This window comes from Molothrus ater, chromosome 1, assembly GCF_012460135.2.
Source record: "Molothrus ater isolate BHLD 08-10-18 breed brown headed cowbird chromosome 1, BPBGC_Mater_1.1, whole genome shotgun sequence".
NCBI classification, from domain to species: domain Eukaryota; kingdom Metazoa; phylum Chordata; class Aves; order Passeriformes; family Icteridae; genus Molothrus; species Molothrus ater.
Window position 1 is genome coordinate 40,133,869 of NC_050478.2, and position 144,179 is coordinate 40,278,047.

General features: G+C 38.5%; 1 protein-coding gene and 1 pseudogene across 1 annotated transcript; one reads left to right on the plus strand and one right to left on the minus strand.

The window, feature by feature from the left end:
• Positions 1-3,651: 3,651 nt before the first annotated feature.
• Positions 3,652-97,357, minus strand: SLC4A7 (solute carrier family 4 member 7). Its single transcript, XM_054514448.1, has 27 exons — positions 97,184-97,357; positions 61,516-61,597; positions 50,240-50,383; positions 47,894-48,029; positions 46,730-46,890; positions 44,356-44,544; positions 41,215-41,577; positions 35,775-35,890; positions 34,954-35,013; positions 34,203-34,360; positions 32,159-32,246; positions 30,459-30,605; positions 28,975-29,078; positions 27,294-27,468; positions 24,756-24,889; positions 23,951-24,196; positions 21,522-21,627; positions 19,545-19,706; positions 18,492-18,605; positions 17,883-18,044; positions 17,388-17,639; positions 15,130-15,198; positions 14,514-14,687; positions 14,024-14,155; positions 13,140-13,231; positions 11,276-11,383; positions 3,652-8,106 (listed from the first exon to the last, which is right to left on the minus strand). The coding sequence occupies exons 1-27, from the start codon at positions 97,229-97,231 to the stop codon at positions 8,025-8,027; spliced, it is 3,804 nt and encodes a 1,267-aa protein (XP_054370423.1). The 5' UTR covers positions 97,232-97,357; the 3' UTR covers positions 3,652-8,024.
• Positions 76,814-77,250, plus strand: LOC118701640 (60S ribosomal protein L27a-like; annotated as a pseudogene).
• Positions 97,358-144,179: the final 46,822 nt, after the last annotated feature.

Below are 144,179 nucleotides of genomic sequence, written 5' to 3' on the forward strand. Positions count from 1 at the left end.
TCTCTTCCATGTATCTGCTCAAGAAGGTTATTAAAAAACATCCCAGAATACTTTTGTGGCACCAGTTATTACCAGGGAATGAATATAGAGGATTTGTTCCACCATTCAGCAGACAAAACCACTGAGTTCAGACTAAACTGATTGCAGTTTGCTCAAAGCATTTATTTCCTTTGCTTCAAGAGCATTAAAAGTTGAGAGAAGCCATGCACATTGCTAAGCACATTAAGAATCCTAAGGAGTAAGAATTTCCATGTATTATTTCAGTGACATTCTTATATCATCTCCCCAGTACCCTGTCCATTTGGAATATTACTGAGGCATGACACAATGCAATAAGCACCTCACATTTGCACAGTGGGAAATACTGTGAAACTCACAAATTGTCTACTTGACCATGAGTATCTGTGCACAAACAACAGATTTCAACCAAATAAAGAACAACCAAACCACACACAAATAACTTGTTCATAAGCAAACAGAGTTAAACCTTAAAATTTTTAGCATCCTGTGAAATCCTTGGGTTAACTCTCCAAACCACAAAGAGCAGGATTCCCACTATGGCTAAAATTTAATCCAGAACAGTTAGGTCTTAGTGATTATTTAGAACATTTTACAACTGTCAACCAAACTTACTTTAGGGCTGCCATTCCAATTCTAATGCTACCTTGGTAAAGATGAAACAGAATAACAGATGACAAATATTTTAAAGGTTTGTTGCCATTACAGATCTAAAAGTGCCTGTGCAAAATTGAACCTGATAAACATCAAGCCACATTCCCTTCACTGCTGCTGAGAAAGAATGAAGGGACACTGGTCACTCAAGGATACAACACTCATCCAGCTCTGAGGACTCACCCTAAGGTTACTCCTCTGTTTCCTAGAGGCCAACAAGTCAGCACAGGTCAGGAAGCCCTGCAGGAAAGAGGCCAGCTCTGGCCACAAACTGACCCTGCAGTGACCTCTTTAGTCTGTCAGCCCAGCATTATCTCAGATGCACTGGACTGGGAAACCTGATTCAGGTTAGAAATAATCTCTCCTACTTTAGCCCTGATTGCCTTGTCTCCAAAGCACTTCTACTGTACAGGGGCAGGGACAACATGCAGAAAGGAGGATTTATCCATGCAGCTTAGAATGTTATGCCCTTCACCTTACTACAGAGATTAGACTAATTAATTAACAGCCAGCTGCCAGTGAAAATGGCTTTCCCCATTCCTTCCCTTCCACCAGCAATTCTTCTCTACTTCTTCAGCTGATCTGACCCAAACCTGAGCCAGTTTAGAGAGCTAAACACATAGAAAACAATACACTTCCATTTATATTGTTACTTTCCTACCAATTTAGCTCACTGGTACAGATGAGTGCCCCTGCTGACAGGGCAGGAATGCACAGGTGTAAATCAAGGGAGAAGAGCAAAAAGCCCCTTCCATCAGTAGCCAGTCATTAAATCAGGTAGGTATATTAGCACCGTGAGTGAGGGGCAGACAAACAGAAACAACTCTATTTTCCTTCTATCAGCCAGAAACCTGAGAGAAAAGAGACATTAATATTTCCTTACCTATTCTCACAGTTATTTGACTTTCTTGAAGTCACCAAATAAGTTCTCACCCCGTGTTTCTTCTTTACTTGTGCCAGCAGAAATTTCCGTGGATTCCATGGAGCCAGGCTATTCACTGTCCTCATAACTATCCCCCTGCTATGACACCAGCCATGAGGAATGTGTAAGAAACAGACCAAACAGCACTCACTAGTTGTGCCAAATAAAAACTGAGATCAGACAACTCTTTTGAAGAAGAGAGACACATTAAGAGAAAAATGCATTTACAGCACAGTCTCATTTAATTCCATTTAAGACAGTGGAATTAGAGCAATAGTAATGCATTCATTTTAACTGGGGATAATTACATTCAATTACACAGGAAGAGAGATGCATTCTGATAGCACTAGAATGCAGGACAGGACAAGAAATGCTCCAAGAACCCCGTCAGAAATGAAAGAATCCACATGATGAGAAACAGGAGACAAAGGAATTACCCCAGACTTGATCTGTGGCCCAGTCTAGTATCTGTCCCAGATGACATAAGCACATAAGATTAAGAAGGTAAAAACAAGACCACAAAGAAGTGTTGGAGGATGAATCTACCCCCACTGACTACAGTGTAATGGTCTCTTCAACAAGAAGATGTCTCACATTCCTTATAATCTTTATTAGCAATAACTAGCGCATATGGATAGTTTGTAAGCCAACTAGTTTCTAGATTTTCCCTTGAACACTTTTCTTAATCACTGCAGTGGCTGAATTCCACTGTCTAATCATACACAGGATAATAGGCTTAGGGTGGATAAAGAAGCAGTAGATATGGTGGCTTTAATAAGACTTTTGATGCTGTTGCTGGATAGGAATGTATCTAATACCCCATCTAATACCGTAATCTGGGTCAGATGAAGGTCAGGTGAAAATTCACTTCCTAAAAGAGAAATTAGAAATATATTACTGTTGAAACAGAAATTTATTTCAAACATGGCCAAAATAATCCAAAGGAAGCATCAAAGGTGATGAAAAATTCCCAAAAGGTACTTTTCCTTATCCAGTCTGCTGGGGAAAAAAGGGACTTCTGGCTGGCTTCCCCTCTTGTTCTCAAAGAGCATGGCAGTCATAACAGATCCCCACCGGTGATAGCCTATGTCTAGGAAATTGAACCCACACAGCCAATGTTTGAAGAATATTTCTTTCATTTCATTAACTGAATCAATATGGAAATCCATGTGTTTCTTACACACAAAAACTTCCACACACATATATATGTCTCAATCTTTCTTTAATTACTTCTTTGGAGATTCTCTAAAGGTTAACAAGAGTAAGGTCCTTCTTGTTTTCCTGACAAATGAAAACATTTAAGCTACTGCTGTTTTGGGATTCTTTGTCTTTCGCTTTTTCTGTTTTGTTTTCCCTCTGTACCACCTCACTCATTCCATAAATGGCCAGGCCTATTCTCAGATTGCTGGGTCCACCAAATGTCAGTTTCTTGGTTAATTTCCAGAGCGAAAGTTTGCCTAAATCCATCTTCTTAAACAGCAGTTCACATATGGAAGGAAAAAAAAAGAGGGGATTTCTGAGGTCTAGTGAGCAGCTCAGGTCAGTATCAACTCGAGAGTAACACGTATCTCTTTGAAGTTCACCCCCTCCGTTCTCACTACCAAGCAGACCTTTATAGGGAATTGTACCGCCATTCCTCAGAGCCTCTGGAAACCACGAGATTGTTCAATGCCTACTGAGAGCCCAGAGCTGGTGAAGGAGCAGGGCTGTGGAGGACGTCATTAAGCGGAACGGGAGGAGGATGGGGACATTGCACCGCCTTCCCTGCCCTTGACTGGACTCTCCCGTCCCAGCGCTGCGTTTTCCGGTGTTCCCGTCCCGCTCCCCGCGGTCCCTCAGCCGCTCCCCCCGCCCCGCCTCCACTCCGCCACCCGGCTACGACGACGCTCGCTCCGCCGGGACAGAACCCCTCGGCCAATCGCCTCACCTCTTCTTGGCCCGCCAGCCAATCGCAAGCCGCCGTGCTGCGAGGCCCGGCGCCGTTGCCATGGGCACGGGAAGCCCGGGCCGGGCCCGCCCCCAGCGCCCCTGGGCAATGAAAACAGAAGCGGCCCCAATGGAGTCCAGGAGATTGTTTATTGCTTTTACCAACTTTCTGAAACGTTACAAAAGATAATTTTATTCTAGCAGTAATTAAAACAACACAAAGGCTGAATCACATTAAAAACAAGTCTGAGAATTGTGTTTTCCGTATAAACTGAATATTGATTCTACAGTTGGAATAATGTTTTCATTTGCTTTGGATTTGTTTATAAAGTAAGAAAACGTCACTGTAATTAGAAAAGCAGTCATAAAAAATTCGAACCATACAGTATGTAATCACATTTCAAATAAAGAATATTAAAATCAAAACAGCAGTTCAGCTGCAAAAGCTGAACCTGGAAGACACCTTTGCACAGGAGCATCAGCAACAACAGAAAGGAAAATACAAGAAGTGATGTGTCTTTCCAATAAAATCATTTAGAAAAGTATTGATTTTCAAACTCATTCATTATTCCAAATAAATGTCAACAGATACTAAATTCAATATGAAAGTGTCTTTAGGCAAAGTTCAATGCCAACTACAAAGTCCTAGAAGTTTTTACTAAAAACATTATAAAATAAAATTGACAAACTTACTGAGCAATTTGCTTTATTTATAGCACTACACTTATGCTGACTCAAAGCCGTTTGCATCTATAGTCTTGAAATTTGCCATCAAATAAATTACTGTTGGTATAAACAAAGTATTTCCCACGTTTTACTGTACTTGATAATTTTGTCCTAGATGAGTAATTAAAACATTACTAATCATAAGAAAGCAAAAAGACAACTAAGCTCGCTGTGGTGCTTGCCTGACAGATTTCATTTGTGAACTGAGAGTCCTGAACCATTCACTTTCTGATTTCCAGAACCTATGTACAAGACAAACCCTTTAGAGCAGCGCAGGCTCTGCCACGTGACACCCATTTGGTACAGAAATATTTCACAGCCTGTTGAACCTGCCTTTGCAAAGGGCACGAATTAGGAAGTGACCGGATAAAGACAGAGATGCAGGTGAAGCAAATGATAACTTACAGGAGAACTTGCATTAAATGAAGAAAAAATGGCCAAGATACTTGGTTGAAAAAGATCCCAAAGCCATTAGGGCACCAAGTTCTACCCTGACAGGTTTTATGATGACAAACTTGGCAATTTGGAACATTTCACAGAACAATTATATAAAATATTACGTTATAGCTGCAAAGTTCATCTAGGAGGAAATTGTTGTTAACTTGGGCATATGTAAACAGAATGAAAAACGTGTCACTGTAATACATACGAAAATGAGTTTTCTAGAATATAATTTAAACACAAAACTGCATTTTAAATGATACATTTTAGATGATAATTTAAATGGAGTGGTCAAAATTAAGACCTAGATTTCATGTAAACATTAATATTTATAAATAAATTAGAAAAAAAAAAAAGAAATAAGGAAAAAGAAGAAAAAAAAAAGAAAAAAAAAAGGGACTTCCTGAGGTGGCTCTGCAGCCAGGTACACAGTAGCACTAAGCTCCATTCCAGGAAACCAAGGCATCTATAAAAAGTGCAGGGTTGGTTACTTTCCTCTAGCTATTGGAATGGAAATCCATTGGCGTCGTTTTTACAGGGCTTAAGCCCTATGGAAAAAAAATAAAAATCAGTGCACAGCAATTGTCACTGCTCTTTTGCATCCTTTAAGGCAAAACATACGTCTACATACAATAAACTACATCCTTAGCTGTCTTATTTTAATACTATGTGTGACTTTAAAGCAGAGAAGGTGTAAAATGACCACTGAATCACTTAACCATACATTAGCAACAAGGATTTATGTACTTCATACCAGATCTTCTCCTGTTCATATGGGAAGAAAGTGCAAGTATAACTATTGCCCAAGAACACTGGAACTAAAGGTCACTGTAAACTGGCTTGCCAAGTCATGGTATTTCTGGTACTGATTAAAATATCTACACAATTAAATAAATACTGTGATTAGACTTGTGGGGCTTTGGTTTTGTTTCCTTTCGACGTTACTCAAAATATATCCACCTCCTGTAATAATGACCAAAACTTCTGAAGTAGAAGCCAGATACAAGGTGTGCAGCACCATGGAACCCTGATTTCCAGCATTAAAGAGTTAGAAATCCAAGAGGCTTCTAGTAATTTTTTGGGTCTTTGGAAACTGTTGTAGGACTGTGAACAGGAAACGAAAAATACTACTGAGGACAGAAGTACTGTATTGTGGATGATGCTACATAAAATCCTCAAAATATCTCTTCCCTCCTTGATTCAGGGCAAGAGGTACTTATTTGTCAACTACTGACATGCAGATGGGTGTTGTTTGGGTTTTTTTAAAATAATGTACAAAGTTTTGAGAAACCATCTGCTGTAGTTTCATTGTTATCTCAGTTTGATCAGAGGGAAACCATGGGTAACTTTCTGAAAGAGCATGAAGTCAAACTAAGGCATGAGCTACACTACTATCTAAGAATGCAGGTCATTACACAGTATTGGTCAAACTGGTAATACAGACCTCTCTTGCTTTGCCACTGACCTGAGCCTGTTATGACAGTTTGGATACCATTATTCATATTGCTGTACACTACGATTTCCTTTCTTTAAACTGACTTCTCAAAATTCAGTTAAATGAAAAAAGGAAAGAAAAAAAAATGTTAAATAATTGCATTACATTTAAAGGGAAGAGTAACAGTCCATGTAATGTAAATTCTATTTTTAAATGTTTCTATTTATTCCCACTGATTGCCTTATTTTTGTAATATACAGTTACCTTCTCTACAGGTGACACTTGGCTGAAGAGCACTAAAATTCCACCTCAAGTGGTATTTTCAGATAAAGTCTGCCCTCCTCCAGAATCAGCTCCTTTTGCAATCATTGAGAATTTTATCACTTGGTCCATGGTAAAACTCCCAACTCTGCCAAAAGCAGCATTAAACAAACAGCATCTTCTAGTATTAAATGAGCACAGATTCTAATTAAAGCCATTGTAATGCATCCAGAAAGGGCTAGTGGCAATTCAGAATGTAAAGAGATAATGTTGGAAATTAAAGCCAAAAAAACTAAGGCATAAGGCAAAAAAAATATTAAGAATGGAAACTGCGCAGGTAAGTCATCAAGATTTTCATTTATATATAAAATTCTCATTATTTCAAATATTATAATGCTAAACACTAGAATTTGAAAATGTAAGTACAATAAATGCACTGACTGCATCTTTATCAGTGGAGTCCCCAAAAAATCCCATTTACTTTAATAAATGAATATTTATTTTTTCAATTCATCTTACATGATAGAAATTTATACTAATTAAAATAAATAATGTGTTTAAAAATAAGTTGGTGTGCTACCATATATGCCCTTTACAATCGAGAGGATCAGAACTATACATACAAATACCACAAGCAATTAGTAATCCATAAAATAATACTGATCATAAAACTATTCCAGAATTGAGCTACATCTAATTTAATCAAGTACACAGTAAATTAAAAAATTTATTAACCAAGAAATATATTTGATGAAGATATGAAATACTCCAAAATCTTAAAGCTGAGCAAATCAGACACTGAAAATCTATGGGAAAAAATGTAAGCAAAAACAGGAAGAAAAGAATTCAAGACTACTGACGTGGTAAGTACTTATAATTTCCTATAGACCAATTGCTGCCTGTAAATCAAATTTATATTGTGTAAACATGGAGTGTCCAGAATGGCAAATACTGATTTGGGACTGTAACTGCCATTACTGCACTCATACTGCTACTGGACAATCAGGAAAACTCAAGAGAATTCAGAAAACCAAAGAAAGCAGCACACCAGGGTATTTAGATACATTTTAAGGCTTAACTAACCACCTCACTTAGGGCTCTAGGCCACTCCTGTAGAGTAGGAGAGACAGAATCCAGAAAACACTAGCATGGAGTGGAGACATAAAACACAGTAGTTCTTGTCAACAGCACATTAACATTTGTTCTATGAAACCACAAAAAAAGTATACCCTGCAAAAACAAGCACTAATTGCCTGCATGGAAAACAAAACTTCTGTGGCGCACATTATAAACAGAGGTATTGCAAAATTTTAAGCAATGTGGACCAGTAATCATCAGCAAAAGCTGATGTAACTTTTATGCACATATTGATTATGGAAAACAATAAGCATTCATTACAGTCCTCCTATTTAAAAATGAAAATAAAATTTCCAATAAAATAAATAGCTGAAGTGTGATTACCACTCATCTTATTTGCTGGGAAAATCTTTGCATTATGCAAGCATATCTACAGTGCCCCAAAAAAATGGCAAAAATTAAATATATGTTGCTCCTTAAACTGGAAATCACACTTCCATGGTAAAATATCCTACAGTGATATATATACACACACAAATACAAGCAATTCCCATTGGTTCCATTCTATAAAGATGTTTCGGCATCCACGTATCTCACAACAGGTGACTTTTCCACTTCTATTTTCACACTTTCTGGTTTTTCAGGGCTGTTTGAAAACAAAGAAGAAAATGTAAAGTCTGGCCCACTTTAGGAAAGGTTAAATTTCAAATGTTTTGTACTTCAAAATGAACCGTGAAAGTATTTACATAAGGATGCTTTTATGATAAGGCACTTCTATTACATTTTAGTAATTGTTAAATAATATTCACAGGAACAGTACAAACTTAAAAGACAGAAAGCACCAATATCTCCTTCATAAATACATATCCAATTCCACTGCTTTTATTGATTTGAAACTGTTCGTGCAAAGCATCTTTAAAAACAAACAAACAAATCCCCAACACAGCCTGCAAAACTGTCTAAGTAAAAATAGTCAAAAATACATAACAAGCAATATTACTAATACATCTTTACTCCTGGGCAGGGAAACCATCTGTTCACAAGAATGAGAGGACATTTCAGTCTGTTCAAAAGGGGAAACCACACTTCCAACAACAGCAGAGGACAGTAAGAAACCTGTGTAACCTGAACCTTCCATTCAAGTGAAGCAGGAAGACCCAAAAGACAAGTGGCACCTGAACAACTGACACACATAGGGACATAGACACTGAACAGTGCCTGACTGAAGGACAAAAAGGAATGTCACAAGGTAGTTGGAAGTCAGTAGAAGATGAAATGGAACAGTCTAAGAGGGAGGATGAATTTCAAAAGAGATGACACATCTGTAGGGTTGCTCTTTAAGGAAAAAAATATATTAGAAATTCATGCAAAGAGAAAAATTCTGGGTCTCCTTAGAATATACAACTGTGCTGGGACCCCACAGTCTGTAAACTACAATAGATGGCTGAGGAAAAAAGAAAAAGCAATCTGAATCAATTCAGAAAAACAAAAGAAAAAAATAAAAAATTGATCTTCTTAAAAATACATGGTTTTTAATAAATCATGCCAAGCCACACAACATGTCATCTGGAATTATAAAAGACATGCCTCCTTCGAACTGCATTAGTATTTGAATATAAATCTGAAAATAGCAGTGCCTACAGAACCATTTTTACCACAGCACTAAATGTCTGTCTGTACCACCAGATGAAGACAGTTAAGCAGAAAAACCTTAGCAGAACTGAAATCAGTACTTTACTGGAAATTACTTTTGAATGACCAGTAGTGACATCTCTGAATCTCAACAGGATGCAAAGAAAGTATAGCAAATACCTCAAAACAGCAACCAATTGAGTTAAGGCTCAAGGTCTTCCTTTCAACATTTTCAAAATTAATGCACTATCAGATTGCTTGTTAAAAACCTGGTTTCTGGCACCAGTGGTTCTTATTTTCCATTTGTAGTTTTAGCAAGTTCCCTACCAAGATGGATTTTTTACTGTACTAAGCTCAAGGAGGGTATGTTATAGAATCAAAGGAAAGTGTCTTATAGCAAAACATAATGAATAGATGGAATAATGAATAAAAGGCAAAGCACAACAAAAAACACTGCAAGCTGATCAGAAACCTGATTCACTAGCATTGCATATAATTCCATACTAACTTAACCTACTCAGGAAACAGCAAAGTGAGAGATGAAATTGTACTAAATTAGAACTGCCTGAAAACCAATCTAAACATTTTCATTCTTCTGGAAAAAGAAATGCAGGCCTGTATCTCTTCAAGCCTTATATGCCCAATGACTATCAGATAATGCACTAGAATCATCCACAAATTCTGTAATGGGCTGCTTCTAAGAATTTAGCAAGGAAGGAAACACCTATTAAATAAGGAGGGTATACTGACACACATACCCTCTTATCTCTTCAATTTGTCTTCTTGATGGTCTTGCTCATGTGGTACTCAAGATTTTGAAATATTTTACTGAAATATGTGTTTAACATTTTAAAAATGTTTAAGCAATTCAGCCTAGACGTTCATGGAAATGGTGCCTGCACTAATGAGTCTCTTAAGCTTTTCCTCTTACAATACACCTCAAAGCTCTTTCTCTGTCTCCTTTACCCTTGGCTGACCTGCTGTCTGGCCAAAACTGTACTTGCATGCCTCGTTTGGAGCAGTGTGTGTGGTGAACAGACAGATGGTATACAAGTGCTAGGTCACTACTGGTGCTTCCAGCAGGACCTGAGATGGCTTGGACAGAGCCATGAACAGAGTAGGAATGCTCCAGCCTTGCACAGAGCATGAACACTCTCCCTCCTCACCATGAATACTTCTACTGAGATGTAATTTTCTACAAAACCTGACAATTTTGTATCTCTCAAATATGTCTTCCTCTGACAGAATTGGCTGAAAAGGATCAACCAATAGAAGATGCATACAATAGACAACAGGACTGCTTAGGTTTAGTTTTCTGAGGCAAACATGCCCATTCTCCCCTTTCCTACATAAAAAGTGCTAAGCAATAGGTGCATGGATGATGAGCAGTCCACAGATACAAGTTCCTATAAATCACAAGCCTTTCAGGAATTTGGGAATATTCTGCACAGATACTCATGTCTTGGCTTGTTTCCCTAGATAGATTCAGCTAGACAGGGAATAAGTTAGGATGAAATAGCAGAATGATACATCACACTCAAGACTTTGTTCTTTGATGAGGAGCTCACAGAGAAGAAAGGCTGGCCAGCATAGAAGGTAAGTGTCAGCTTACAGAGAAAGTTCAGAGCACTGAGGGCTCATGATCTGTCCATGCACTTCACTGAAGTATATTTCAGTGAAGATAGCATCTGAGACAGGTTCAAGTTTTAGATATTTAAAATGAGTTGTGGAAAAGCAATCCAAGCAACACACTCCCCCATAAAAACAGATCCTAGGGCAGTACAAAGCAACAATCAAAGTGTGCTGGACTTACCTTGTATTCTCAGTGGAATTTGTATTATTGAGCATCAAACCACTCTCATGCTCATGTACACACTAGTACTTAGAAACCCTAAGCTCATCAGAGTAATAAACACTTGTATTAAGTAAATAAATAGTAATTTTAAAATTACTACTTAAAATAATACATTAATAAAATAGTAATAAAATAATTCCTTATAGAAACTGATAAACTTCAGAGTAAAGAGGAAAAATTAAGCTCAAATTCAAATTCTTCCAAAGTAAGAAGTCAGTAACTCAGATTCATAAACCATGGGTTTTTTTAAGATATAGTTCAATAAATACAAGTATGGCTGTTAAACACAAGACAAATAGTTAGAAAAGGTGTGAGTAATTATAGCTACCTCAGGTTAGCTCTGGTTACTTTGGCATTCTCAGTACTCATGGCAAGAGCCTTCCACTGTGCAGTTTTGGCCATTTCGTCTGATATGTTTACAACTGAGGGATCAGTGCTAAAGAACAAACATACTTTCAGGTTAGTATTCAATTCCTTGCAACACTATTATACTTACTGTCACTCATCATTTACATCAGTTGTGCCTTCTTTCAATATTTACACAGCCACAAGTTGAGTTCACCTCTTAAAAGTATACTTCAACAAAAAACTGAAAATAGTCATCTGATAGTCACTAGCACTACCATAACTACATAGCATCTCAAAACAGTTTTTCACATAGATATCAGTAAGATATTGAGAATACTTGACAGGTAACCCATACCTAAGTCCAGAAAATTATTTTACATGCCCAGAAATAATAAATTGAATCACACTGTTGTGCTAAAGCTTTCATGGATCAGTTACTTTAAGCAGCTTCTAGGAAATAATCAAGGGCAAAAGAGCAAAGGTTAATGATATTTCAAAAATTCAAGTGAGATTTGAAACTATTAAAAATCTAGAAATTCCAATTATTTTGACAGATAAGTTTTGCTTTTTTTTCTCAAAAGCCTGATTAGATATTTTGCAAGGTTATTTTGTCAGACCACCTCCCTCCCAAGTGTTGCAGAAGATAAGTTTACCCTCACAGATGTAAAGATTTTAAAGCTATTTCCACTTTTGTCCTCCACAGTTATATGCGAAGCAGACTCAGGTGCTGCCTGTAGGTCTGCTTTCTGTTCTGTTCCACACTTAAGCTTCAGAATCTACCCCAGGTCATCTCTAAGTTTTTCAAATGGCAGAAAAAACTTTCAAAGCCATTCTTCGTCAGGGATCCCACAAGACATATAAGGCAGCAGAATACATACAAAACACACGTACACAGTTTATGAAGTCACAGCACTACTGTGAGAGCAATTAGCAACTCAAATGTTTTTTTAAAAAGCTTTAGCATTTTCATTTAAGTCTGATTAAGCCTGCTCTCAGAACAGACAACAGCACTCAGCAGAAATATCTGTCTAATCCAAATTTCTGTCTGTTCCCAACTCTCATCAGGACATACCTGGTACTACCCTAGATCCATAGGAAGGCAAATTTTTAACCTAGGAACCCTTAGTATTAAGAGACAAAAAGAAAACCTGTAACCTATTCATCTGTCACATCTTAAACTTGTGTTGGAACAGTTGAGAACACCTGACCACTCAGCTAAATACAATCCCAGTAAGGGAAACACCAACTGAGAGAAAATGCCTAACACCAAAGCTGAAAGAATTTCCATGACTGAAATTCCAGTACTTCCTTTTCTGGAAGAGAATCTATTTGTACATTTCTGTTCAGAAAATAACATTTTGAAGTAGAAATAGTTGCCTGTAAAGCAGGTTTTTTGCATCACAGAAATTACGACTTTAGCCTTCACTTAGGTAAACCAAATAATTACACACTTAGATTTCCTCTGAAAAACCCAAGTGGCTGGCAAACACATGGCTCAACTGATGCTATTAGTTGCTTAATGCTCAGCATTTCATGCACAGTAGCACACAAATATTCCATCAAAACTGACCAAGGATGCTTCTTCACCTTTAGTACAGCTGGTCGAAATTGAGTCATCTGATCTGTTCAAGATGGTCATGTAAATTTATAATTAAGATGCAGTTTTAAAGAACAATGCAGTATAAAAATACTAATGTAGCACCATGAGATGTAGCTTCATATTTCCTAATCATGGCTAAGTTACCAGCTTGGGGAAAAAATATTTCAACTCATACACAACCAACTTAATATAAAGCAAATTTTAGGCTCTGATAAAAGAATTTTTAAACAGACACATTTTATACCTGTATTTCAGAGTTTTTACAGGAAAATCTATATTTGCTTCTCCATATGCAAGGTGTACACTGTCATGGTCTGAAAACATTCTCTCTGCTTCCTGTAAATTCCAAGTAAGAAGTTTGTAAGATTACTCAAATAGCAGAAACCACAGTAGTATCTCAATTTATTCAGTTATCATCTCAACTTATTCAAGTTACATGACAGGTATTCCATAGGGGTAAAAGGCACTTCTGTGTAGGTACCACAGTTGAATGCAGGAAACAGAGCTTATGACCTTTCCTCTTTGAAGTGTCTTATTAAGACAAGGGACATGGGAGACTGGGGAAGGAGGGTGTTACAAGCTTTGCAAGGAATTCATCTAGGTGGTGCACAGAAAGGCAGGACTTTTATGGAGAAGTTCCAGAAGCTATATTACTGTATTTTTGGTAACTAGTAGTTGCACTAAATGGCAGCTCCACAAACACACATGAGCAAAATGTCCCTGATATTACCAACATTTTTCTGACTAATTTAAGCAGAACAAAGAAATCCTACTCCACCACTTCCCTCTCCCTCTCCTTTCTCTCCATTTTCTTTCCTTCTAATCTGATGAAAGACCAAAAACCTCAACATTTTTGTGCTAACAACTGCTTCTTTCCACTTTGCTTGAAAATTTTTATCACAAATAAAAATCATAGTTCATAATAGCATAATTGAAACAGAGATTTAATTCCTTAACCAGCAGCAACTGTTCTAGTAAAGAATTTAATTTCTGAAGTAAGTGAAGAATTTCAAAATATGTATCTGGTATATGAGGTCATATGCTCAGGTCACATAATATTCTTTTAAATTGCATTAAGTATTTCCTAGAAATTTACAACATGCTCAGTTTATTTGTTTTCACACTTACTTCTTTCTCTTTTATCTTTTCATCATCTTCTGTCTTCTTTTTACTTTCTGGCATAAGATCATCAAGCCAGCTAAGCTCTTTTTTGGTGAAACACAAATCCATGAGCTTGCGAACAAACACTAATGCTAGAACCTAAAGGGAACCACAGAAAAAATACTTTATATATTAAACTATTCAAATAAACAAAAATGCACACACACTTTCAGAACACTCAGAATCTGTAACTGAAGCTCTTTTTTCTAGTACTAGATTTCATCTTACCCCAAAGGTAAATCATTTCCACTTTCAGTAGCTATTCACAACTGAATTGCTTGTTTTCAGGAAATGAGAAGTCTTTGTGTTTCAAAGGTGATCAGCTTGTACTACTGGGGCTTTTTGTTTCTTTCCCATTCCCTTCTTTCTTAAAGGCAGCAAACATCTTCTGAAGAGACCCTGAATAATACATGGAGTCTTGTACAAAAATTATTAACTGGCAAACCAGAAAACTTACCATCATAGGGAAAACAACAGCAGCTGCAGAGGCTTTGATCACCCACAACAGAACTAGACAAGTGAGCTGAACAACTGTAAAGATATGGACCTTCCAGAGTGGCACATAACGTAGATAAATCAGGTCAGGTTGATGTTTGGCAGGCATTCCAAACAGTTTTATACGGTCAAAAAACTGCATGGAAAAATAAAAGCATTCTTCAGTTAATTATTTTTTGCCTCTTCAGAAGAAAATGAATGCTTTTAGGAGACTACAGAAATGTAAAATAATCCCAAATTAAATACTAATGAAAGATAGTGAACATTCAAGGGGGTGGAACTGGGCTGTTTTGCAGGGGTTGTCCCCCCCATCCTCACTAATAATAAAAAATTCCAGAATATTTCAGAAAATTTGTTTCTTAGTTACACTATTGAAAGAATAAATAAAAAAGAACTGACAAGTGAAGACATAATATTGTAAGAACAAATACTTGAACATGACACTCAGGAAATTATCCTATATGCTATTCAGAAAATATGGAACAACTTTATTGTGCCTCACATAATGCAGAGTGTTACAGCTTCCTTTTCATTCAGTATTAAACAAAAGTGAACTGCTTGTTAAAATCAGACTTTACCTGAATCCCTTTTAATGAAGATACTCCCATGTAAAGAAAGACACCATACAAAACTGGCATTGGAATAAACTAGGGGGGAAAAAACACCCACAGTTAAAAGTGGAATCAACATGACATAAGAGAGCAGTCCATATGAGTGAAAGGCACAGATCAAGTTATTTTTTACTTTATATTTACTTAAGTGAAATCTGAGGACCTTTATTTAAAAGAATACATATGTATCATTGAGCAGCAAAAAAAAATCTAAAACTAACAAGGTTATCACCAGGATAAAAAAGTGGTTCTGCCTTGACTGCTCACTCACTCAATTTTCTAGGTTGCAAGAAAAATTTCTATTTATGCTAAATATACTGCTTTATGCTGCTGTTTGATAGGAACTGTATCAAGACTACTGTATTCTGTACAACTTCATTAAATTGCCACATTAAGTTTTACTTCTGAACACCTGGAGCAGACAATACAAATACCTCACCATACCTACTGAGCTATGAAAATCTGCTAATTATTCAGAACTAAGTTTTGCTTCAGTAAGAAGACCAATTTAAATCTTATTAAAGATAATATTTCTAAAAATTTAAATTTTAATGTATAATAGACCGCTTATATAATTTTATACAGTGTGATTTTCTATTTTTATATAACTTAAAGCTTACTAAGATAACAAAGTTGTCCCCTGATTTCAGTGGCACTTGCCTCAACCCGCTGCAGTGAAGCCTTCTTTGCTCCTGAATTCATTAAGCTTCCGAGTAAAGGACAGCCAAGATACAACATGAAATCTTAATAAAAACTGCTGCTACCAAGACTGAACAAAGCCCTTTATTTAAACAGTGTGAAATAAAACTATGCCTTAGGGATTCATGATGTATGTGTGTGTGTGGCTAGTGTCTTCCCTCTAAGTTCTGTAATTTGATATAGTGTCTTCTACTGCAATAAATCAGTATAAATCCACACATGGAAAAAAAGCACAACAACTGTCAGATGCAAGGCTTTGTTCTCCTTACTTCTTTTGAACAATAACAGTCATTCACACTGAAAAAGAAAGACATTTCTTAAAAGCAAAGAGTAATAATTCCATTCCTATTACCCTGGGCCCATAAACAAGAACTATTCATTTCTAAGAATAAAAAGTTAGAATATAGGATTTAAAACACTTTACTTCAGCAACTACCACTTATAGTTATTGCTTTTGAGCAACAATAAATCTATTTCAGTGTTTCTGCTTTTGATTCTGATTATTCACATTATACAGCTGAGCTCTTGGTAACTTTAATGAGAGATTGTCAAATCTGAATATTTTTTTTAGTAACTGCAATGGTCTTATTCTTTACAGACCTTTACAGTCTTTAATAGATATGCAAATGGTCAACTATTATAATACATAACTATTTATTAAACTATAGCTGCATGTTTACAGGATTATTCTTTCCCATTATCTAAATTTGAGAAGCTGCATTTCTTACAAAATTACTTGAGATCTGTCTTTGTTTATACAGACTGTTACAAAGTTCTTTAGAAATACCAGCAGTTATGCAGTTATCCACATTTCTGACAACAAAAAAGATAATTCTTTCATTTCTCCTTTTAACTACTGGATTTGAAACAACAAAGTAGAAGTTGAACATATTTTAGTAAATCTGAGCAAAATCCAACTGAATTAATTTTCTTCCAACCGAGTCATTGAAAGGTCACTAGGAATATAAATTAGGAGATAAAGTGTAATCTGATGCTACAACACAACCTGCAAAATCACCTTTATAGTGTGATCATGTATAAAATAATCTTGACACTCTAAGAATCAAATTAAGTTTAGTAAGCTCAAGAACAAGAAGTGAAAAATGCAATTTGTCCCTTTTAAAGCAATGTTTCTGCTCCTTCTGCTACACTATATTACTTCTGCTCAAGTAGCTTTACTTCTTTATCACACTCCTTTTCTCTCTCCATTTAGGCACTTACATAAAAACTGCAATTTTTAGGTAACGTGAACTGAAAAAACTAAAAAAAAGCTGGCAAGAAAAATCAAGTAACACAGGAAAAGGTTGCTTTCTTCACTACTCACTACATTCCTAGCTTTCTCAGATTTCATTTTCTTGCATCCTTCCATATTGTTTCTATTCAACTAACATCTGTTGCTAAAAAAGCAATTTGAGAATGAGTCCAGGCATATCTTACTTAACATAAAAGAACTTTCTCACATTATGAAATGCTAAATCACAACATCAATAGCACAAAGAAAATATTTTGGAAAAACTCTCTTTTACCTTTAACACAGAAGTCATGGACACTGACGTCCCCATCAGCACAAAAATCATCAATCCTGTCACTCGCTGCTCCCGGATTCCCAAAAACTTTGGTTGTTCTCCTGGTGCTGAGCATTCAGATTCAACTTTCAGGCTGTTAACATGACTTATAGACAGGACAGTTGCAGCAACAAACCACGGTAAGCCCATGATAGAACATATTCCCAACATAATACCAACCATGAGCAGATCAAGATGATAACCACAGCCTTTCTGTAAAATTAAGCAAACAAATAACTTGAAAAACTTTCTATTTATATGATCATACTTCTTACTCAGCAGGTGAATAACCTACAACTACAAAAGTCAGATACTTTGAGAGTATCCACAAAATTATATTTGTTCTTGATTAGTCAATTTATATTTAGCAGCTGATGGTAATTTCACAAATTTGCAGAATGAATCTGATTTTAAGTAACTTACACAACATTAGTCTTCCATCAAAAGGACTTTTACCTTCAGTTTATGCTCTTTCCTGTTTATAATAACAGCTGTTATTTGTTGATCCATGAAAATGAGAATGGTACAGAGTAAAGCAGGAACAGCAGCAACCAAGAGTGTCCACCAAGGATTGCGTCCAAGAGGATCTATGAACCATCCTCGATCTTTTCGGGTGGGCTGAAAAAAGGACACCAACCCGTCAACAATGAGAATTAAATTACTAAAATAGAATGCAGATTTTATCATTACAAACAGTTTCAATGAACAACAGATCAGTCCCTTAAGTATATGTTTAGGTTGTTTCCCAATGGCTTTGACCAAAAGACTGATTTAGTTGTTACAGGTGAACATGGCATTTATATGGGAAAAATTAAAACAAATCCATTTGATTCCTTCATTTTGTACATTTACACAAAAGAATGCTTCTCTTTCAGTAATAATATAAAACATAAATTTTTCTGTCAGATGAGACATACATCCAAAACAGAAAAGAGAAACTACTTGATCAACCACATTGTAATCAAAAAAGAGAAATTTCTGTTTCTGTACGATTTGATTGTTCTACTGTTCATAAAACTTCAATCATTTTAAAAATTATATTTTTCAAAAGGTTTTGTTTCTTACTTCAAACTTCTCTGGAACATGAAGCTTAGGAGAAGGTACTCCTATAAGATAGTCAATCAAAACCATGATTACTATGGTCAGAAATACTGCAAAGTCACTGATGGTGGAACGCACCTATAAAGAAAAGACTTGTGTTAAGTCTTGCTTTTTCACCATTATAATTTGTATGTGTAGAAAGATGATTTTCTCCCCTGCAAAAAGCGAGGTTTATTTATATTATTCTACCACTGAACATTATCTATTTTTTCTTGTTATTTTCAAATTTAAGCTGCCTGCCAGCACAGTATGAAGATGCAGAAGACAAGTATTCCATACAGCTGTTCACTCATTTAAAAGTGGTCTACTGCAAGAGGCAAATTACTTTAAACAACTTCATCATCTTCCTTCTCCCCTCAATCCCATTAGGAGGCTCAGCCATCACAGGTAATTCCTGGTACCTTAGGTCAGTAATATTTATACTTTCATGTTTTAATCAATAGGAGGCAGATAATTTGCAATACATTCATATTATCAAAGATAACTTTATTAAACATTAGGAAGACATTACAGGGATGAGCTGAGGTTTATAGCAGATCTAACCACTTCATTTTGCCTAGCAGAAGTTACATAAATCAATCTCAAAAGAATCATCACATTAACATCTATTAGAAATAGCAATCCCCCGAGGAACCACTCAAAACCCAATAGACATCAGTAGTTTGGAGAAAGTAATTAATTGTTTTGTATGGCTAGGTGAGGAAAAGAGCAGCAATATTGTCTCTACTAATGAAACCTGGCAATACTGATTAATGTGAGGAGATGGACTGCTTAGATCTTTCAAAGTTTAGAATATCTTGTTGTAATTCTACAAAAATACAGAATAAACACCGAATTTTTTGCAGCTTATTTCTTTCCTCAAATGTCCTAAACTTTGTAATTATTAGCTGAATTTTGGGTTTTAATTTCCTTTCCTGTCTTAAAAGAAATTTCTCAAGACAGAATTCAACTCCATTAAATTATATCAAGGTGTATATATTACAAGGTAACAACAGTCTAGTCTCTAATCAGAATTACCTTAGTTGGGAAATAGCGTTTGGTCTTGAATTTCTTAAGGAAAGAGGAGAGGAAAAATGTTGCAAAAAATAGTATGACAGACCAGAAAAGAACATCTGGAATATATGGTCCGTGATGGCCACAAGCTGATCCACGAAACACACCATGATATTCTAAACATTCCTGCAAAGAGAAAAACTCTTTGTAAGTCTGTTTTATTAATTCAGTACGTTTAACTAAGCTTCCAACTTTTCTATATAAAACACATTTGAGAAAGTTCATAATTCCAACAAGGGGTTCTTTCCTTCATGACTACCTCACCCTGAAAAAGCCAGACGTGTGCTGTCTGTTCCAGAAAAGCCACAGTAGCCACCCCTGATTATTTCAGGATGACAAAATGCTGGGAGACGCCCAAGAAGAAACAATTTATTTACACTCACATTACTTCTATTCTGTTTTTCAATGAAGGAAAAGCAGAATATCCAACATCAACTTTAAGCTAACAAACATAAAAAACGATCTCCTCAGTTTCTCCTATCTCTTTGACTTTGTTTTGCTCAGTTAAGGGAAAAAACAGAGTCTTATAAAATAAGATTACCCAAACCATAAGAAAACATTTCTAGTGAAGTAGGAAAGCATCGTAAATAATGGATTTAAATAAAAAAGAAAACAAAGTCAGATGACAGCTATCCATATATGACAGAAATGCAGAGCAGAAAGTTCAAGTAGACACATGGAATACAGGGAAAACACAAGCCAATAATTCAGGTAGCTGGAAGCAGCACTGCACTAGCCTAATTTATCAGTTAATTCATTGAAAATTTATCTTATGGCACAAGTTCTCCCTTTTCATAATCTACCTTGCTTATAAGATAACACCAAATCCCGGGTCAGTTCTGTCTCTTGGGTAAGACTAAAGATGCTTTAGAGGTAAAGACATATAGATGAAAAGGTATATAAAATAAGTAATAAATATAAAGGAAATATAAAAACTAAGTCCAAAAGAAACTGTCATCCTAAGTGATTATGGTAAACTAGGAGCCATAGGTAGCACACAGAAAAAAGTCCTGCTACAAGTCAAGAAAAGCACTGAGGTTTTATGTGGTATTTCTGCTGTGCAAAAGAGGTGCTTTAGTGTGAATGTCTATGCTCAGACACAAGGGGAGCCCATACACAGATATCCACTGCTGTTCTAGACAGCCTCAGATGGCCAACCTAACAAGCATAACAAAACCAGCAGCAAATCCAAATAATTCAAGAGCAGGTGGGAATCAGATGCCAGTGTAAGCAAAGTGGCTGCACACAGCTGCATTTATTCCACTGCACACTGCCCAACAAACTACTTATCAGCAGAAGTGTTTCTTTCTAAAAGCTTTCCAGAGCATTTGCACATGATAACTTACGTCCTCTTCACCTACACACAAAATTAGATATTGGTATAAAATATCCAATTCATAAGTTAATACCTTGGAGCCTATTCTAAATAATTGTTTTTAATTTCAAATAATTATTTTCTTCCAATCAATATTTAGGTAGTTCCTTAGATTCTGTTGGGAGTTTTGTACCAATGTCTAATAACTAATGAAATGTGTTTACTGCCACACTTCAAATACCAATTCCATCATCACATTATATTAAAAATATTTCTTTCAGGAACTGGAAGAACGCAAACTCCTGCTTATTCACCTCATCATGTTCCCCTACAGGAAGATTACTGTGGTGCCTAAAAGCATTAAGGCGGCTACCTCAAGCAGACTTATATTAGCATTTACTTCTCTGGACTCACTCATCTAGTCCTCTACAATAACTGTGCAAAGCCTTATGGAAGAAATTAAGAGAGTTGAAAAATACAGTTTTAAGGAAAACAGTCCAGGTTCAGTTAAAAAAAGAAATCAGATGAAAAAATGTAATAAACACTGGTACTGTGCAGGTGTTTATTTTTTATTCATATGCACATATACACACACAGATACATACATATAGCTTCCAGATACTCACAGAAACTGTAAGATTATTCCATGCTATATCTTCACGAGACTTATTCATAGTCCTCCACATACGCAATGTTTCATTGCTTGGTTTCTCAGGCTCAGAACACACACATCTGAAGGGAAGAAGGAAAGTTTACATGCTTTTAAGCTGTATGTGCCAAAATGCAGCAATTTGAAGTAAATTCAAAAATCCTGAAGAGTTTAAACCAGAGTTTATCCCAAACTTTTATGGAAGAAGCAGAGTACAAGGCTTTTCCTTACCTGATCTAGGACTATTGAGAGGGTGGGTGAAATGAAGGATCAGGTCACCCTCAAGAAAGACACCATATTTGAGTATGTAGTGAGCTAACTGAAGATAGAAATGCTTACAGTGTTCAGCTTTAAAGCAACTGTATACATAATTTTTAGCAATATTTTTGTAGAAGTAAAAATCCCCCTCCCTACTGCAGCATTTTGCAAACTCGCACTGCAGAATCCTTTCTGTCAGACAGGCTGACAGAAGTACACATCAGATTAAAAAAAAACCAAAACACAATGGACTGAATATTGATTTAATGGGATGTTTTCATATAAAGCTATTCAAGTACACCAACTGGTAAGCTTAACACATAAACATTTATGTAGAAGAGGAGAAAGAGGTAGTAAGCAAGAAATAAGTCTCCTTTTTCTATGAGATTCACTAAAGACACTGAAAAAAACCCCAATGAACCATGGAAAGGAAAATCTGCATCCTGGTGGTGTGAAGGTAAAGAAAGAAGAAACATTAAATGTGCATGGGCAAAAAGAACATAGATTTGCATAGCACAATGTTTGGGGAATTTAGAAAATACTAAGTAAACAAATTATCTTTTGTTAACTGAATTCTAAACTAACAGCAATAGGAAATGGGAAAGGAGTGGAAAGCAGTAGCTCCTACAAAGCAGTTGCCAACACAGAATCATCAATAGAGAAAGGAATTGCAACAATAAGCATGATGAGACAAATCATAATTAGTTGTTGGTCAAAGCAGCAACATAAAAAACCACGCTGAAGGAAGACTTGACAAATTTCTCAACAAAGACAATGAAGATAAAGTATGCCACCAAGTAGATAAGTAGAAATGCAGGAAAAGAAATGAAAAAACCCACACCCAGAAAAATGTAAGAGTATTTGAGATTATCTTGTGGCTCAATTAACTGAACATGCTTGTTCTGCACCCTTTTCCCCACTGGGTGTTACAGAGTGGGGAGAAAAGGAAAGGGAAAGGAAGAAGAAAGCAATTGTGAACAGCTGGATCTCCTACAGCTTTGTAAGGGAAAAAATGCAGGGCAAACCCATGCTGAACACTGTGGCATGTCCCAAAAACCACAGAGCTAAACCAAATTAAAATCCTACCTTCCCATCTCCACCCTCATGGCCTGCCTGTGGCAAAACACAGTCAGGTGGCAAGTACCCAAAGCCCTACAGGACAGTTTCTGCCAGCTCAGTGGATTGAACATGCCCACACAGAAGTCCAGTGAGCACCTAGAGCCACTGAAACAGAAGGATGAGCAGCCAGTAGGAAGGGAAAAATAAGTGAGTGTGTGTCCTCCCACAGCCCACTCCTGGCAATGTGGCCTGGTCTTAACAGTGGCAGGAAAGACAGGAAAGTGAGTGTAAATGTCAAGTGTGAACGGAACACAAGCAGCAGCCTGACAGGGTGTTTGCCCTTTCCCCCCTAGAAGAAAGTCCTGAAGAAGCACTGAATGATTGCAAAAGTGAGCAGAAATCTTGGAGGGGAAACACAGTAATCCAAACCAGTTTTGACACTGCTAGAAGTCACCCTGTGTGCAAGGAGATCACTGTCCGGGCAAGGCAGAGCAGCAGCCCAGCAGGACACTAAGTATTCTGCTCTCCAACTAGGGAATGATTGCCCCAGTGCAACAAGCAAGGACCCTCACCCCAGGTGCATGGACATGACTTTGTTAGGGGTCCCTCACCCACACTGTGACCACACAGGTACAACTGAAGTTGGAAGATGCACATCTCCAACAGGAGGGGAGCAGCAACATTTAAATGATTTCGTTTAAACTATGAGAAATGAGTAGTTTTCTCTGAGCAACAGTAAGCAGTATCTTCATCTGGCAGGTGTGAACTGGTAACCCAACTCATCCTATTTCATGAAACTATACTCCCTAGAAGTAGCAAGCAGAAGTCCTGTTCTGACCTTTAGTAAAGCTGTATTAAAGCAGGCTTTGTCACAACCCCTTATCCCTTCCAACCACCCATAGCTAACACAGAAAATTCAATTTCACAGCATCCTGAATAGAATTGTTTTGATGTTTCTCATGCCCATACCACCCCTAGCATTCTTCCTACCCTTCCTGGAAGTGGCACCCACTGCCATTTAGTAAACAATATGTCTCTCTATATGTCCCTATTTATTTCACTAACAGATAGTAGTAACTTGGTACTTACGAATATGAAGTCAGTTTATTCAAATCATTGTGCATATTGAAGGGATACACTTCTCCCAAATGGACAAGCTTTTCCAAAGCCTCATAAATAAATATGATACATATGAGTGCTGCAAAAGCTTCCTCAGTAAATCGAGTGATGTAGCACACGAGGCTGCTGGCATCTGTGGCTACAAGCACGATGCACAGAAATGCAGTCCACAGACCAATGCTAGCTCGCAGGGAGAGGTAGGAAAGACCATAATCCCTGTGTGAAGAAAGAAATAAAAAGCATTAACTGAGTCAAAACCCACCACTATTACATTCTACTTGAAAAGACACTGAGGCCAAGCTTTATAGGTTTTCAGCACTTTTCTCATGCTTGATATTAGCTCTGAAGGAAGCAGAAATTTTTTTGTCTCATCTCCCACCAAAGCAAAGCAACACTGCAAGATGTTTCTAGGACTGACAGTGCAACTACCTAGCTTGGGAAGCATCATGAGGATGGGTCTCTCCAGAGCTACCCAGATGGTTTCTCATAGAGGGTAGATCCATCTCTGCTTACCCCTGCAGAAGCAAAGCCAACAACTTCACACAGTCAGAATGTAACTTTTATTTGAGTCCTTGCCACTTCTTATCACTGATTTTCTCATTCAGGTTTGCCAGTGCCTCACAGCTTTACCAAATCATATCAATTTCTCAGTCTCTTGCCACTGTACTTACCTTCATGGACATACACATTTACTGCACATCTGCTTTCAATCACAGCTATTTTAACAGGCTAGAATGTTAAAAAAGTGCATCAAGTCAATAGAAACATCACTTACCTGCAAAATTTAAATAATATTTTTTCAAATACTAGAACTGGTCCTGTGCTTCCCAAGATAGTAAGAGGTTGCCCAGCAAAGAGAGAATAGGCAATCCCAGTTAATGAGGCTCCAAAGAGAGACTCTATTGCACTCTGTTTGGGGGAAAAAAAATGCTGTAACTTTGCCGTCTTTCAGGTTAGCATTTAGCATCATATCTTCATAAATACAGCTTTAAGATGCACTAACTTAGAAACAAGACAAGATGCAAACACATTGCAATCAATATCCATGTTTGAGACAAGAATAACTTAACACTGTTTTGCAGTAACAATACCATGGACAAGATTTTGAAAACTTCACCCTTGAGAAACATAAAGCCATCCAAAACCATGAGAACAAGTTACTAGTCCTGCCAGCTCTGAAGGAAAAGCATACCAACAATTATACAAATTTACAAAACAAAACCCGAAAAACTAACCTAAAACAAAAAAAACCCCAAACGAACAAAAAAAAGAAAATAGTTACTCAACATGTTGTTTACAGAAAGAATTAATGGTCTCTGTAAAGAAAATAGATATCTGTATTGCACCATATCTACAGTGTGCTGAATCAAACCTGCATCAACCAAGCATTACAAAAGAAAAAAAAAAATAAAAACAAGCTGACAGGCAAAGGTGCGGGGGAAATTACTGAAGAATATTGCTTTATGTATACATGACACCAAAAATAGATGAGCAGTAAACCAATGTCCCACCTGGTAATGCATTTCTTTTCAAGGAATTAAGGTATCTACTTCAGTTCTTGAATTAAGTGTTTCCCTGTAATATTTTCTGCCAAAAATACCCAGTTACAATGTACCTCTAAAGAGAGAGGCCAGAATTTTAAATACTAATACTATATTAAATTTACTTGAAAACAGTTAATTACACCACCTACCACTATGAGAGGTCATGGATTACAGATTCCTGTAATGAAATTACAGTGTTCCTAGTGGAACTTTAAAGCATTTGCTATTTTGAAATTAGGTAAACCTAAGAAAACAGAATTCTTCAAACTTGAGCTCCAATTCAGGAAATCATCCGAAAATGGTCAAAATGATTTGCTGAACTGGGCTATTAAAAATGAAAATGAGTCCTTTGTTAATAACATTAAGAAAAAAATATAATTCCAGTCTCTCGTTCTATTACCTTCAAATTAGTGTTTTTGGTTAGTCAATGCATTAACCTTGGGGCTCTCAGTCAGGGTGGCAGGGACAGGAGCACTGTGGAGGTGATGGCCTCTGAGAATGCGAGGGAAGGTTTCAAAGACAAACTGTGTACCTTACAATATCAGCTACTGTGCTTGAACATGTGTGTGCAGTAACTAAATGTTTTATTCAATGATGCACACCAAGTATCTGAAGGCAGGAACAAACCCGCAAACAATTCCAGATAGCTAAAAGAAAGAAGGTGTTTGAGAATCAAGCTTGGAAAGGAGGGTAGTTTCATTATTATACATGTTGTACATTCAAAAGTTACACTGTCATTTTAGTAATCATTCCTACATTTACAGTGGGAAAACCAGCACATAGAAAAGATATAATTGATTTCTGTATTTTCTATCAGCCTGAAATGCTACATCAATAAACAAATATCTGAGTCAACAGCAATAATTGAAAGAAATAAAACAGTTAACTAAATTTTAATACAGTATAAGCTTAAAATTTTCATTAAGTATCAAGAAGAATTTTGTAACATAAGTTTCAACAGCATCTTAGCATTTGTAAAAGACATGTCTGAATATATCTGTCCCTCCCATAAAAGGACAGAGCCTTGTTTTTTTGTGATAGATTTAAAAACAGAAAATACACTTCAAACTAGATTCCTCATAAGCCAATTGACACTAAGTTACTAACACTGCTGATATTAAGTAATTCTTCCCTGCTTCAAAAACTGGTGAAAAGGTGCTGGTATTGTCTACTGCCCAACATAACACTACCAAAATTTTGTATGCATATGGTTTACATTTGAATAATTTACAATGAAGAGTATTTTCTGCTGATAAACCTCAAACACTTTATTCTATTGTGAGCAACATATGTATTAGTGCAAGCATAAACACATCCTGTCAGTTTCATAAACGGACTGCTGGCCACACACTGCAGGCATTATCATCCTCATAGGTCTACTCAAGGCCAGTACATATTCTTGGCTATCCACCTTGAGCCTCTGACTTTGCCTAAAGCAGGCCCAGTGGGATGGTGCACCTTTACTGCTATTTATTGCTCTTAAGCAGCCAAAAAGAAGGCAATGCAAGCCTTTTCTCAATTCATGAAGCCATTCATCCAATAAGGCAGGATAAACATTTTTTACCTCCCCTGTGCATCTTCTCCTGTTCACATAGGTTCCCCACATTTTCCATAGCAATTACCTTTTGGGGAAGATCTGCTTTGGGGCAGGCTAATCAAGTGCTGTGGGTAAATTCTTCAAATACAAGTATAAATAAATGAGACAAATGCACACAGTGACTTGCCTCTGAAGGTCTAAAAGCCTGGCCGCTACCATTCTTTGTACTCACTATTCTGCCTTCTGTAGCTTCTCCCAGGAGCCCTCCAAAAGTGATTACAGGAGACATACAGGCACAGTATAGGAAAAGAATCGAGGCCAGGCACTGCAGGCTTAATGCATCCTTGAAGTCACTCAAGAAAAAAGGTGCTTTCCTTTTGATGTCAAGTATCAAACCACCAAAAAGCCTAAATAGGTGAGATGAAACTCGTCAAACTGTACACTAAAGGATTCTAGCTAGTTTAAAACTATGGGCTACACATGACTGCCAGTGCCTATTGCTGGCACAAATTAGCTATTTCATAATGCAGATTAAAGCATAACAATTAAAAACGTCAATGAGAATCTTATCTACTCCAATTTGGGAGTATTCCAAACATAATCAAGCAGGTTTCCCACATTTTTAAAAGCTGACTACGTTTTTTTTTTTTAATATATGGGCTAGATACTGAAAAAATAACTTAGCGAACAATTTCACCTAAATGATGCTTAAAGTCAAATCTGTCTTATGATATTCAAAACAATGGAACAGAGAAATATGCTAAACCTCAACCAAGATCACTGCATTATCACATTTCAATATTACCACTCCAACATACAGTTGTAGCTTTTTATTTAAATTCACTACATACATATGATGACGTCAATAAATAAATTTAGGTCTATCATTTTTAACAGTGTTCCTATCTGGAGAACACAGATATTCCACTTAGTTCAGCTGGGTAAGTTATTACCAAGAATTTAAAAATCAATTTTAAAAAATCTTAAAGACTCCAAAATAATAGACATTAATTTCCATTTAGAAAAATTTATTTTATTTTTAATTATTAAAAAAACCCCAAACACTCCTAAGAAAAAGAAAAGTCTTATCTACAGATAATTTTGTGAGCAGAAATGAACTTTTTAGCTCCACATACTGTCTACAAAAATAGTAAAAGGTAATTATAACAAAGCCACAATGGTAAAAATCAACACAAATGTTGTAAAGTCTTTCTTGCAAATGTATGAAAAAGATGCATTTGATTTAGAGGTTTATTATTCTGGGGATAACAACACTGTACATATACTCCAAAATTTTTCAGTTGATTTAATCTCTACTCTCATTTCAGATTAAAGTTTAATCATAACCAGGTATTTCCAATGTTGGAGACTTCTTTAGCAAATATTTTAGAATTAACAGAAAACAACAGTAACTGAAAGAAACTCCTTCCGTTTTATTTTATCTCTATAAGAAACCTGACCGAAACCCAAAGCTAACCAATACCAAACTACTTTGTGCCACTTTTCATTTCTTATTGTTCCATTTCATACACGCTTAATAAAACAGATTTGCATTAATGGGATTTTTTAGTACCTAGCCAAACACTGAAAATTGCATATTCCTGCTCTAATTATGATAATTGCAAGCCCCTGAAGATTAAAACTTAAACCCCAACTTTTAAAAGTCAGTTAGTTAAATTAGGCAGCATCTTATGTGAAATCCTTCACAAATGTGTTGAGAAACATTGCCAGAGGCTTGAAAATACTTTAAGCAGATTGGCACTTACAGGCAAGAATCCAACACTTGAAAAGGACAAAGGATGCGCTCTGACACTTGTAGCGTAATTTTTTAATGTTTAAATGTCAATCATTACGATGAAGATTTATCACTTTTATTTCTTTATGGAAGCTAGCATTTAGGGAAGTGAACACACCTTCCAGTTCTCTGAAGTTCAGGTCCGGCATGATGGCCTTCTTCTTTAAGATCCCTTCCTGTAGGAGTAGATCCATTTGGAAATTTAGGTGCCTTCCTTTTCGCCTACAGAAGAGACGTGGGGGAAAAAAAGGAAAAAGGAAAAAAATACTTTGAGACTGCTTTTACACTAAAAAGTATAATTAAAAGAGAGTGTGCACAAATCCTATGCCTTCCACACCCGTTTTCACATTCCCAGCTCATCAGCAGTCCTCCATTTTCCAAATCAATCTTTTGTTGAGAACAGATGACTAGAACTGTACAACACCACCCAGAAGACTTATTAGTACCTTGCACAACAGTATTCATCTTCCCTCTACCTATAAGAAATAGATTACTGAAACACAATGAAACAAAGCCTAGATTTTCAACACACAGTAGAGGCTCGACCATGAGACAGGAATCTTTAGATATTATTTTTCTTCAACCATTTACAGAGCAGAAACATTTAACATGTATCAGAAACTGACCTCTTTTTATGATACACACAGTATTTAGTTGAAATATAAATGAGAAGTAATTCTCCTGCTGAGCAAGCTGCTTACCAGCTCCTCATAAATTTTTCAGCTGAGCCTGCCTTCCAAAAAACCCTGAGCCCAGCTTATTTTGGAAACAAGTTACATGGTAACCTCAGGCTACTCATGAATAGACTGCACTGCTGTTACCCCATTCTATTCCACCCACTCTGCCAAACCACCACAGGACTCGACACCAATGTCAACCTTCTGAACAAAAAGCTCTGGTCTCTCCTCTGCTTTTGATCCTGGAGGCCCAAATTCCTTTAAGTTGTAAAGAGGGAGGAGAGGAAGAAAATCTCTCCAAGGACCCACTTTCCTCAGCTCTCATTGTAAGCCTGCATCATCACAACTGAGCAGTATGATCAATTTGTATCTATTTCATAAACATTTTGTTATCAGTATATGCTACACAAAACACATTGAACACTGTAATGAATGCTGCATGCAAACAGAAGTTCTTACAATAATTTAAATATTCTTGCTGACCACTGCTAGACTACTCACAGAATTTGGCAACATAAACTCAAGTACAATTTCTCACCAATTCTTCCAGTTCCCACATGAACTCATTTCAGTATTTCAAAAGGAAATATTGTAAGTAAAATTAACTTAACAGCATAGCAGAAAACTGATTAAGGCCTTTTCCCCCTTCTTAATTTTTTTTTTTTTTGGTAACTTGAATGAACAATCAACTTTTTCTTGCAAAATGGATGTGGGGACTTCCCTGATGCTTTACAGCCATCTGGATAGGAGCCAGCAGTGTGGCCAGGTGGCCAGAAAGGCTAATGAGATCTTGGCATGTGTCAAGTAGAGTGTGGCCTGCAGGACAAGGGCAGTGATTGTCCCTCTGTACTCAGCAGCTCAAATCCTATATTCAGTTTAGGCCCCCTCACTCCAAGACAGACTGGACCTTTTTTTTTCCTCTTACCTGGGAAGGAACATTTTTTGGTGGCTCAATTCGTATAGATGGATCCCACTCTCCTGGAGGCAGGACTGTCACTTGGTCTAAAAACTCATCAATTCCTGACAACAAATCATTTCGGTCTTTTGCTTTATAGGCAACATCATGGAAAACCTACAAGAAGAAAGTACTCAACACTTATTTTTATTTTATTTTTTCTGAAAGAGGAACTGATTAGCATTATATAATGATTAAACTTGATTAAAAGGTATGGAAAATATTTTGTAGGTCCTCAAAAGTTTGGCTTTTACTTTACTTGCATACTTTTAAATTAAAAACTACTGGTATGCACATTCCTATGGACCACAAGACATGGAAGTTTTATCTTCAAACTCAAAACTAATATTGTGGTAATTTCTAAAGTTAAATGAAAGTTAACCTTCGATTTTCAGGACATCAAGTTCATGTACTATTGTCTGACTAATTCTGCCTTACAGCCATTGTACCACTATGCTGTGCTAAATCATGACAAAAAATACTTCAAACAAGCTTCAAACCAAACCACAAGCTTTTATTAAGAATAAGAATGCATTTTTATACATCTACCTTAATTAAGTTTAGAAGACTGCTTAAAAAGCACAAGAAAGCAATCCTACTAAAAAATCCTATACCATTTTATAGACTATTACAACATGAACTCCAAGATATATTTTATACACACAGGGGGAAAAAATGCTATTTTACTGTAAAACTGCTTGTAGAAGACGATTTGAAATTGTTCTGTACATTTTAAACCTGAACTGGTTTTCTCCAAATATCATTAAATCTGATCATTAAATCTTCTAATCTTAAAATAGCTCTCTGAAGTCTACTCAGGTCTTTTTAGACCATCAAATAATTGATTTTTTTTCTATTTCGGTGATCTAGACTATTCCTAAAAATCAGATCAGCCTATCTAAAAAAGATCAGAAGCTGTAACTTAAGCTTTTAAAATTCAGTTCTCACATTGAACAAAAACTGTATTCACAGACTTGTTACCAATTGCAAAATGACAAATTTCTAGTTTACATTACCAAACTTCAAATTGTTCTAGAGTAAAAAGTACTTGCATTTCTGCTAGATAACCTTAAAAATTATCAGCAATTCAGTAGGTGGCGCTCAATGTGAAGTCAAAATTAAAACATCCTAATTTTGCTCAGTAAGATGGCATCACTTTTAAATTAAAAGTCCTGGTTCCCTCCTGCGGTCTTTAAAACCAATAGGGCTCTAAGCACATGACTTCAAAAGGCTATTAAAATCCTTATTTTATTTATTTGATCTGGCTTAGATGAAAAAAAAAATTATGATGACTCAATTGCACGCATTTTTAAAATTTTGTTTCCTGAGCACTTGCGCAGCTGCTTCTGTCCTTTCTGACATACAGCGGTTCATACCAAATGCAGTTCTATTTAATAGTTCTGATAATGAATTTAACATAAAAATGAAATCTATACATTAAGGCCAAATTTTTTTTCAGAAATACATTTAGGATTTCAAGACAGACAAGGAGAGAAGTTAATTTATCATTATCGACTTCACTAACACAAAAAATAATTAAGTTTACAGTTCTTCATTTAACTTGTTTGAGGTTTTTTCTTTAACCTACTACTCCAAATCATTTACTGAAATCAGTTTGTAAATACCTCATTCTAGACTCTAACGACAAGCATTTAAAACAGATCACTCACGTCATCTGTCATAAGTGTTGCTATTGATCGTCCAATTTCATGGTACTGTGGACATTTTCCTACTGGTCCCAACAACAAAAACAAAAACCTGCGGAGAAAGTAATACAGGTGAGTATGGCTGACTCATCTGCATGTATTCAAAAGGGGGTTTTTCAAATTAATATTTAAAAGAAAATTTAGTGGTGAAGTAAAAATCCCATTTTTACTGCTTACGATCTTAAAAGACTGCTGCAACACTGTGAAAAGATTCAGCTTAAAGTCATTACTGTAAGGAACTCAAATCCTGACCCAAAATTACTCAGATATCTTCTTAATTAAGCCTAATTTTTCAACTTCTTGTAATGCCTTAAAGACTGTAGAAATCCACAGACTAGAGCTCAATGAATATTTCCTCTGGATTCTAAGCCTTTCTGACATTCCCAGTAGCAAAGACCCCTTAAGTGGCAGCCTAGGAGCTCTATGACCTGTCCTACATTCCCTGATGATCACCTTTTCATGGGAGTTCAACCCCCTCACCTGCTGTGAGTGGCCATGGCACACAGAGGATGCACCTACTGTACTTCCTGCAGTACACTTGGGCATACTCATATAGCCTATCCTAGTCTTGTGTCAGTGGAAAGGAAGGGAACTTGGGTATTGGAGCACCTATAAAAGTAAGTGACATTCTGGGAAGCTGATCCAATCTGGGGGTTGAGTCACAGCATATATTAGCAGATCCTTGTGCAGTAACAGTGCCTAACATAAAACTCACCAAAACCTTGAACAGGAATAACATTTTATAAATTCAAAAGGATACAAACCAAAGAGTGAACCTCAGTAATTTGTTTCACAACCTTCTTCCTATATTTCATGAAAATGACATTCCTAAGCACAATACATCTGAAAAAAATAGCACTTTCTTCCAACTCATTGTACAAAAAGGTCACTTCTGTCTCCTTTCAAGTTTACTACCCTAACTGAAAACAAGAGTGCATCTTAAGAATCCCAGTATGCTATTCCAGATCTGCAAGTCCAAACCATTCTGAAAAACTTAGTACAGAATAGATTCAGCTACAGTAATCAGTATGCAGAAATTTTGGAATTTCCCAAAAACATTGAGTACTCCTGTCAACTACTCTCCAAAAATTCTCACATATATGTATTTTTGCCCTTCAATAGAGTGTATAAGCTGAAAATCATGAAGATAAACAAACACTTTGATCATTTTGAAACATTAAAATCCACCAAAAAACATAAATACAAATGTATGGGCAAACACCACGGAACAGTCCAATACATCAATGTGCACAGAAAATGAATTGTTATTCATGATGATTGATGAAATTATCTTCTACCTTCATCATGAGACCTGTATTTTGAAATTTTGAACATCTGTGGTAAACATACCCACAAGTATAGTGGTGAGATCCTTGGGACTGGGGAAGCAGGGGTGACTGCACCAGGCTGGATAGCATACTGCAGACTGAAAACTACTTCTCTATGTATTAGCTGAAGATTGACTACTCCAGTGTCAATCATGTAGAATTGGGCATATAATAAAAAATTGTTTTTTCACCACCTAAGTCATTCATATGCAGAGCATTTGTATAAAAAGAACAGATGTTCAGATTAGACAGACCTTCAGACCTTCAGTGTGCTCTTCCCCACTGACAAGCTGTGTCACACCAAAGGGAACTATAACTATCCTCATGCCCATCTTCAAAATGTCAACACAAACTTGGAAGACTCATTGCTTTTACTCCAAATCAACTTTCAGTTTCAAATCCTACACTTGCTTAAGACAGCATCTTTACATGTATATAGATGTATATATGTATCTGTGTGTGTATATAGAGATATATATAAAGATATATAATGCATTCAGAGAATTTTGTGGCAGATCTCATTCCTTCAAATTTTGCAGCAAATGACTGACATAATGTTAAACAAAACTCTACATTTTTTGAGCTTAATACAGTGTATATAAAAATTTACAGCTATCTGAGATCTTAAATATTATTATCCTATTCATAAGTAAAGCCAGAATTTCCAGGCATTTATTTACCGTGTAGGAACCGGAACCTCTGTGAGACCCGAGAGAAGCACAGCAGGGGAGAGCCTCACAAAAGCAATAATAGGTCTTTCTAAAAAATCTACTTCTCCCACTAACACATTTGATGCTTCTGCTCCTGAAGGAATTTTCCTCATGAAGTTCATATCAACCTATTCATACAAAGATGAAACAAGTGTTTAATCCCTTACATTTCTTAGCAGAAATTCCATAACATAATTATGTTTATCAGAATTTACAAGACATTTATGCTACAAAGAAAAATTAAAAAGCAAATTAAATATCCCACAATACAGAAAAGACAAACACATTTAGAAAATGTCAGCCAGCCAGCCAAATAATAATAAACTATTTTCTATAAGTTAGAATTACTAACACCTAGTATATTCTAGAAGACTCCAAACTGCATAATCACCTTTCTAATATTATCGTGACAAACATTCCGTGATCGGACATAAATTAACAAAATCTATGCACAATTAAGTAAGGAGAGTTCATGTAATTACACATGGTTTCTAGAATGCAGTAAGTTATTTCACAGCCGTGTATTTCAAGTATGTCATAATTTTGAAAAATAATTTGTATGTTCATACAAATCATAAAGAATATGATGGCTGAAAATCTTCACCTTCATTTCTGTACATAATTACAGAAGTGCATTAGAAAATGGTACAGCACATGAACTCTGTGTTCACATACACACACACACACAAGCACCAGTGACACTGCTAGCTAGAGAACTTACAGATGGCCTCTTGAGTCCCACACCAAGTGTGCCACAACTACAGTGCCAGGAGGCTGACTCCTGTCCAACAGGAGACAAGGCAGGTGTACACAAGGACAGGCCAAGCAAAAATATATAAACTGTGACAGAGGAGCAGGAATATATGGCACCTGCCATGATCAGATCAGAACTACAGTGTAAGTTAGCTTTCCTTAAGCAAAATTATTTAACTTGGCAAAACAATTTTCTTACAATATTTCACAGTATAGATGACACTTCTGACTGAACTTTATAGTAACAGCCACAATGGAACTTGCCCAGCAAATTTAGATTATGAAAGAAATATATGAGATTTACAGTAGATTTTTTACAAGGTTTCTTTTAGAAAGTGGTATTACGTGTTACTAATGACTAAGATGTACAACAACTTTTGTAGAGGAAACTCAATATATATATAAAGCAAATTCTACTTAAAAGCCCTCTTCACAAAAAAAAAAGGAACCAACAAAAAGTTCTATAAAAATAAGTTACAACAATGTACAAAACTACTTTCAGAAGAGCCTTAATAGCAGATGTGTAAATATCTCCATCTGCATGAGAAAGTACAGCAGCTGCACTCTTATGTTACCAAAATACTGAGAAGCATTCCGCTGGGAAGAATTTTAAAACATGTGACACATTTAGCCTAGATCATATTGTGACACATGTTATCTCTCAGTACCTATTTCATGCGTACACTGGTACACATGTCTTAGTTGTAACTAAGGGGGAAGTTACAACCAGCACAGTTTTTGTTACATAGTTAATTGATGCTAAACACTAAGGTGTTTAATGTTACTTACCTTACTAAAATCAACAGTGCTGTTTTCTCTGCTTCCTCCTGTCCCAGGAGCTTTAACATCTACACTTTTCCCAGTGTCCAAATTTCCAGGTGCTGACTGTGGAGATGCCAACAGCCCTAAATTAAAACAAAGGAGATAAGTTCAAAATGGTGCAGGAAATGAACTGAGTGTGAAACACTACCAAAACTCAATGTGGCAGCTTGCTTAACGCAAAAGTGCACGTTATTCAGTAAGTGCCCTACATTAGTATCATAAATGCAACATTAACAAGTCACTGTGTTGTCAAAAAAATGACTTAATTAAAAGAATTAGGTATTGCCCCAAATGATGGCCATTTGCAAAACAGTCACCAGAAAACATCAGCTACTTTAATTGCAGAAAAGATAACTTCTGGCATTTTAATCATAACTGATTCAGTAGTTAGGATATAGCATCTTCACTGTACTAAGAAGTCCTTGGACACCTAACGCAAACACCTCTAGTCTGCTGTGCAGCAGTTACTGTAATTGTAAAAAGTGTCAGCAAGCCTCAGGCTACAACTACAGGGAATGTAGTCAACTAAGTTAACTAAGCTGTAAAAGTAAGTAGCGTACTACATGAAGGATAGCTTGCAAACCATGCTTTCAATCAGCAGACCTAAGCTCCCACTATTCATCCAACCACGTGTTGCTATGTGGAATATACGCTTGAGCTGAAGAGTACACACAAAGTTTTTCAAGTTCAGTATACAGCTTCCCTCTAACACTTGCACCAAAACAAAACTGTGTTATGAATCCTGCTACATTGCCAGCAGCAGCAAATTGCAGGTTCAGTAAAGGGTGCAAAAGGCAAGTAACCCAAGCATTCAAACACACTGAATTCCATGTTGCATCATGGTTCTCTCTACCCAATTAGTATTTAAAAGCTGGTCTAGGCATGTATAACCAAGCCCAAATCCCACCTTTTGAATTACAGAGCTTTTGCTTGTTCAGTTTAACATGCACTAGAAATGCATTTGGCCTTCTTGCTTGTCTACACTAGACCTTCCAGCTGTGGTGACAGAACATGCTTCCACATGCCTTCAAAACCACATCTAGATAAAGACTGAAGCCTAAACATTGTATTACATGGAGAAAATTTGTAGTTAGGTCAAGCATCTCTCCAGCCAAGATATAAATGAAACCCTCTCTGGCTATCTTCAGGCTACTGCTCTATTTTAACTACTGCCACATAACTACTTGCATACCCCCATGTCTATTATTTCTCCATTTTGAATTTTTTTTTTTAGCATTTCAAATGATGACCAAATTCACTTTACTTCTTCCCCATCTTTGTTTTCAAAAAGCTCTTCCAAAAAGTCATCATATCAACAAAAACATGCAGGTCCAAGCCTTTACCACTAATTTTCATTCTTACAGTTCATAAGGGATGTAAGTGGTGCAGGTGTTTTGTCCTGAAGCAAAAACCAAATCCAAGTTAATAGGCTGTCATTTCCTTCATAAATCCTAACATGCACAATGAGCCAACACAACAACAAGAAAAGCCCCAACAACAAAAAACACATTCTACTCTTCTGCTCCAAGATTTATATGTTATTCACAAGAATCGTACTATCAACCACCTATGAAATCAGCTGATTTAAGTATTTAACTGCTTAGGAGTTGACGTTTGTAGAACTAGAAATATTAAACAGTTGTTGCAGAAGAGCAGCCTAATACAAAAGTTTAGACATACAAACTTCTTCATTTTCCCCCTTCTCTGTAGCAATACAGGTAACTTAGAATGTTTTTAACTGATGAAAGATGAGTGATAATGCATCGCTTTGCATTTTCTGGAAAAACACTGTGAGCAAGAGCAAGCAGAGACTAGAACAAAAACAGAGAGACAATCAAGGAGAAGGACAGTGAATAAGGATTCCACATATTAGCAGAAATATTTATTATTTCAGTGCTAAAGTGATTCTTCTAAAAGGTTTGCCTTCAAAATTTCACCGATCAGTCACAGTCAAGGCTCACAAGTTTTGGCACTGACACAGGAATATTTGTCTGATCCTAAACGATGTGTGAATAGCTTTCCTTTCCGTCAGCCTTGCAGTTGGACAGACTGCTGCTCTCACAAGACAATACTGCTGACAGGTTTTCAGACCTGAGCAAGCATTTCCATATGAGACTGCCTTCATTACACATATCCATCAATCTGCTATTTATAGAGAAACTCTGAACTGAAGAATTAATCTTCTTTAAGAGTGAAACACTTCTATTCCAATCTCACATCAATAAAAGAACTTATTTCCCTCTCTTCTCCAGTTCAGTAGATGCAAACTCAAGGACAATTACCTAGAAGTACTTTTCAGATTGTAAGACAGAGAAATTCATTGTTATGAAGCTACTGAGGGGATCCTTAACAACACAGGGCTCTTCCTGATGTTAGTTAGGCAGATGCACCACTTGCCTCCTCTGAATAGACTACAGTGAAGTGAGTCTGGAGTAATTTGGAATAAAACCTCATAAACTCAAGTTAAGGTATTTATAACTACACCATCACTAAAAATCATGTGCTTTTTTTAGCCAACTACACTTCATACTGTGATCACAAAAATCTAATCAACATTATCTACAGAAAAAAGAAAGCAAGAAGATTACATACAGTTGTCTCACATCTGTTTCATATGAAAAAGATGAGTAATATATGAGTTCAACATCTAAGCATGACTATTTCAAAATAACTGTATTTAGAAAAGCAAAAATTATATAATACAAATCTTCTAAATATGAAGTCAACCATATTTGTACTTGAGGAAATTAAAATAAATTTTTAAAACTAAAGTCCAGTGCAGCTCTAATGCAAAAAAAAAAGTTCAAATTACTACTAGAGGGCAAATATGCAAACTTCTCTGAATCAATAGTTTCAGGAAGCAATCACTGTAAGAGGAAAGCCGTTGTAAATGTTATTTTACTCAGTTTCAAAGTACATTTCTCAGTGGACAAAAAGACCTTTTAAAACATACTTCTTTGCTGCTGTTCACAGACATTATGAAACCTCAGTGATGCTGGTGAATTAACTGTTAATTTTTAGCTGTGACACAGCTGACTTCCCAGCCCTTCCTATGGAATTCATTATTCAACAGTTCAAAGATGGGAAAACAAACACTGATCTTCAACTGATGACAAAATTAAAAAAACATTATTAAGAGAAGCCTTTGTCTAGTTGACTTACTATGAACTGACGACTGGCTGATTCAAATTAAGTGGTAGACCAAAGGTGTGTCTCTTTTCCCTCCTTTTACAGTAACTCACATTAAGTTCAGTAACCTTCCAGCTATTTATGAAAACTAAAAAATAAAAGTCTGAATAACACAAGGCAAATGACAGAGGAATGTATACAGAAAAAAAAACACCTATTAGAAAATTAACACAGCTCCTCACCCTCACAGGAGGCAAACCAAACTCAATCATACAGATGTGTAAAATGTATTCAGATTGCAATATTCTGAATTACTAGAGAGGTGGTACAGACCATAACCTATAGTGGAATGAACCAGGAAGATTTGTTTGTTTTTTTTTTCTTAATTAATACCAGGAAGTTGACTTCCTTGTCAGGGTTTTCTTTGACTCTTGCCTCCCAAGACAGAAATTGGTCCAGTTGCAGCCCTGAAGTCATAGTCTGAGAATGTCCTCAAAACCAAATCTAAGGAAAAACCGTATCTTTCTGTGGTCAGATGATTTCTCGAACTAAAAAAGCAGGGGAAACCCAAGAAAACAAAAATATCTTCGTTTTTGGTGTTTATCATTCTCTGGAAAGACTTATGGATTAACTGGGAAATCATGCCTTTCAGATTTTTTTCTTTATGAGAAATATCTGCATGAAGAACAAAACTGATTTGAACATGACTTGGAGATTCTAGTAGAAAGCCTTACTAGTGATGATAGTAATAGCATCATGTACTTGAGCTTCATTTATTTGCCTTCTCCTGGATTATAAAGATCTTGTGTCTGGCATGCTGTCATTCCTGTCAGAGAAATGAGAACTGGAAAAACAATTACAGCCATTATTTTACTTCTGATTTCAAAGCACGTTTGGAAGATGACCTGTGACAGAATTATCGTTACGTGAATTCTCTTAATTTCCCATAAGGAAGTCAGAAAAAGAGATTTGTGTTTGCTTTTCTGAATTTAAGTAATGATGAGGCCTCTATACTTCAACTGAAGATAAAAAACTGTGACGTAGTTTCTTTCCTTTTCAGTGACTTGGCCGCTAATGTGAAAAGGCAGATAACCACAGCCTCTTTCTTCTCTGTCAGCATATTTCCACTGTTAAATGTAACAGTGTGCTCTTATTTATTAAACAAGTGAGGAAGAAAACAAGCAAAGCCTCAACTGATGGAAAAACCAGGGGAGATCAGTCTCCCTGCTCCCAACACACACAGGCCTAAAGCAGTCAAACTTACAAGCAGAATTTTGGCAAGACAAATTTCTAGGAAGGGGAGGAAGAGTCTGATGACCAAAAAGAAAGATGATTCCCCCTTAAAAACACAATCTGCCAGGTAGAATTGTGAAGTTTCTAAGTAGCTGGTAATTTTGCAAAAGTAAAGCTAGTATGACCGTACGTATGCAGAATGCAAATGTTATGAAACTTTTACTAAAAACATTTCAAGAAAGGATGGAAAGTTCTAACAGTTTCTTTCAACTTATCTATATACCTACATACCCTTTTTGCATATAAAGAAGAAAGGCTTTGCAGATAACAAAATAATAAATTGCTGAGCTCTGGCCTACGAGTACAAGCTCCTAACTACTGTCTCCAATTCTGCCTATCAAACACAGCAAAATGCTAATGGAGTGTCTGATGCTGAAGCAGTGAACTAATGAAGAACTATCCAGAAACAGCTGCAGGTGAACTGAACCTGATCATTTAATCAGTTAACTACTGCTGGTTTTAACAGTCATGGTTTTAAAAAGCACAAAAGCAAAAATAAAACTGCTTGAAAGCTTCATGATACAACTAAACTATGAATGCCACTAATAATTGTATCCTTCCTAATACTATTCATATTCACCTCTAATACTTTACCATGGTTTCAGCTGTACCTATCTCAGGATATCCAACACTGGTTTAAGACATTACCTCAACCACTGACAAAACCAAAGCAAAACCTGCTATGGACTGTAGGTGAGTGAAAGGAAAAGGCCACCATTTTTGACATTTTGCTTATATATTAGATTTTAAAACCATATTCCTTTTTAATTACACAAATGAATGTTAATTAAATAATTTTTTGCTTGCTTTAGTTAAAAGCTAAAAAGTTAAAAATGCCAAACAAGAAGACAGTCACAACTGAGAATAGATAAACATGCAGGCAGAGGTAACAGTTATCATATTTCTTTGTGCCAAAAACATCGCAGTGCAAGTGATCCAGATGCAGAGAGCATCACACATGGACAGCTTAAATTTCAATAGTTGCCTGGTGTTTTGCCAATATTTTCCTCTGTCTTCTTTTCCTGGCTTTCCTGCACTTCTAAGTCTTCCTCAGGTGGGTGGATTACTACTGAAGGAATATCATCACTGGCAGATGACACCAGCAATTCCTTGCCCTGAAGCGGGCTTGGCTGGGCACTTGTGCTTGGGCTGCAGGTAGGGCTGGAGGGTGGAGTGTTTTGAGGGGTGGTTACAGGGGTTGTACACCTTGAGGCTGCCGGGCTCCCAGCTCTTGAAGAAGGAAGAAGGTAACTGAGAAGAACCGACAAACGGCTGTCTGCTCTCAGGGAAAGATTGGAGGCAGAGAGACCTGTTCGCAAAGAGTGCCGGGAGGCTGAAAGGCCTTCCCCTGAGATAAAACAAATGGAACACCATGAGGCTTACAAAAGGGATAGATTATATTAAATTCAAACAAACCAAACAAAACCCACACAGATACAAATATGCATTAACAATTTACATAGTAAATTGCAAGCTTTATGGGCCAAAGTGTCATACTCATGCAAGTAAGATAAGAGGTAAGAGCAGATCTGATACCAGACATTAGGAAAGTCAGAAATTACTGAGGAATACTAATTAGAATGCCAAAGATCTGAGGGAGAAGATATTATCTTAAGTCAGAGTAGGATTTGTTAACAAAAAAAAAATTATCTCTTGAAACTGACTCTTCAATTTTTCTATAATTCCTTATTCCTAATTGCACAGCAGCTGCTAATCCATCCAAAAAATAAACTAAAAAATCAAAATATTACAAGACTTGTATTAACTCCATCCGTTATGTACAAAGAATTTTTAATTTTTAAAAAGTGATCATGATCAAACATATCTAAATGTGTTAAATGCAGCTGTCTTCCAAGAAGAGTCTTGTTTTATTGAGAATTTTCCCAGGCAGCTGTAGTCTAATACATATTTTTGAAGAGGGCACAAAAATGAAATACACAGCCTCTTCTCCATATCCTCTTGCTGTGACTTACCAATAGCCCCACATGGCTAAAACCAAACATTTCTCCAAAATCCCTTGTTACTTTTGTTGCTCTAGTTTCCATGTCCTACTAATTTCTTATTAAGAGAACACAGTCTTGTGATGGTTCCTTCAGACTGGAGTTTGTAATGGATTTTTCAGTTCTTCCTTAAGCAGGAAGAGAGACTGTTTATGCTCATATTAGTACTTCCATTAAAAGGTTTAGTGATACCATTTCTCCCATTTGCCACAAACACTTTTCCTGGGATGACCAGTCTCCTTGAAAACATTACTGATGACTTCTCCTACAATCCCTGAAATCCAAAACATGCTGGTTTCATGTACCATGCCATCAAACAAACAAACAGTAAACTATACACATTTACTTTCACATTCATACCAAGCACTACAGAGACTAGTAAGTTGAACAACCCCAGAAAAATTAACAAGAACGAGGTGCAGAAAGCATGCCTAGGTAAAGGTCACATACATTCTCCTCCCCCCAAACAATCAAAGAGTGGATCCTACAGATACAAACCTCCTTTAAGAACAAAAGCCTCAAAACTCAAATATTAAAATATCACAACTGCAGAGCAGTAAAGAAAATAGGACCAATAGAGCAGATTTGGTTGCCTATAATAATCACTACAGTAATAACTAAATTCCATAAGTATACCTGATAAATCACAAACATGTCCTAACACACACAACCCCCTAAGGAGCCTAAGAACTAATATGCAAATATGCATGTTTGGTTTACCAGCTTATTAGAGGTTTACCAAAGCATAATAAAAAGAAAAGTAAATTAGTATATGCTCATCATATTATACTGGTTTCTTGTTTCAGCATATATCCCATAAACTCTTGTAAAAAGAGTATTAAGAATAAAATGCCCTAAAAAATGGAAGTGATACATGTAAGATAACTGTCAAGAAAGATTGTACCTGGGGATACAGGTGTTCAAGGATGGGCAAAACCAAGTCTGTGTGTGTGAAATTTTCATGTTTGCTGAACAAAACATGTAAGTTGGGAGTTACAGGAGACATTATGCTCTTAGATCAGTTAGCTGCATTTTCATTCTTGAAAAAATAAATCTGAAACTATTAGAGAAATATTTAAGCATATATCATATATGCACTGGCTAACAAAAAAACCTATCAGCAAGCTCAGGCATTCACTGGAGAATACTCCAGCATAGGTAGCCCCTAACAAGCACTTAACTAAGTGAAACATACTCTAAGCAATGAGGCATCCTTCAATACAGAAAAGGAAGTTCACTTCAATGATTGATTCATGAAATCAGAACTCAGTTTTCATCAGAGTAAAAAATTTCAAATTTTCAGAATTAAAAAAATCCTTCTGTCTTAATGCAAGGCAAAAGGAAACAAAAGAACAGAGATGAAAATAGAGGGCCCATAAAAACACAAGAAAAGGAAACAAAGAACAGAGATGAAAATAGAGGTCCCATAAAAACACAAGAATACAAGTAAGCTGCTCTGTAGTACATATTGCTATTTGGAATTTGGGACTGGATGTCTAGAAAAAATTTTCAGGAACTGGTTCAAAAAAGCAATCTAAGAACATTGCAAATACTTTTCTTGGGTTTGGGATTTTTGTTCCCATTAGAACCTTCTCTACAAAACAAGATAAAAATAAACAGTGTTCTAGCTAACAGTACTACCTTCACCATTGACATAGCAAACTTCTTGTCAAATGACCTTAACAGTGGGTTAAAACACAGTAACTGTCAGCATCAATGAACTCACGATCACTAAATCTCTTGTGCACAGACTATAAAAGCAAGTAGGATCCATCTGACACATGTATAAGTTATGCCACAATGCTGAAATTCCTCAAACATTGCACATTTTATTTAAGCATATACAAAAAAACCATTAGGATCAATGTATGTATACTACTATGTTGTATTGCACTACTATGCTTCAAAATAATAATGCATGCTATGGTATACAGGCAGGAGTAGAATATTTGAGTAAATTCAAAAATATCATCCATAGCTACACATCACACACACTCTTATTGTTAGTTCTTTGCTCATCAAGAAGGAAACACTTATCTGTTATTACCAGCTGACCTTTCCTTCATCTCCCAGTGAGAGCATCATTTACCAGGTTAGTATGAACTGGAGGCTACAACTTATCTCACCATTTCGTTCAAGCAAGTGAGGGTCAGAATGTTTCTTGCCTATATCTGCGAAAGACCGAACTAGAGGAATCCGACTGCTCAATTTCTTCTCGTTCTGATGATGGTGCCTCTTTAGAAGAGCCTCTCTCACTTTCTCTCTTATGGATTCATCCAGCTGGCCAGAGGCAATCATGCTGTCCAAAACCATATCTACATAATAATAACAAAAGAAGAAAATTATATAGGTAGCTATCACATCTCTCTTTCGCCTCACTCAAGCACTGTAATCGTATCAAATATTAAAGGAAAATCAAAATCTATTTAAAAGAAAAGTCTTCTCTTTAGCAAAACCATCTTCAAGAATCCACAGGAAATTTTCAGATGTCACTAAACAAGTAAATGTGAGAATAAGAAAAGCACAACATGCAGATCCAAGAGAGGGTATTTATTAGTAGCATCATTTCCAGAAATGTAAGGTACTAAGTACCTTGTAATTTGAGCCATTTACTTCAAATTTCAATGGAAACTCACTTTCAAAAAATGTATTCATTGTATTCAACAAACCTACACGAGGAGTGAGTTCATGAAGACAAACACAATGGAAAACAGACTTATGAGAGTCTTAACCTGGTGTTCCCTTCTTTCAGAAGTATCTACAACTACATAAAAGTGAAAGTTGCTATGGAATGAGAGGAATTACACAACTCCTGTCATCTTCAGATGCTCTCCTGAGACTCTTTACGGAACTTCATGTGATTCATATGCTTTAGAAGAGGAAGTATGAAACAAAGTCTAGGTATATAATCTAAAACTAACTACTCATCTGTCAAACAATAACAAAAGGGCATCTCACCAGTATGCTCACACCAGGAAAGAAAGCCTACAGATCAGAGAAAATACCTACTGTGTTTCTTAAAGGTCCATTTTTTAAAAATAATAAAAAATATAAAACAAATTCATAAAAGACCTCAACCTGCACAAAGAAACACAAACCTATGTTACAAATTTTTAAATATATTTTCCCAGGTTTAACTAATGTATCGAGACTTAACTGCATTGTAAAACTGAAATTGCATAGAACTTCTCACAATGAAAAATGTTAGGGCTCAGGGTAGGGCTCCGTCCTGACTAACAGAAAAAGATGCAGTAAAGTGTCTGTCAGTACAGTGCAGCTTCTTTCTGAGATCACTGGTAAAACACAGCCGCTTGTTACAGGTTCTCAGAAGGAAACCTGCCACCCTCCCTCTCCTGTTATGAGTAACAAACAGTATTACCTACTGGGTACTGCTGGCTCCTGGAAACAAGACAGCACACTTGTATACCAAGCACTGCTAAGCCACATGCTTCAAAATGGCGCCTAAAATTAACTTGAAACAAATTCACACAATCTCTTAAGGCATCCTAGTTGCAACTCAAGTGTCTGCTACCCAGAGTGCTGGTTACATGGAATTAAGCAATTACTTTGGTTATGTATTAAGATTATCACTAAATTCAATTACCAAAAATAAAATTATAAATCAAAACATTACATTTACAAAGATGTACTGAATGCTCTTGCTCGGTAAGTCAGAAAAATGGGAAGGGAATACCAACTTCATGAGCGAATTTCAAGGATTTCAAAACAAGAAAACATTTCAAGTGCTGCTAAAGTTTTTAAGGCCAAAACACCTTGTCCTTCAGGCATATGTTGGTCAACCCTAAGTCTAATATGATTCCTGAGAAGGCATTCCACTGTGTGGTACCTGTAGCAAGAGATACCAGGAAAATTATGTAGAACTAATTCTAAATTCATTTAGGAGCAAGCAGACATATATAATGTATATATATGTGCATGTATCTATATATTTAAATATATCTATATGTATGAAAGTCTTCAAAATTCCCTGTCTCCAAAATGACCATGTGATTAGTGAGGACACTTAGCACAGTAGGTCAAACAACATGTACAGCATTTATTTCTGCTCACCTCTTATAAAGGTGAAAAAATTACCAGATGTGCAACAACCAACTGCACTACTGGCATCATGTTAACGTCAGCCAAAATATGATTAATAATTATGGTACTAAAGTGCACAAATAACTCCTAAAATGTTCTGGCAGATATTTACAATTCATCTGTAGAAACAAAGACAGAGAACACATTAAGGGATTAGAACATAAAGGCAAGTTCTGGGCCTCAGCCTAAAGTACAAACTAAGGAGCTCCTACTCATCCACTTTTGTAAGTGGCATTTGTAGGACCAGCTCCTCTCAACCAGACCAAGAGAAGTGCAGCAAGCATGCACATACCTGTTTCTTCAACACAGTATTTTCAAGAACATAGACATCACCAAAACCACCTCAAGTTATAGATCAAAATTTAGGAATAAAGTATTTTTAAAAATTTTTGCTGCAACCTGCTATCTCATCAAGTGTGTCTGCTCTCATGTCCAACATGACCGTCCCATTAAGAATACAGCTCCGCAGTTCAAAGAGACTGTGCAGAGACAGAGTCGCTACGTAAGGCTTGCTCCATCGATCACCGCCGTCTTCAACATCCTCTTCGAACTTCAGCCACCTGAAATGCGTTCACAGGTACACATTTATATTTCTCCTGGGAAGGAAATTTGGCAAGCAATCCCACTCTTCCATGTGGCTTAGGCATGACATAGAACAGAAAATCCCATGAAATCATACCAGCTTTCATTTTCTCAGGCAGCCCAACTGATTAATGTTTTTATCAGGCCTTAATAACCGCACTCAACTGTTTCAGTTTTTACCCATACTGTTTCTTAGGGTATTGAGCAATACCTGTCTATTCACATGTTCTCATGAAGAATATAGCTGACTGCCTTATTACCTGATCTGTGTCTTGTTTTCATTAGTCTTTTGGGATTAGAAAGCTGTCTGAAACATACCATACAGCATGTACAAGTCTCCTAAGGCTGCTAAGTCAGACATTTAAGAACCAGGCAATATTAACACGTGAAACTATAAACTGATCTGGATTCCCACTCACAGGCACTGTGCAAATTGAGTTTCTACAAAAGTTAACATGCAACAAGGTACCTGGAAGTACTGAATGCAGAAGAATTCCTCACAATGCATAGGTAGAAAGAAGCAACTAATCGGCATCCCTGTAATGTTCAGGCATACAATTTGCCAAAAACTAATCAAATACTACCCAAGAAAAAAAAATAATACCCAATTTTTTTATGTTTGAGGAAAAAATGATACTAATATATTGGCTATGATATACTAAAGAGATTTCTGAGATTGCAAATACCACACTAGGTGGACAAAAACCCATATTTATAACTTGGCATACTCCTACCTTTCAAAATGTTTGGTATGATCATTTTTAGGGAAGAGAACACAGCACCAGAAAGACTGAGGGTCTCTTGAAAACAATATTGATTCTTTCAGAGTTTGAAAAGAAGAACTAAAGTTTTGGGTTGCTGTGCATGAATTGAGTAAACAACTCCTACAGATAGTGATGGTTCTAAGCCAAACCTGGTTTGCAATTCTTTGAAATAAAGTTACTATAAAATATACCTTGAAACAATCTACTCCAAACATACCTAGCAGTTTCTCTCCATTCATATTCTTCTCCATCCCTGAAGCAAAGTTCATCCATTTCAGTGAAGAGATCATGAGGAATGTGTTCATCATCATCTTCAGTACCCAAGATAAACTGCACTCGTTGGGATGGTGTGTCTTGAAGAAAAGGAGAAACTAAATAATTAGAAGAATTCATACTTCTATGAAATCAGAAACATTACATAGCACTAAAATCTCCTGCCCTCAGCTAGAAATATGCAGGACAACATCCTCTTTAAGAGGGAAGAGGAACAAAAGAAACATATACGTGTCTTTAAAAGAAGGCTCTCTAAAAACTTTGCACTGTTTCTGAAAACAAAACATCTGGAAATCCATGTTTATGAAAATTAATCAATTGGTTTTGGCTCTTCTACAGATTGCCAATATGAAAAGTAACATCACCAGCAAATTTTGTTTCAAAAAACCTAGAAATTAATATACCAAAACACTAGAAACCATGTTTTCATTTTGAGAACAAAATAATTAATACCATCATGACACAAGACAATGAAGAAGAAAAAGTTAAAACAAAACAGGCTGATGGAAACAAACAGCCTTACTTACAGATCAGCTGCCCAAGCAATAGCTCAAGATGGTCATCAGTGAGTAGCCAGGCACTGACTGTTAGAGCAGCAGATTTTTCTGTGGTCTGTTGCTATTTATGCAGGATACAATTTTTCATTGCATGTTTAGAGCAGTATGTATAAATTAGCATAGGAAAGTAGAAAACTATGTAGCTGAAGTGTCCAGAAAATATTTTAACTTCTCATAGTATAATGCCTAGTGGAACAGCTCAATAACTAGCTAGAAAACTAAACTATCCTTATTGATCACATAAGTACTAGATTTCAATTAATATGAACAAAACTTTTTAAAAAACACTAATTAAACCACATGATTCTAGAGATACTTTTATACATATATTTATACAAAGATTTTGTTTCAACTCAAGTGAATTTTCATACTGCAAGGGTTCAAAAAATGTACTAATTGCAATGTTATCTCAAGGAAGGCCAGAAATAGAAAATCCAGGTAAATCTCAATTTTAATTTTTTTTTTTAATTTTCTCAGATTTAAAAAATTTAACTTTGTTCACTGAAACATCACTCTTACAGCTATTATACATGAATATACAACTGTAGGCTTCTACTGTAGTAGGAAGATGGCCTTTTAGATTTAAAGGTTAAGATCTGAATTACTAACAAAGTTAATTCCACACTGAGATTTACTTTAGCATTTTTGTTCTGGTATATACCACCATCTAGTAGCATCATTCTGAAATGTGTTCTTGAATTAAACAACATTCATTATTAGTTAAGATCTATAGCAGATTGTTTCCATCCCAAAACCAACACACCCCAGAATCTGGTCAAACCCTGTGCTTCTGTGCATACAGAAGCAACCAGAACAGAAAAAGTGAATTTCTGTCAACTTAATATCACTTATTTCTTCAAAACCTGTATAGCAAGACTCTACAAACATGATGTCCATTGTAATAATTTGTATTTGGGAGGGGAGGCCTTGAAGATGGTTGAAACCAAGAACCATAGGAGAATGGTAAAAGACTTGTCAGAGCTTTTCCATTTGCAAAATCTTTTGTTTCAGGTACTGGCCCCATGCAGAACATGCTGCCAGTCATTGAAAGGTAATAGTGAACAGCATGGTGTCCACACTTAAATTTTTGCACCATAATCTGCTCGTTCATGGCACTTTAGGAATTAAAGTGGACTTAGGATGTCGAAGAAAAACTGCTAAGCATACTGCCAAATATTTTCATTTCAGAGAATGATATGACAAAATTGTCCTCTCTTGAGGATAATGGGGGGAGGGGGCAGGTCAGTTCATGATCCAAACCAAAAACTTATGAGGCAGTGCAATTCCTTTACTAACAGACAGCAAGAAGGCTGAAGTAAATATTTAAATAAAATAAGATCATTGATCAAATTACCATGGCAAATGCTGCTTTTCACAGCTACATGCTTAGTTTCAAAAATCAGAGGAAGAAGCATACACGACTACACAATCTGAAAAAAGGTGTCTAATTTAAATAACACAGATTTTCATGCTACAGGAGAGCATTACAAAGCTCTAGTCTAACCTATTCAGTGCAGGCTGCTGAACATTCATGCAGGCAGCTGGACCAAGTCCAACAGCTTCTGACTTAGATAAAACACAACCACAAAATCCTTGTTTGATTGTACACAAAAAGACGTTAATTACACCAAGAATAAAAGAAATAGCACAAAACAAACGACATTTGAGAACAGAGTAGCTACTACACGTTTATTTTCAGGAGACATGAAGAACATGCACAACAAACTTCTTACCATATGATGGAGATTCTCGGCCATCCTCTCTATCATTATCTTTTTCTCTTTTTCTTCTGTGGTGCCTGTGCCCACGATGCCTATGCCTTCGACGGCCTGGCTTGCCAAGTGGGACGTGAACTCCGATATACACAGCTCTGTGGCCTTTTCAAGGAAGTTTAAAAGGACACAAATAAACAAAAAATTACCTACTACCCAAATTGAGTATCTAAAGACAAGGGGTTTAAGAAATAGTAATCCAAAAGCACTAGACAAAAATTACCTTTAGTGAACTAACATGACCGTGTCCTTTCTGTCCTTCCAGGTGTCAAGGAACTAGTGCTAGACTCATTTCTCTGATAAATTAGGTCATGTTCTTATTCAGTTTAAGAATTTGGTTGTGAAACAAATAATACTGAAGTTCAAGCTTGACCTGTAACACTGAAAGAAGCTACTTTATATACATGAGGCCAAGGCAGAGAAATTACATTTTTGTCCTCTTTTTTTGCAGGGATTCATATCAGGACAGTTGTAAGAATGGCAAAATAATCTCCTGGTTCAGCTTATTAACTTCATCAAGAAATTACCCCTTCATTCAGAGTCTGCAAGTAGTCTTCTGTCCTTGAAAGAGCTGCCAGTATTTTCTCAAATAGCACATAACACTTCAAGGTGAAACTGATGTTGAATTACAGCATTAACTTAGTATAAGGAACTTCTATTCTGAAATGTATATCAACACTTCAAATAACTTCCAGAGATGTTGGGGTGGGTTTTTTTCCTACTCTAGAATGCTTTAATAAATTTAGGAGCACATCCTCAAATTAATGAACACTGCTCTTTAAGACATGTCCTTTCAACATCTTGCTTTTCCTTTGACCTTTGACATCAAGACAATACTAGCATCAACATCTTAGCAAAAGATATCAATCAAGTGACTGTTACGAACATATTACTACCATGTCTCTTGTAATGAAGATAGCATATACAATAGGCTTTTCATTGCTATTTAAACAAACAATTGCAGGAAGAGACAAATTAACTACAACACTAAATACTCTGCTTCTTGGTGTTGAAGAGCTATTACAGAAGACTGACATTAACCAAAGGAAAAGGAAGTGGTCTTCCAGCTCTTAGACAGATGCAAATTCAGCAAATTTACATTATGAAGGCAAGCCCTAGAAATTGTGACTACACCTACACACATATGTATGTATGTACCTAGGACACACGAAGACGTTTAAGATTCCTGGTGATTATAGAGCTTTAAAGAAACAAAAAGTGGTAAGATGTCAAGCTTATTTCCCCAAAAAAAGAATCTCTAAGGCCAAAAAGATACTGCTTTAGAGAAGTTTTGTGTATTTTTACAGTGCTGACTAAAAATACAAGCAAAAACCATTATTCACACAAGTAAGTTCAACATTTAATTAATTGGTCAAAGATTCCTTTTCACATAACAGGATCCAATTCTTGACACACTTCCAACACAAGTTTAATTAGAGCTGACTGACTGGCACTATGACCAAATCTGAAACTAAGCATATTAAAAGCTATTTGTTTCCATGTAAGAGTGGAAAAGAGATTAATTTCTGGAAGCACTCATCAGTCCTATTTATAGAGAGAGACTTGTCTTTTTGTGAGTTTCTTCCAACAATACCCAGCCCCTGCCTGGCAGACCCACCCCTGCCCTCCATGACTGCTATGCACAATGCAATTCCCAGAGAAATTAATGCCAAAGCGACGCGTATAAATCACTGCACTTGGTGTATATATATATGTAATATGATCAGGGGGCATCATTAACAATGGTCATGTTGCTGACACCATCATGAAACAATAACCTTATGCATAGGGAAAGCAAAAGTATGAGGTTCAAAAATAACTGCATTACTCACCACATTCCACTCAAAGCTGCAACTGAGTGAGCCATCGCTCACTGCAAGTCCTGTTACTGTGCCTGTTAGGGTTTCTGTTTTATTTTATATGTTCAATTAGCAGGTATCAAACTACAGTTTATATATACACTCCAACTGTTCTATTTGTTGCCGAAGTGCTGGATTTTTTTGCAGGAACTGTTTCTTCCTAAGAGAAACTCTAGCACACTTCTAGTAATCAAGCATTTTATGTAATTAACAAACACATTTTAAGCATGTGCTTTGATCACGGCACTAAAGAAAACAAAACAAAACAAAACAAAAAAACAACCTTGAAGGAGCTGACTGACACTGTTCAGGACTTTACTCCCTGAGAAATAAGGACTTCCACATTTCGGTCTTTCACTGTTCCCAGAAATAAGAGACAAAAATCCCTCACATATTTTCCAAGGATCTCCATCTTAAACAATATACCTTGCTATTGCAAAAACTGGCATTTGTATTAGTGTGACCATTTCCATAGACAAAGATCAGGTTGCTGCATGAAGGAGAGGTGGAAATAAGTCTATCTCGTTTACCTAATTGCACTGAGACAGAACTTGTTTTTTCCAGTAGAAAAGTTTGGAGGAGAGCAGATATGCTGCAAAGACACAAGTAAAAGCTATGGAAAACTGAGCTGAAATAAGCAACAAACAGAAGGTGTTTTTAAACAGCCTGGGTCCACAGCAAATGGCTTTTACTATCACAGAAACCACAGAATCATGTCCAGGTGCCTCATAGCTGCCTCAAGCACACAAAGTAGGCAACCTGGATGGTCAGTCCACAACCTACAACATTTGATATTGCTGTTCCACTCCAAAAAGAAAGATTTAAAGGAAGCACCTTCCTGCCACCTGAACAAATGAGGGTTTCACAGAGACAGGGAACAGTCTAGCCATGGCTTATGATCCTGCCCTTCAGCCCACACTGCCCAGAAGTGACTACTGTGAGACTATTTCCTCACGTATACATGGTCTTGCAGGCAAATGTACATCAAGACTACCTTCCCCAAAGCACTTCTGTATATGCAAAGTGTTCAGACATCTGCAATGGTATTTTGGGACTAATATGAAATGCCAATGAGCAAATGATTGTCAGCATTTATAAAGTAAAATGGATCACAATACAATGTAATTCCATCAGAGTAACTTTAAAAAATACCTGGTGTTGACAAAAAGCCTCTGAAATATTTTTCAGAGCAAGCAGTGAGGGTGGCAGTACAACAGACCAACTGTGAAAAATTTACCTACAGCAAACAGAAGCTTATGAGTGCACCTGAGTGTTCCTTAGGAAAAAGGACCTTCATTCTGATGTCACAGTCATAAATAAAGATATTTCAACTACTGTCTAGAAAATCTGGAACTACTGCTGTTGAGTATACTGTCATGATTACCCAAAAACTGCTTACAGACATATTCAACTCCAAAGTGGGACAAAACTACATAATAAAAATTGGACAAGCTTAACTTTGATTCTAACTCAACAAAGCAAAGCATTGAGAAGCCTTCTAAAAATAAGATAGCTGCACTGAGTAGGTCTGTGTTTCCTTAAGTTTCATTATTCAGATAGGAGTAATAATGTTTGCAGATAGACAGATAGAGATTTACTTATAAATATAATTTACAAGGAAAAGCAAAGTAAAACAAAGACATGGCCATTTTTCCATTTTTTTTTTCCTTCATTCCCAGTGAATTGGACTAAAAAAGTTATTTTTCAGATTTCATATTTTTCAGAAAATTTTGGTTTGGCCAAAAAACCAAACCTCAACAAAATTAAAAAGCAGACCTCCGAGAAAGGCAATTAATATAAAATTAATATATCATCTGTGAAAGCACTGGAAATAAATTTAACTCTAAAAAGGTTGGGATTCAAGTTTCTAGCATGGGGGTGTTATTTTTACAAGGGACACAACCTTTACTTGAATATTGTGTTTAGAAGTTCAAAAGGTACATCATGTGACCTTCAAAGCTTTATTCACGTAAATGTCTGTAGCACAGTACCACTTTCAAACAAAGCTTCTTACAGAATTACTATAAACCAATAATCAATAGAATTAGTAGACTGCCCAATACTAAATTTAGTAATACAAAGCTCAAGAGATGATTGCTCATTTTAATCCAACATGACTTTATCCAAGCTTAGCTGTTCAAATCCACTGAGAGTATTTACTACTTAAGGCCCTTATCAATATGAAACAAACTTAAGTGTTAGGATCTTGAAACGTGTCTCCATCACATGGTTGATCTGCAATCACATGGTTGGTCTCACTCCAAAAGTCACTTTGGGTGAAGTCCTATAACATTTACAGAAAAGAAAATGCTCTACATTTCCTGATTTCTCCCCAGAGCTCCCATGAAAGTGGAAGATTTTCATAATAGAAGATTTCTGAAGTCTGAGAGAGATCAACAAAAATGCCCTGATATCACTAGGTCTTCTCTTTTCACACAGAACCTTCTCTTTTCTTTGGCTAGATGCCTTTAAAGCTTCATAGAAAGAAGGACATTGTTCTCCATCTTAACAAGAAAAAGTAAAGAAAACCAAGTTTGTATCTATGTGGATTCTGAAACCCTGTTACGTAGAAATTTGAACTAAGAGTGATCATGTATTAATGATGGATGTAAGGACCATCTGCAGGTGAGCTCCCTGGTCCAACCTTGCTCAAAGTACAGCCAACTTCAAAGCTGAAGCCATGGTTTTGATCAGTTTCGTTAGGATGATAGCCATCCTTTTAGTAATTTTAAGGATATATGTTCTACAGCCTATCTAGGCAACCTATACCAACCTACAGCAACACACTACCTGAAAAAAAAAATCCTAATATCCAACTATCACTTCAATATAGCATCTTATGTGTGATCACTCTCATCCTTTCACAACGTACCATTGTGACCCTATCTTCCCAACTGAAGACTAGAGTTTTGTGACAAGAATTACTGTTTCTACAGAAAATCTTTAAATAATAATCTGAAGATGGAAAATCTATTTTATACAGAAGCCTTTTTTAATCAAATAATGTCACAATCTATCTCATTCTAGCATGGAGCATTCCAGTATGGAAAAACTGGAGTATCTGCAAGAGAGACCCTAATCCATTCCTTAAGATCATAAAACAGGGAAGAAATCCAGCTGTTTGATGTCTTAAATCACATCTCCAAATGCATTACCCTAGTAGGAAATATCTGGAACACAGCATCTCATTCCTTGGTATTAATTTCCCTTCCATCACTGAGAGTACTTGTATGCACAAAAATAAGCTCAATGCAATCTATGAGCACAACTTCTTGTGACCTTTTCTGAAACAAGACTGCTCTGAAGGTAGAAGCACAAAAATGGGGGGAAAGGAGAGGGATGAAAGAAGTAAGAGTAAGAACAAAAGTGTCTTTTTTTGCCGTTAAAAATTTCAGAGCCCATAGGACTTCTCCAAATATTCTTGGTTCTGGTAAAACTTAAGGAACAAGAACAATGCCTCCAACACACACACACACCCCTTGTTTATTTATAATGAAAAATCACTCAAGTCACTAATTCACAAAAAATACTTCCACTATGCTAATTTTCTAATTAAAAATAATGTTCTATTTCTGAAGGATGCAATTAAATGCAGAAATTAGTATTGATAGTGAAGTTCCTGTCATAAGAAAGAAACTAAATATTTCAGAACAAACAGCATTTTTCACTTATTTCATAAACTTCTCATGCACGTTCCCAAGAAAGAGTCAAATTATTTTCTACAGAATTAAATGTATCAAAATTGAATATAAAATAATTTAACATAATGTTGGTCTTCCACACATCGACTGGCTACTAAGAAGTCCTTTAATTACCAAGGATTCTTCTTGTTAAAGGAACTATTTAACTAAAGCTATCTCTTGCTCTCAGAATTAAACATTTGAGATAAAATTTTCTAACCAAACCTATAGAAAGAAGTAAAGAAAATTCTTTCACGGGATAACTGCATGCCATGACTGGAACCCAAAGGTTTCTCCACAGTACAGCATATTTTAGAATCCAGTACACAACCTGGGCTGTACCTGGGCTTTGAAATCTCCTGCTGCTCCTAGGAATTCAGTCTCTCTGAGAATACACTCCTTATACTTGAACTGATAAAACTGAGAAGCACAATCCCAAACCGTAGTTAGCACAGGGTAAAGCGCTGAGGAAGAGTGTTTTCTCACTACATAACACACATTGGCATGTTATGCTGACAAAACCAGTAAATGTCAGATTTCTCATTACACACAGAAGTGATTTTTTTTCTGACTTAAAGCCAAATAAGTTCATAGGGGCAGTCAGAGATAAAAATTCACTGAATGCTTCTATTAGACACAATCAACAATATTCAGGAAGGGTTTATATTAGATAAGCAGGTAGAAACAGTAATAGGAAAAGCTTAGTGCTGGGTGGTAGTGCCACACAGGGATTCTGGCACAGACCTGTGGCTCCCTGCCAGCAGCCATGTCCCTTGCCAGGGAAAGGAGCCAGCCCTTGGTGCTGATGGGAGGGAGGACAAGCCATCCCTGCTCTGCACAGCCGAGCCAGAGCAGAGCTGGGCCCCACGCTTTATCCCAGCTGAGGATCCTCAGTGCAGCCTGTCTCTGCAGCAGAGCTCAGGAAAAAGGATACACATATAAGGTAATTTCAAAGAGTTGTTTCTGTTGGAGGAGAGAAAACCTAGAAATAAGCAATTCAAGTGGAAGTCCCATTAACATTCAAGACTAGCCCTTTGTCTACTGAACACAACATAAAACCACAGAATGGTTTGGGTGGAAATGGATCTTAAAGATCATCAGTTCCCATCTCCCTGGTAAAGACATAAGGCTTCCACATTCTAACACTGTTCTTGTAAAGTATTTCATAAGAAACTTCTGAAATGAAAATTTTCTGACTTCATCAATGGGTCACAAATATATTGTCATAACAAATTTGATCACACCCCTCTTTTTACAAGCGTGTAAATGGATTGGTTTGCAAATGCATCTACTGGTATTTACAGAAGGAATCTTGCTTCACAGAAGGGTTACTCATTCCTGAGGAAACCTCAAACTCTCTCCTTTTTTTATTTATTTTGTAAATTAGAAAAGGTAAATTTAAAAGCTTAAAGTGCTATGAAACACTAAGTTTCAGTGAACTGCAAATAAAGAAATCATCCATTCAGAAATAGTTCTAATATCCAACAAGGCACAAGTTTAGTCAATTTTTGGAACAACTGGTTTTTAAGGGATTGAAAAAAGGTAAAGGTTATGAAAAGTCATCAAGAACTAATAGGTTGTAGAATCAAGCAGTCTCTTCTGCCTCCTCTCAAAAATTTTATATTTGAGTGATCTGGGACTATCGAGTTTACTGCAAGTTTTAAGTTTTGGTTCATGCTGTTTGGTAGAACTTCAGTTTTATGACCATATTACTTAAATAATAATTTTATGTGTGTTTCAGATTATAAAACTATTATAGTTTCCAGTTTGCTGTCTTTTTATAAAATTTCTAATGCAATCAGAACAAAAACATTACATATTGTTCTCTTAAATAAAAGAAGTTAGGGAAAAAGTCATTAGGACACAGTTGATGTCAAACACTTTTAAAAAGCTTCAAATTGTGAAACACTTGTACAGCAAGTCTTCTACTTAGATACAGAATATTCACCTAAGGGGAGAAAAAATACAGGATTATTTGATTGCTTGTCCTTGTCAACTAAGATTAAGTGAAAACCAGGGTTCTTTTCTTAAATAAAAATTAAGGCTCATCAAGGTATAAGAGATAATAAGGTCACTTAAAATGTAAACATTACTTACACCTGCCACGGGATAATGTGAGAGTAGATAGCTATTAAACCATCTTAACTCTTGAAAGCTGGTGCTTGGATTTATGCCACAGAAAACTAGTCTACCAAGACACACATTCCTGACCTCAAGATTGTTTCTGGAATTAAACCTCTGTAATGTGTAAACTGCTTCTGTAGGCCCACTAAGAGTAACAGAATGTATCCCTTCTTCCCTTACACTGTATCTAGTAAATGTATCCTCAAATCAAGGTTGAAAAGTAGCTACACAGTTTAAAAGATGCATCCTTGTAGTATCAAGCCAGCCCAAGTTAAAAAAGTTTTCCTTAAACATCATTTAACAGAAAATACACTTTACAAGACCACATTAAACACCTCTGCCATTAATATTCATGCCTTACTTCCAGCTCCTGGGTGACTTTGTTATTACTCTCATTCACTGCAGCTCAAAGAGCCTGGCATCAAGTTAAGAACATTAGGTGCTCTTAAAAAAGGTTATTTTAAGATGTTATTCCCTTTTCTAGCTCTTCTGTAAACTGACATTTGTTAATTCAAAATAAGGCCTTACAGCCTCAGTAAAGTGCAGTATCTTTATTTAGTACACACACAGTCTGCCCACAATTGCAGTTTACCATCTCTAACCATTCCTCTTTTATGGGAAGAGTGTTACGAAACCAGCAGCCTGTGCCTAACCTTTCTAACCTAAACACTGTCACTCCAGACAGGTACCACACTCTGCCAGCCACCATAAATAGAATGCAGGGCTTGAGAAGCTCCAAGTTCAAGATCTATTTTCTCCTTTAGCATTTGTTTCTCTTTCCATTAACATTTCATCAGAAAATTTCCAGAACATACAAGAAACTGACAACACTAAGACACCTTTCCTTTAGTATTAAGAGCAAAATTATGCCCTCTGCTGTATCAAACCTATTAACATTAGTTTGTACATGCTTCAAGGAGGTTAAGTATCATCTGTCCATATGGGCTCTAAAAAGTATTGTCCTTCACACCAGAGCTGAACTCAACGCACTGCTTGCTGACTCTCCTTGAAAATACATCGATGCATACTTGTGTAAAGGTTCAAAATTCCTACTACTCCTTTACAAGTCACCAGAAACACATATGGAAAGACTAGACTGAAATAGGTTAAAGTCTTAAAACACTTCCAATGTCCAATGCTTTAGTAGAGGGCTTCCCAAGCTTACAAGAAAATATTTGTGTCAAAAATGAAAAATAAGGCTAGTTGGAATTGTTTTACTGCTTGCAGCCAACAATCCCATTTCTCTCCTTGTAGGATTTTGATACCAGAATTAAAAACAAAACCTAAACTTTCCACAGACCTACTTTTATCATAATAGCTTATAAATAATAAACTCTTAAACAGAGCTATAAGTTCACATAATTTTATCCTCTAGACACCTTGAGTTTGAAGAATCTCTGAGAAGGTGACTATATGAGTTGAACAATCACACTTACATACCTTTTCTCTTCATAAAGGAAAGAAAAAACATTTTGTTCTTACTTTGGAATAGTTTTCACTTTGATAAAAGTCAAACTATATGGTGCCCCTCCCTTGTTCCATTCTATCAATAAAAATTTAATTCTTACAAACATACAAGATACTAAAAATATATGCGAACACCAAAAATAATGCCTATTTATGTGAGAAAATGTGTACCTATATACAGCTTCACAGATGTGATAATACTACTGGAAAACTTTTTTTTTTTTTTTTTTTTGTCACATACTTCTTACTAGAAGTATGTGTCTTACTAGTTATTTGTTAAACCTCTGTATAGCCAGCCCCCTCTTGCATTGAGATACCAACACTGGCCACTCCAAAATGAGTGAGGGAGTGAAAGAAAAGATGAGGTGCATGGATAAGAGCAAAGTGAGGAGAGTGAGATCTCAACTCCTCCCTTCAAAAGCACTTACGTTGACTCAATTGTTCATTGGACAGCAGTCTACATTTTACCTTAATTTACTCTTTGGCTATGGGTAAGACAGGGGTATTTTCCATAGCAGTCGTCCAAGTGCTTAAATTGCCTCAGGCAACCTGAGCCTCTGCCTTCCCACCCAGTATCTTGGTTAACTGCAGTGCTGTACAAGCTGAAGCACTCCTACAAGAAAGTGCTCTGAAAGAGACTGGGGAAGAGATCTGGCTGCACATTCCCATGTCATTCCTTGGGGTCGAGGTATTACAGCTGCTAAAGCTCCTGCCTCCAACACCACTCCAGCTGGATGCCTGCTTCCCCTTAACCCTTGCCTCCCTGCAAAACATACACACACACTTTTCCTGGGTCATCTCCTGAGAAATGCAAGATAAAGAAATTAAGGAGGAGACACCTTAAATCTCCACTGAAGATTCAACTGCAGAAACAGCCAAGGCAGTGGTTTCCCTACAGTAGAACCCCATCTAAACCAGCATCATCACAGCCTCCACTGCTGCATCTCTCAGCCCCACATCCATGCTTCCTTCCTCTGCTCAGCTCTGGCACACATCCATCAGTGTGGCATTTTGTGCTCAATAGCTGCGATCTTGACCATCTTCCTTTGCCAGACTGGTAAATTTTCCAATGGCTTAACAGACCTAGCTGGGATTGTGGTTTGGTCAGGCCAACAGAAGTGTTAGCACAAGACAGAAAACAGTAACAGAATGAAGGGGACAGATCAAGAGTATGACTGCAGCAGCAAACAACTTCAATCACTTTAAACTGTCTCCTCTTATACCACAGGGTGAGAAAAATGTCACAGCAACCTAAATCAACCTTTCTTAGCCAGAAACTGCTGCCATTATGGTTTTACAGTGTGCTGAAGCAGTGCAAGAGTCAGTACAACTCAGTGAATCTACTGCCTTCTAGCATTCTGCAAATGTAGAAGAGTATTCCATGTGAAAGGTAAATAATGAAGACTTTAACACTGGATCCCCCCCTAGTTTTTTCCTTGTTCATTAAGGAGCATCCATGAATCCTCATCCCAAACTAATTTGTTTTCAAGTAAGAAAAAAAGTAACATCTTAGATGAAATACCTAATTTTACATTCTGCTACATGAAACTAAATCATTGCTATTTTATTGCTAAATGTGGGATCCCGAGTCAAATAATGAAGACTACGGTAATGCTTTACTGAGAGCAGACTGTGGAATATACAGTTTACTATGGAACCAGAAGGACAGTTACATGTCTGTTCAGACTCTCAGTATTTGAAGTGCATGACCACAATCACAAGGACACTTAACTTTCAGAAAAGAAAACAAACATCTCCCTCATGACCCCTGTTTCCTGACTTTTAATTCTGCAGAACGTGACATCATTCATGCTGGAAAATTACTTACCGACAGGAATTATTTTTTCAAACCTAAGTCTAAGAAGCAAGCTTTCCTTGGAAAGCTTCAGTAATTTTGGGGTTTTTTTTTGGTGACAGATTAGAACAGTGGATATTTACCAGCATGCACAGAGACAAAACAGGGCATGTCACCTCTGCCTTTCACTGGTTTTACCCCAGAATTTCATGATAGCCATAAAATTTCGATTCCTTTTAGCAAGGAAAATTCATCTTTTATCCCTAAGCAAAAAATACATGTTAATCAAACACAAAACCACCACAAACTTACTCTCTAGTTCTTCCTTCTCAAAATTTGTATTGATAGTAGAGCTGATTTTGCCCATATCCACAACAGCTTCTTCATCATGACCCTGAAGAAACAAGACACAAGTTTAAGTTACAACTAAATAGAACTACTTTTTTCCTAAATTCCGAAATATATTCATGTCATCACTGAAAACCTATCTATCCAATTTTTCAAGAAAACATTACCCTGCATTGAAGAAAAAGACAGTAAATCAACAGACAGGCTAAATACCATAAAATTTCCTTCTGCAATGCTCTGGGATTTCATTACAATCAGGACACTTGTTTCAAAAGTGCAATATTCTTTTAGCTTTTTATTCAACAGCAATCAATCTACTTCCATGAAATAACTGATAAATTTATAAAAAGATACAGAAGTAAATACTGAGAGATCTCAAGCTCTTCTCTTTAGTGGGCAATTCCTGTGTGAGATTTTCCAGCACAAATAAGAAGCTTTTTTGAACAAAGGCGTAGCAAAAAATCCTAAGGTATTTCCTAGACCCACAGCTCTGGAAATATCAAAATAATTGCTTCATTCAGGTTTCAACAGCCAGCTTGTTAACCTAATTCCATTTTTTTTTTTTTTTTACCCACAAAGTTAAAAAGCAGCAGTTTCCAGCAGACCCTTGGGGTTCCATTACTACTGAAACCACACTCATAACATGAAATATTTGAAATAGATACAGGCTTATCTCTGAACACATCCTCTAATCACAGTTAGCACATCACTAAAGCACCTTAAAACTGCCTTTTGCTCAGTCTTCACAAAAATAAAGTAACTGAATAGTAGAAATCTCAAGTCCATCTGAGACTTGACATCAAAACAACATTAGAGTTGCCTTTCTCCATGTGTTTGCATTCCTTAGAATAAAGTCCACTTTTCACAGCTCACAAATTACAGCCTCCTGACAGAGCTGGTTCTCCAAAAGAACAACTGCCTAAGGGCAGTTTAACATCCAAATACAAGGGCAAGGCTAGCTGCTAAAGATTACTGTGTGCTTGATCTTTCTGCTCCCTTGGGCACACACTTTTTCCTTAAGTCAGACCTAACCATCATGAAATAATATTAAAAGCGCTTAAGAAATGGTGTGGTTTCTTTGTTGTTTGGGGGTTTTTTTAGCTTTTTTATAACAACTTGATTCGTTTTCCATTAGATCAGCTCACCAAAGTGACTCTCTTGTGGCCATTGACAGCCAGATCCACCACAAGTTTATCTGTTTGATCACTGCTTCTAGCAGCAGTTACATTGATCTGATGCTTTACATTTCAATCCACGGAGGATCTGTGATAATGGGTTCATGAGGGAAAAACAGAAGCCTAAATCAGGAGTCTTACAGGAACTGGGAACCCTAACAGTGTTGACATTCAACTAAACTTTGGTCTTAGAATTATGCAATTACTTTATACATAGAACAAGTTTGTCACTTCACAGGAAAAGTGGCAAGGATGAAAAACATTCCTGTGTGTAACAGGTACAAGCTAAAAAACACTGTATCAACTCCCACTCACAAAAAGAATTTTTTGAACACAGAACTCCTTGATCTTAACAAAAAATATCTTTATTATAATATATTGTGTGCATATACACAAAACAAATTTAAGTAGTTAAATGCTGAGGAAAGAAGATTAAAGAAAATGAAGAGGACAAGCCCCACATGCTGGGAAAAAATTCTGATGAGGTTCAAAAAAAGGTTAGACACAGCTAGACCACAAAAAACTAAAAGCAGCTGGCACTATGTAAATAATTAAAAACATAAGAGGGAAGAGTAGCACATGGCAGAAGAAACCTCTGAAAACTAAATATAAGTCAATTCTGAGCTGTGTCCCTGAAAATAGGGTTTTCAAGAAAGGCGTTACACAGTAACCTAACTTTGTCACTACTGCTGCATTGTAGTGACAGTAGTTTTGGAAACAGGGTAGAAAAAACCTTGTACACTCCACATTGCTACAATTTTAAAAATTGAGGCAATGTCTGTTGGAGAAAGACCATGAAAATGTTCCAAGGACCTGTTAATAAAAAAGTGGTAGAAATTTTTCAAGTGTCATGGTAATAAGATGGGAGGGGAGTATGGGGGGAAATAGTATATTCCTGTCTCCTACACTGTAGTACACTCCTGTTCACAGAAACAGATACACACAGTATGCACATTACCACAAAACTCCAAGTAGAGATGGAAGCAGACAGAAGAATTACAAATTCTCTGAACCACCTTAGGTGGTTTTTTATATCTGAGTAGGAAAAAAAAAAACCCTAGTAATAGGAAAACCGCTATCAAAATCTGTTCCCCAATTAGCTTCATGGTTACAGCCACAGACTCCTGAAAAATCCTGTACCTAAATAAACACACCCATCCCCAGCAGTCCTTTTAGGACACTTGAAATCTTGCCAAACACACAGTTTTTTGAGCAACAAAGGAAGAAAGAGTTTTTCTCCAGATGATACAAACAACTGCATACCAGTAGAAAACTGCATACACACTGTGAAAAATAAACACATAGAAGAAATTTTCATCTCCCAATAACATTTTGAAAGTGGATTTGCTGTGTGTCCTATATCACATTATTAATTTTTATCACCCTTTCCTTCAGTAAAAGAGATTCTCTGCCAAACTCATACATACAGAAGCAGTCTTCAAAAACCACATCACGTGAAAGTAACATGTCTTTTAAGATTAGATTACAGGAAGGCATGTGTGCCCCTGCAAACCGTTCTATCACTATCTCAAAGTACTCAACATATGCAAAGACTCTTCCAAGAATAAACCATTAACAACCACAAATATCATACATGAAGGAAGCATATCATTTACAGCCTTTGTTCAGAAAAACACAAAGCATCATTTTAAGATATCTGTTTTGTGATGCCAAGAGCAAATCCCAGTATGAGATATTTTTGCCTTAGGTCAGGTAAAAAAATCAAAAATATTCAAGTACATTATAGAGTAATTCCAAACTACAACCTTTTCCTGGTTAAAAATAAAGTCTGTAGGGCATAGCTTTCCAGTAATTTTAGATGATCTATCATGTCAGTTGAAGGCACTGAAGGGAGGGAAAATTTTACAGCTGCCGTTTCAGTTCTCTTGTCTACTTTCTGAACTTTTTACATAAACAAAGAACAGCGGGATTGTGGAAAATTTGTCAACTTCCCTGTTTTAGGCAGAGAACGACTTGGAGCTTAAAGTAAATATTCCTGGGCAGTTTACCATTCACTGCATGTGAAACTTTACAAGGACAATCCCACAGATGCCCAAATACAGCTGATGTAGACAAGCCAAAGTAAAATTCAAGACTAATTTAGAATGTATGTAACTTTCATTTTCAGTCAAAAGACAGAACAATTGAGAAGGCGGGGAAAAACCAACATAAGCAGCAACCAAGGTGCCCTAGGGAGAGATTAAGCTTTCACCTTTGCTTTGCACTTTTTTTTTTTAAAGGAGAAGGTAATTTATAAAAACAGAACAAAAAAAAGTCTAGCACATTGTATTAAGATACACTACACTGTATTATGATACACTAAGTGTACTTTTTCCTAACAGATTTCTGGATACTCATAAACATACTGCAGAAACAACCTCCAGTAAAACCTTCATATTCAGCTAGAGGTGCCTGCATATATTAGAATGTGTCTTCTCTGCCTTCTAACGCTCCTCAGCATGAAAAAGAAATCCCTTTTCAACTGCTATAGATCAGACAAGACTTTCAAATACTCAGTGCTCCAGCAGACTCCCAGTAGGATTCCTCTTGCCACCTCTGGTTTTCAAATGTCTTCTCTCGGTCTGTGAGAAAAGAGTAATTCCCCCTTGCAGAAAACCAAGCACCAGAAATTGTTAACACTACTAATTTACCTTCTCAAACATTTATTGTCATTTACTACAGTACACTTTTGGTATCTATAACGCCACATGTTTTTAAAACTAGTACTGAAAAAAGAGTCAATCCTAAATTGCATGAATTTGTATGGAAAGCCCTGAGTTGGGAAGAACTGACAACCTCCAGCAGTATGTGGTAGCCACAGTCTCAAGGACTAGCACGAATATGACGCAGGGAGTATTAAATCCAAAGGCAAGTTTCCACTGTCATCTCTGCAAGCACTTCTCACCATGCAACTCACTTAACCTTGTGCAGTCACACAGATTTCAAATGGGCATGCTGCCAAAGTGCATTACTGAAAAACCACTTCCAAGACAGACAACTTGCTAGAAGCACATTTTTAAGGTACTTGAAATAGAATCTAATCAAATCATTCTGGTGATAGACAGTGATCATAAATAGCTGATACAGCTAACTGTAAACCTTTAAAATCTATGAGCAATACAGTAACCATGTTAAGAATAATTTGAGATCAACATTTAAGACCATTACTTAGCTAAGTCAATGTTTATGTGCTCCATTTACATTTCCTCAGACCGAAGTTCTTTCCCAGCAGAGTTAGAGAGTGACCTGCAGCACCAGAAGGGACTATATTAGTGCTCATGGAAGTAAGTAAGTAGGGCTTAAGAGAGGGCATAAACAAACAAAAAAAACCTCCAAACACCATTACCCTTCCCCCCCCCCAAAAAATTACATTACAACTTCCATGCTACAAAGAAGCTTTACTGCAGCATTAATTGAAGTGGATGCAAATAAAAAAGAAAAAACAAAGCCAAAACCACAATACAAAATGCAACCAACAAAAACTAACACCAACTCAGGATGGGGAGGAAGAAGCGTACTCATATCAACGTTTTTCTTCTATATATGTCCCTGGCCAACAGTTTAACACTTCTTATATTAATAGTTTTCTAATATAACTGCCTATGCTGTCCCAGTGATCCTACATACTGCTTTGTGACTGTAACTGTCCCAATCTCTCTGTCTTGAAGATAAAGCAAACAGTTTCCTCCTCCTTCCCACAAGAACCCATGGATACATCTCTACTTCTGTAAGCACAAGAGATCTGGCAGACAGGATTTTCCCCTTAGGCTGGAACGTGGCACCAACAAATCATTCCTCTCAAAATGATTTTTGATTTTTGATTTTTTCCTCTCAGGAGCAAACCCTGCCTACAGACCCCACTGGCAAACCTTTGTAGCACGCTGCTGTGGATTTACCAAGATCAGCAGCATATGAGCACTTGTGCACAGTGCATTTTGCCTGTCACGCTCAGCTCTCCCTCCTTTCACCACCAGTAAGCACATAGGAGCAGTTCAGCTGAACCAAACCATCCAGCAATGGGCTGTCTGCAAGAGGACACAACAGGAGAGGCCCTGTGCAAAATGAATCAGAGTCAACAGTGGCTTGGCCTTAGGAAGCATAGCCAAAGCAGGACTCTAGTTCTATTATCAGCCCTCCTTTGTGGGATCTACACTCAGGAGATGGATATGACAGCCATCAAAAAAAGCTCCAGTGACAAAAATAAATAAAAAAATTAAATAACATAAGATTGTTGATATTGCCCTGCTTCAAAAATTAAGGTTTGGCTATGAAAAGGAATTAAAACCTTTATTTTGACCATATATCTCAGAGACAACCAAAGAGGAACTACACAACCCCACTTTGCAAATGTATCCAGGTATGTGTGTGTACATCTATAAAATATTTTAAAACTGATCTTTATAAAAAAATAGATAAACAAACTCAGTTGTTTTGTTACATAGGTACTGAAATATATTGTTCAGGGTAATTTAGAATCCACAGGGTAATTCATTATTCATTGTCACAGCCACATTTCCCAAGTGGTCTGTTTCAGAAGTCTGCATTTCTGCTCTAGGCACTCATAATACTCCATGTAGTCAGGAAATAAAATACATCTCCAATTTACAGAATGCACCTACAACCTCCTCTCTATCCATTCAACCTCCCACAGCTTCAAGGTAATAAGAACTAATACTTCAGGGAGTAAAAAACAGACAAGACCAGTGTTGCAGACCCACAAAATTAGGAGATGAAGTCTACCAGGGACAGCAACTCTGGAAAGGAAAAGAAAAGAAACCAGTAAAACAGTATATTTGTAATGTCATCTCTGGATGCTGTATGCAGAGTTGAATGCCAATCACTCTACTTCAGACAAGCATCAGGTCTATCCCATAGGTCTCCTCCCACTGCTACCCACACACAGCACCAAGCAGCCTTAGTTAAAAGTGAGTCAATAGGAAGGGCTTGTAGACGTGGTGTACCTGCAGGACCAACTAACAGCAGCACTTGCTAAGTTTTCTAAATATATTGTTTCACTTCTCTTTCAGACTGATTCTGCTTTTAAACCAGAGGTAAGATGAGCCCGCAGTAGGCAGGAGGGCTGGCATCTGTAGTTGCTGCCTCCTTAAAGGACAAAAAAAAATCAAAGTTCTTTCTAAATAACAGTAAGTGAAGGTATTAGGCAGTCTATCAAACTGTTCAAATTCAGTTGAACTGCACAAGTGGTCCTAGAGATGCATTTGAAATAAGTTCTTTGGGCACAATGTCTACACAGCAATACTGTATCATCAGAAGTTGCTAGAGTGATGAAACACTACCAGTTCTAAATCAAGCACATCAACCTAACAGCCAAGGAAAAATGCATCACATATAAATGAGCCCTGTCTCATTTTGTCATCGTACAATTTTTAGCTGGCCTTCCCCTCTAAATATATACAGATGAGAGCACAATTAATAATAATTCACAAACAGAACGCTTGCCAGGTTTAAAATAGGAAGCATACTGTTGATGGGTTCCCCCTTAGTTGTAATTTCTATGGTCTCCAACAGCTGCTTTCCAGAGATTTTTTTTCCCCTACTATCTTAGCAGAGGATATTGCTCAAGCACTACAGGAATGACTCTAATTCAGCTCAATGGCTTTGGTGTCACCACACATCCCCTCTTTTCCTGTGAATTTTACCTGTGCATGTACAACTCCTATTTTACTCAACAATCCTCACATGTAAATGACAGCCCCTCCTCATCAAAGCTACACTCAGAGCCTTGCAGGGAGGTGTGACACTTAGATTTATTTCAGTAAGACCATATCCATCACGGAAGAGGTTAGGGATACTTAGACATTTTTTTTAGCCTACTAATCCTCTAATTAAGTGCTCAGCTTACCTTACCAAATACATCTGACCAATCTGATTCGAGAAGACTTACAATAAACACAGCAGCTCTACAAACCTTGTTTGGACAAGTATGTCCAAAAGATATCAACAGACTTCAGTCGGACTCCCCGGAAGTTTCACTGTACTTTGAATTTTCTGAAACTATATGTGGAGGGCACTAAAGACATGCATGTGTGCTACTTAAACACCACAAAACCCAAGCACATTCAGGAAAAAAGCAGTTCTAAACACACTAATGTTTTGCTTCTATTGAAATCTAATGTTTATATGTAGTTTTATCTCAGTTCTAGCAGGCCTTAATCCAGCCAGGGTCACACTGAGCACCACAATGTGCAAGAGAAGCCATGTCCCATCCCAGAAAAACTAAACATGTCTTTGGACAATAAACCGAGTTTGCATTAATCACAAGAGAAAATTAAATTGTGAGAAAAAGTCAGAAAGAAAAGGAAACATAATACTGACAAGAAAGAGACTGGTCACGATTGTGAATGGCTTTCAACCATGGCACACCACAGCAATTCATCAAAAAAACTGGATTAGAACAAGCACAAGAAAAAGAGATGGCTTGATTCCTAGCAAGGTGCAGGTGAATATTTCATTTACAAGTCTATTTCAATTCAGCCTGAGTATTCTGCAAGCCAGAAAATTCACCACCATGTATAAACTTCGCAAATATTGTCAGCAATCCAACACAAGATATCAAATTGCATACCTAATATTATAGTAGCTATTTCACGAAGTTGCATTTTATCACTGCCTCACAGTACTAAATTTCATTCAAAAAAACCCAACATATCTCCATTCACTTAAACGTAATTAAGTGAATTCCTGAAATTACAGGTTAAAAAAAGGAGAAGTACTATAATGTTTACAACTAGTCACCTCAAATCTGTGCCTAGTCTTCTATGCATGCTTGATACAGTTCTGTGCCCAGAGCTGAAAGTAGCACCACAATGAAAACAAAAAATCGAGCACTGCACTACAGAGACCTTGACAAACAAAGGCCACTACAATCTGATGCACTCTAATATATCTAAATCAAATTCTTTCTTATGCTCACACAATGGAATAGAAAATTTAGCTGTCATACATAAAATAATTCAGGGATCTTTAGAGTTTTCCACCCTAGGAAAATTTCATCCCATAAATTTTAGTTTCCAGGAAACTTTTAAAGTAGTAATCCCTGTTACACGCTGCATTGCAGTTACATGGCAGTGGTAATGACAACCCATACAATGGCTAAGAAATAGCTTATAACACTAATATTAGAATTCATTGTATAAATCCCCACAAATGGAGTTTTTTATCTGTGCCACTGAGGTCTGAAGAAAATGTTACCTCTGCAAACACTTCACCTCAGTTACACAGCTCATTAAGTTCACTTGCCTTTTTTTTTGTCAAAAAGGAACAGTTAGCCGGCTATTTTAAGACTCTCTACCAGAAACATCCTGGCTATACTTGCACAGAATCAAGCAAAGCCACAGTTGATAACCTTCAAATTAAGAAAGGCTGACTCAAAATAGTGCAAAAGAAAAAATAACCCAATCCAAAACACTCAACCAATCTCCAAGTCTGACAGTATACTGGCACAACTATAGGAGAACATTTTCTTTCTGAATTAAGCTGGTTACTATGATTAAGCAATTCTAACAACACAGCAAATATCTTCCCTAATACAGAAATCTCTACTCAAACTACTACTTCTATCACCAGATCTTTCAAAAATTTCTTCCACAACTAGTGAGTCTAAGGTAGCACACAATTCTGAGCCACAGCTGCTAAATATCACTTGCATCAAATTCCATTCAAGCCATTATTATGTTACACAGCTGCTATTTACATACAGGTTGCATTTTCTTCCCTTGACGAGCTTCCTCCATGCTGATGTGCAGAAGCAGAGAATGCCCTTGTAGGAGACCCTGTAATGAACCTCCCCAGAGATCAGAGCCTGCGCATACATGACTGCTTTAGCTGCCTGTGCCTGACACAGATGTACTCCGGGAAATTGCTCCCCAGCCAATCGCTCCCGCTCCGCTCGCTCATCTCCCAGGCCACTGATTACGGCTACCGCAGGGTCACACAGCAGCAGAATGGGCAAGACGGAATGCCTTCAATTCCAGCCCAGGGAATACCAAAAAAGGAGCTGAAACTGAGTTCCACACTTCACATTTTCTGCATCAACAGCTGCTGAGAACAGCTCCAAGGTAGTATTTTTGCTCTGATCCAAGACTTCATTAGCACTACAAAATGCATTTGTACCACGGGTCCAACAGAACAACCCAGCAGTCAAACATCTGCTAAGTGTGTTTATAGCTGTAATCTCAACCTTTCAACGAATACTCATTCCAATGCAGGTGTTTGGTTGTTGCTTTTTTTTTTAACATAAGCTATATATTCTTGCTCTGCAAAATAAACCAAGGCTTCCTAAAAAGATTTTTTTTTTTCCTCTCCTGTTGAAAAGGTAAAAAAGCACTGATGTTAGCTGCAATTAATCTCATGTGTCCTCCCAGAGTAAGCTGTCTCTGTTTCAGGTATTACTGGTGAGTATTACTATTCAGGTGAGTAGCTATATTTTTTCCTTCTGAAAGTCAGCCTTTGAAAAATTCAACCTCTGTTCGAGCAGATCAAATTCAGCGCTTCATCTTACTCTTTCCCTCTTCATCACTAACATACCCTAATCTCCTTGTCCCATCATCAAATGCATGGGAAAACTGTCTCTTTAAGGAGTTATCTATAACTTAACCTTTAAGACATGCCACTGCCTCACTGCCTTGCTTGTTCCTTTTTCTCTTTTACTCCTACGTCTTGTTTGATGAGAACTCTAGCAATGAAGCTGGACTGATGCCACCCCAACCAACAAACAACTTGGACAAAACAGAAAAAGTAACATACTGTCCATGAACTTGGTGCAATACACTGTGCAACTATGAAGATGGTATTTATCACCTAGCTGTGGAGAAATCAGAAGGCCACATTCAGTTCCTCTTGCTGCCTCAGTCCAGAAAATTCTCTAACCATAGGCTAATGAAAGTATTCTCAGACAGTGCTGACAAGAGAGTTTAAAAGTAGTTTGTTTCCACTCTGTAAATAGAAGTTCATTCTAACACAAGTATGCATCTTTTAACTTCCAAGGTATTGAAGGCCTCTCTGCTGCCATACGTAAATTGTTATAAACTAAATGATTCATAGAGGAAGCACAGAGTTAAACATAAATATCAGATACCCTAGTTCTTAGTGATCTCTTCTAAACTGGGCATCCTAAATCACACCTCTTCTTTCCCTAACACAGAGCACAGATTCACACAGCTCTTCAGCTGCTCAGATGAATACTGAAACAGCCATGCTAAACTGTGTCCTGGTGGCTCTCCCATATTTCAACGAATTGTTCCTTAGCATAAATCCATACTAGAAGTAATTCAATTGCTACAAGTAAAAAATGTTTGTTTAAGTTGGGAGTGGGTGTGTGAAGGGAAAAGAGGCTGTCTATTCCTTAGGGATAGAATGAGAGGGGTGGGAATCACATATTTTATTTCTTTTTTATTATTATTTTTTATAAGTTTGGGAAAAAGTACTTGCTTGGTTTGAATACTTAAAGAAAAAAAAACCCTTTCTGAAGCAGCTTATTGAAATTTCTTTATAGTCCGTAGTCAGCCAATTCCTTGTTAACAGTCATTCAGTTCTTGGAACAAAACAAACAAGAAAAAACCCACTAAGAAGCAAGAGAAGCATAGGTTTGTTTTTTTCCAAACAGATGGAAGTTTTTGTCTTTCAAGTCCATACCAAAACACTTTGTGGATAAACGTCTGCTCTTCCCTTAGAGTAAATACCAGGAAAAAGCTTCCCATCAAATGGAGAACAGCAGATCAACTTCAAACTGCAATTGTCTCAACATGTTTAACTACAGAAGTATTCTAAAACAAACTGTAGGCAAATATATTAAAGATTATCACATCCTTGAACATGTTCAGTGACAACACTGTGAGAACTCAGAGCAGAACTATTTGTGCTGGAGCAATATTTTAACCATATGTTTGATGCTGCAAAAATATCTCTGTGAAGTGTATGAGGACATTTATTTTAATAAAAGAAACATAAGCACCTATCATGAAACATACACTTTTTCCTTCAATCTTTCCTTCTTCATTTTCACTTTTATACCCTTCAAATTCCACTTATTTGACCTTATCTCAGTCTGTAAAACACATTTTTGAAAGATGGGCCCAAAAGAGTATGTACCACTTATCTGGAAAAAAAAATTTATCTGAGCTCTTGCTTCTTTGAAAAACTTTTGATTTTTTCCCAAGTGATACACAATTCTGATCTTAGTCCATTACTAAGTGGCAGTGAACTGCCTTACTGCAGGGTCTGCAGAGTGTCTAGCAGGCAGAGCTGTGCTTAATCTGCCATTCTGAAATGGCAGGACATTTAAAGTAGCTGCAGTAAGCAGGACTGAGCTCTCAGCAGGATTTACCACATGAGCTCCAGCCCAGCTGCTATCTGACACAGTCAGATATGAGCACAAGAAAACTGAGTGCTTGCTTGCTTGCAGAGCAAGCAAACTGACCCACCCACACATGCAGCCCTGTAAACTCGGTATCTATTGATACTTTAAAATCCTGGTTTGAGGGGGTAGGGAGGTGGGGTGCGAAGAGCTGCATCCACAGTCCAAAATCAACACTTCCTTTTATGAGGAAATTAAATCAGGGAGTTGGAGTTGATGATCCCTATGTTTCCCTTCCAACTCAAATCAGTTAATGATACTATGACTATCTTTTCTAACATTGTAGCCCCAAAATCAACCCAGTGCCACCTTTCATGCAGCTGAAAGGATAGCATCTACCAAGCTCAAAGCATCTCTCTTTAGAAAATAAAAAAAGGCAAGAAATAATTATGAGACAGCATGAAAATACTTCTAAATGAGGCTTTAATTTGGAGAGATTCCCCCCAGGCCATGGGGGGATTCAGGCGGGAGGCAAGGTGCTAGGGGATTAAGATGATGAAGGGGACAAGTTGTACAACACAGTCATATGTCAAACACCTCTACAGATAGTTTTGTTCAGCTTCTTATCAAAGGGGAACCTATTAAGTCATATTAAAAAAAAATTCTAGGAATTTCTTTTTACAAAGAAATTAAATATTGGGTATTCCTCCAAAGAAACATTACTGCCTTAGCCAGGGAACACAGAAACCTTTGCCAGCAGTGGCTCATCATTTAATGAGTTAAAACTAGCCATAAAATCCCAAAGTCTTACTGCCTACAAGTATTTTTCAGAATACAATTTCTATGTAACACCTAGCTCCCAAGATGTACACCTGCACAGCTTGCATCGGCACGTACACATGGAACTGGGTTTTTCCCAAAAAAGAAGGGAAGAAAAAAGATAGATGTATTCTGTACAGATATTCTCTGGTGTATTGCCCCAGTAGTGGAGTCGGGTATCTCAGCAGATTGCAGGTCAGCTGTCAGAAGCCACCAGGATGCTGAGAGCAAACATGAGGCAGATCACTAGTTTAAGCCCTCCTTACACAATTGCACATCATTTGGACAGCTGAATACTTAGTCTCTAGAGATCCCACTGAAATTTATAACCTGAACCCTCATTAACAGCAAGATTACTATGTTCTCTAGTGTACTATGTCCTACTTGATTAATCACACCACATTCTGATCTAAATACACTGATGATGTAGAAAAACAAAAGATGTGTGTAAAGTTTTCCAGGACATGTTCCAGGACTCAAAACCATCCCTCAGTATAGATGGATGAAATTCACCATGTTCCACCAGAACCTCACCAAGATCTTACAGCAGCATGCATGAGCATGTGGTCAGCATGCAAATGCCACTGAGCTAGGGTAGGGAGGGTTGGGTGATTTGATTTGTTGGGGTTTTCAGGAGGTTGGGTTTTTAAACTTCGGGGATGTTTTTGATCTTCAGTTGTTTTGTTTGGGTTTTTTTTCCTGGGGGAGGGGAAGAAGGGATGGTAGGGAGACACAGAGGAATTCAAAGCTGCTTACTTTACAACTGTAACATACTGCCTTTAGCTAAATTCATCTCCAGGAATTTTGGCAGCATTTTTGAGAGATATTCTAGTTTTTCTTTATCCCAAAATAGTCTTAGATTGCTGTGCAAGTTCATAAGAACTATAAACCAGGGCTGTTTCAACACTATTAAGGCTGCCTAAGCAATGCCATATGTTTAACTGTTCTACAGCCATTTATGCAAATATTCTAAATTATGGACTGGTTTGGGCTGGAAGAGAACCTTGAAGATTATCAAGTTCCAATCTCCCTGCTGTGGGCAGGAACACCTTCCTCAGTGTTGCTCAGAGCTCCAACCTGGCCGTGAACACTTCCAGGAATGGGGCATCCACAACTTCTCTGGGAACCCTGTTGCAGTGCCTCAGCACTCTCACAGTAAACAGTTCTCCCTCACATCTACTTTAAACCTACTCTCTTTCCATTTGATCCTATTCCCCCTTGCCCTGTCACTACATCCTCTCTTAAACAGCCTCGTCCCATCTTTCCTGTAGGCTCCTTTCTGGTACTGGAAGGCCACAGCTAAATCAGTCCAAGGCTGAACAATCCAAAGTCTCTCAGCCTTTCCTCATACATGTGCTCCGTCCCTCTGATCAACTTGGTGGCCCTCCTCTGGGTTCACTCCAAGAGGTCAATGTCCACTTATCCTTTAGATTAATTCCCTAGAATAGATGGCATCATTGTGAACAGCTGATGAGTCCAGATATGAAGCACCATAATAAGAGACAGATAATTTTATCTTGTTTTTATTGACATTATTTAAAGTGCTTGCACAAGAAGATCTGCTTTCCCTGACAGTAAATCCTCAGGAGGTAAACAGCAAAAGAAAAAACAAAAAATAAATTTAAAAAAAGTCAACCCATCCAATTACTGAGTTAGGACAAATTGCTCAAATACAACCTAACCAAACTACACCCAAACAGAATATCTCCTTGAAAAGACCATCAACCATCAGCAGCTAATAAATAAAAGATGTCTTTCCATGATGATGTCATTTTTGAATGATTACTCAGTTATAAAGTCATTCCACAGAAAAGCAAAAGACTGAATCTCACCAATTCACATGAATTCAAGGCTTAATTCTTCAGCTTTCCCAGTGTCTCAAATTCTCTATTTATATGACTGCATCCCACTCAAATCAAGTGTCTGTATAATAACTAACAAACAACACATGTTTACTCTTACAGTGAACAAAAATTACTACCTACAAATCAAAACTCAGTAAGTTATAGTGGGAGGGTAATGCAATGTTTCCAGTATCTATAGGTAACTAATACAGGAGGAGGAATCAGCTGGCCCACAACATTTCTTTTTAATAAGAAGGCAGGTAGGATGGAAATACAGTCTGCTCATGCAGTCTGAACTACAGCAGCATTTCATCATAAATTTTTAGCTAAGTGCTGTAACATACAGGATTCAGGTGTTGGCATCTGCAGATTATTTTAATTAAATAATTTTTAAAAAACAAATGAAAACCACCAAAAACCCCAAACATAAAACAAAAACCAATGAAATAAAAAGTCCACAAGTCACATCTCCAAAGTTATGCTGAGGAACTTTACGGTATTTGAAATCCTTGTAGCATGAATGCCAGTCAGATTACTACCACTGTCACACATATGCTGAATATCAACCAGCCACTAGTGTACTACCAAGCCTCTGCCCCAACAAATTCACAGCTACCAAAAAAACCCCAAGTTTTAGCAATCCCCACATATTTTATTAGTAAGGCAGACAGTACCAGAATGCTGCAATTCCTATTTTGTGCTAGTGCTGGCCATAATGAGAACCTGCAACATACCAGATCAGGGAACTGAGCCAGCAGTAAAATTGCACTGATGGTATTTTGCCACTTCAATTCAGATGTCACTCGGTAGTGGTGAGGCGTAGGCCAGGGAGACTGCTGAGCCCAGAGGAGGCAGAGCAGGACCATGTTCCAGCAGAGTCTGACTCAAACTGTAATGGAGCCACACATTTCCACTGCTGTAGTTTCACATCTCAGCTTGGAGAATGGCAAGGCAGCAGTCACATCACCTTCCACTCTTCTCATAATATTTTGACAATGCAACATCTTTGCCTTACATTGGATCTGATGCTTTCCCACTTCTGCCCCCTTTGCTCTTCCTCACTCTCACAAGCACCAAGCTCTTTCCCTGCCCTTGCACACACTGACAGGATGCCTTCCAGACTAAGGGACACCTGGAAGCTAAGAGGGCACATCAGCCACAGCCACCTGCACATATAGGAAACATCCCAGAGGACATGGTAATGCTGGTGGTATTCAACATCACAGGATGAACTTTGGCAAGCATCACTCTGGTTACTTCAGAAAAGTAGGCATGACACACTGTCATTTGACAAGAAACCAAAAATTCTGTGCTACTGCCAACTTGGAAACTGTGGACAACTGTAAGTGAATAGAAAATGTTCAATTACATGAAAAATGAGGCCAGACTGGCTGCAGTCACTGGTATTATGCACTCAGGCTACTACAAAGTGCTGGGCAAGGGGAAGCTGCACAAGCAGCTCCCAATTGCGAAAGCAAATTTTTCAGAGGAAGCGTAGAGGGGAAAAATCAAAGAAGTTGGTGGTGCCTGTGTGTTTGTGGAATAGAAGTTTTTGTTTTATTTATTTTTTTTAAATAAAGACAATGTGTAAAATGAGTCAGGGAAAAAAAAAAACAATCACCAGCATTGGTGGCTCAGTGGTAGAATTCTTGCCTGCCATGCAGGAGGCCAGGGTTCGATTCCCGACCAAAGCAGTCAGTACTTTTAGGGAGGTGGGTCCATGACTCCACTCCACTGAGAACCCACCTGGTTGGTTCCCAGCACAGGAAGGACATGGACTTGCTGGACAGAGTCCAGAGGAGACCTACCAAGATAATTACAAGGATGGAGCACTTTTCCCTGGAGGAAAGGCTGAGAGAAAGTCAGAACTCTCTTGCACTTCAAATGGAAAGACAGTAGACACACATTAGATAGCAGGAAGAAATTCTTCCTGTCAGGTGGTGAGGCACTGGAACAAGTTGCCCAGAGAAGTTGTGGCTGCCCACCCCTGAAAGTGTTTAAGGCCAGGTAGGATGGAGCTCTGAGAACATGATCTAGTTGAAGGTGTCTCTTTCCACACTAGGGGTGCTGGAACTAGAAGACTGTGCCTTCCAACCCAGGCCATTTTTTGATTCAATGATTCTGATTACAGAATGAACATGTAACTCATTTAACACTCACTTCAGGAAACTAAAACTGACAAGTCTTTTTTTTGAGCTTGTAGAGTGGTTTTTAAGGTTTTGTTTGAGTTTTTCAATGGCTTCAGAAGTTGAATCAGCTTATGGGAAAGGAAAAAGGATGTAGTGGAAATGACATTTTTCCCTTTCAGAAATCAGGAACTAGTTAGTTCCAGCTCACCCTTACCATGAAGCTGTATTTTAAGACACATACTTTCTTGCCAAAATTTCTTCCATTTTCTTCTTGCATTTCTAAAGCACAACAATCTTAAAAGTCTGAAAAGCCTGAAAGAAAGAAATAATAAAGCCTGAGATAAAAACTCTCAGAACTTGAAATTTCTAGGAGTCAGCCCAGGATCCTTCAGAAGGGCCACTGACAGGACATTTAAAAGGAGATCCACTTCTGTTTCTTATTTAATATCTTGTAAAACTATACCAACAAGCTCTTTCTGTTTTAAAAAAGCAAGCAGTTGATTTTCTGATGTATTAAGGGTAATGCTTTCACTATGTCCTACTAGCAGGTTTTGTGAGAAGTCAGTTTAAAAGTAAGGTGTTGATTCTGGCACAACTGACTCATACATGCCACTGTACATGGTGCTTATTTTACAGGAAAGTTCAGCTGACAAAATGCAAAGGGAAACTGAGTTAGAGATCTAAAATAAGCCAAAAAAAAAAAAAAAGCCTACCTCTTTTGTAGCCATTTTTTGTCTCAAGAACTACAACTACTGACACAGGTTTTATTATTTTATTAGTTTTTGTTTTGTGAATGAACATGTAAAAGACAACACAGTACTTTTAAGAAAGACACTCAATTCTCTTGCAAAGAGAAAAAAAAACTGCTGTCAGACTCCTATTGTAAATTTATGACTTGAGGGGCTACTTAGTAAGAAAAGTTGACAGCATCCAGCACCTGGCAGGCAGATCAGATGCTCTTCATTTGCTTAACACTTAGAATTCTCTACTTCAGAGAGCAGTAGCATGGTTTGTATGGGAGGTCTAACCAGCCAAGAACTATTAAAAAGGGTGCTCTCTGAAAAGGCATTTTTCATTATTTTAAAATGAACAACGGAAGTTACCCATCTTTCTAATAAAGCTATAGACCACACTTACATGCACCTTAATCTGTACACTACCATCCAGTAGCACAAATACATGTTCAAGGAAAGACAATTTATTTGAGACAATTTTAAGCAAAATTGGAGCACGTACAACAAAGAACTTAGACAGGCTTTTGGCTTTCACATTGACTTCTGGAAAACAGACAATTATCTAGCCTTGCATAAAGTCTACCCATAAAAATTCTGCTGCCATGATTTTATTGTAAGGCAAATTTGAACATGCAGAGTAAACCTACACCAGCCACACTTCCTGTGATGCAATCATAGCAGTTCTGACCAGCCCTAGAACTCTAAAGCTGACATCAATAAATCAAAGTCATTGCCCTAGACACAAAGTCTCCTCCTGAACTCTCTGCCTGAACTTGAAACAGCTTTAAGATGTCCTTACAAACATAATTGATACCATTAACAGATAAAAATAAAATGTCAAGCCAAATGCACAGTGAACCAAACATTAAGACAAATACATAAAATATATCATCCAGACTGGAGATCTAAGCAAAAGATCTTCCAGCAATATGAATCTAACATGCTACACCCAGTGGCTACAAGAACTTTATCTTAACATTTTTAATTCAGGATTTCACAGCTAGCAGGGAATTTTTAAATGCTGAAAAGAATGCAAGAGTTATTCTAGTCAATGGCAATTGTATCTGGCAACCAAATTGACTTTCTAAACATATGAGATAAGGAGAAAAAAGAGAAAGTAAAGAAAATTGCATTATGTTTCTCATTATTTAGAAACCAAGCCTCCAAAACAAGTATTTCTTTCCAATACTATCAAATTTGTAGAGAAACCACCTACACAGAATCCAATACTTCCTTTTACTGCAGCATACAAAATATGAACAACACAGCAAACAACCCTGGGGATGTGTTATGATATCAAATAAATTTCTGCAATCAGATATCTTAATTATATATGCATTTATACAACTTTAAAAGTTCAGCTGGGTTTTTCCTGGGAAGGAAGAACATCTTTACGTGGTGGCTTTTGGCAATCAAACACAGCTTTCATCCAAACACAGCTTTCATCATTCCATAATTCCAAAGGACTGTTCCACCTCAAACTGATAGAGACTTTTTAAAAATAAATATGAGATACAAGAGGAACAACAAGAGCAGCTTTCTTAGAATTGTCTCACCTACTCCCAAATGCAACATGTAAAGAAATATTTAAATAGGAAAAATTTGAACATACTTGTCCTCTAGGAACTGCCCATGTTTCTAATTATAAAGTTCCTTTTTCCAGAGTTACTTCATTTAAGTCTCGGCACACACAAAGAAATCAACCTATCCACCAAATCATTTGTATTTATTCTCACATTTTTTTCACAGAACTGACTCTACAGAAGAAAATCAACTGCCTTTAAACCAGGTTGGAAAAGTATCAGCAACAATAAGTTGAAAAAATTTCCCCTGTAGAAAACAAAGAGAATCAAACTGGCTTCTACTGCACTTTAACCTTAATCAAATGAGATTGTATCTGAATGACAATAAGACATCCAACTTTGGCAGAAAATGGTACCTCTTAATTGACATTTGAATACACTTTGATATTTGGGGCAGCACAACACCATAGCTTTTGGTTATCTTAACATCAATTTCAGAGCTTTTGTCTGAGATGTAACTTATTTAAACAGAAGTAATGAATTCATATGTGATTTAAACAACGTTTTACACACTTAAAAACTGAGGTTTCCAAAAGGACCCAACTCTTCAATTTACAACACTTTCATCATTGGTTATCAAAATCAACACTATAGCAGAAGCATTGTTTTGTGGGGTTTTGGTGTTTTTTTAAAGCATATAAAGCAGAATTATTCAAGCACAATGAGACCAAAAAATTGCTATTTTAACATACTTATAACCAGGCCAACTGCCCATTAAAGGCTTTTTTACGCTGTCTGAGGGCCCTGTGCATTGACAGGAACTCAAAGAAAGCATAAGATGCCCTTTTCTCACAGGAACAGAGCAAGTGTGCCAAGAGGAAGATCTTCCACTAAAGAGAAACGGAACTGTAGTTCACTTTAGAATTACAACATCTGTACCAGGACACTAGGGGGAACCTGAAAGCAGTCCACTTCAAAAATCTCTTGCACACTCTGATCCTGCCATTGACTCTAAATTTTCATTCATGAACAAGTGATTTAGATATACAAGGGAAGAGAAGCTTTGGCAGACAACTGAGGTCATAATGCTTAAACATTTTAAATGTAGTCATACATTGGGAAAAAAACATGGCATTCTGACAGCCTCAGACAGGAAGCTATTGTACAGCAGTACAGAGACCATCCTTCATTCTCTCCATTCTTGCAGTTCTTCCAGTCTTTTTTACTGAAGAAAATTTTGAAGCTGCATACTCAAGAAAATTATGTTAAACAAAAAGCAGTTGAAAAGGCTGCAATGCTTCTTTACCCTTACTGTTTAGGAAGTGAAACAAAGCAGCCTGAAGAAAACTTTGCTCTACATATTTGAAGCTTGTTTCTACTTTTGACTCACTCCATAATGGATGCAACTTTTGGATTTTCAGTAACACATGATAAAATGTTATTAGCAACTTACATTCACAAACATGCCTGCTCTCCTAAACAGAAGCACCCTGGGCACATTGCACAGTAGGGAACTACACCACAATTCAGACTTTTGGAAGCACTGTGTCAGCAGGTTTCACTTCTGCTCTGGGCGTTAATTTGAATATGCAAGATTCTACAAATCCTTTTGGAAGCATTAGGAGACAAAGATAGGCATCTTGAGTTTTGAGATCTCATTAGCCACATTCACAGGCTAACACTTTATAAGGAGGATGGAGGAAGAGGGTGATAGAAGAGCGTTCACTAAGATTTCCTAAAATTACCCCTTTTTTTTTAAATATTTTTTTACCTCTATGTACTTACCGATACTTTAAAGCAATATTACATTGCATAACTAAGCTTTTCCAAAAGCTCCCATATTCTTTCAGTTAACTATTCATGTTACAAACAGGTCTTACAAACATTTTCTACTGTTACTAATATAACTGGTAACATAATGCATATTAATAAAGCACAAACATTTACAGTTGGACTCAAAGACCTTAAAGGTCTTTTCCAACTTAAATGAGTCTACAATTTCTATTATTCCAAAGGAGAGATATTGGTGCTTACACTATTGAAGTGGAACATCCTGAATATTTTGTATTAATTCTGAAGTATCAACTGAAACACAATCTTCCTAACACTAACCTCTTCACCAAGATTTTATGAACAAACAGCAATAAAGTCACAACACAAAAAATCCTCTGCTTAAGCTGCTTTTACAGGAAATTTATGACACCGCAAAGGAAAACTTTAACTTTTGCAAATTAGGAAGCCACTGAAGGGGCCACTTACAAAGGGTATTACTAATACATGATCTAAGAAGGCATGAATGTAACTCACCCACACTACACTGTCTTGACAATCAGGCACCACATCTTTGCAAAGTGAGCAGGCCTTCAATTACAGACATTCTCTATTACAAGAACAGAGATGCACACAAAAAAAGTCAGTAAGTATTTAAAACCAGAAACCTCACTTAGCTGCCAAGGAAGACAAATTGCTCAATCCTCAGCTTCTCTGTTGTGCTGTAGGTGTATGCTATAGCACTTTCTAGGATGAAAAGAAGACTTGATTGCTCTCACATGAGGGTCTCAGAATACCATAACAGGATCACATCCAATTATCTAATTTAAACCAGGTAATTCCAGCTGTTTCATTACATCTAGTCTCTGAACAACTTTGATATAAACCACTGTTCTCATTAATAAGACTTCTGTCAAACTACCTGCTACAAGTAAGTTTAACACATTAACTTACATAATTTGTAGAGTTCACTTAACAAAGATCAGCTTCCTCATCACTCATCAACTGCAACAAGAGCTTTGCTTCTTTACATGGGCTCACTTAGAGTCTTGTTGCTTCACTTCTAACTAACAGTTTTCAGGTTTGGATTTTCTATGATTTGGATTGATATAGGATTATTGACCTTTTTGTCATATAGAATATAAAACATGTAACTTGTTTTGAAACTTTCTGTCCCCACCGGTGGTGTAAAATTAGGAGATCACTGCTCATGCCTGTCCCAGAGCATGATCACTCTGGAAAAAAGGGTTATATTTATAGGTTCTTCAATTTCTGCCTTCTCAGACCATAGGGAGTTTAGAAACACTTTCTTCAGTAATATGAACAGCACATGGCAGAGAGAACTAACAAAAGAATGTAGTCACATACAGGGCACATTTACATTTCAGCTTTTATTACATTACTATCTGCCTAGAATTAATACACTGGAAAGCAGCTGTGAGTCTCTGCCTAGAACCCACTTCACTTGGAGCTTAGCAACTCATGCCGAAGTTGAGATAGTAGCACAGTAACACAAGGAAGGGCAATGTTACTACTTAAAAGGAAGTCAGTTCCAGTTATACATGAAGCAGCATATGAAACAGAAAGGCTGCTGAGCTGCAAATGCCTCCTTCCCACTTTAACCGAGAAGCACTGGTCTATAGCCACCAAGAAAACTCTCTATGCTGCAGTATAAGTCACTATCAATCCTGCAGGTATGTGGAGTAAGCACATCAATTTTTCAGTCACAAAGCCCATTTTTTTACAGAAAACATCCTGTGGGAATCCTTCAACATCACAGACTCACTGCTCACACAGAACAAGACAGTCAGTCACAATCCAGTTCCTTTGAGGCTGTCTGTCAATACAGAATCAATTAAGGTGGAAAAAGCCTCCAAGATGATAGAGACCAACCTTTGACCAATCATAAACAGATGAGGTTAAGGATAGAAGCTAGGCAAACATCACTCTAACAATGAAAAGCACTGGATACCAAATAATAAACCACAATAAAGGGGGAAAGGGAGAACTACAGCCTTATCAAAAACACCTAAAATGTGTCTCTCCTGCTTGCTGTTACACATTAATTTTCAATGGAACTCTCGAGAATTTCCATGACCACAGAACCTACAGAAGGACACCACCAAGCTCTGCTTTGCCCCATTTCACCTCTCACAATAAGCCACTTTCTTGATCATTACCTTATCTTAATGATTCTTATGTAAGCAGGAAGACATTTAAAGCAGTTCCCAGACTATTTTCCTCTTTTCTATCCGATACTTGACTTCAGGATCACCACTGGACTTAAAAATGTTTATTAAGGATTTGTTAGTGATATGCTAGATTTGTACTAAAGTATTTTGATGTAGAGCTCTACAGGAGGCAAGTTCTCCAAATTAAGGTCATGTCCATTCTTTTCTCTAACAATACATAACTTCTTCCATTTAAATTTAGTCCACCTTAAAGATAAATATATACACATACAATCTGTTCACCACCAAAGAGCCATTGTTCAGCTTTCATTAAATTGTACAGCATATTGTATACATTCATGGTACTTGGATTTTTTTTAGCGACCCTCAAGACAGGAAGGAAATTTTTTTTTATCTTCACCCGAGAGCCTGTTTTATACCATAGCCCAAGTGAAGCTGGAAACAGGTTCTCCGTATCATAAAGTGGCCATAATACATAAATCTGTTTACAGTCTTGCTTGCAATTGATCCTCTGAACTTGACTGCAGCAGTAATGCAAGCCACAAGACAGAAGCGAACATGCCATCTTGGAGGGATGTATTTCTTTACTCTTCACTAGAAATTCAAGCACGCTGTACACTAGTACTTTATTTCCAGAAACAAGCATGCATACAAATACAGATTCCCCTTCTGTCAAATCCAGAAGTACTCAGCTCCCCAGCCACAGCCCCCTTGGGCTCTCAACAGCTTCCACAGCACCTGACACCTGTACTGCCACTGCCCAAGCCTATCCCCAGCTCTTGCTACCTCTGCAGCCTCTAAAACAAACTTAAACCTTTGTTTGAAAATACTGCAACCATTCTCTAGAAGCCATTTCTGAAAACAGATACACATTTTCCTGGGCCCCTGGTGCTCTCAGCGCCACCAAACTTGTCATCTGTCTACAACTTCCCCCAGCACCTGGAAGGGGACACTTGTGACATTACTAAGAACATGCACCAATGGCAATTTCAACTCAAGAGTATTCTGCAGCAACCTCTCACAGTGACGAGACTACAACTTTAGCTGTTTGAAAAGTTATTACCTAAGCAATGGTCATCAAGCATTACGCATTTCTTCCAAGAACAGCCAAAGACAAAATATGCCTTTCTTCAGAAAGCTGAAGGTAATTATTAGTGAATACATCAACCCCCAACATGGTTTTCAAAGTGAGACCTACTCTTCCACCCTCCCCCAGAGAAACCCAGCTATAGAGTTGATATATGTGGACTAGGAAGTAGACCTGGTTTGAGGATTACTGTTTTCACATGCAAATGCTCACCTTTACATTGCCTCCAGGATCTGGAACTTTATAATCATCAGCCTGGGCTACCATAAATGCAAATACAGTAAATACCCAGTCATACACCAAATCTCTGAATGTGACAGGGAGAAATTCATTATCTTATTTAACAAAGCAGCGTATTTCAAGTTATTTCTGTGTTAGGACTAGCTAAAATCACATATACCAAATGGCTTACAGTGAGTTGTCTCCATCACCAATGAGAAAACCACACTGAACTTTCTCGTTTGCCTGGCTTTTCAAAACCTTCTATCAATGCAAGCACAGAATACAAGTAGTAGGTATATTCTTTGACCTTGAGCGTATCAAATTTCTTCAGATCCCTATTTATATTTTGCCCTTCATTTATATCTTTACAGCAAAGGCAACTTACTCATGCTCAAGAATTAAAGCCTCGCACTAACATTATTTGGCTTCACTCAACAGAATATGGCCATCTTCCCCCTAAACTATAAGCCAACAGGCTACCTACTAAGCCCATCTCCACTATGCAAAAGTTATAAAGAATTGGAATTTATTTGTGTTCATAAGTGGACTAACTTCACTACATTTAATCACATCAAACAAAACACTGTTTGACAAATAACGTTTCCTATCATGTCAAAATAATTTGGTGGACAGCTGTTTCATTAAAAAAGTTAGCATCCTAGCCCTATTTATTTTTTTCTCTATCCTGGTGATAAAATTTTTTAACCTTTTTTTCTGTGTCCTGCTCTAAAGTCTCAAATCTATAATTTTACTTAGCCTAAACATGAGTCTTCATTCAATTGACTTTCAGGAAAAATACTCTCAACTTCTCAATAAACTGATCTTCTCCAGCTGAAGCTCTACCTAAAGCATCTGTGTATAAAAACAAGGCCCAAAAATGTTTATTCTTACAACACACAGAACCATGTACATTTACATATTTCAGTAAAAGCAGTCAAAGTTGATCTAGCAAAATACACTGCACAATATGCTGAAAAAAGCCCTCTGGTTATGTTTCTAAAAACATGTAAAGCAATTGCAAGCATTTTATATGGCAACAGCAGTTAAGGCAGGTAATGGATGGCAACACTGATGCCAACAAGCAAAAGAAAAGGTTGTTTTTTTTCTGACATATATCACCAGTTTGAAAAACTCAAGAATTTCTACAAAAGCTTTAATTACAACAGCTTGTACAATACAGTTACAATAGTTTTAATCAAATTGCTTGTAATTGCAATCTAAAATTAAAGCTAGTTTTGTAAACTTAATTCATAAGCTGAATCATTATGTATCTGCAATTCAAATTCAAATATTAATTATAAGTATCTGCTTTATTTCTGCTTTATTAATTTCATTTTTGATATCTCTCAATTGCACACAAGCACAGCACAGTTAATAAAAAAAAAAAACAAGCTGAAAAAGGAAAGGATCCCTGCTACTCTTGGGTTTTATCACTTCCTTAAATGAGTCATAACAATCATCAGATGCTATCTGTTTGCTTTTATATAAACAGTTTTAAAATTCATGGCTGGTAGGGTGTAGCCATTTGACAAAAAAAGAGAAGAATTTACCACTAACAGGAACACCAACTGTGGCTATTCAGTAAGAAGTTCTCATTTCCTTTTTTGTACACAATCTCTGTTTGGAAATATGTTTGACATGTTAAAGAAATGCATGTGCCTACATAACAGTATAACTTCACAATAGTGCTGCACAAGCTAAAGGAAAAAAATTCCAAAAATCAGTAGCCTAAAACAAGCAGTAAAGTTAAATACAATCTTTCCTATAGCTTTTTTTTCTTTAATAGAAACAAAGAAGCAATAAATCTGGCAGTAGTCTAAAGAATCCTACCTTGTTGCTTAAAATGTTAAAGAGTTTGCAATCAGTCCTTTGACTTCACGATATAGTCAGAGAACCCACAGCATACCTTCTTTTAAACATTCTGGTGAGCAACTAGGAAAGAAGATCCTCTAGTTTTGTACTCACCCTTGTAAGCACCAGTAGCATTATTTAGTTAAAATCCCTCTATAAAAGAGACAGAGATGAAGAAATTCCTAGAACATAGACTGAAGCCACAGTGTTTCCACCTGCAACAAACTAAGTTTACAGATATCACAAACAAAAAGGAAAAAAAAAATAGGTTTTTCAAAAACTGAAGCATCTCCAGTATGGTAGAACTGTCTCTGCTCTACATAATGAGGTGTTTATTAAATGCTGTTAAATATTTCCAGGTAAGGGAGATACCTATTATTACAGGCACATGATCTGGAAAAACATGAATATGAAAATCTGTTGTGTTTGGTCCCTTCAAGTTGAGAAGCCAAGAAGTTATGCAACATCAGCCAATGCAACAGCACCAGCCAACTAAAAACTCTAATGATTACTGTTACTGAATATTTGCCTTGAAGAAATAGCAGTCATTATAAGTTTACAGCACAGAAGTTGTTAAAGTAATATTGACATGACATGCCCATCAAAAACCAGCTGCAGGTAGACCAAAGCATTCACATGAACATATGTATTTTAAATCTATATTGTGAACAGAAGTGCATGGTAGTGCAATAGTTTCACAATATAAACCTGGGTGCAGCACATCGATCTACCAGGGCTCAGGCAACAGATGGCACAGCAGCTCACAGCCTGAGTTACAAAAGGCCCAAAATACCTTCCAAGTTCATGCAATGTTACAAGGAGCAGTCTCACACCAGCCAAAGGAACAGGTACATCAGAGATCCCAATTCCAAGAACTGCACAGGGAGGATGTCACCATCCAGATGCCAGCCTGCAGGAAGCCTGTGCTGCTCCTCCCTGGCTCACTGCTGTGAATCACAGTGGCCTCCCCCACCCTATGGGAGCTGTGCTACCTTTGAGCTGCTGAGCAGGCCAGGTGAAAGAGCTGCAGGAGATCAACATATGGCACAACAGGGAAGATAAGATAAGCAGGAGGTCCTGGGAGGTCTGCTGTTTGCCAAACAATGAATATATCAGGCTCATCCAATCCTCAAACTACTGGACTTTCCTGCTTATCCATACGGACACCAGTGACACCTCCAAAATGCAACTACAGAGCAAATCAAGAGTGACTACTGAGTGCTGTGGGCAAGGAAGCCCATGCAGTGTTTCTCAGTCTCTCCACTGAGAAGCAAAAGGCTCAGAGCAGATTAGGTGCTTCCAGAGGGTCAGTGCATGGCATGCTTCCAGAGGGTCAGTGCATTTTATGCTATGACCACAGAAACATCTTCCAGGAAAAAGGATCCATCTGACAAAGTGTGGCAGGAGTGTATTTATCACCAGGCACAATAAGTCTGTGAGTATAACTTTAAACTAGGCATGGTGGAGAAAGGCTGTCACTCTGAGGAGAAGTGAAGATGTGGGAACACAAGTCTGGAGGCTCATACACTTCTCTCATGGAAGTGGCCTGTCTGTGAGCCCATCTCAAGTGCTTCTACACATCATGGGAAGTAACAGGATTGTCCATGCACCACTGCAGAGCTATAACCTCATGAGAATTAGAGAGTGATGGTGAGACAGCTCACATGGTTGAGGTACTACAACGGAAGGCCAAAGATGCTTTAGGAAAAACAGCCTGGAAAGGTAAGGAACATGGGTTTCAATCTATGCAAAGGGATTCCTGCTTTGCTTGGAATGAGTGACAAGGCACTGAAGACCTCATAGGTAAGGATCAGAGAACAGTCCAACATGGGCAACTTTGTATTAGGTGCCTGCTACAGACCTCCTGATTAAGAAGGGGCTGTAGCAAAAGCCTTCATTTGAAAGCTTAAGGAAACTTCATGATTGCAGACACTCCAGGGCCTAAAACAACTAGTATCTGCTGGTAGAGTATAGGCAAACACAAGCACTCCAGGAATTTTCTTGAATTTGTTGAAAATTACTTCTTGGTGCAAGTCATCAATGACCCAACTAGTGAATATGCTCTGCTGGACCTGTTGCTCCCAAACAAGGAAGAAGCAGATGGAGATGTGAAAGCCAAGAGCAGCCTTGGCTGCAGCAATCATGAAATCATGGGAGTTTGAAGTCCTGAGAGAGGGAGAAAAGACAAATACTACAGCATACAGTGCACAATCCAGCACATAGTTACAACATGGCAGTTCAGAGTTACTTCATGGCTCTTCACTTTCACCTGGTCCAGGGCTCTGCATGCACAATCTCCCAGGAGACCACAACGGAGGGTGAAGGCAAAGCCTGTGAGTACTGGCTGACCTTTAAGGACAACATCCTCAAAGGACAACATGCAGGAGTTCAAGCAGGCCTGACAATGGACCACTGTGAAAGAAAAGGGAACCTGTGGCTGAGCTCAAATGCAAAACAGAATACATGAAAGGCGGAAGCAGGAGTGGGAGGAATATACAGACATTATCTAATTGTGCAGGGGTGGAGTTAGATAAACTAGAGCTCTGCAGTGGTTGAAAATAATAATGGAGACAAAATGCACTATGAAAGGGAGAAAACACACTTTTAATTTCTTCATCCAAAAGTGAAGTTATACAGCAGAAATAGAAAATAAATCTTTGTACAACAAGGTGTTATTCACACCAGCATCTGCTTAGCCATCCTTTACTTAAAAAAGAGAAAATCTGAAGAATTAGGGCTTCTAAATGCAAACTGGAAATCTGATCAGTTAGCAGTAAATGTGATTTACAGTAAGCTGTATTAGCTTACTCATAAGCCTGTCTAAAAGAAAAGAAAGAAATCACACATTCTTTCACTTAGCATGATTTTTGAGATCCAGGACACAGCAGCCTGAATCTCTTGACATAGCAACACAATTTTTGCACTGAGAAGCAGTCACAGTTAAGAAATGGACACCAAACAAGATTCTGTTCCAACAGCTCTGTGAACAGATTTGCTTTAACCTCTTTCTGTTCTTTGGTAACAAAGACATACATGCAAAGCAGGCTGATTAGAGATTCTCTAGTCTTCTGATTATAATATGCCAGTGAAACAATCAGTGTGTTCACAATGTTCAGCAGCAGCATTTTTTGTGGAAGCAAATTCTTAACTTTTTCTAGTAAGGAATTACTGGCATCACTACCCCTGCCATAACCTAGGTATTCACAATAACTTAGCTGCCTTTTTCTTCATCCCAAAATAGATCCCAGTCAAGACACAGCCAGCATATATTTAGTAGACATTAGTCATGGAAAATGAAAAGGAATCAGCTTAGTGCAAAAATAAGTAAGGGAAAAAAGAAATCTCCACTTTACATTTTAGGGAAGCACAGTTTTTTAAGACAGCATTTCCACATACACACTCTAAATACACGCCCCTATAGTAAAAACACAGTAACTGAAAAAAACCAGACAGGTTTTCATACAAGTCCTCAGTTCAGCCCACCTGCAAGCAGATCTCAGCTACCAGATCCTCAGAACTATAGCTGCACTGTAAAAGCAACAGTAGCAGAGGGCAGAGTAGGTCAAACAGCACAATTCCAACACACAGGGGATGCTTCTCTGTAATTCCCACTTCCTCTCCACAGTTTCCACCCACATGCCTCATTCACAGGAAGCTACAGTTTGTCTGGAGGCAGACTCCAGACATTCTGTTAAACTGGGGCAACAGTGTGACAACAGGTGCCCAATCTGGAAGCATCTATTTAAGTTTAAAAAAACCTTCAAGTCTGTTTTCAAGTTTAAAAATATTCTGATATTTCAGGATACTATCTTAGCACTACTGCCAAGAATGTAAGTCTAGATGCCTTACAGCATATGAAAAACATCAGTACTCATTCTGTAAAAATTGTCGAAAACTTAAACTTCCAATGAATATGAATAAGAAAAAATCCAACCAACCAACAACTACAAAAACCCTGAGCCACAAGAAATCTCAAGATCTCTCACAGTAGGATTCTGGGAAAGAAGATGACTCACCTATACTTCACAAAGTATCATATAGTGAGAGTTCAAATGAAGACTTGAATAAGGTTCTACTCTCCAAGTTGGCAAAGTGTTAATCTAAACTCATCTTCAAAGCAGAAGACAGAATAGAGGGGGAAAGGGAAGGTCTAGGTGGGACATTACTAAGGATGTAATGCAGGGGCAGAATCAAACTCAGAAAAAACTTTTAGAAAAGCAAATATTTTATCTTCTGAAGGAAGATAAAATACAATGAGTACAGCACTGGGAATGCTTCTGGTAAAATGGGACTTGCTAGAATTAATAAGCCAGGGGTATTTCAAGGTTATGAAGCACTCCAGCATTGCTGAAACAAGACAACTGACGCCAGTATATCCAAACAGGACAAAGATTTCATTACATAGGTTTGAGTCATTTTAGTTTAAGGTACTGGAGAAGAAAAAACAAAAGCTCAAAAAGCTGAAAGAACTTTGAGCTAGCAGCCTTTCCTGGGCAGAAGTCACAAGAGCATCCAGACTGACAGATATCTAACACCACTATGGATCAATATTCCAAAAAGCTGCTTCAGGCAACACAAGGTGTACAAAGGCTACAAAGCTCTACTCATGTGACACTGGACAATTTACAGAGACAACTGTAATTCCCACAAAGAACAAGCACTCACTTTTTTCTCCACATTTATGAAAATGTAATAGCCTTCCTGCTGTACAGTCCTGGCACTGTTACTTGAAGAATAATACACTTAGTCTTCTCTGCAGGTAAAGAAATGAATAAAAAATTGTGAGCCATCCTCTAAAAACAAAATGACTGAAAGCACTTTATGAAACAAAGTTTTCCAAACTTAGGTAAATAGACAGGCTGATACATAACTAAAATGGCTCCATCTACTGGTTAAAATGTACATTTTATAAGTTATGACACTCTAGTTAGAGAATGTAATTCCCAGTGAAACTAGGAACTCTGAGGGTGCCATACACAAACACGAGACTCTTAGACAGATAATCCCTTCTAACAACTGTTGAGATACGCCGGCAAGGTAGATTTAAGATTTGAGCCATTTCAAATACATGTTGGTCTTTTTTAAAAATAATGTAATACTTTCATCTACGGATAATTTTGCAAATGTAAATTTAGAAATGCAAATATTTAGGAATATTGCAAGAGGATATGTAAAATAATCAAAATTCTCATTTTACCATTCAGACATTTTCTGATCTACACAGTTAAGTAATAGTTGGTGCTCATCTCTATGTCCTTACTTACAAAACACTCAGTTGAATTTCACTATTCATAGCACTATTTCAAAACATTAGCTGGATATCTATCTTCGTTTTAGCAAAAAAAATCTGATGTATCCCTAAACTTTATCATTCCAGGATGTGCTATACCAAAAACATTCATGACAGACCTTCTGTAGCTAAGTTTGTGTATACTCAAAGTATACTTATACTCTATTATTTTATCTAGCACTAGTTATAGAGCAGTTCTCTTTACTAGGTATTACTACTGCTTCAGGGCCACAAAAGGTCCTGTGCAACAGATACCCTTGTGTAATGGGAATCAATATTCAAAGGCCCACAACAAATTTGGTGACATGTCAAAAGTCACCTGCAGAGGCAGATAAATGACATGGATATAAAGCAACAACTACTCAACTTGGTACACCCCCCACTTATTCTGGACAGAAAATAGAACTACTACAATGAAGCATAATGGAAGTTCTCAAATAACAGTTTTTGACAGCCATGGTAACTTTTCAAGAACTCAGAAAGCCTGCCAGACGTACACTTAAAAGCTTACAGAGGCCCACAACACAGTCCAAGCTGTACGAGGTATGCACCATACCCAAACAGCACACCAGAGAAAAGCAGCTTGTCTCTCCAAAGTCATGGCTTCAATTCTGCTAGGCTGGCAAGCCACTACAATTCTCTCTGATCAGGACTATTTAGCTAGGGCACTGCCACACAGCTATAACTGTATTGCTTGAACTTGTGCAGAGCATTTGTTCAGCCAGATGCCACAAACTTGTGGGGGAGGACAGTTTCCTGCACAGTCCTCAATTATGCAGTACAAACATACCCTCAGTTACCCTTGCCAGCCGTAAAGGCAAAGCACCAGTCTGAGCTCACTATGTTAGTAGGAAAAATAAATTGTATGCAGAGACCTGTTGACTTCACATCACAGAAGCCCCATGTTGAATAAGATGACAGCAGAGGACAGTGACTTGCTTATTTCAGCAAGCCACCTGATAACGTGCAAGCACATCTGTTAAAAAAATTTTAAAAAGCTGTAGCCAACCACACAGCCACTTCAGAAAAAGCACTGTGACACTAATGCCCTCTTCAGTGAGATAAGGCAGACCACAGTACTTTTCTGGTTTGATTAGGAAAGCCAGGAGATCCCTGGAAACATGCCCTTCTCCAACAGAGCCACTTTCAGTTCTATCATCATCTACAGTAGAATTAATGATAAAACCAGATGTGTTTCATTGAAAGAAGACACAACAAACCCATTACTTAACTATACTGCATGGTCTACAATCTTGTGAATATTTTCATATACATGAAGTAGTATCAAATACTAACAGAAAAAGTTTCCATCTACTTTAAGAAAACAAAGTATTTTGAAAATATTACCTGCAAAACATCTAGAGACAGAACTGCACTACACATTCCTTTAAATGCTACTTACAGCTGTTGCAAAGAAGCCCACCAAACATTACAGTAACAAACACCATAATGACAAAAGATAGAAGATAGAACTAAGATCACTCATATGCAGTATCAAGTATTTTTAATACCATAACTGTAACTGTCAAACTCACCACTGTGTAGAAAACAAACTACCACGTCCCACCCCTATTTTGAAAAACCCAACAAGAATTACCATAAGTAGCTGTTGAGGGAAGAGGAAAAACAAGACAAGCATACAACTCCTCCTCCTTACACTCACAACCTCCAGCTGTTTTCAAATCAGATTTCCTGGGGCTGTTGCTCATCCATTTACTAACCTCAATGTATCTGTCTTCCAATGTTTGTCCAAACTCCCCCAAAGTTCACACTGTATACATTGTATAGCAAATATACCTGTGAATCCCTACACTGAGTTTCTTTTGCTTGTTTGGAACTGAGCACCTAAAGTCTGATTTGACTGTGCGCCTCCTCTTCCATGCTCACCTACTTTCTCCACAGGAGTTTTATAGAGCCTCACTGTTCCATCATCTCTATTAGGCTGACAACTCCTAGACTGTTGAATCCTTTATCATCTTTGAACTAAATTCATATCCTCTTGTTATTCCATGAACATTTTCCAATAATAATGCATCTTTCCTAAGATGGGGGGGCAGAACATCTAAGAGTATGTAAGGTATGAAAGAACTGTGGATTTATGCAGGTATGTATCTTTTTCCTATTGTATTTTCTAGTCATCCCAGATGCTCTGTTCATCAGTTGCTCTCTGGTTGCAATAACTATCAGGCATTTGTTTCACCTCGCCCTTCCAACTTTCAAGTACGTATTGCCACCAATCAGGTTCTTCAAAACACCAAAGTTCTAAACACTTATTCATTCTCTTCTGTAAGACTGGACCTAAAGTATAAAACAAGCAAGGTTAAAGGATTTTTTTTTGTATTTTTTATTAACGAAATGGGAGGGGGAGGGGGCAGCATGTGACCGATAGAAGTGCTCCTCCATAAGAGAGACACCAATCTTAACTCATTACATATCTAATATTCTATGAACACAGAAACAACACAGGAGGAAGGAAGAAAAGGAATTTTTAGGAACTCCTCTGTTTGATTACACTTTTGTATTTTTAAGGCACAGCAATGAAGTTCTCAGATTTGATCTACACTTTTTTACTAAGTCCTTCCATCTTATTGAGAGGCTTATTTCTCAAAAAGGTCTGCACATGTAAGCAGTTTCAGCAAGCTTTGCTAGCAGGAAGGTAGCCTGTACTGTCAAGAAACACAGGATTAGAAAAATTACGTCAAACTCTATTGTCAAAAACACTCATCTTTTGGATTAAGTAGCTCTCTTGTATATAAAATTACACCTCTTGCATATGAAACCCACAACAAATCCAATACTGCTATACTATGCAATTGCCCAAAGATCAGTATGTCCTGTCTTTCTGTAAGCCATTTAATTCATGTGTTTTCTCCAGAAATTCTTTTTTTCCAGTTCCTACCAACTCTTCTGCCTTCTCACTTTTCTAACCTGTCCTCTCACTTTTCTAACTGTTTCATCTCAGCTGGAATTACCTTCCAAATACACTCTGGCACCAAGGTCAGGTATTGCTGTTGCAAGGAAACCAATGTGGACCACTCCACTGAGTATCGCTGCTCATTACAGCTGCATCAAAAATGACCATGCAATAATATAGGAGGAGTTCATCCCAAAAAAAATAATTTCTGTTACAACAGAACCTAAATGATTGCTGCCAGATCTGACAAATGTGATCAGGGCACACTGACTTTTATGACATTCGCAATATTCGTTTCATTTGGATTCACCTGAGGAATCACCTGAGATGGTAACCATTACCATCTTCCACTGCAACCCCACACTTGAACCTCAAAGTTTTTCAACTCCCTGCACACAGTTTAGCATCTCTTTGTTATATATAGGAAGTATTCTCCTATACATAGGGAATATTCTCCTGCCAGCTAAGAGATACCTCATAGAGGGGCAAGGTAGTTTTAACATGAATTAAACCTACTAAGCAGTCTGCTCTTACACAGAATCTACCGTGAAGAATTTAACATGAATTGGGAATATACCTTTTTTTGCAGCAGTGACAAGACAGAGAAATGGTCTAGAACACATCTGCAAAACCTTTCAATGTGAGCACAAGCATTAACATACAAAGGCAACATACAAAGATTGTAACATTTACAAAATTCATGGCCCTTTGAACCACTAAGTTATCAACGCTCCTGTTATAACAAAGGAAAAACACACTGAACATACTGATGTCACAGGAAGCAAGCACTTCATTAGACTGCCAATTTTATCAAATGTGACTCAAGTCTCTCCTTGAAGAGTAACGGAAAGATGATGAAAACTCATGTGTTTTCAGTGTTATTTCTCTGTCCATGACAGCATTCTTTGTGTTTCAAACTACACATCCCTCCTCTTCAGGCACTGAAGACAAATCCCTGCGCGACACCTTTTTGGAAAAGGCCCTGAAGGAGAACATCAGAGTAAGAGCTCAGAGGCTCATTAACAAAATCCAGACCTTGAGTCATCTGAAGGGAGGGGAAATTACAAGCGTGGAACCACATGTATTTTTCAGCAGCACAGGAAGGCAACACATGCCTGCTTCACTGAGCCACCCGGCCCGAGAAGGAAATGAACCCAAGCTCTGTAGTTCTACCCATGTCCCCCTCACCAACACTTGTACTCCCCAGGAGCAGAAACCCGCCGGGGGAGCGTGCCCACCACCCGAGCCGACCCCGCCGCCGTGCGACACGAGGACAAGGGGAAGCTCGCCGCTTGCCATGTGTGCGCACTTCTCCCTCGCCCAGGAACTCGTCAGCCAGCGGGGCAGGGAGAAAGGCGAGGCCAGGGGCGGCCGCGCCGCCCACCGCCGCCGGCACAAGCCCTGCGGGGCTCTCACAAAGGAACGGGGGGGTGGACGGGGCAGCCGCGGCCGCCGAGCACCCGGAGCCCGCGGCCGAACAAAAGGCTCCGGCCCCGCCGCCGCCCCCCGGGGATGGCGAGGGGCGGGGGGGGGGACACGGCCGCGCGCACGCGGCCGGCACGCGGGGACACCGGGCGAGAGGGGCCGGGACCCCCGGGCGAGGGTCCCGCCGCTGAGGGCTGGGCAGCCGCGGCAGGGGGGCAGCCCCGCCGCGTCCCCCGTGCCCCGGCAGGAGGGCAGCGACACGACCCCCGGGCGGGACGCGGGGCAGCGCTGCCCCGCGGCGGCCCCTTTGTGCGCCCCCCGCCGCACCGCACCCCCCGTTACCGTGGTGAGCAACGGTCTCATCTGCTCGCCCGCCCGCTCCTCTTCCATCGCGGCTCCGCCGAGATCGCCCGGGAGACAGAGCGAGAGAGAAGGGCGCGGAGCGGCGGACAAACGGCGAACTGGAACCGGACGCGGGGGCTGCGCTGCCTGGCGGAGGCGGGCGGCGCCGGTGCCCTCAGGACGGGGCGGCCGCGACTGCTCCGCCGCACCGGGGGCTGAGCCCGGACCGCCTCGGCGGCGCGCCCGCTGCCCCCGCCCCGCGCCGCCGGCCGGGCCAATGGCAGCAGCGCAGCGCGGCCGCGGCCCCGCCCCCGCCGGGGCTGGAGCAGCGCGGGGCGCGGGGGCGGCGCGCTCGGTCCCACGCGGAGCCGCGTGGCGGGCCCGGCTCCCGCGCCGCCGCCGCTGCCCGGGCCGGGAGCACCGCCGGACACAAGGGATCTCATCCCGGCGGGACCGGGAGCCAGGGAGGGCAGCGCGCTCCCAGCGCTGCCGGTGACTACGCCTGCTTAATGCTTGCCTTTCTTTCCTTTTTTTTTTTTTTTGACACTCTTCGCACTTCCCGGTAACTTCTGCCAGCCAGCCTCTTACCACGCAAGCCGAAATTTTCCATGCCAGGTGTCTGCCTCGGGCTGATTTTTTTTTTTTCTTTTGGAAAAAAGTAACGAAAATAATTCAGTCATTTCCAAAAATAATGTTATTTGCCCTTGCATAAATAGTCCAACAATCCTTTATTGAAAAAGCTGGGGGGCTGGGAGGGAGCAGTATCAAGGTTGTACTTCTGGCTGCCCCTGTAAAGCTTTGCTCGAGTGAAAGTTTTCAGGAACAGCTGTTAACACTTGTCTAGTAAAGATAACTTTGCCTTGTCTGCCTCTGTAAAAATTACACCCTCCTTAGGCTCATTCAGTTGTGAAACACCTTGTGCTAATGGGGCTGAACATCCACATACAGCAGGTGAACCATCCCTTTGTGCTTCCTGTTCTTGACTACATACTCACGTTGCCCTGGGGCTCCTCCTTACACCTACTCCCACATCCCCCACTCCCACATAACCCACAGTATGCAATCCCACTAGGGGGATTGCATACTGTGGCTCCTTTTTCCACCCTGACACTCTGCAGAATCTGTATTTGCCCACAGCTGAGCTGGGCTGAGCTGTCACTGAAGCTCTAACATTAACACTGGGAGGCAGAGAGGCCACAAAGCTCCACATCATGTGCAATGCAGCCAGTTCCCTGGATCACTTTTGGGATGCTCTGGGCTTAGCATTTGTTACAGACAGTGTCGGAACTCTGAATGGCTGGGAAGTGTCAGGAAGAAAACAGCAGTGACTCCACTGCAACAGGGCCAGTCCCAGCTTGACTTCTGAAAGAAGCAAAAAGTCTAGAGTTACTTGATGAGAGGCACAGAAGTTTCAGGATCAGGCAGAGATCACAGGAGATGCAGTGTAAAAGTGAAGGCAGGCAGGCTGAGGCAGATACAGCCTGGTCGAGACAAAGCAAGGCGAGGGGATCTCAGCTGGACTGGGTCTCAAACAAACCCTCTCAAATGGAGACAGAAGAGCTTCTGGCCTTATCAGCCGTTCTGGAAGCAGCAAATGAAAGGAATGCGTGCATCAACAAATACTGTGCTGAACTAAGAACACTATAAAAGGAGGCTCTGCAGAGCCTGTGGACAAAAATATAAACCTGGCTGTGGAGGCAAAGCAGGCCTCTGGCACTGCCTACCAGCAGGAGGCTTAGCACAGCCTCAAAGACCTGCTTGAGGAGGAGAAGGAAAGGCTCCTGACGTTTGCCTGAGCCTGGGGAGGAAGAGCTGATTGGTGACCAGTAACCCTGTGTATGCTTTTCAGGAAAGGTGCTGGCAGAGCCAGATCAGTCTGCAAACAAAATTAGTTCACCATTTCTCTGAACAGAAGCAAATGCCCTGGAGGGAATAGCAGGTGCACACACCGTTGGATGGCACTGGGCACAGATGCAATCCTTGCAATCCTAGTCAGAGCTCCTGACCCATACAACCTGGAGGGAGGTTTTAAATTAAAGATTTGGCATGCACCTACACCAGGTCACTAAAACCTGCACTTTGAGAAATGCATCATTAGTGTAAACTACACCTGCCTAGTTGTACTGAGGAGATGAAGTAAGACAAGCTGTGCAGAACTGATTGAATAGGGAGAAGTCTTAACACATTCTTCAGTCAAAGATTATGACACAGAGTTTTAACGGATAATAAAGCACTGAGCACAACCACCACAAAAATAATAACCTTGATATTAAGGGCCTTGATACACCTGCTGTATAACTGTGACCTATTCTTTCCTTTCCTTTTCCAGGAACAGTACTGGCAGAGTTTCAGCCCAGTTAAACCATTGAAAATGGTCTTGTACAAAACAGCATGGGTATAAAAAGGGATGGATTGCAACTTCAGGTCCCACATAATTGGTGCTAAATATGTCTTGGCAGGCAGATTGCAGTGGCCCTCCATTAATATTGGGATGAACACAACCCATCTTCACAAGCACTGAACTTCTCCATTCTCTGGGGATTCAGCCCAGAGAACAGTAATAGCTAAAACAGGACTTCCCATGATGTGCAGTGAACTACAGTTTTTAGTGAGGTTTCTCAGGGGACAGCAGATGAAGGGTTAGAGTGATAAAAGTGTTTGGTCCTTCAAAAAGGAGCCTACTGACATGAATGCCAGTTAGGTTTGGCATAAAAGGATGTTCCTTTCCCCTTGATCTCTGACAAGATGCTCTAGCACTTTTTTCAATGCCATCAGAGAATGCCCAATGGACAAATCAAGGTTCAGTAGGGCAGTAGGGCCCAGCATTCATCCACCTTACCTCCTTTGGCACTCTGTGGAGAACAACATCTCCAGGTGAACACACAGTCATTTGCTGAGCTGAAAACCTTGTTTGCTCATTGCATTCCATCTGGTCACCATATGTATAGCTATAGCAGAAAAGGCCAACCTAGTTTCCCCATACCATGCTGCCTGAGTGAAAAGAAACTGATGCCACTGTTTACAACAAGTTGACCAGACCTTCAAAACACTCAAAACTTACCAAACCTCCCAGAAGTCATTATCAAAATAGAAGCAGACCAGCTTTGTGTATACGAATATGAGTGCAACTGTCCCTGACACACCAGGTGACATATTGGTCCTTGTGTGGCATGGAAGAGGCGGACCATCAGTATCTTTAATAAGATACTGTACCTGGTCCACTAAGAGTGGCCTGATAGTGGTTTTCCTCCACTCCTCTTCCTCCCTTTCCCTTCCCCACCCCCTCCCCAAACACATTCTTGGACATAGATGGAAGCAGCAGAAATTGCTGGGTAAGCCAGACCTCTGATGAGGAAATTGCCTGTCTCCTTAGGGCAGTGCCATAAGAGTCAGCTTTGCATTTTATTCTCCCACTGTTTAATTTCTTGCCAACTGCCAAAGGACTCAAAGAAAGGAATTTAGAGACTGATAAAAGCACCTTCCACCCAGTCTGACACCAGCATCAGATCCACTCCAGTCATCAGCTGCTCTGGCAAGTAGGACCTCTGATGGGAAGTTACCACAGACTTCACAAACAGGATGGTAAGATGATGTTTGATGGGATAACTGGAACAGCAATTACTTCTACCAAAGTAGATTCTTTCTCAAGGCTTTTATCTATTAATACTGGGTGTTCTTACAGGCTGACACAATATTACTAACATTGTCAAAAAGCATTGTCAGCTTTAATGGAGCTGAGTACCTGGTACAGGTAATCACAACAGGAGGTTATTTTAGCAGTGGTAGCGCCCCTAAGAATGGGGAAGGAGGAAAATGCCAGGAGTCAGTATTCCATGGTCCTTGTAACCTTTTCTTTAAATACAAAGCAGACATAATTTCCATGGCAAGGACAGAGTTTCATACTGAGGAGTCATCAATACAAAAATAAAAGAAGAAGCTGAGGGGAGAAGAAGATAAGGGACCTGCCCCCTCTTTCTCATTAGAGCATCTGATGCTGGCAGAAGCAAACAATATCAAAGAAACAGCGAGAGGGGGAGAGGGAAGTAGTATGAAAACAACCAGTTCCTATAGCTACACTAGGACAAAGAACATTCAAATAGGAGGAACAAAAGTCAAACAAAAGGAGTACAGGCAAAAAGACACAAATACTAGTGCAAACAATCACATGTACAGAAGGAGAAAGGGAAGAGAAACACCTAGGTAGGTTGAGAAGACTGGCTCCAAGCAAAGAAGTGGAGTAAAGTAAACCTGGGGAGAAAGTAAACCTGATTTCTCAGAGATCAGAAAGGTAAGCATCAGATGTTAAATGGGGTGTGAGAGAAAGGGGTGAGGAAACAAACACACAAACTAGAGCTGCAAAAGGAGAAAGAGGGGATCTGACCTAATGCTCTCAAAGAAAAGGACTAGGAAAGGAAGATTCTCTGCTAGGAGGAGTATAGGAGAAAACTGAAGGGTCTCAGGACCCCTGCCAATGTAATTTCTATATCACATTTTAAAAATTAAACCTTATCCTATGTGCTCAACTAAATGGTGCATTCTTTATACTCTGAGTACCTGTTTGCCAGGTTCAGACTGGAAAAAACCAAGGACATTTGCAAAGAAAGCCAGATGATGTTGAATTTTGAGGACAAGTGTCATACAATACTTAGCACATAAAAAAATTATCAGTTCAGGTATCTAAAATTGAATACTGAGGATCAGTTGAGACTTGACATTGTTTGGCTATAGCTATCTGCAAAAAAAGATAAATCCCCCTTCCCATGCTTGTGAAAGCTACCATGAAAGTCAGTGCTTATGAAAGAAACAGATATATAAACTTGAATGTTAGTAAAAAGCAAAAAAGAGAAACAATAGCATCACTCCAGTGGAGTAAATAATAAATAAATACATCCTAAGTCTGCACAATTAAAATAAAACACCTAGAAGCTGTTCATTAAATGCTGTCATATTTTCTGTGATGAAGGCAGTATGAGTGATCTTGTAAAAAAAATAATAAACCTCAAAAAACCTGAAGCAATTGTGTAAATGAAAACCATCTTATAAGACACATGAACAACAGGGTCAAATCAAAACTAAGAACAACCTGCACATTCTAGCAGATCCTTAATTAAGATTTACAAATGTTGAGTGCTCATCTCTGCACAGTTTGTGGGTGTAATATAAAATGCAAAATTGTGACTAAATATTTATTGTAAATTCATATGGTCAAGGATCAAAGTTATTCATGTTTCTTTCCAGGAGATTTAGTGTACTACGTGGTTTATAAATGCTTATGAAGAAATAATCAAAGGCTTGATGAGTTCACAATCTAAAGCTAAGAAAAGCAGACTTGAGGACAAGTGCAGCATGTTTGAGGTATACCAAAATTACCAAATTCCAAAGTTGAGGAGTAATCAATCTCCTAAAACTATCTCTTTTGTGATTGTGCTCAAAAGAGGTTTCAGTATAAACAAAACGATGATGTCACCATCATTACAGTCACTAGCTTCAACAAGTACAGGTTCAGATGAGTAAAGTAGATTTGAAAAGCATATAGCAAGTCAAGGCAGGCTACTTAATGAATAAAATCACTTCCACTTCATTTTCTCTCCTCAATTCTCCTTTCAAAAGATCGATTGTCCTATTGTTTCTTTTTTTCTTCCACGCAAAGAGAAAGAATACACATTTTAAATCAGATGTGTGTTTAAGTTGTTACACAGTTAAAAAGAAGTTTTAGTGTAGGGAAATTTATCTCACCTTGTCTTTAAAAAAAAAAAAAAGAAAAATCTGCTGCCTCATAATTATCTGGTACAGACCTCTGACAGAAGGAAAATATTTATTAACTTCAGTGTATAGAATTTGGCCATTTTAGAAGGCATGGTGAAATAGTATGAAAGGATTCTACACTAACAAGTGTCTTGACTGTGTGTTCATCTGTTGCTGTTTATCCCTCCATTAATCAAACATGATACCTACCTTGTCCAACTACACTAACAGAAATAACTTTGACCATCAACAATAGCAGTAACAGACAAAGAAATGTTCAGTTAAATTTCCACGCAAGTCACAATTATATGCAGCTGACTTTTAACACCAGTTTATATTTCTTAACCCATCCAGCTTGTGGGTAATGTCTAAAACGTACCCTTGTGTAGAAAAGCAGTGAAATCCATCCTCAGACTTGACTATATGTTTAATGCTCACTGCGTTTCAGTGCTAACTTAGCATCACCATGGCCAGCTTAGTAGAAGGAGACACCTTCCTGACATTTTACCCTCACATGATTTAGCCCTGTAGCCATGATATTTACTTTTTCCCCAGGACAAAGAAAGGAATAGTTGTTTAACAAAAAAGACAACACTGGCACAATTTAGGTTGAAAAAGGTTTTTAGATATCAGAAGAATGAAATCTTGGGAACCCTTTCAGGAGGTTTAGGGCAACCTTGAGAAAGCTATAAACTACTTAGTTTAAGATAGACCTTGAAGTAGTAATTAAGGACTTCAGCATGTAAATGCCTGCAGTAGGAGGAGACTCTTCCAAGAAAAGATTCCAAGAAGTTCTTTCCAATCATGTGGTCTCACACATTTCACAGCTGCACTTGTTCCTTGTTTTCTATACAGGCTCTCAGTGTAATATTTTAACCTCACCCAAGCAGGTCTTCACATCACCAAAACAATCAGCACCCTTTATTATAGCCCTACTTAGCCTAAAGTCATGAGTTTAACCTTTAACCTGCTACTCAGCCAAGGAAGAATATTAAAGATTAGTCAACTACTGCAAATTTTTTTCACATGCACAGAAGGCATACAGTAAATAAACACCAAAGATATTCATATATCCAGGGTTCCAGGTAGCTGAGGTAAATTGTGCAATATGGGCCATCAAATCTCTTTTCCCATAAGGCTCTCCAAATGATCATATTCTTCCCACACAATTTCTCTTCCATCACACCAGGGAGTTTATTCATACCTGTTGTGATGAAAAGCCAAGTTCTAAATGTGTTTGGACATTCTCTGGACTCAGTTCCGAAATGCCCAATACACCACAGGACTAATTAGCTACACATAAAATGCCTTTAGAGTAGGCATTTCTGTTTCAAAATGACATACCACAAGGTCTTCACCCAGGATCTGGTGACTGTGCCTTTATAAACCATTGTCACATCATCTGCATTAACATGATTTTTCTTTTTTTTTTCAATAATCAGTTGGGATTAAAAAAAAAAAAAGCAAAACCAAAAATAGACAATAAATTTCTGCAATCGCTGCCTTTCCAAATGAAGTATCTTTATGACATAAAAGTTTTCAATTTGCTGTTGTGGTCTTTGTTTTCTGGCCAAGAACATAGCCAAAAAGCATGCCTAACTTCAGATGCTTTTCTTCCATATTTAAGAAGTTTCAGCTCTTGAGAAGTAAGATACTTAGAGACAGAAAACAGAGGCATAACAAAGTCATAGTCTTATAATATTTAAATAATCAGTTATAATAAATCAAAATACAATAATATTTAATTACAGATTGTAATGTGTTTTACTGAATATTATCAAATTTATTAAACGTTGCCTTTTTTCTCTTACATTAAAGAGTAACCCTATATATTTCTGTTTTCTCCACAAGAGACAGGAAACGTTTACTTTAAAAAGGGAATTAAGCAAGAAGGTACCAGTAAAATAGGAAGGTAATTTCACTCCTGGCCTTCTGGGAGAGAACAGATTTGAATATTGTTCCTAACAGAGCATGGTCAGTATAGTGAAAAATGTGTTTGTGGATGAAGGACACAACTGATGCAAATGAGGTTACACGTCCCACTAGGCACAGCTTTGTGATATTTTGGGGGAGGAAGTGGTGGCCTACTTTGTTTACCCCCTCACTTAAAGTGAAATACTGCATAGTTCATCATCCTCACTATCTCTGGTTTTCTGGCACTCTTAGAGGAGCATGGATATATGGAACATTTATTTACAAGTCAAATGCATGTCCCACATTTAGTTATGTGCTAATTAAGATGACAGTGCTGCTAATGAGCTGTATGTATTCCCTAATGCAAATCAGATTAGGAATTACAAAGATTATAACCTCCCATGAGGGAACTGTTGTCCAAATCCCTTGTGTAAATGTGACTCCTAGAAAGTTCAGATCTCCTATCTGAGACTTCTAGGGAACAATTACCATTACAACATATTACATTAAAGAGTTTCAACTGAAAGAAAGAATTATCAATGGCAAATGTAGGTGCATTATTCACAAAAGTCATTACAGCATAAATTCAGAGATTACCGTCCCTCGGAATATTCTTCTTAGCAGAAACAATTCATCACCAATAGATAACATGAACAAAATAATACTTTCCAGGTCCTTGTAATCTAATCTATCCTTGTATCTTTTTCTTAATGAAGAGGTTTTCACCAGATTGTATTAAGAGGTAGGATGTCCACAAAAAAGCCTAGAAATAAAACAGATCAGACTTGAAAATTTTCCTGAGCCATTATCAAAGTGCACTCTGATTCTTGCCATTCAGGACTCTTCCACACATTGCTTTCAATTCTAATGACTTACTCTACTTCCAGTCTGGAAATTGCCACGGCACAAATACCACCCATTAGCTAATTTTGGGCAGAGAAGCTGTGAGGCTTAGAGCAAGAAGAAAGCAACCAAAAATGAGAATGGCCAGCTAAGGAAAACAAGGTACAGCATGACCTGTCTCAATTCCTAAACAGCCTGTACTCCAGTCTGGATGATTTGCTGAGTGAGCTGGCAGTCAGCTTAGAAGTGATGGCCCTAGGCCATCACAGGGCAAATGAAACTGCTACCTGCACTCTCTGCGCTGTACCAGTTCTTAGAATATTTATGAAAGTACCAAATTGTAAGTAAATGTTACCCAGGACAATTGTTCTGTCAACAAATGGAGCACATGTTTCTGCAGCACTCTGGTAACTGAGTAGGAGTCAGATTACATCCCATCAGCCAGCTGGGAAGCTGAGTTTTCCCTTGTGATTGCAAACCACCAAGTTGTTTTTGGCAAGATACAAGTAGCTGTGGCCGTGACAGACATCTAGTCACTGAATTTCCAATTATGGAGAAGTTGCACTTATGAGTTTCAGAGCTGAAATATGGACTTCACCTTAATTCCACAGCTATTGCAAAACAATTTGCCTATGAAGCTGCAGGCCAATCTGGGCAAAAAAGCCATGGAAGTTCACGAAAAGTTTGCTAATCCACCTTTACTTGCCTAGAAAAGTGCCTAAAATGTCTAAATTGCCAACAACCAGGGCATACGGATTTCCAATTTTAGTAAAATGCAATTACTTTATCTCAAAATTGGCTTTTTTCAACTGATTGGTATTATTGGATGATGAGTAAGAAAGCAAGTTAAAGTCTGTTGATATCAAAATTTAGACACAAAAGAGCTTCTTGGATATTCTTCCTTTGAATTTGCAACATTAAAAGTTTTTCCTGTTTTCCTGTCTTCAAAAATCATCTGGCTATACTGACACACTCAGCTTCCACTCAGGCGCCTTCAAAATTCCTTTGTACTAGGAGTTCATGTCTTGTGTATTTCATATTGCAAAAAGGGTTTTCTCTACAGGTGTACAAGTAGATGGGATAAGCACTACTTTCTTCATGCTGCTAAAGTGCTCTTTATATTCTTCACAATGCTAATTCTTTAGTATAGTCTATTTTAAAGGTGCAACATAGTTGGACAATCTCAAATTTTGTGATCATGCAGGTCACCTAGCATAGCAGAAAGATTCATACACAGTATTTGCTCAGAAATTCATACAAAGGACTTCAGAAAAATCAGGTATTACATCATAAATGAAATATATTAAAAAGGAAGCAATATCTAAATAAATTAATTTTAAATAAATAAGGAAAGAGAAAACTTGTGGAAACAGAATATAGAAGTCAATTTTGGGAAAAAAAAATTTACCAGACACAATTATTTCCATCTTTTAAACTGGGCTACTTAATATGAAATGTTTTATATCTGTAACCAGATGTCTTTATTACTGACTAGATTGCCACCATGTGCCAAATGGGTGACAGCAGATACTCCAAAATTTGAGAAAGTCTAGGTTCCTTACTTAGTGTGCTCGTAGCAATTTAAATTTCAAATAGCCAAACCTGGAACAAAACCCCAAGAAAATAGGCATAAATCTTGAACCTAACTCATAACTCTCATTTCACGTCATCTCCCAGTTACAAAACTCTTGCTTACTTTGGTGACCTGCTAAAGTATTCTGTCTAAAGTAAAAGCAAAACAATTATCCCTGTGTTACTTCTTCAGGCATGGTATCACAGAATCATAGAACAGTTTGGGTTGGATGGAACCTTGACAAGTCATCTCCTCCATGCCCCTGCAATGGGCAGCAACATCAGCCCATGGGGTAGCTCAGAGTCCCGTCCAATTCTATGACTCTGTGATTCTTGAAAGTGACATGAGAATTAATTCCATGGCAGGAATATCAACTGAAAGCAGTGGCTCTGAGTCACATTAGCAGATTCACTAGTGCTTTGTACAGAGTTGCACAGAATTTCTATTCATAACTAATTTTGATAGAATCTGAACATTTGTTTCTTCTGAAAAAAAAAAATTAAAAAACCCATAACCTTCACTTGATTTAAGGATTTTATCAATATATGTAAGAGGATTTTTGGAAACAAATCTTATTCACCATCTCCAGGACAGTGGAACTTCATATGGCAAAGGAAGGATGCTGCCACAAGTACAAAATATCATGGGACAACAGCAGTATTACATTAGACAACCTAGGCTAAGCTGATTTTTAAGATGCTGTCTTTGATGATGCCTGTGAGTGATCTAAAGGCATGTTTGCACTTAAAATTAATATAATAATATATTAATATATACTCATTTTTAAGATCCCATTTACAGCACATAGCTCTCCTGAAGCCTGTTTTATTTCAACTTAGGAATTCTTTTTTCTTCCATATTTGTAGTTCTAATACTCCAAAAATATTTGATTATAAAGACCTGTAGTAACTGTATTGATTGATTGATTATAACTGATCAAACTGATTAATTATAAAAACCTATAGTAACTTTCCACATCTTGACCTGGATGTAGAAGGGGTAGAAAAAGCCAAATACAGTCTCTGTTGTTTCTTTCTTTCCTGAAAAGACATACTCTGAGCAAGACTCTTCCTTGCTAAAGATTTGCAGCTTGTGTAACTCATCTTGGCTACCCTGGCTTGACTGCATCTATGTCAAGCAGTCCATGCACAGCCTAAGCAGTAGCAGTACATCATCTCAGAAGAGTGCAGGGAGAGATGGCAGGAAAGGAGCTGACCAGGCATGAGACTATTCTGAACTGAGAACCAAGCTGGCACATTAGCATGGGACTCCGCTGGGGCTGATCCCTCTGGTGAGAAAGTGTCCATAGAGATCCATCCCCAGATAGTTGCTGACATTTTATGACTCTCCTTTGATTTTATTGGAGCTGCCATTTATAGCCAAGAGATGGTTCTTGTTTTATTCCTTCCCAGTTTCTGGATCTAAACCAGTACTAGAAGTCTGTTCAACAAACCCACATGAGACTTCCCAGTTTAAAGCTGCCACCACCAGGCTCCTGAAGTTTGGAGGTAACACACACTGTGGTTTGGCTTTTCACCTTATCTTCCTGTCAGCATTTGTCTTAAGCTTTTATTTATATTTTTCTGTCACAAGGAAAAACATACAGAGACAACTCTTATCTTCAGCTCTGTGGTGTGGTTTGGAGTGATTTTGGCAGTGTCATTTATAATCAGACCTGCTTAAGCTGAGAGTAAAACATTCATTTACACCAGCAGATACAGAATCATGTTTACACATTCAGTTCTGACTTAGTACAACCAATAATTGTAACATGCTTTTTGATCCCTAATTGCAAGGTACAGTAAGAACACACAGTCTTGCAATCATTATACAGACTTTTTTTTTCTATTTAATAAAAAAGTTACTAAGACAGCTACAAAGAAATATATCCCAGAAATTTAGCACACCAAAATTGTCTATTAAAATAAAGTTCCTAGGATTTTGTTTCTCAAAGAAAATGCACATTATAATGACAATGTGAGGGTCACAAATTTGGTCTCTATTCTCAGATCACCAAAGATATTTAAGTGTTACTGTTGTATTGCATTTCAGTAAGAAATTTGTTCTCCACCTTCTTCTCCATTACAGTTCCATTTGAAAGAAAAACAAAGTGCTACTGAAAATAGTTGTTAATTCAACATTAACATAAGTTCAGCAAAGCTCTGCACAAATCTTCCAGTACAGAATATGGCTTTCTTTGTTTAAGCTTCTAAATTACATTAGAGCCTATTAGAATTTATATCACCCACCCAGAACCCTGTATAAACCCTAAGCTCTGCAAAGTGTAATACAAGCCAAAGATAGAAGATTGTAAAGGGAAATAAAATGCCAAACATAAGCTTCACAATTTGCCAAGAATACTGTAGATAAAAATAAAGCTTGGAGTTTAACTCCAATACTTGGCTGCAGGAAAGCTTACTTTGCTGAGGACTAGAGTTTAGAATAATTCCCCAAAGAACTCTGGCACTAGGAGACTGCAAGGACTTATGTTATTTAGAAAACACTTTCTTCTACAGTCAGAATGATTAGCTTTCAAGAGCATATCTGGCTTTCCTTCTTCTTAGTTTTTAGTTAATATAAAATCCTTTTGATACTAGTCTTTTTGGAGAAGACCCAGAGTGGGAAAAATGGTTCCATTAAAATAGGAGAGCTTTGCAACAGAGATGATAAATTCCATTATGTCTCAGCAGAAGCAACAGTAATCAGATATTTTTGGCTACTTTATTTTTTCTCTGGCTACAGAGGAAAGGATTTTCCCCTGTGAGTGGCTACACCCCAAGTAACTCAGGTATATCTCTGGTCTCTCGAGATGTCTAGGCCAGAGACAAGTTACAATGCTAGAGCTTATTGCTACTACCAAGTTTTGAGTTTTGCATATTGTTCCATGCAAGGGAGTATATACCACTATGTATTTCCACCTCTGCTCAAATCTAGTCCCTGAGAGCAAGACTATATTAGCTCTTTGCAGCGCTCATGGCAGTGAACAAAAATCAGCTCCTAACTTGTGAGACTGCTTCCCTTGCAGCTATTATATCTGACTCAGAGTCAGAAGGTGGTGTGTGATGCCATAGCTGTGTGGTCTGATCTGCACCTGGGCTGCTGCAGTCTTGCTCTCCTCTGCATGCTGCATTTATCTCTCCCGTGCTAACACTGCTGCTTCTGCAATTGTTTGGTGACATGGGCCAGCTGAAAACCAATCCTAAAAAAAAAAAAAAAAAAAGATGAATTTTTGTCTGGCTCAGCCCTCAAAGGAGAGAGGACCATGGCAGCTCCCAGTAGTTCAGCTACAATTGCTGCAACACTGCACCTTTATTCACATCTCCAGCTTGCCCATCACATCAGACTCCTTTATCTCCTCCACTAGATTTTCTAACTGGAGCCCTATGCTTTCCTCTTGCAGATTCTCAGCTCAGGGGATGCTTATGAAGAGCTTCAGCTATCTCATTCTTCCACTTCCAATCCCCTGCACTCAACATCAGTGAAAATGCTGCCATGCAGTGACAACTTGTTATAAACAGAGATCAAAAACATCCCCCTTGTTTACTTAGCGTGCCTATTTGCAAGACTTGTTTATGTGACAGTCTTTGAAGTACTGGCTATGTCTGTGCTATATGCTGCTCAAACACAGAACAAAAATTTCAGCTGGAGACAGAAGGCAATAAAAGTTCCATGTCCTAGATCAAATAGAGCAGCTGCTCAAGGAATATGTAATGTGTATATCAGTACCAGGACTTCTAGTGCTGGTATCTGTTGCCATTGCTGTTACTATCACTGATACATTAAAAAAAATTAAATTAAAGTAGACTTTTACAAAAGAGTTATGAGGTAAGGAGTAATTGTGTCACTTGGGCTGCACATTACTAAATTAGCTGCCCATTATACATGCTCACTGTGCTGCACTTGTGAGGCTCAGCAGAAAGAAACAGTGTTCTGTGAAAAGCCCCTCCCTGGCTGGAGCTGCTTTTGGGAGCAGCAGAGCAGCCCAAGCCAACAGGACTTACTACAAAAGAGAGGAAGGATTGTGCTTAACCCATCATACTGACTAAACCCCACAGACAGCAGCTCTTCCACTCTGTCCTCAGACCTGTGTGAGCCCTGAGCACGTTTTCAGCCCAGCTGTAGCAAAGTTATTTGGCTTTGGTGAAAGAGCCCTTGTTTGTCTTATATACCAAGAGTTCTATTATCATTACAGTGCAAGGGTTTCATACCCTCAGAGCTTTGTACCTCCTTGATGTTTCTCACAGGCAGCTCCTCTAAGCACTGACTCTTCCTAGTCCTTGCAGTAACCATCTGACTCCTCATCCCACCAATCCACTCTTTTATACCACTGCTCTTATTGGCTACAGGTGTGGCCTGTTAATATTAGGCCAGCTCCTAATTTTTAGTAATTGGTTCAGCTGCAGCTCTTTGGGGGATAAGATTGCATTCTATGCCACCTTCATACTGTATCCCCCTACAAGTCCTGAATGTCACCTGCACACTGCTGACACAGGTTCCCTCACTGCTTTGCATGCTTTTTGGAATGCAGAGATTCCTCACAAATACCAAGCCTGTGGGATGAAAATGTCACTCAGCACTACTAGGATTTTTTTTTCAGGCAAGAAGGTAGGGACAAATCAAAGGCCATTCCTTCTATCCTTGCTACAGTCCTCAAGCAAGCTGCACACTATAAATCCGGGGCACCTCAAAGTACCTTTATTAACAGAGCCAAATGTGATTCCTGGCAGCAAAGTCCAGACTGTGCTACTAAAAATGACAGAAATTAAGTATTCTTTGGACATATTTTGCCAGTAGATTGCCAGAACAGGTTCTATATTACTTTCCTGATAAGAGCAATCCTCCAGCAACTACTCCACTGCGTCTTTGTTCTTCAGGTAGTATAAATTGTAGTTGCTTTTCAGCACTCCTCCACCCAGGAACCCAGACACCATCACTCTTTTCTGAAAAGCTCACTTCCTAGCCCACCTTGCCAGACAAAATCTCCATCTCAAAACTGTACTGCTGCCTGGGAAAGGATTCTTGGATCCCTTAGGCCTGCAGGTTTGTAGTGCCTCTTGGATCTCACAGCAGGAGACGTTTACATGGTTGCTGAAGCCTGGGAAGCAGAAGTGAGCTCTGCTAGAAACATATTAGGTAAAGACACAGCAAGAGCTTTACTGAGAAGTGAAGAAAACATACAATCCAGGCTGCTCTCCTCCAGAATAGGCAGGTTCTTGATAAACCTGGCAATGATGCCACTCCACTGTTGTCACTCGTGTTATCACTTGGCACTTGTACCTCCTAAGGCCCAGAAGAAGAACAGCTGCCAGTGCCCACTGAGAATGGATTTGAGGTATTAGCCCTGATAGCAGATACACACTGAGGAGGAGTATATGGACTTCATTTACAGCAGGAATAGCTCTGTCCTAAGTCAGGTTAAACCTACACTTTGAAAGACACACAGTAAGAGCAAGGGGAGGCAGTTCAAATTACCCTGGCACAAATTCTTCTCACTCAGGAAGTCTGTAATCTACATTCCCCCTTCCTTGCAATGTATGAGATGTATGCAGGTGGTTAGAGAATAAAAAATTTTACTTTTTAAGACTGACTTATTCCAGGGGTGTGTCCTGAGGAAGCATACTGAAGGAAAGGACTGAGAATTTCCACTGAGGAGCATACCAGGAGAGTACTGAAAGTGGTCCTGATGGTGCTGACTCTGGAAAGTATCACATGACAGCCCACTGGCCCTCAGTGTAATGCACTTGTGTGCATCCCCACTGCACTAGAGTGAGCAGGTTAAACTGACACTCTTTGCCTCACAGCTGTGTCAAGCAGAAGCCATGTGTGTGGCCAGGTCCTGCAGTGTGCCTACCTGACAGGCACATACTAACACAGCTCTGTAAGTGCCCACACAAAAATATGTTTGTCAGTCAAGGAATTTTGACAAGATACCCACAGGATGGCATTCACACATCTTGCAAATTAGAAGATTAGATTTTCCATGGACATAGAGAACAGGACTTTGGATGCCGGTAGGATGCTGTTCACAATGTCTGTGCATTTATCGTCCTTAGCCACTCATAATGATGGCATATCACATATTTTTGAGCACAAAAATAACAGCCAAGCAGCCAAACACCATTATCCACTCTAGCTTTTAGTGTCAGACTTGGCTTTAGTCACATTGGCCAAGACTAGTGACAGGCATAAAGAAATGGAACAGTTGGCCCCAGTTCATCTATATGGAATTAGCCCCAGCACTCTCTTTACTTCTGCTAGCAGAGATTGATCTGCATCCAGTGTTCTATATTGTACCAAAGGACATGGCCTCATGCTGGCAGCCTGAGCCTGTGTCACACAAACCACTGCTGCTAGTTTGAAACCAACCTTCTGTGTATTGACTACTGTGCCAATAATGTTTGCTTCTTACGTTATCTTATTGGAACAGCTTCGCAGAAACAGAAGTCATTTAATAACTCCTTATCCAAGCTTCAAGCTGGGTTTTATCTTTCCACTCTTCTTGCAAAGGATATTGTTTGGGAAAAATAATCTGACTGGTCGTGGACTTCATTCTGTTTGTTTCTATGCCCATGAAAGCACTTATACATAATTTCTTTTCCTATATGTAGTCAGACAGGTTTAACCATTTTCTAACTTGGCCAGTGATATGTTTGCACATGGATATACATCCTATCTCATGGTTAAATGTCAGTTTCATTGTTTTTAATGCAATGAGCACTTATACTTAATTTCTTTTCCTATATGTAGTCAGACAGGTTTAACCATTTTCTGACTTGGCCAGTGATATGTTTGCACATGGGTATGCATCCTATCTCATGGTTAAATGTCAGTTTCATTGTTTTTAATGCAATGTATGATTTACGTGGCATCTTCACACACTAAGTGCTATACATGTTGGATATGCTAGGTATATATTTTGGATCTCATAAGTGCAACAGTCTTTATAAGCTCAACACTCTTGAAGAACCAGTATTAGATACACATTACACTATTGTAATGAAGGAGAAGGAGAGCAGACTTGGACTGTAAGAAATATCTTTTTTCCTAGAAATGTGTATTTGACAGTTTGGTGATGCTCTTTTCATCTGAAGGTGACTAAAGATTCACAATAAAAAATTAATAAAATCTATTAAACAGGGAAAGGGGGAGGGGCTGCAAGGCAGAAAAGAGACTGATGGCTTTCCATAAAATGTTTCGATTCTTGCTTTGATTTCCTTTAGCTTTGTGTTTTGCTGTTGCCTAAGGAAAACTCTGATTGAACAGATCACATCTAATGTCAGACAGAGTTAATCTAATTCTATTCTTTGGAATACTGTTAGTTTACCAAAACGATGCATCAAATCCCTAACTAGTTCAAAGGCTGTACGCGCAAGTTATTATTTCCCTAGAGATAGGACAATCCAAATAAAACATTGTTTCTGCTCCTTGGACCAGAAACAGAAAAGGCTAGTTTTGCAGTAACAGGCACTCCTAACATTAGGCCTATTTTGTCTGACAGAAATGACTTGAAAGATTATCAGCTTTATGCCTCTATTGAGGACTGTAAAAAGATCACAGAATATCACCCAGATACCAATGAAGGAAATTATTTTTTTAATATAAAAGTGAATTTCCTGTATCTCTAAGTTTTCTGAGTTCCACTAAGAGGAAATGTGATTTCTTTTCAGTGTTGCTGTAGAAAATTCCATTCATGAGAATTGGATTGACAGTCCCTGTATCTCACACTATTCAAAAAGAATCTCCCATACATATATTAGCTCATTTACTGTTATGAATGGTAACTGCTTACGGCAGCACAAACAGCTCTGGGGACCATTTGATGTAAATTCTGCAATCACCTAATTCTGTGCAGCTTCAATGACTTCAGAGCAAATATGTTAGATTTAAATAAGCACAAATAAGCAAAATTAGAACTTGGAACCAGACTTAGCAAAGTTTTCACACAGTCAGTCCTACTAGCAGAAAGAATTATTTGGTGTTTCCATTTAAACATATTTGATAAGCCTTAAAAAACCCCTTCTTTCCTACAACACAGCACACAGATACTGTCACAATGTTACATCCCACTTAAAGTGTCTTCTTTGAGAAGGAAAAAAAGATGCAATTCCATATTAAAATTGTAGCACAGAGTGTAGTTTTTGGCATAAACAGAACTACCTCAGATGGGCTTAACTTAAGCTGTATCTCTCTGCAGACAGCTGCATTCAGAGCAGACATGGCAGATTTATCATACTTTCACCATGTCATATATTTATAATCCCACTGGAAAGTAAAACTAAAGAAAAAGAAAAAAAAAGTGCTGAGTCCAGTTACACCTTTGAAATGAGAGCAGGTACAAACACGCTCTGCTTAGAGCTGTGCCAAGAACAGCTCATTCAAATACATGCAAAGAACACATTCACTCCTATTCCAGCCTCCCAGTGAACTTTCACCAGCATCCCTATCAGCCACCAGAACAGCCCAGAAAATCACTTAACACTACTTGTCAGTAGGATTTTACCCCTCTCTATTTTCAGGTGCATAATTCCTAATCTGAGGAATTTGGGCAGTTGTGTATCTTTGAGAATCCAAATCTAAACTTCAAGTAATTCAACCTGCATCATTAAACACATATTTGAAAAAGCCTACCCTGCTGGGAACCCATCCTTACCCAAATCCCTATGCCATATTTGGATTACTCACTTTGCTCTCTGCAATCCACATCCCACAATTCCCTGCAGCAAATAACTAAAATGCTTACACTTCCAAAAAGCTGGCACTTCTCACTGCCCGTGGTAATTCTTACTCGAAGTGCTCCTTACTGGACAGGAGGAAAACTGGTGAGAAATGTCTGTGATTTCACTAAGTGTGAAGTCTTTCCTCTGAGGAGGAAATGTTTTGCCCATAACTATTTTTTACCCTCTCAAGTGTTACCAAGCACTGGCACAGGCTGCCCAGGGTGGTGGTGGAGTCACCATCCCTGCAGGAATGTAGAACATGTCTAGATTTGGTGGTAACAGTGGACTTAGCTGTTTGGTTGGACTTGGTGATCACAAGGGTCTTTTCCAAACTAAATGACTCTTAGATTGTTTGATAGAATCTTAGATTGATTCTTAGATGCATGGCTGCATCTAAAGAACTTATAAAGTAGGAGAGATGAGAAGAATTATTAGACTTACTATAGCTCATCAAGGCAGCATCTTGCACACTGAGCACTCTGTATCAGCTACTATTGATGGAATTTAAATCTTTTATTCCTTCTAGGTTAAATAAAATCAATTTGAAAGCTTCACAGATTAGTCTAACATACAAGATCTACCACAGGGAGAAGACAGAGAGTATTTCTCTACAAAGTCGGGAATGTTGATTTCAGAGAATACTCTAGATCAGGCAGACCATCACTGGTCACCAGAAAATGTCTTTAACAGTTTTATGGTGCAAATGTCACTATTCTTTGATACATTTGGATATAAAATTTTAAAAGGTAAGAAACACACCATACATAGGTTAAATATTTTGCATCAGTCCATTATCTAGCATGTATGTTTCTTTTTCTGTGATTGTTTTCAGGTTCCACACCTTTGTCTGCTGAAGCCAAACAAAAGGAGATGAGATATGTCATCTAACAGATTTCACAAACAAAAGCACTCAAGTGAGCTCCGGCCTCAGGAAACAAGTTCAGACACCATGAAGTTCAACTGGCAATTTTCTTGCCTGAAAGAGACTTGTTAGTGGAGGAGGAAGACTCAAACCAGTTAGTGATGAAGAATGTGGGCATCACCTTTCACAACACTCACATGCACAAGATTAGCTGACTCCAGCCCATCCTCTTACTCCTTCCTTGAAGTAGGATCAAAGTGCCCCAACATGTTTCAGCAGGAGTCCTAAAAATATACTGATCTGACAAATAGCAATTTAGATGTTTTGTTTGTTTGCTGGTTGCTGTTTGGGGGTTCTCCCCCCAGGTTTCAAGGAGATTCTTGTAAGATGTCTATTTCCTCATGTACAAGTACATGATCCAGCCTCACTATGTGTATTCCTGAGACTCAAGACAACCAGACAAGTCTTAACCACCTAACTAGGAGATTCCCTAGACATGTAGGCTTTGCTCAGAGACACAGCAGGCTGCTGCCTTTCAGCAAGCCCTTGTTGTTTTCAGTGCCTGAAGGGGCTCTGCTTTGGGCCCCATTTAAGGGAAATCACAGAACCAGAAGAAACCTCATATAGAAGTCTCTCTCCCAGCTCTGAGACTGAATCAGCAGCATCTCTATGATTCTCCATGCAGTGATGGTGCAGTTTTTCCCCCTAAAGGCTGCAGAAAGGATAATTACCTCAACTATTAAATGAGGCCTTGCCTGCATCCGGCCCAAACATCACTTGCTGCAACTCAAGTTCCATGCACAGATAACACAAGGCAGCATTCATTCCTTTCAGTTTTGCGGTTATCTTGTCTATATTTGATGTCTTTTTTATCTTTCTTCTGATGCTCTTTCCTAGACTAGGGACTGACATTTTTTGTCTTGTAGATCTTAAGTGTTAGCTGGAGATTCCAGCAGGAGGACAGCACTGCATTTCATTGATTGCCAAAGTGACAACTTATTTGTATGCCTGAAGATCTTTATCTTTTAAAAATCTAGGATTTCAAAAGTCATTATGACATATACCAATAGACATTTTGTCTCTTCACTGGTAAATGCAATAATTTCATTTACCACTGAATTGTATTATTTTGCTCTGCCATGAAAATAAATGATTTGTAAGTGCACAGAACTTTTATTGAATTCTGCAGCTCATCTGACTACAGCAAACCACTGGGTACCATAAGTTCTTTCTATAATACATGAGAAGAATATGCTATTCCTCTAGTCAGCTACCCTTGCACCTGCTGACAACAGCCATAGTCAAGATAATTTGACTAGCAGCAAAATTAAGAAATAGAAGATTATTACGCCTCCCTTTTCACAAACACATTATTCAATTTTTCCAGTATCTGGCACTTATCAGTTTTTTTATTAGATAGTTTACCTACATATTTTCTCCATACCAACAACTGATAAACAACCACAATCAAAATGGAAAACCACATCTGTTCAGGAAGTGTGCACAGACAAGAAAATTACTTCAATAATTATCTCTGTGTCTCCACAAGCCAGAAAGTAATTTCTGGCTTTTCAGTAGGAAAAATGAGGGTATATCTGTTTTGCAAAGTACTTACCACCTGTAATGTTTAGACTTTGGTATCCTTTAGTAAAAAGTTAAGTGTGGAATACTTCAGGTGTCCATAGTTAAAAATCACCACTACAATGTAGCCTGCATGGACAATTAATAACAAAATAAATTGGGACGAATTACACACTGACAGTATAAAGCAATGCTGGAACAAAGCAAGTGGAAAAAAAAAACCCACAAAGCTCTTTGTTTAGCAGATGAATCAGTTTCATCATCCTTGGTAACAAGATCAAGCACTGTAATTAACTGTTAGAAAGCTAGTAGTGTAATTCATCCAAGTTAACTGAAACCAGGGTGTGATGTCTGAGTATGTTTTTGTGGAAGGCTGCTGGCTTTCCAAGCCCTCTTCACAAGAACAGAAAACAGAATAAATATTCTTTTTAGTGAGTTAATTTTATCACGCTGTAACTAAAAGTCTTCAGAAACAAAGAGCAAAAGGAAGAGAAAACCATGCTCAAGTACTATCTTAACAAAGAGAAAAAAATAAAGAATGAGGCTTCATATAACTCAGCGGTTTCTGTAACTAACTAAAGTGTTCAAGAGCAAGTGGTCTCAAGTTGGAGACCTGATCTGTCAAAACTCTGTCTCTAAATGATTCCCACTCAGGTAAGAACATTCATAAGAAGAGATATAGCACTTATCTTTATGCTTCTCTCCACAGAAAGCAGAGGACAGAGGATGAAACAGTTCCAAATATAGTTTTATATACTGTCATGTAGTATTCCCTTTTATGTTTGTCTCTTTCTATTTCCACTCTGAGTGGGAGTCAGTACATTTCAACAAAAATACATTAAAATTTCAGCATCGCCAGAGTTTAACTGCTTTCAAAATACCTGAGCTGGTCAAAGCTAACTCTTTCATCATATGAAGCAGAGATGTGGCTGCTCTGTCACTTGTGAACAGGCTCCAGCATCTCAAACCCACTAAAGGCATAAGTGACCCAGCCTTCTCTACAGAGCGTTGGATCCAAGCTACACTGAAGTCTTCGGTTTCTTCCAAAAAAACAAACAAAAAGAACTCTCTAAAACACCACTACATTCAGAGACATTGATGTTTAACCATGCACTACTACAGATTCTGTAATCTTCCATTCTGTGGTCTTCAGGGCTGTAGATAAATTCCACTGTCAGAATAACCTTGGCAAAACCCTTCCTTCACAACATCCCCAACCTTTGAATTCTTCCAGTGTCACTTTTCTACCCAGCACTCTGCTCTGGCTTCTAAGATCTCCAAAATTTCTTGGCTTCTCTATTAGTTCACTAAGTTGACTTACTACCTATACTCAGCAACAACATAAACCCTTTACAGTGACACTACAGGCCACTAATCTGTTTAGCAGACACTTTTAATCATTTGGGATTAGACAGAATATAACTAACAAAGCAGGCATTATTCGAGAAAGGAAGGAAAGAGAACAGACTCGGGGTTTGACTTGAGCCTGGTGAAGTTTGACCCAAAATATTTTTAGGAACTGCCTGAAGCTATTACAGAACCATCAGCGATTATCATTGAGAACTTGTGGGAGAAGGATAAGGCTTTTGATAAAGGATGAATACAGTTCTTATCTGTAAAAATAGAGAGATAGGAGGACTCTAGAAATGACAGAGCACTTAGTCTAACGCTTAAGTTCTTGGAAAGACATCAGAACAAACCATTCAGCTCCTATGTAAGCACCTCATAGATAAGGACACATCAGCAGGGATTTGTCAGCAGCAAATCACTTCAGTCCAAGTTAATTTTCTTTAAGGCAAACAGCAAGGCCAAAATTCAGTGGAGATATGAGCCACTGTTGGATTGTTGCCTTGTTAAGGCTTTCATGCTCCATCACATAACAGTCTCACAGGCAAGCTACGTCAACATCTTAAGACAGGTACAAAATATGAAAAAAATATTCAGAATTATGAGTTATCAACAAGAAATTGTCCAAATGGAAAATATATCAACCTGTGTTATGCAGAATACTGTTCTTGAGCCTCAGCTAGTCAATATATGTATCTGTGATTTGAAAGCAGGTGGAGACTTACAATACCTGCAAACAATTTCAAACTGGAGGGAGCTGTGAGCACTCTGGAAGATGACAAAGCAATTGGGACAGCAATGAGTAACTAGGTCTCTGCCTCTGTTTTCTATGATTGTATTTTCCTTCATATCTAACCTTATGCAAAACACAAGCTGTAATCCCCTAATTTGACATGTCCTAAGGCTTCCCCTTACCCATTTTGTGCTTTCATGCAATACTTTTTGGCCAAATCCAGGCAATTTTGTGTCTCCTCTCAGGCTGTCACAACTCAATGCTTAACTGCAAGTTCCTGTTGAGCAGAGCTGCTTTTCACTGTATTTGCACATCCCAAAACTTTGCTATGGTTTCTAGCAGTTTACACATTACAAACCAGTTGAAAGAAAAGAAAAAAAAAAATCCAACATAAACCAGACAGACCTCTTCTTTGTCAAAAGTGATAATTGTTGTTTCAGCATTGAAGTATTCTGAATGTTTTCCACAGAACATCACACTGGACAGGAAGTGAATTTAAATTTGCATGCACTTTTAATTTGCTTTTTTTTCATACAATATCTAAGGAAGAAGTATTTGCCTCTGGCATGTACTAATAGTGCAGAGGGCCGACACAGAAAACAAAGTGAAGTCTATATAAAATGAAATCATTCCATAAAAGGACACCAAGGCCTAAGGGATGGAATTGCCAGCCCTAAATGCCACAGCAGCCAGCTTCTGCAGTGTCTGGTCTTGCAAACATTGAACACACATGCTCAGCTTGACTATGAATAACCCTATGGAGTTGAATGGAATTACTTACAGTAGTGAAGTCCATGCATAAGCACTCACAGATTTGGGATTTAGCATGGGCCATTAGAAAAACAAAAGGAAGAAACCAGTCCTGTGCTGCAAGGAGGTTTCAGACCAGCAGATCTGCTCAAAACCTGGTCCAGGAAGGCTGGAACTTTCTGTAAATACCTACTGTGGAGTCTTCCAAGCAAGCAGATGGGGTGGAGCTCCCATGTACCAGAGGCACTGTGGTACCTACCCAAACACCTTCACAGTGCCCGTGGTGCTTCTGGATCTAAGGTGGCAATAAAAGGCACTCTCCAATTGGCCACCTGTGGCCTTTTCACTCCGTTCAGAGAAACAAAATCACATACTGTACGTTCATTCACAGTGAAATACAAGCCAAGAATAAAACCACACAGGCTTTTACACACTGCCCTCAGCCCGCCACACTGCTATTTTCCAAACTCCCAGCCAAATGAATACACGTGTTCCCAGCCTTTGAAGGGCCAGCCTCCATACAGCAATGCATCTCCTCTTTACTATCTCTGTCTCATCATTTAGATCTGACTTTGGCTTGCTTAATAGTTTTAAATGCCTTTTTTTTTTTTAATTTAGGGAGTAAATCAATTCACTAGATCCTAAAAGGTCCTTAAGTCACAACACAAAAATAAATTATCTATGGAGGATTTAAAATAGGCCTGTACTCTCTATTCTGTAATTCTTTATGATTTAGTCACTGGAATGGAGATGGGATGATGCCACAGTCAAAGCATAGGATTGACACTTAAGAGACAGGGGCTTTACCATTAACTGTTAGAAATATCCTCTGTGATTATAAGCACATTATCCAAATTCTTTGGATGAGTTTCCATCAGTGATCCATCATATACAACCAGAATCTCCAGGCTGGATACTTAGATACCTTACACTCTTCATTCTGGAAATCTAGAAGGTTTCCTTTTCAATACCTCATATGCTGCTTAACTCATAACTGATGTTTTCAAAGGAAGTGAGAGTGAGGTGGGGGACATTAGTTCAGAAATCAGAGCACTCAAGTTGTAAACTGGGGCTGGATTTCAAATCCTAAGGCTTGATTCATTAATGAAAACATCTGAACAGGAAAGTGTTCTGGACACAATGTGTTATTTCTTACATTTTTCTCTCTCAAGTTTGCTTGCTCCAAAAACCACACTCACATACCAGTCCCTGTAAGGTCAACCTGAAGGTGTTGTAGTTATGGCAGCATTAGAACTGAAATAGCCCCACAAGGAAAGTGCTTTACAGCAGACTACCTTTGACTTCAGTATGGGAAAATAATACCAACAACCACTTTTAGGCTAACACTTCTGCCTGGTGTAACAGGAAGTGGTATGCACAGCACTCACAGAACTCATCTATCTGAAGCAGGGGCACAGCAGAGCACAAAGCAGGAGCCAAAGAGCTTTTTATTGAGGTTCACTGTTCACCCTGCTCTGCAAGGCAGCAGGACACAAGAGCAGGGCTGAGATGACGGCAGCAGGGCCCCAGCTCCTCCTGTGAAAGGCACCGATGCAGAACTGACTGCAAAGGAGTGATGCAGCAGAGGAGGAACCAAGACCCTGTGCTTGCAGTGACAGTGAGTCCCTCCTGGCACAGCCTGATGCTGCTCAGACTCCAGGGGCAGAAGTTCAGTGCTGCATCTAGAGCTCGTTTTGCTGAGGTGGGCTAGAATAAGCTGTACAAGCTGAAACACAGCTTTGCTGTCCTAAACTGTGGCCACAACAGGGAACTGAGGTTCTGAACTTTAATGGCACAGAGAACTGAGTAGCACCTCCTCCAGAGAGACAGAAACTCTGTGCTGAGGTTGTTGTCAGGCTATCTGGTTATCATTTCCTTCAGCTTTCTCCACTTGAATAAAATCAGAGGTGTTAGTCAGCAAACGTGGCGAATTAGTCTCACCAGTGATTTTGTCAGTAATAACTCCTGATGCCTTCAAATTTAATTTTCTTTTTTTTTTACTCAGATAAAAATTTTAGAAAGTCCTCACTGTTTGTATTTCATTTCAAAGTTGTCTGAAAATGTATTTTTGAGAAGGGATTATCAGTAAATACTCATTTATCAGGATTATTCTGAACTAAAATGTGGGTTTAAATTTGATCACTCTCCTTTCATAATAAAAAAAAAAATTATAAAAAAGTCCTTGTGTGAACAGACATGTACACATCCTTATGATATCCTGTCAGTGCACTGTTTCATAAGATTATACTGTCATATGACAACGGTCCCACTTGTATCACAGGCTTCCTCTGAACAGAGAATGTGTTTCAGCAGTTTGGACTTCTGTCTCATGGGTGGGTGTTTGTCAGAGAAAAGATACAGATGGGCCCGTTTAAACAAGCGGACAGACAGAAGACATGGAATACAGCTCCAGGGTTCTGACAGGTGTGAAACACCCCTGAGCTAACTCTGAATGGGACACCAAGTACAAAATAGCAGGGACTGCAAGGCCAAGAAAGCTCAGGGTAACATACAGGAACCCCAGAATGCCCGCTGAAGGCTGTCCCAATTCTGGAGCTGTTAGGAAGTCTGTGCTCTCAGGGCAGAGCAGAGCTGCCACATAAGCAAGAATCAGAGTTAACCTTACAATAAAGAGATGTCATTTACATTTCCTGGTATTTAATATTTGTGTAGAATATCTGTATTTTGTTCACTGCCATGTCACCTGCTAGTTCTATGGTTTCAGCCACAATAGTTTCATACAGCTGAAATGTTTTTCCTGGCCACAAAAGTTTTGCCTAGCCCAGATAGAAATCCCCTCAAATGTTTATCTTGGTCTCTTAGAATCCTGGCCCAAGAAGCAGAAATAAAAAGGTGCAGCTAATGGAGAAAACAAGTGGAGAGGACTGGAAAGGGAAACTGGAAAACAAAGATCTAAAGAACAGAACAGTGAGCTACCTTCAAAGATATCAGAAGAATAGTTCCAGCTATGAGAATAAAAAGGTGTAGCATGTGACTGTTTACTTTTGTATATACTAACAGAGGAGAGCCAGAGCAACTCAATAAGAAGGCATTATTACTTCTTGTGTGTAATAACAGCACACCTGAAAGTACCAGTGAGGAGTTTTAACTGTACTAGGCCCAGTTCTTACCTGAAGAATTGTCCTTATCCATCCCCTTGAGTTCCCTCTGCTAGCACTCAGTAGACTGGCATTTTAGCACCTCTCACATTCCTTTGACAGCATATTCATGACTCCACAATGTGTGTGGAGAGAAAAGTCAAGCTCATTGTTTTTAAATGCACTAAAACAAAAGCCAGAAAAGTCAACCGTAGGGTATTTACATGCTTATTACAAAAAGCAAGGATTGGGAACTGGACAGCTAAGATCTATTTAGTCACTGTCTTAGCCAACATGATTTCTTTGAAATTTGGACAGATGCATGACAGAGTTATTGCAGCTCAACAAACAGCTGGCAATTACTTTAAATGCAGCAAAGCATCCATTCTGTGTCAAGAGATCCCAGATGACAGAGCAATCCAGACCGATGGGGCCCACAGGCTTCCAGCTGTGGCACAAGATGAGGAAAACTGAGTATTGTGCCTGACTGTAGGGACTAAAGACTTTAATAGTCTGCTCAGACTTCATATAGATACTTCACACTGTAATTCTACTGCCACAGAGGAACTGAGCACCAGCCTTGCTAGGATCTAGGCTTCCACATCTTCCTTGTTTCCCAGATTTTAGTTAGACAGCATTTTGGCTCCCTTGTTAGAGTTGATTTTAAAGAAAGGTGGATTGGGCAAGGTAACATAAGTAGGTAAAATGTTGGCTGATTTTAAAAAAAAAAAAGGTAAAGTAGACATTTATGTTACCTCACCGCAGAAGGGCCAAGAAAATGCTGAAGCAAACAGCCAGATGATAAATTCAGAGCTGATAAGAAAGTTGTTATACATATATATGTAATATAAGAATTTCAGCCAAACCCTACAGTCAGACAGTGTCACTGAAGTTACAAGTTAGGCAAGACTCTACCAGGGTTTACACATTTATAAAACAGAGTTATGGTAACCATTTTTTCAAAGGTTAATTAATTACACTAATTACAACAATTACATGCTCCCAGGCTCAGTATTTAGAGATTGCATTGCAACAAGGAAGAGGCTCCTTTGAGGACCAGAATCTCACACATGCTAACAAAAAGCATGCTGTGCCTTGCCCTAGAGCATCCTATACTGACCACTGCTGGAGACAAACTCTGCAGCAGCATCACTGGGGCAGGGCTGGGCTGAAATGGGAGCCATGGACAGGGTGAGAGAAATCCCTTAGGGAAGCTGGGCAAGGCCATTAGTGCTCTCAATGCCATAGCAACTTATGAAAAAAAAAATTAATTACTCCCAGTTGCTAAATAGTTTTTCTATGATCAACTCAAATGCGGCTTCCCAAGTTACACTGAAAAAATAAATATTCATCAACTTTTATTAATAATATCTCTATGTCTTTCAAAGGGTGGAAGCACTGGAGTGGGAAAAGCAGACCCAAATTCTACTTTGGCCCTGCTAATAACCTGCAGAGGGGAGGTCACTTGCCCTCAGTTTTACCATTTTAGAATTGGGGACAATGAAACAAGCAATAAGCTTTACTCATGGCCACAAGAAATAGGATCATTTTGCATCAAGCCATTTTGGAAACTTTCAGAATTGAGGTTGAAATACTTGTTTTGTTTGCTAATATATGCTATATCTTGGGGTTATTTTCTAGCTAATTCATACCCACGCTCTCTTAGTTGCCAAGACTCCAAACAATACAATTCTGGGAAAGAGAGAACTATCTCTTCAATGCATTTAATGTAATATTTTAAGACTATGTAGGACAGTTTATCTGTATCTAGATGACATTGTTAAGGCCAATATGACAAGCCTATCTAGAACTGGATCTGTGCAAGCAGTACCCCTAACAAAGAAAGATCAAAGGTGGAAATATGGTCAAAGTACTCAAAGTACAGGGTAGATTGTTTCGGTTTGTTTTTAATCAGGTAACTCCACAATTCAGCACAATTATGTCCTTCCACATACCAAGTGCTGTTATCTTAGGAGTCAAGCAGTAATCCAAGAAAATCTCTGCTCTGCTGATTTCAGAGTTGTTGTTTTTTCAGATACATTATTTACAGACTATCATAGGTTTTACATTGGCCATAAGAACAGATGTTGTCACTGCTCCAAGAATCTAATAAACACACCTAGCCATCAAAAACAACCAAAGCAGAAAAAAGAATCTTGAAGCACTGCTTACATCTGTAGCTCATGAGATAATTATAGCTTTTCTGAATAAACAACCTAAAACTCCAAAATAATTTTCCAAGTGAAATCAGATAAAAAGACAGAAGTGCCATCAGATAAAAAGACATCAGTGTTCCTCACAGAAATATGGCATATAAGGAAAAATATTTAGATTTAAAAAATGGAAAGGGTCTAGTCCAGTTTCACTGGTGTTAGAAGTGTCTTCCCATTGACTCCTCAGGGATATGGCCAAAGACAGCAGTTAGCAAGAAGGCCTGAAAAATGTAAGCAGTGGATAAAGGATATGAAGGATAAGAGCAGATTGGGCTTGAATTATAATGAAGTTAGGATAAGGCTGGACTTTCACAAGTAAAGAATTGAACTGATTTCAGAGAGGTTCTCTTATATTTCACAGCCATTTTGGGGGATATGCAACACTATTGGCTATTACCCTCTTAGAAAGGTGTAAACTCCAATTGTCCCAAGTACCTTCACTACTTATTGGCCTGGAATTTTATCATAAATACTAGAAGCAATAATCCCTATTGAAACTGTGTTATCAGGACATCAAGAGGTTGGCTTGCATGGATATTTGGTCACTGTCTGCCAGGGAGGTAGTCAGAAACCAATTAGAGCTGTCTGGCTGTGCTGACATTTCACTCAGTGTTCACCAAGTCCTTAATTTCTGTAAGGGTACATTAAAATTTGAGCTGCTGAGAGTGAAGGGAGGAAAAAAAGTTCAGTCCCTGAAGTCTCTTCTGTATCAGGTTGAAATTTTTATTTAAAATCAAGTCTAATTAGTTCCCTAACATGGGTAAAAGTCCTGTATAAGAGGCCATGTCACTCTCCATTCCAATGGCCAGAAGCCATCGTTTCCACAAGAAACAAAAGCAACTAAAAGCTTTAAATCCTATCCCATTGTAGGAACACAATTGAATTCTCCTGCCAACATGAGGACAGAGTATACATAGTCACTGCATAGGACTGACAGTCTGTGTGGGAATTACTGAAGTCTAGCTGCAAGATTCCCATATACAGACATTTCCTGCCATGAGAACGTTACAGTACTAAGTCAGCATCCAAAGTAATCTAAAGAACAAAAGGAAAGCCTGTAAAAGAGGGAGAAGGGAAAAAAATTATACACAAAGATCACTTCACATAGTCAATACAGGCATTTAAAGTGGAGGATATCAAGGTCATACTGTGCAGCCTTTTTTCAGGCACATCAACAGGAGTGTGTTTTTAAAGTAAAGCCTGAGGCAGTATCTGACCTTTTTCAATTTTATTTTCTTTTTCCTTTGGATAAGATGGTTGTGAGATGCTGCCCAAGAACAGAACTAGAGGGCATACCAAACTCAAACACACATTTGAAACTGAGCATTATCTGTTTCAAAGTATGGTCTCAAAGGAACTCTATGAGTATCAGTAAAACAGACAAAAGATTCTTGAGTCCATAAAGATTCTTGAGTCCATACTCTGACAGTATAAAAATAATCTATTCTTGCTATAAACAAAGCACAGAGAGTTTAATTAATCAGCCATTACATCAGTCATGTTTTAAGTGAACACAGCAATTCTCATAGAAGTTTGACGGCCTTCCAAACTGTTAAATTAATTTTGTGGTGACAAGTGAACTAATACAGATAATGCTCTGAAGCAACTCTGTCCACCTACATCCTAAGAAATCTTGTTTAGTATAGAGAAGAGAGGTGTAGGCTGTGACTGTATCAGCTCCAAAATCCAGCTCATCCTTGTGACCTTGAATCCTGTTGCCCAACACATGGAGGAAAACAAGATTTCCCCAGAACTGTCATGATGCATCTCCTTCTAAACAAACAGTTTAGGCTAAATACCTTTGTGTCTCTATATACACAGACATCTGAGAAGCAAGCAGCTATCATCCATGTCAACTCCCTTCTATGTTGCTTCATATCAATCCCACCATAAAGACATGAACTATTGAGTCTGCAGTGATTTCCTTCTTTCACTTTCCTCTTCCCATGTCTTGTGACCTACAATTACATTGCATATAACAATAATTAAAAAAAAAAAATAAACAACCCCCCCCCCATAATAAACTACACTAAAGCATTTTTTTTTCTAGGCACATAGAAAACAGGTACCACCTGGTACACCTGTACAGGGAAGCAGACTGTCCCAAACCTAGCTCTGATGTTATTATACAGCATTAATATAACATTTCTATGTACATCCTGGATCTCACTGCTACCATTATACATCCTTACTTCATAGTATTAATTACAGTGTTATCAGAACAGCTCTTAAAAGTGATGTAACAAGCACCTGAAAATATTTGTGTGCCATTGCAAATGGTGTGCATTAATACCTATTTTGCCTGAGCACTTATGTGCTTGAATAAATGAATAAACTCTTGCTTTATTACAATGTGTTCTTAGAAACAACTTGATTTTTACTGAATTTTCTGGTTTCAGCTCCTCCTAGAAGAAAGCAGCTTTGAAAAGCATATTAAACCAATCACACCACGCAATGAAGTACGAGCCCCTCTATCTGTGAGTGCTGGGCTGGGCTTGGTGCCCCCCGGTAACGGGCACGGCTGCCTGATGCAGAGGGTGTGATTTACACACGTAGCATCTCCCTCTGCTGGCTAAAACCCGAGCAATACTTCAATTTCCAAGCAGAAGGGTTTTATCTGCAATGAGAATCCCCACATCATGTCACCTCCCATCCTCTAGTTTTTAATACTCTCTCTGTAACCCTAAAGCAGACAAGGTTTGTGTGATGGTTCAGGTGATGATGAACAGGGCACAGTTCAGCTGAAACCCTAAATCCTTGATGCTAAATGCCTTAGTGACATGCCAAAGACCTCAGTGAAATGCTCTGAAGACAAGCAGACTTAAGCAAGTTCAGTAGGGCCTTTCTTGGGAGCTCAGGACTAAAGAGGACTTTTCAACTACAGAAGCTTTCATCTTGGACTCTGAACAATGCCTGATTTAGCAATACTGATTATTGAATCGTTTTGAAAATTCTGATCTTAATGGTGAACTTAAGTCTCTTAAGTAAAAACCAGAGCCCATTAAATATGGATGCTTTACCAAACCTCAGTTCCTCACTCTTTGATGACCTCTGAAGCCATAACTCAGTGTTACTGTGTGCCCCACACTAACAGCATTTTTGTGTCTGTGTTGTCTTTAAATGCTCAATAGCTGACAGAACTGATGAAAAATTATCTTGATACATTCTGAGAACAAGAAAGGCTCACCCATGAACACACTCCAGATGGAAAGGCATGGCAGGGATTCCCTGTGAGGAAAATTTCACCACACAGCACCTACACACACATTCCATTTCTAGCCGTGCATTACATGCTTCCTCCCACTCTGGAGAACTAATAGTTAACAGAGCCTTTGGGCTACAACTAGTAGTCTACAGCCAGGATTTGTAAGGTGCAATTAATTCCCACATATTCCAACACCAAATGGCATGAAGCTGAGATAAACACATCCTAAAGTTACCCTTTTTTTTTTTTAATTGCTATCAGAGTTGCCCATGTAGATCTCCCGTAGCCAAAAAAAAAACCTGAAAATATGATCCATCCATTAAAAATGGAGAATTCACTTAATACCAACCCTTCTAAAATGTGGCCTACACTATAGATTCTTGATATATAGACTACAGACACTAATATTTTTCCTGCTACAAGATTGTAAAGTTCAACAAATAATTAAAAACTATTTCTATTATAATTCACACAATTGTAAATAAGGTAAATAAAAGAAAAATTATGTTATTCATAGCAAGGAAGAATTGTATTCTTTTCTTTCTTCTCCATCTTTTAAAAGGCTTTTTAATTCACCATTTCTTCCCTTTTATTTCCCTTCTTCTTTTGTTTGATAAGCTTTTTTTAAATTTCCCTTCCCTGCATCCTGCATGCAGGCCAAAACCATTCATGCAGAATTCATCACAGGAAAACAAACATAATATCTCGCTCCCATATTCCCAAGAGGGAATTAACTGAAATTACCAGTTCTTGGGAAATCGGCGTAGAAAAAAAGCAGGAGAAATTACTATAGCCAAGTTGTCAGGGAAACTGTTAGCGCACTGGCAGCTCAGGAAAATGGGCTATTTGAAACACTTTCTACTAAGTACCCAAGTAAACTATAGGGTCGTTTGTGGGATTGGAGGCACACAAAGGCTGAAAGCATTATTGCCTTTGAAAGGCTCAGTAACTCCTGGCTATTGTGGGGGAGCGCCCTGCGGAATGGACGCTTGCTACCTTTTCAGCACAGACAGAGAGCTCTATGAATAGCACTTGGCTAATTCCCCCTTTGTGGAAGTCTTTAGGAAGCTTTTCATTGTATAGACCATTCTATAGAACTCCTAAAGCCAAAAGATAAGAGTTTTCTAAGGAAATTGTCCAATTCTAAGTGGGCTTTTTAAAAATCATTTGTGCCCAGCCCTGTTACATTTCCTTTGCTACTCAAGGGGCAGCAATTATCACAGCGAGCAGCAGCCAGACTTTTGTGACAGAGCTTCATTGCTTTTGGTCCTGCATGAGTACATGAAAGGACAGCACTCTGCCAATTCCAGATTCGGTAAGCTGCACCTAAGTCATAGAGCTAACACAGCGCAACACAAGGCTGTGATGATCCGTGCAACACTGCCCTGAGCTCGGTGTTAGGGAAGGCTGCAGACTGTGACACGACCTGAACTAAGGGCACCTGCTGCTGGAGTGAGAGACTGGCTCCAACAGCCCTCCCTACACAGACGCGCTCAAACCCAGATGATGTCTTGTTTTGCTGCGCTGCTACAAACACATGCAACTACAACCATGGCTGGGAGAGCAGAAGATGAGAGCTAGAGCAGGGGGTTTTGTGGTGTAACTGCACCTGAAGCAGTATTTTTGTGAGGAGAGTAGTACAGGTAAAAAGAGAAAAAGCACCACGCCTATGCCAACCAAACTTTCAAAGTGACTGTGTTACGAACAACTGACCAGTCAGAGCAAGTACATTAACTCTGTGCCAGGGTAGATGGTGGAAAGAGGGACAAGAAATCCTAGGTTTTAGCCTGACCCAGGACTGCAGTGAAAATGTAACAAATAAAGAAATAAATGTATTTTATATCATATGAGGAAATGCCTTAGTCAATTAATGGTTAAAGGTGTGGAGCTCTCGCATACCCAACATCATACTCCAGAAGCTAGAACAGCCAGCAGCAGATTTCACATTATCACGGCATTCATATGGATCAGACAGAGACCCGTGATCAAAATTATATGAGGCAGTCTGGGTTGTTCTAAACATAATCCATGCAAGGGTGGAGGAGGGGGGGAACACCAAGAGATAAAAAACTTGCTGATGACAATAACAGGTTAACATCAGAGTAAAAACTGAGATTTTTGTGGGCCATCCCAAGGTTTTTCTCCCAATTTCCCCTCTTTCAGGAATACTGCCTATGCTATACCACGCTTAACTATATCAAAAGTTACTTGATTACAAATTTTGAGACCGGCTAAAGACAAAGTTTTGTGACCTGATTTTACCTTCTGTTTCACAGGCTGTGGAAAGTTTCCTACATAGCTTACTCATAGAGCCTTAAAGTATTCCTCTTTCTCACATTACTTGATTTGTCTGCATGAACTGTAGACCTATCAGCCCTGGAAATCCATCTAACTTGTACCTTCTTATCCTCCCTAAAAGTGCTTGGCATCTCTGGCTCCCTTTCACCTTAGAGCGTGAGGATGTGCACGCACATATCCAAGGTGTGTTAAGAGGTTAAACGGGTGCTGGGAGCATCACGTAGATGATTGGAGGCTCATCTTGGCACAAGAAAAAAGGCCAAGGCATGCCAGAATTTGCAGAGGCATATTCCTCATGTTGCTTGAACTTTACTTGGCTTTCAGACTCCTAGCAAAGACCACAAGACTGAAGGTCACCATGTTCATACAGGGAATTGTGAAGCGTGTGAGTGCACACACCATTGATTCTGCGCACATCTGAGGCCCTGCCATCAAGGGCATTTTGCCACATGCATTCCTCCCTATACAGAGATTCCCCATTCCCTGACAAGGAGCAGCCATTACATTCAGATCATTCATTTCACTGCTATGAATCTCCAGAGCAGCCTAGTCTGCAGTTTTGCCTTTCTCTGCTATGAGGAAAAACATTCATTGTAGTTCTCCAGGTTACCAAGCACATATTGGAAAACTACTGGGGCTGAAGAGGCATGGGAAAAAGAGTGAAATCCAAGTCTGTATCCCCAAGGGCAAGAAGGGATTGCACAGCACTGTCTGGACAGCCTGCCCGCAACATTTGGCTCTTCCCAGCAGTGCTTACACTCACCTTCCTTATAAATTAATCTGCTTAAGCCACCTATGCCAAACCTTGAAAGAAGAGCCAGAAGACACCTGCAGCAAAGTCCCACTTCTATGAAAATTGCCCTGCTGCAAACAATTGGGAAGGATACTCTTGCAGAGACTGGGACTCCAATTCAGTTCACAACTCAGCAATCAATTTCCATTTCAAGACAGAGAAAGGCAACCTGTGCCTCAACAAGTAATGTATAACAGGGAAACAGTGCAGCCTTTCTCCCAAAGACACCTTTTACTGGTTTGCAGAGCTTGGCCCTGAGGTCACTGATACACAGTATAATCTAGAAGGACTTGGAAATATCCGAACTAGCTCTTGAGATTAACTTTAAGAGTGGAAGACAGTCACATTAATAGTACCTTTGGTGAGTTAGCCCCCACAAAAAGCAGGGTCTGTCCTATAGGATGCCACCTTTTTTCTCTCTACCACTAATCTCAAGATCCTTGAGAGAAGAAAGAAGTTGGCAAATGTCCCTGGCACAGGGTGACAAGGCACAATGCTGATGCTCCACAAATCTCTTGGTGAATATAACCAAGAATATATTGCAAATATATATTTGCAATATATTGCAAATATATATATTGCAAATATAACTCCCTTTCTCTCACAGAAAACACAGCAGCTCTGTTCTGGGACTTCTCTAGAGAAAGATAAAAGCATTGCCATGTGGAGTTGAGGAGAAGGTGAATAAAAAGAGGACTGTGGCATCCTTGGAGAACAGAGGTTGTGCAAATTACACAAGTCATGGTTGAGAAGAGAAACATGGCAGGTGAGGTAGGAAAGGAGGAGTACAGCATTTCAAAAGGATCATGATAACAGACGAACCTGTTAACATTGGTATATAATAACACTTAACATGACGTGTATTTGGCAATGCAAGACCCCTACACCATCACAAACAGCATCACAGGATAGCATTAGGCCATGAGCACACACTAACCTTAGGCATGTCATTCCCATCAGCTTTAGTAGGAATCATGCATCTGACTAGGGTTTGGTAACATTTTACCTCCATGCATGCCCCATGAGCCTGCACTGAATTAATTTACAGATTAATTGAGACAGTGTCTGTCCAGAGGATGCTAGGTGTTGGAAAAAAAGAGCATCACTACATCTGGGAGCTGTTAGCTCCAAACTCACGCTGTGTCTTAAACATACAATAGCGTACGATACAATACAATTCAAAGTTGTTATTTTCTTCTCTGCAGGCCTAGTCCCTAATGGTATCACCAACTGCATGTTCTAGCTCGCATTTAGCAGCACCCTATTCACAAGAAGTAATTTTGCAAGAAATTGAGGTGATTTCAGCATATTTCTAGGTATTAAAAACGGTTTAGCAAGTATCAAACTCTGAAGTAAAGTAGATAATAGGCATTAATCACCGAAGTAAATCCATTAGTCAGTTGCACAGCATTCATGGCTGTTCCTGTACCTACAGTATCGATGAAGTCAGAATGAAACATCAGCCTTCTCAACTTGCTATAGCAAATCCATGTTACTTGAGCAAAATAAAAAATTCCAGCCCTGTGATCTCCTCCTTCACTTTTGCTAATTACTTTGGTACAGAGATTTCAAAACCATTTTTATGCCACAATAAAAACTTAATGGCTCATCTAGCCTGCAGAGGCATAATTACTACAAATATATTTGCAATGCAGATAATGATTCTGAATAGCATGTTTCCACAGGCAAAAGCTAAAAGGAGAAAGCAGACTGATGACTGTCACCTGACTGCCAGTCTTCTAAAACAATGCTCCCTCCAAGAAGATCAACACTGTTGCCTATAAGCTAATGTGATTAAAAGTATGTGTCTCAGGCGTCACTTAATATTTGATCTTTTGTCATATTATTGGTCAAAGTTGTGTATTTTCAGAGGTTTGGGGATTTTTTTTTCATATCTTGCCAATTTTGCTGTAAGCAAAGAGCATTAGATAAAGGATCACTAAATAAATATATTTCACTCTGGAAAGTAAAATTTCAGTCAGCTGTTCACCACTATGGAAACAGCTGTTCAACACTTATGCATATGTAATGCATAACATATCTAGATTGATAGCTAGACACCTCCAGAAAATGAGATGTGGATTTATATGTTTGTAATTAATATACATATACAACTGGATTTATCAATACCATTCCATGCTACTGAAGGCAATCTCCTTAGCTTCCTAAAATGACAAAGAAGGGTCCTAACATGGAAAATAGATCCACGTTCTTAAAATTCCCTATTTAAACTATCCTCATTCATGAAATGCATGAGGTAAAGTTGAGGAAGAAGGGAAGACCAAATTAAAACAAAAAATATTGGTTTTCCTTTTTTAAGTGATGGGAGGGAAAAAAAAAACCCTGCAAAATATGGAAAATAGAACTAATCTTAGTGAAGAAACTGTTCTAGAACTTTAAAGTTCTACTCATAATTAAAACGTAAAGGATGGAGGGATTCTGAGGAGCCCAGACAGGTATTTCTGTCAAGCCAGTTATGACTGTTTGCATTTCTCCTAGTCACAGTATCCAGGAAGATTTTACCTTGAAAAGAAAGCAGCAACCATCTGAAGAACAACAGCCTGTCTCTGCTGCACAGTTACCAGCAGGACTGCATGTGTTCACCCCAGTGCATGCCAATTCAGAAGGCAAACGCTGCCTTTCCTGCTCCAAATGGTCAAAGGTAAGAACATCAGAAAAGCAAACTCTCCTGTAATACCTTTGCCCTTGCTGAGCAGCTGGCAGTCTGAGGCACTTCCAGAGCTCCCTCCTGCTGTGAGGTAAAATCAGAGCTGAGGAGACAGGACACCCATCGTGTCCTAGCCCATCTCCTGACACTGCACACACACAGCCCACCGGCTGCAAAGCCCGCCCGCAACACCCCTGTGCCAACCTCCTAGCTTGGAGCCATGGCCTCTCAGGATCTTTTTCTCGTCACTGTGACCCCAAGAGATGTCAAAAGTCTCTTTTCCCAGCCCGAGCGCTTGAAGAATGAGTCGGAGCTTTTCAGTTCTCAGTCTCAAGGTTGTTTATTGCATCTTATCTATAAAAAATTTTCTCCTGCCCTGACGAGGTCCGTCCAGCAGGACAGTTCCAGGCACACTGCCTGCCCCAGGGGTGGTGTTATGTCTTTATACTAAAAACTATGTACACAATGTTTACAATTACTTTCCAATACCTATCACCTATGTTAGACAGCGAGCTTCTACTCTAAACCAATCTGTGAGTGCCAACATCACAGCAGAAGATGGAGGCCAAGAAGAAGAAGGAGAAAGGCTGGACATGCCTAGATTCCTCCATCTTGCCTCCTGAACCCCCATTCTAGAAACCCCAAATCTGCTTTTCCACTCTGTGATAACTTCACTATTATCCTACTTAAACTGTTGTGGGTTGCTGATCTTCACATAAGGTTGGTAATTTGCTCCACGGGTCATAATCAAAACCACAGGTGTTTTGGGCTCTGTGCCAGGGCTTCTGAGTCCCCTGGCAGGGGTCTTGGCCATCCTGGACAGCCAGAGGGATGTCCTGGGTTCCCACAATGGCCTTGGGGACACTAGAACACAGGAGTTGGGGAGCAGCATTTGCATTGCTTCCACGTGGCCCCTGTCTGCTCCCGGCTGATCCTGCACCACCCCTTAGCAGCGCTGGCCAACTGCACCAGGGCTGCACTGGGAACCACACTGGGAACCAACTGGGGCCTGACCCAAGTTACCCATAACCATCTGCTGCCAGCTTGTCCTTCAGACAAATCATTCTTCTGATCCTACCCACGATCCATCCCACATGCTGCTGTAGCAGCACCACATCTAGGGGCACATGGGGAGGGTGAAAAAAAGAACAAACACAGGAAAATGCCTGAAAACATGAGGTACATATGGCATCCCCATAGCTAAAATAATTAGTAAGTTAGTAACTTACTTACTACTAGTTACTTTGTAAGTAATTCGTTTAAAGCCCATTCTCGAAGACTTAACATGTCTGTATTGCTGAATTCTGAGCCATACTCCTCCTTCATCCATCCCTCTTTCCAAGAAATCCATGAGTCTAAGCTTACTAAGCATATTTTGAAAACTGTTCTCTCACTTACAGTGACAGTTAAGTAACCACCCTCACAGCATCTCTCTCTCAAGCACACAAAGCCATCCCCAGTACCACGCTAGGTGGGTTAAGTTGTTGTGGGGAATAATTAATGTTTGAAATAATTGATCTTGCCAGATTCTTTTGGTCTGGCTCAAGTAAGAACTCAGAAACTGATGAAAACACGCAGAGAGATGGACAGCAAGCAAAGAAGTGAACAGAAAGGAAAAAGAAAATGGACAAACAATAAACATGTTTGAGTCTGAAATTAAAATGGGTTGGTTTCCAGGTCTTGTCTAGCTTTAATCCTGGATGATGTGTTTGCCTGAACCAATCTGTCAGCAAACAAATGGCAGTCAGCAAACACTTCAATAGTCTTCTCTTGAGTTATTTTTTTATGTTCCAGCTTCTTCACTGCCAAGTGTTCAAACCTATTTGCAATGATTTGATTTTCTTTCTAGTTTGAAGAATGTGATGACAGTCAGTGCAAGAAAGCTGTACAATAGTTAATATTGTGCAAGCACTAGAATGATGAGAACACTGTTGTCAGTAAACATGGTCATTTTTCCCTAAAATGCATTTATCCAGTTATTAGGCTGGCTTAGTCCATACTCGTGTGGACTACTGGAATTACAGAATACTACATCTTCAAAATGTTCATTTAATTCTATTGACAAAAGAGAAAAAACGAAGCTGAACACCTCAGGATCAGATGGGCAGTCTTGTAGGAAGAGCACATTCCTTGGAGAGAAAATGGAAGGTCTTAGCTACCATATAAAGCTTCCTAAGCCATTAAGGACACAGAGCATTGTCTGTTCACAATTAAGTCAACAGCAAAACCTCTCTGGCCTAAGAATCAGCACCAACATGAGAGCTGATCTGAAACACATGTCCAGGCCCTAGCATGCTACCTTGACACAATGGTTCACCCCTTACTTCACCAGCAGCATTTCCCCCCTGAAAAACAAAGGCAACTTCTAGTAATATACTTGCAAGGAAGGAAGTCCAGAAATTCTACCTCATAAAAGCTCTCTTTCCTTCCCACCCACTTGGAGCGGATTTTTTCCGCTTCTTGTCTCTCTCATTGCTAAGTCAAACTCCTAGCAGCTGCTTATTGAAGACCTAAGTGGTAATTCTGGCTGGCTGGTGGCAGCTTTTTTCTTTCAAAATAACAGACAAAGAAGGATACACAATAAGAAATTGAAGATTTCTTCACAGTTTCCAACACAGTGGATGAGTAATTCCAAAGGTATCAAGAACTTCTTCCATTTGCAGTATTGCTCTCTTCTGCTTTATTTAGAGGATATGACAAAGAACTAACTTAAGAGATATCAACAATGCTGTACCACACAGAGCGATCTCCTTTGCAAGGGGGAAGGATGTCATTAACAGCTGCTACATATAAAAGTTCATTGCACATTATTATTTTGCAATGGAGATTTCTGAATCCATTTCAATAGTTTATCAGATAAAACAACGTAAACAAAACAAGATACAACCCAAACAACTCCCCTTGTAATTTATTCAAATGCTTAAACACTCTTTAAAAGATAACTGAGTTTGCTGTTGAGTGACAAGCAATTGGTATATAATAACCATACACACATGCTTTTCTCACTTTTAGGCCTTGATTTAAAACTCAGAGAAGATTCCAGAAGAAACAGCAGACTGCAACTTGCACAAGTAAGCTGCACTCTTGCAAGCATACTGCATTTGCCACAGCAATGGTGAGATCAGAGTGTTCATGGTGAATCTCTGTGCTACATGAAAATGCAGTCTATGTAAAGCTTATATCCCAGAGACCTGAACTCAGTTTTGATGTGCTGTTGATTTTGCTCAATTTTGCAACATTTGATAGAACTGCTGTTATTTATTTAATCACTACCGCAGACCCAATCCAGCTGCAGATAAATCAACAAGAACATTCTTGTTATTCTGGCATGCCTTCTCTAAGCTCTTATAAAAGAGATTTCCATTCTTGCATGCCTAGGAATAAAAGTTCCATCAATCAGAATCATTCATCAGTTTTGTAATGCCCCTCTGCCTGACCTTCATTGCCTCATGCAACAAGCAACCTGCTGAGTCCTCTGTAAAGAAGAAGCCTATTCATCTAATCCATCAAACAGAAAAGGAATAGTCATTTTGGTCAAATTCATGGAAAAGGCATGCTGGGGTGGCTAACTGAACCCCAGGATCCACATCAACCTAAAACTCTTACCTTCCAGTACACAACAGGGCAATATTGCACTAATCAGACAAGCAGGCAGCTGACAACTGCATTTAAACAGATCATCTTAAGGCCAATGTTGTAATGAGAGGACTACAAGCAAGAATTATTTTAAAATTACATCCCTTAGATGCTGCTTATGATACAGCTTTTCAAGAACATTTATAGTAATATTGTCCTTCAGGATAGGCAGCAAAAGTTGTATTTTTCATTAGCCTACAGCATCAGAAAATTTCAGTTGGGTATGACATAAAAGAAGAATTAAAATGGATTGGGTGATTTTCAATATGTCTTTGGTGATTTAATCATATTCAAAACTACTGCTGAGAGAAGGCTGATTCTTTGTGGCCCTAGTACAGAGACCATTCTGACCTGAGCTTTAATCATACATGAACAGTATCTGAAAGAGATTCTCTGTTGGAACTAATCCTTTCACACCTTGACTCACATTTTTCCTCAACCAACAGGAGATATCTAATAGATTAAACTATTAAATATTATTCTGGTCCAGACCTGGATCATAAATCCTCAGGAGAACATTTTCAGTTAAAGCAGCCTGAAATGACCTGGTTTTCAATGCTCATCATCTGACACATCTATTTGGTTTAACTTATTATTCTAGTCATGGAACTTGTTAAAGTTAGGTGCCATTGCAGCATCTTAATGATAGATTAGGACAAACCCTGGAATTATACAGCTTTGTCTTTTTTCTAAACCTCTTGACCTTCTTTTCCTAAATCCAGCCTGACCAAGGATCTCTAAATTGCTAACATTTTGCAGATTTTTGTGGCATGAAACTGCTGAAAAATATATCACGAGAAAAGCAGAGGCATCACAGATGGGGAAATAGTGGCAAGAGCTGGAAATATGAACTGGAAAGGAACTGGAGTTTTTACACTGATAAAAAAGGTTCACCCTTTCAGTATTCATTCTGAAGAAGTTCTGATTGCTTTGTATTTGAGGAGGAATATTAATTTCCTCATTTCCCATCCCAAATTAATTTACACCACACATCTTTCCCCAAAAACTTGCAATTACAGCAAGGAGGAATAGCACGAGAGCAGACTTTATTTTACTGCATATGACTCTATAGTAATATATACACACCAGTTTGTCTTAATTACTTCAAATATTCACTGACATCTATTCAGAGCTGACCATCTAGCACCCAATATCACAGAAAACTACTTCATGTTTCATTCTTTTAAAAACTTTCATTAATGTTGCTTTTCTTTGTTAATTTTGCATCATTTTTTTCCACTCTTCCAGATCCTTCAGAGACACTAATATGCTAAAATATGGCTTAACCTCAGATAGACTCCCAGGCACTGCACCAAGAACTGTTAATTTTAACAAAATAAAATCACAATCTGCTTTTTCTCTTACTGCTAAGCCAGTTCCTCATCTCACGCTCTGCCTCTCTCCCAGTTAAATGAAAAATAACACCCTGTGTGGAGCTTTGTCAAAGGCTTTTTGAAACATGATCTCTCCGTAAAAGTTGCTGCAAAGATGTGGACTACACTAAACAGAGAAGGGATCAGAAGGCCAACTGCCTGGGCATGACTCATTTTCTGCCACACATGTAAGCTGCGCCTCGAGAAAGGCTCAGAGACAGAAATCAAGACGCCTGTGATAAAATGGGGTCTGCAGTTTAATGATTGGCTCCTGGTAAACTCCAAGCTTCACCACTCTGAAAAGGAATTGTTTGTGCAAATCGTTATGCTGGCTCCCAGCAGACCCTCCTTGTCTAAGTCATTAAGACTCTCCCTCTTACCACTATTAGTCACGCTGAGTACTAATATTATTCATTATTACTCACAGTTTACTCTTGGAATAACCTCATTAATTTCAGTGAGAAATTTGCAGTAGGATGTATTAGATAATCTATGCATTTATACATGCATGTACGTCTAATTAAAGGGTATCAAATGAGATGACAGAGTTTCTACTGCTGACTAAGCTGATCCTTGAAACTCTGGACCCAGAAGTGAAAGTGTTTGTGGCTGATGCTAAAGACATGCTAAGTCAAGCTTTCTACAGTACCTGTGGCAAAATCAGTCTTTACAGCAATTTTCATGAGGCTACTGCAAAGTTACACCAGCCTTTCACCTCTGGGCTCTACTGTACAAAAGAGGCTTGGAAAGGGGCAGTTGCCTGTCCCTCAGTACTCCCAAATAACATATTAGTAACAAAATTGGGAAGCAGGCTTAGAAGAAAACACACACAGGTTTGTACCTCACAGACCACTCTTCCTGGTTTTTTTTGTGAATGCCACTGACATTGAAAAAATTTCTGCAGATCTTCCTCCTTCCAAAGCTAGGGAGAAGAGCAAGTCATTTAACCATTCATTATGATATCAAACTGTACTTTATGTCCCTCTGAAGGCATCCTGTGTTAGGATCATCTGGGAGCAAAGGACAGGCTCTACTTAAAGAGGTGAAAAACCCATGAGAGCATTTCGAATCATACAGGTTGTAGACAGCATGAGTGTTGTTGCTTTTTGTTTTTTAAAAAGGAAAGTTAATTTTCTCAGTGATTTCAGCACATTGCAAAACTTCATGTATTACAACATTAATTCTTTAATTATATTTTTGAAGAGGGAAATTCTTGGGATAACTTTTTACAGAAATAAATCGGGACAGCAGTGCTACAGGCAGGAGGAGACTGGAGGGGGGATGCTGTCTGAAAACAGGACAATGAGTCAGAAAAGCATGACTGGTGTCTGCTCGCTGGTAATTTCCTTCAAATGTTAAAGGAGCTCCTTCTATGGGAGATTTCTAACTTTATCCTCAGCCCCCCTGTCTTCCCCTCAGTTTCCTCCCCCAAGGAAAGTTTACCAGCACAGCTATACAGTCATCACCCATCCTGTTTTGTCACCACTGCCCACCTCATCCCTATGAAAGCCAGCTGGATCAGGCAATGCCTGTGAAGCCAGGCTCCTAATCCCATCTGGGGAGGGTGATAGCAATCTGAAAGTGGCAAGGCAGGACACTTTCTAAACACTACCACCCACAGGAAAAACTGTACTCAGCTGCCTACAGACTATGCAAATCTGTCTGTTCTCCTGGCCTGGAAAAGGAGCAGGAAAACAAGGGCAGGATCAGTCTTTGCTGTTCACTGACAAGGCCTTGGAGAAACACCAGTGTGTGCCCAGCTCTGTGGAGCACACCTTGAATGTCAGCCCTGTAGACTGACTTTGTCTCGTGTGCTAGACATGGCTCATGAGTGGTTCTCACTTCATCTTTGTCTGAAGCCAGGGCTAAACTTCATGCTCAAGGCAGAGCCACAGGCTGGTATGACAGCTGAGGTGAGCTCAGTGGATCACGAAGAGGTGACAGCTCTTTTGCCACTAGATCCTCCTTACTGTGTTTCCATGTTCAACAAAGTCCTACTGAAAGGATGCACCTGATCTACAAGGGCCCCTCTGCCACTCTCACCGTGCTCTGCACCAAAACCCTTCCTCTGTCACAAGCCTGGCTGCAGCACATCTGAGAGGCAATCAGGATACGGCACCCTGGATGATACAATGCTGCCTGCTTCCCCAGATTGTAAACATGAACCCTCCCTTGCAGCTAGGGACAATTTTAGTCACCACAAGCTCTTGAAAACAACTGGTGTTGTGTTTTTCTCTGATACACATACTGAGGCTGGGGAAGGAAACATTTATCACCTCGTCCATGGTGGAGCCAGACTACAGGCAGGCACCAGTTATCCAAAGTAATTAATTAAATGATCCTGCCACTGACTGAGCTCTCAAATTGTTTTTTTCTGTCAGATAGGCTTCTTCACACACGAGGAATGGAGTTCTTCTCAGACTTACTACCAGAGGCACATGAAACTTATTGGTTGCTAAGGTGTGTTTCTAGACAAAGGCCAATGCCAACACGGGCCACAGCTGCATACAAACTGTCCACCACTTCCTTTAAGAGCTCAGTCATAATTCATGATCTCAGAGGGATGGACCAAGGCTGACATACTTTAGCTTAAAAAAAAAAAATCAGCTTCAAGGATGCCAATTCCACTAGCATAAAAACAGAATCTTTTGGACAAAACTAGCACCTTCCACACCTGCAAAATTCAGGCCATATTATTATGAATTCTGTAATTTCAGTTCTATCATTTCAGCCATATCATGCAGAAAAGTCTGAATTAACATATTTCTTTGTTGGAGAAATAGAGAAAACAGTCATTTACCTATCACATAAGAATATAGTGAAGAAATATTGGGTAACATTCCTCTCCCAGGTCATAAATCATCACACAGGTACCTAGGAGTATTAGGACTTAAACTTTTTTTTTAATAAAAAAACCTCATTATATAAACTGTCTTCTACACATACAGTAATGGCAATTCCCATGGATATGATAAAATTATGTGTTACAATCTTTTAAGAAACACGTTTCATCTGGGGTCCAATGAACAAATACCTTTTAAGGAAAAAAGAAAACAAAATGCCAAACCCACTTTAAAACCATTTCAGTTTTGATCATGAGGAATGCTGGGTCAGTCCAGTGCCCAGATACTGGTAAGCAAATGGCAAATTGACTTCATTGACTTCAATTGGAGAACAATAGCCCCTCGAGGCAATGTATTTTAAGTTACTGATATTCACAGGAATTTCCCTGCAAGCACAAATGTCATACAGTAACCACTGGGCAAGAATAGAATAGTGACATTATTACTAGTGCAGAATAATGGTTCCTGACCCTTGCACTGTGCCCTATAGTGCAAATATCACTACATTTATTAAGCTATTGCTTTTCCTTTGTGTCTGAGGGTATGGATCACAGCAGGCAATATTTTTATTTCTACAATGACCTTTGCAAAGCTCGCACAGCTAGATTATGTTATGGTAATGGTAGAACCCAAAGGTCATGAAACATTATTCTGCCCTAGTAACTATTAGGGATGTGATGGGAGTTAGAGGAGGTATCTGTCCCTTGGGCCAGTTTTCCACCTCTGGAGACCTGGTTTAATATTGGCCACAGCAGTGACACACTGGAGGCTAAGAGTCTTCACTAACATTTCACCAGTGCACTG

What these genes read in the sequence shown, in the direction of transcription:
- SLC4A7 (XM_054514448.1), bottom strand. Translation starts at nt 97,231, where the DNA reads ATGGAAGAGGAGCGGGCGGGCGAGCAGATGAGACCGTTGCTCACCACG. An exon ending in TGGGACTCAAGAGGCCATCT is followed by an intron (nt 34,361 to 34,953) that starts GTAAGTTCTCTA and finishes TTGTATGAATAG; the next exon opens with GTTGATATGAACTTCATGAG. An exon ending in GAGGTTCCGGTTCCTACACG is followed by an intron (nt 32,247 to 34,202) that starts GTAAATAAATGC and finishes CTTTCTCCGCAG; the next exon opens with GTTTTTGTTTTTGTTGTTGG.